The 144,179-nt window shown below is 39.6% G+C and overlaps 2 protein-coding genes across 8 annotated transcripts; both read left to right on the top strand.

Annotated features, from left to right (window-relative positions):
* The first annotated feature begins 49,720 nt into the window (after positions 1 to 49,720).
* TACSTD2 (tumor associated calcium signal transducer 2) lies at positions 49,721 to 51,694 on the top strand. Its single transcript, XM_032602424.1, has one exon. The coding sequence runs from the start codon at positions 49,983 to 49,985 to the stop codon at positions 50,952 to 50,954; it is 972 nt and encodes a 323-aa protein (XP_032458315.1). The 5' UTR covers positions 49,721 to 49,982; the 3' UTR covers positions 50,955 to 51,694.
* A 14,149-nt stretch (positions 51,695 to 65,843) lies between these two features.
* On the top strand, positions 65,844 to 137,246 carry OMA1 (OMA1 zinc metallopeptidase). Of its 7 annotated transcripts, XR_004346826.1 has the most exons (11): positions 65,860 to 65,920; positions 72,217 to 72,735; positions 75,174 to 75,402; positions 78,211 to 78,384; positions 78,484 to 78,591; positions 81,352 to 81,480; positions 85,209 to 85,283; positions 109,833 to 109,982; positions 127,472 to 127,857; positions 128,384 to 128,711; positions 136,787 to 136,923. XR_004346826.1 is itself a non-coding variant. In XM_032612275.1 (10 exons), the coding sequence occupies exons 3-10, from the start codon at positions 72,236 to 72,238 to the stop codon at positions 136,994 to 136,996; spliced, it is 1,575 nt and encodes a 524-aa protein (XP_032468166.1). In that variant the 5' UTR covers positions 66,103 to 67,316; positions 67,754 to 67,843; positions 72,217 to 72,235; the 3' UTR covers positions 136,997 to 137,246. The 7 variants fall into 7 exon arrangements, 6 of the variants coding, with proteins under 6 accessions (XP_032468204.1, XP_032468197.1, XP_032468184.1 ...); XM_032612275.1 differs by lacking the exons at positions 65,860 to 65,920; positions 127,472 to 127,857; positions 128,384 to 128,711 and adding exons at positions 66,103 to 67,316; positions 67,754 to 67,843 and having other exon boundaries at positions 136,787 to 137,246; XM_032612313.1 differs by lacking the exons at positions 127,472 to 127,857; positions 128,384 to 128,711 and having other exon boundaries at positions 65,844 to 65,920; positions 136,787 to 137,246.
* The last annotated feature ends 6,933 nt before the right edge of the window (positions 137,247 to 144,179 follow it).

Below are 144,179 nucleotides of genomic sequence, written 5' to 3'. Positions count from 1 at the left end.
ATGACTTAATGTGATCAATACTATAGTAGAAACTTCATGAAAAGCTAAAATAGCACCCCCCGCCCCCAACAGCAACAACAAAAAAGGACTTAGGAAATTCTTAGAAGACTTCCTAGGATTGGAACTACCTAAATTGAGCCAAAAAATGAGAATGCATGTTTATTTATCTATCAAGTATATAGTTTAAAAGTGGACAAGATATTTTGCACAATGCTTGTAACTGTTCTGGTATACTGAAATTCTTCTAGCTACCACGACTGTGTTTAGATCTCCCTAATCTCCTGAGTTTCAACATTTTTCTCAGCGACCTGAATAGTGCCTGGCACATAATATAGAGTTATTGAATGAATGGATGTCAGATGTGGCATTATAAATCAGTGGAGGAAGCAAGTTCTTTAACAAGAACTTTTAATGAATTATCCTGGGACAGCTTACTATTAACACACAAAAGAAAACAATAAAACTAGTTCCTTGTTTTACCTTATTTACAAAGATAAATTCCAGATGAACTGGAAGGTAAAAATTTTTTAAACTTTTTGAAGACAATACAAAAGAACATCTTTATGACATCAGAGTAGGGAAAGATTAATTTAATAAGGCACAGTGTGTAAATCGCAACATCAAGGTTGATCCAATGGACACCAAAAGACACTTATCACAGAGTGTTGTCAAAAATTTCTCTTCCCCTGGACTTTGAAGGTCATGTTTGTCAGTCTGACAGACTTTGATTCTAAACATGACCTTGCTGTTTACCAGCTATGTGAGCTTGGTCAAATAATTTAACTTTTCTGAGTTCAGGTCGCCTCTTCTGCAAAGTAAGATATCATTTTGGAGCATTAAGTGATATGACAAATGTAAAGGTCTTGGCAGCATGCATGGTTCATTTTAGGTGTCCGGTGTGCTAGGTGTTGAGGTTTTCAGGATAAATGAGCTGTGATCCCGTCCTTCAACCTTGAAGAACTTATAGTCTATTGGGCAATTGAGACAAATAAATAGACACTTACCTATAGAGTGACAAGTGTCATCACAGTTCTCTTTACTTTGGCCTTTTGTAGATCAAGAAGCAATGGCACCCCCATCTTGGGGGGTGGGCGGCAGGCCCCTCTTGGCCTCCTCCGTTAGTCCCGTTCCCCAGGGCACTATCACAGCTCTCCTGTTCTCACCGTGCACTCTCCTCACACATGATCTCATCCACTTCTATGGCCATGAATGCCATCTCTACGTTGACACCTCCAAAAATCATCTCCAGCCAAGACCTGACACATCCACTTGAATTTCTAATACACATCTCACACTTAGCATGTCAGAAACTAAACTCAATCTTTCTATGTCTCTAACTAACCTCCTTCTCCCCATTGGTCAAGCTCAACAAATAGTCCTCAACCCACTCATTTACTCCAATTACTCAAGACAAAAACCTGGGACCAGTCTTAATAACTGCCCCTCATGTATTGCCTAAACCAGGTTCACTCTCCCATCAAAATACTTCTTAAATCAAATCCATCTGCTTGCCTCCACATGAACTTAACCAACCTGGTCTAAACCATCATTTTCTCTCACCTGGATTTCCACTGTAACTACCTAACAAGACTCCCTGAATCCCCTCTTATCCTTCCTCCCACCCTCATTCTTCATGCAAATAGTCTGAAAATGCAAATTAGATTGATATTTTCCTACACAAAACCCTCAGTTGGCTTCCCATCATACTTAAAAGTCTAAATCTCTTGCCATGGTCCACAAAGCCATGAATTACCTAGCCTCCACCCACCGCAACTGCCTTGCCTCACTCCCTTTGCTCATAAGTCTTCCCTGACACTTGTCTTTTTCCAATTTCTGCAACACACTATATTCTTTCTACTTCAGGCTATGGGCATATGCTTTTCTCTCTGCCTGAAATAATCCGTACCTCCCCCTTGGCCTAGCTAACCCATCTCATCCTTTTGGATCTCTTCTTAAATGTCATTTTCTTGCAGGAAATTTCCCTGTTGCCCCTATCAAAATCAGGTATTTTAACTTTCTAACCACCTCTTTATTCTATCCATATGTTCATCAATTTAAATATCTATTTAGTTTTATGATTATTGAGTATATTTATCTCACCTAAGTGACTAAAATTTTTATAGGGTAGAAACTATGTCAAATTTGTTCCCTATACTGCTTTGTCCCTTGTTATAGTTCACTATACCAGCATAGTTTACTATACATAGTAGGGAACTGGTTATCAATCCTGGCTGCACAGGAGATTTTATAGGGTGTTATTATGGGCTGAATATTTGTGTTCCTCCTTCCCAGTTTCATGTGTTGAAGTCTAACCTGCAGTGTGATGGTATTTGAGGGTGGGACCCTTAGGAGGTAATTAGGTTTAGATGAGGTCATGCGGGTGGGAGCCTCATGATGGGATTAGTGCCTTTGTAAGAAGAGAAAGACAGAGATATCTCTCTCACCACATACAAGCACAGAGGAAAGGCCATGTATACAAGGAAGTTGGCCCTCACCAGGAACCAAATCTGCCAGCACCTTGATCTTGGACTTCCCAGCCTCCAGAACTGTGAGAAATAAATGTTGTTTAAGCCATCCAGTCTATGGTATTTTGCTATAGTAGCCCAAGCTAACTAAGATAGGTGTTTAATAAATGCATTTATTCGGGGGCTTCAAAAACCTACTGAATCAGGACCTTTTAGGAAAGGAGTCCAGAAATCTGTATTTTTAACACACTCCACAAGTGATTCCTATTTAGATAGCCCAGCTCTGATGGTTGGAATCTGCTGTTCTAGAGGAAAGTGCCCAAGGTAAGAAATCAGAAGACACAGGTTTGAATTCTGCTCTGTAAAATTTTAGGTGTGACACTTAGGAAAGTTATTTAATATCTCTGATCTGCAGTTTCTTTTACTGCAAATTTGGAATAATAACATCTGTTTCAAAGCATAGTTGTAAGGCTCCAATGCATGCTATATTTTATTATTTTTTTTAATTTTTTATAAATTTATTTATTGATTTATTTATTTTTGGCTGCGTTGGGTCTTCGTTGCCGCACGCAGGCTTTCTCTAGTTTCAGCGAGCAGAGGCTCTGTTGCGGTGCGTGGGTTTCTCATTGTGGTGGTTTCTCTTGTTGTGGAGCACGGGTTCTAGGCGTGCGGGCTCAGTAGTTGTGGCTCACGGGCTCTAGAGCACAGGCTCAGTAGTTGTGGTGCACAGGCTTTGTTGCTCCACGACACATAGGATCTTCCTGGACCAGGGCTTGAACCCATGTCCCCTGCATTGGCAGGTGGATTCTTCACCACACTGCACCACCAGGGAAGTCCCATGCTATATTTTAAAACACTTTGTAAAATGCATTGTAAAGAAATAGACTTTCCACTTGCTAAGGATCTCTTCTACATAGTGCTTATGTCATCATCTCTGACAATCTACCTGGTGCAGCCCACACTTCTGCACCAGTGAGATAGCATCCCTTTCTTCACACTTCTGAAGAAGGACCAATAATAGTAATTCACAGAGCCTTTGCTTCTCCGAAGTTCTGGGCCATCATTGTCCAGATACACATCGTAACACACCCACAGCCTCAATAGCCCTTTGGCTTCTGGGAAGAAACTGAGATCAGGCAGCAGCAAAGCCGGGAGGAGAAGGCTTGGCCTCACCTCTGTGGGGATGGCAAGGTTGAGTCTATGGAAAGTAATAAGGAAAAGCCACCACCAGGAATTGGGAGATCTCTGAGCAGTGTCTTAACTGACATTCACACGCTGAATCCTTATTCTTTGGAGTGATGGCAAAACCAAGAAAACCGGATTCCCTAGTAGAGGTGTAATTTTTTTAAAAAAATGAACTCTCAAATTTAAGCATTGTGCTGTGTGAATCTAGGAAAATCCTCTCATCAACTTGGCTCTCAGATATCTTATATGTGGAACAGGTGGTTGGACCAGATAAACATATAAATGAATGGATGAATGAGCCCAACTGCCTGCAAGACAGCTTTTTGTTTAAGAATATGGCACCGGGCTTCCCTGGTGGCGCAGTGGTTGAGAGTCCGCCTGCCGATGCAGGGGACGTGAGTTCGTGCCCCGGTCCGGGAGGATCCCACGTGCCGCAGAGCGGCTGGGTCCATGAGCCATGGCTGCTGGGCCTGCGCGTCCAGAGCCTGTGCTCCGCAATTGGAGAGGCCACAGTGGTAAGAGGCCCGCATATCGCCACAAAATCCAACACCCAGTCATCCAAGCCAGACAACTTGATTCTGATGATTCCTCCTAGGTTGTCTTCATTTCCCTCACCTTCCCTCCCTTCTCCAACCCTTCTAAACTGACCTGATTTAGCCCCTCATTATTTCTCACCTGGACTATTTCTCCAGTTCCTAACAGCTCTGCCTCTCTTCATTCATAACCTTATTTGCCCACATATTCGTTCATCTGAAAAACATTGAAGTATCTTCTCTGGGCCATGTATTGTTGCAGTGACTGGGGATCTGATGGTGAACAAGACAAAGTTCCAGCCTTCACAAAGCTTACATTGTCATTGGGAGAAATGACTGGAAAACTAATAAACAGATACACATGAAATACAGCTTGAGGTTGTGGAAAGTTATTAAGGGAATGTGAAAGGTGGCCGAAGGAATAGACAGTGGCATGGGCAGAGAGCTCTATTTTGTTTTTTTAGGGGAGTTGGGCAAGAATCCTCTGAGGAGGAAGTCAGGGAGTGGCCATGTGAGAATCAGGCAGAATACCATTCTAAGCAGGAGGAGGAATACGTGCAAAGTCCTGAGGTGTACACAAGCTTGGTGTGTTCTAGGAGTAGCAAAAAGAAGACCTATGAGGCTGGAATGGGATGAGTAAGGTGAAGAATCATAGGAGATGGGTTTAAGGGGTAGGTGTGGACCAGAGTCACGTGAGAAAAAGAGAGATACTAAGAATGACCTGTGACTTTGGGCTTGAGCAACTGAGAAAATGGTGGTGCCATCTACTAGGTGGGGAAGACTTGGGAAGAATGCAGACAGGTACAAATTTTCAGTAGTTCTGTTTCCACCAGTGTTGATAGGCTTGTTAGATAACTAAGTGCACATATCAAGTAAGATGGATAAATAAGTCTGAAGCTCAAGGAAAAGGTGTGAGCAGGAGATGTGAATCTGGACTTATCAGATGTTATTTAGAGAGGGTATAGATGAGATAGGAGAGATGTGAGGTTTAGCCATGGGGAAACTGCATACAGAGGAGACTGAGAAGGGGCAGCCGGGGCTGGCGGGGGTGGGGGGTGGGGGGGGGGTGATGACACCAGGAGAGGGGGGTGTTGGAGCCAAGAAAAGAAAGCATTTTAAGAAATAAAAATGGTCACTGTGTCAAGTACCTCTTCTTTTCATGGAGAATTTAAATCAATTACATTTCTTTGAATACTGAGGTATTTGGCCACCTTTCTTACATCTTATTTTGTATTTCAATTTACCATGCTTTTTTCTTTGCTGCTTTATTTCTCTGCTGATAGAAATTCAGTTTGTAACTGGTTTAGAGGGAGTCTTAAATTGTTGGGTATACACATGAATGATTTTATTTTTCCCACTTGTTGCTTCCAAACTCTGCTATGATGATTCCTTTCTCTCACTGGGTAATGGCTCCCTTAATGGCATCTTGGCTAGATTACTTAATTTTCAACAACTTTTGACTAATAGCACAGTCTAATTCTGTTTTTAAAAATTTAGTTCTGTTTATTTAAAAACCAAGTTTTTTTTTCAAAGGCATACCTTTCATCTATAAAATTTTTAGTGGAAATTTTCAAACAGGTACAAAACACAGGGAAATTCTATTCATTTAAAACCTCAATCTTATATCAGTTTCAAAGCTCTTATCCTCTGGAGGCTAGATGGGGACAAGTGGGGGACCTATGGTGTCCTGCTGTCAAGGAGCTCATTCCTGAGCTGTGTCCTCAGGGCATTTGTGCTCCCTTTGGAGATTTGATTATGTCTCTGGCCCCTCCCCACTTGGTGGCATCATGCATCCCTCTTGATGTCTGTGACTCTCCATTCTCCACTCTTCCCTGGCATGGGAAACACCACCCCTCCCCCCTCCCTGCCAATATTATCTCTGAGCCCATCTTCCATACTTCTCAGGAACTCGGATCAAAGTGGGGACAGCACCGCCCCCGCCCCCGTTACCCTCTAGTTCTTTCTTCCTGCTCCCTTTACCCCCTACCCTTCTGATTTCTAATTTCATTATATCTTGTTTATTTATTGATTTATTCCTTTGTTTATTCAACAGTGTTTATCAAGTACCTACTATGGGTCAGACACTTGCTCAAAGTGGTGAACAGGTAGATATGCTTCTGCCTTGATGGAGCTCACAAGTCCAGCAGGGAAAACAGACAGTATGGTACTAGCTCCAAAACAGAAATATAGATCAATGGAACAGGATAGAAAGCCCAGAGATAAACCCACGCACATATGGTCACCTTATCTTTGATAAAGGAGGCAAGGATACACAATGGAGAAAAGACAGCCTCTTCAATAAGTGATGCTGGGAAAACTGGACAGCTACATGTAAAGGAATGAAATTAGAACACTCCCTAACACCTTACACAAAAGTACGTAATGATACTAAAGTGTGATGCTATATTACACATTTTACACACATAGATGTTCATCTTTTAAATTCAGTTTAGACATTACCTCCTCTGGGCGGTCTCTCCAGATTCTCCTGGCTGGGCTAGGCACTCTCCTATGTGCTCAGTTGGCATCCTATAAATATCTCTCCCATAGCACTTCACACACTGCCCATCACTGTGGACGGGTCCGTCTTCCTCACAGTAAACGGTGGGTGTCTTAGGGGCAGGCATTACCTCATTTACTTCTTAATCTCTAGTTCGGTTTCAGTACATAATAGATTCCAAAAAATGCTAAGTTAAAGGCTGACTGAATAAACATTTCCATCAGATCCTTCCAAGGAGAGTCCCAATAAATAACTCTCTGAACAACTTGAGAAATAAGAGTAAAAACACAAGCCAAATATCCCCTTTAGTAGTGCTAGATGCTCTGCTGGAGGACGTAGCTTAGTTTGAGAGCCAAGTGGGTCTGCCAGGGAACCACAGTATTAGGCATTTACCCACCCAGGTGAGGGGCCATCAGGAGCCAGTAGGCAAGATTAACATTCCTTCTTAATCTTGTAAAGAGTCAGAATGACCTACTACTTGGTAACTCCTTAGGAGATAACCTTCCTTCTTAACCTGGTAAGGAAGGGGTCATGATGACCCACTACACACTTCCTACATGCTGATCTGGGTTGCGTAAGCTGGCAATATGTCATTTGACATATAACCCTTTGTCTCAAAAACTTACATAACTGTGCTTTGACCTCTAACGGGTAGAACAGTCCTCAGAGCTTTCTGAAAGACTGTCCTGGGTTATAATCCTCAGGTTGGCAAATAAAAGTTTCCATTTCTTTCTTAGATCAACTGTCGATGAATTTTTTTCATTGACAGTATCAATCATTTTGCTAGACCCTTCTGCTTATGTTAGATTGTTCAATCCATACAGAGGCAGAGAGAGGTAGGTATTATCCCCATTTTGCAAAACACGAACCCAAGGTTCATATTGGCTAAGTCACTTACCCGAAATTGCAAATCAAGGAAGTGGTAGAGAGAGCCTGGATTCAACTGTATTATTAATAATTAGGTTGAGACTTGTTTAGGTGCTTATTATGTGCTAGGCTCTGGGATAAGTACATCAACACATCTAATCCTCACAGCAACCCTATGTGGTAGGTTTTTTCTTTTTTTAACTCAGTTTTGTAGAGGAGGTAATTTAGACCAAAGTCACCAGCTCAGGGCTGAGATTCAAACCAGGATCTGTCCTCCAAAGCCTCCGTTTGCTTCCAGACTCTCAGACCATTCCTGCCTCAGGTAGAACACGTAAGCAAATCCACGAATTACCCCAAACCACAGGACAGACTGCATCCCCTAAGGCAAACACTCATTTCTAGGACGGAAGTAAAATCTCCAGGGTCGGGGTTTGAATCTTGTCACTTGCCAGCTGTGGGTTTCTGGGCCAAGGCCTCAGTTTACTCACCTACCAAGGGAAATAATAACACCCCCATCATAGAGATGGACAGACACAGAAGGGGGTGAGCTACCCAGCTGGCACACAAGGCACCAGGTTAAGGATTTGGGTGAGTGATGGCCCGTGTCTTAGGCAGGAAACAGGCTGATGGTTTATCTCGCCTCCTTGGGAGCCTGGTTCCTCTCTCTGTGCTTGTTTGGCCCAGCCAGGTGCCTTGCCCGTGTCTGAGCCTGGAAGGGATGCCGAAGGGGGAAGGAGGGTTCTCTTAGCAGGGGTGACACTGGGGTCCTGTGATAGAGAGAAAAGGACAGACCCTAGACTGGGAGAGGGACGCGCGATGGAGTGGCTGAGGTGGGTTGAACTTCTTCCTGGAACCCCGGGGATGTGGCCCTTAGTCCTCCCAGCAGACCTGAAAGGCAAGCGTTAGCTCTGCTCTTCAGAGAAGTGAAGGGAGGGTACTGAAACAGAACCAAACCGAACAGGCGACAGGAGGAGCTGAGTAGGATCTGGGGCTGGTGAAGGAGGATTAAGGAGAAAGGGTGAGGGAAGCAATCACTTACCCACTCTGCCGGCACCCTCTCTATACCAAGGGTGTCCTGTCTTCTGTCCCACAAGGAGGAAGGAGGTGAATTCTGGTTGTTGGAGGTCTGGGTGCAAATCTGGTATAAATGAGCAACTATTTGCTCATTTATGAAGAGCCCTTGGCCCTGTCTGAGGCGCACAACTGGGGGGGTGTGGATGAGAGGCTGGGACTCAGGCTGGCCTGACCCCTGCCCTCGTGGGGTCTGTTTTCCATATGCTTGTTACTTAAAGTGTCACCAGTATTAGCAGCTTCAACCTCACCTGGAAGTTTGTTAAAAAGGAGGAATCTCAGGCCCTGCCCCTGGCCTCCTGGCCAGAGTCTGCCTTTCAGCGAGATTCCCAGGTGATTTGAATGCCTTTACATTTGAGAAGTCCTGTCCTACACTGCCTCTAGGTTATCCCAACATTCCTTCACAGCTGCTGTCCACGCAGCAAAAAACGACCCCTTCCGTTGCTCTACTGCTGTCCGCAGACCCCATCTCATTCTGAGCTTTACAGCAACTCTTTAAAGTGGGTTTTATTATCAAAGTCAACAAGAGACTTGCCCAAGTTTTCAGAGCTAGTTTAGATCAAGATAAGAAGCCCTCCCAAGCCTCCTGTCTCTTCACCTCTTCCCCCCAAAAGAAAACCGCACCGCCAGTTCGGAGGTACTGAGACATGAGTATAATACATATTTTTTAAAAAGAGGGCATGAGGGGGGGCTTCTCTGGTGGTCCAGTGGTTAAGACTCCGTGCTTTCACTGCTCAGGGCGTGGGTTCTATCCCTGGTCCCCGAACTAAGATCCTGCATGCCACGTGGTACGGCCAAAAAAGAAAGAAAAAAGAAGGCATGAGGTTATTATGGCTAGTATCAATCTTCTGGAATCCCTGCTAGCCTGCACAAACCCCAGTGCTCCCAGGAGAGCGGCCAGTTCCGAGGCAGGCTCTCCTCTGCGCGCAGGGATCTCTCATCACTCCAGCTGAGGAGTCCTGAAGAAACTAGCAGCCTTGGCCTCTGGCCTCAGCTGTCACTCACTGGCAGACTAGGGTGAAGTGAGCTTACGTGTGAAGCACTCAGCTCTGTGCCAGACACAGAGACACTCAGCGGCAATTCCTGTTGTTCCCGGGGCCTCCGTTTCCTCATCTGGAAAATGGTGTTCTCCTGGAATCAGTTGTTTTCAAACTGTGATCCAAAGAGCTTTGGGGATGTCAGTTTGCATCTGCAACCGGGTTTGGGTTGAGATAAAAAAGAGAAAGCACACAGATCCCTGTGCTGCCCCTGATTTTAACCAGAGCACCATGACTTTTAATCCATTTTACCTACAAGCTTCCTAGTGAGACTTCCTCTAAATATATATATATATACTCTTTGGTCTAAAATAATTTTGGAAACCATTGTGCTGAATATACTGGGGTTCCTTCCAACTAGTACAGATTCTGATTCCAGGCCTGATTGGGATGTATTAAGTGAGCCACTAAAATACTTACTGAGTGCCATGACATCATTCACCGAGTGACATGCCCTGATTCCTGCTCTACCACGTTCACTTTGGCTGCTGTAGGGAAAACAGACCATAGGGGTGTGTGTATGACAGAAACCCCAACATCCACTCAACCTTCCTTCTGCAGCAACAGAGCCCTGATTTTAGCTGGACATCTGGCTGCACAGAACAAAGCCTGTGTTTCCCAGACTCCCAGGTAGCTAGGTGTGGCTGTTTGACTAAATTCTGACCGATGTGTTTAAATGGAAGTGGGCACAATGTGTGGGTCACCCAGTTAAAGAAAAGGGGTGTGTCCTCCCCTTCTCCATTTCTTCCTCCCAACTGGAGGAACTGAATGTGAACAGGGCGATGAGCCACGTCGGGTCAAAGAATATGCCCCATGGAGGGTGGGCCACAAAATCAAGGAGCCTGGCACCATGGGACTGTTACATAAGCCCTGGACCGCTTCCACCCAGGTGGCTACGTAAGTGAGAAACAAAGCCCTGGCTTGTTTAAGCCACTGTTTATTTGGGTCTCTGTTACAGTAACTAAATATATATACATATACCAGCTGTGTACTATATGTGCTTATGTATATACTAACCATATGCCATATGATACATGTATAAACTTACATGTATAAACTATGGGGGAGGAAAAAAATAATTTTCTCTCTACCCTTTTAGGTTCTTGGCTGAAACACCACCTGTAATAAAAGACAGATCAACAGAAGAAAGAGAAAAAAGAAAGTTTAATAATGCATATACTTCCTGTATACATGGGAAAGACCCAGGATAACTGAGTAAAAACTCACTGAAATGGCCCAAGCTAATATCTTAAATACCATCTTCAGCTACAGACAAAAGATGTTAAGGGGAAGGGGAAGACCAGTTATAGGAGGTTACCGGGAAAGGCACAATAAACAAGGATATGGTTGTTATGCAGACTTCAGTTCTTACCTTCTCCACTGATAAAGAGTTTCTAGTGATTTACAGTCATCCTCCTCTTCCAGGTACAGAGAGGGAGACGCCCTTACAAACGGAGACCTCCCCTGCAAATGTAGACGCCTTTTACAAAACGGCTAACTTTTACTTGGTTTTCAGAGCTTCTCCTCTGTCTGCAATTTAAGAATAACCAGTCTAAAATAATCCTTATGCCAAAGAGGCATATTTTACGGTGACAAACTGCTCCCCTTCGATACTACCAGATACATTGGGCAAAAATGGGAACAGAGAGACCAATTAGAATTTTACCAGCAAAACTGGTTTATTTGGGAGCAGAAAAGAACTGCAATTGAGCACATGCAACTGTAAAATGACATGCAAGTCCAGTAAAGCAAAGGAGAGGAAATTCTTTTATTTTATAGAGGAGAAGGGGGAGATGGGAGGGGCTGTTATAAACAAAAAGTCTTTTGGAGGAAACTGGGAGTTTGAAGTATAGTGGCTTTTCATTGGCTGAGTAGTGACAGTCTCACTGGCTGAGCTATGCCAGGCAAGGAGAAAAATCTTTCTTCTTCCTGCTGGCAGGAGTAAAGCAGTGTCACATGTTAATTCTGACATGGCAAGTAGACATCCTAGTGTTGACTGAGCATTTGGATTCAGGTATCAAGATTTCAGAAGAGAGGGAATTAATCATAAAAACAGAATTTGGGGGCAAAAATGTAGAGAATAGAATTCCACAGTAAAATTCTGATCAAGCTGCTGCCTTGTCATTTTCTGTAATTGCAATATGGCTTTTAATTAACTGGCTCTACAGACCACTGGGCACGGGGAAACCCAGAGGACAAATTACTGCTCTGTGCACCTTGGAAAGTGTATCCTTACATCTGAACAGCTCAGTGTTCCCAAGGCACATAATTATCCTCTGAGAAAGCTTTCCAGGGTGAATGGAATTTGGGAAAGTTGGGAAGTTGGGGAACTGGGTTTTCAATACAAAAGACACAATGGAAAGAGTGGTCAGAAGATCTGGCTTGGAGTCCTTAACTCTGTATATAAAGAGCTGATGATATGGGACAAGTCATCTACTATCCAACCGTCCATCTGTCTGTCATCTGAATAGACTATCTCCAGTGTCATTTCTTTTCTCTTGAATCGCCCACATTCCTACACCATATGGTTGGGCGGTGCTGCTTATTGCCCAAGTAAGATGAGAGATGAAACCACCTGGAACATAAAAGGCTATAGAATACACACACACACAAAAAAGGAAGCTAGAAATAAAGGGATATCTGTCCAGAAACAAATGGGTAATGGAAACCTCTTCTGGCATCAGAGTTTGGGGCAGTAGACACAGAGGAAGAAGAAGAAAGCGCATCCCTAGGGCTGAACTCTCTGAAGTAAAAGCTGTTTTGTGAGAGAGGCTTAGGGACAACAGTGTGGTATAGTTTGCGCCATGCTTCTCAGGGTCTAACTCTGGGAAATTCCAAGTCTCAGGTTCAGCGTGGCGCCATGTCCAACACAGCTATGGATATATAAGCAGTAACGGACAAGGAGGTGTCTAAGGGCAATGCCACAGAGGCTGCACACTAGCTTGAGGGAGATAGAGAAACAGGGCGTTCCTGGATCCCAGGGCTGGGGTCAGGAGCTAGATGCCACAGAGAACAGGACTCAAACAACTTACAGAGTAAAGCAGAGACAAAGCCTTCAGCATCAGGGGCCATAAATGGTTGGAGGACACCCACAAGATCACAGGTGCTCTGAACGCCTGAACAGTCATCCATTCAGAGTGCCCCAACACACCAGCCCTCTGGATTACACAGAGAATTACAGGAGCTCTTGGACCAGGGTCCCTCCCTGTGTATACTCTCTTCCCTGCCACCTCCATGACCATGGAGATGTATTAAACCTGCACCCAGACATCATCTTGGGAAAGAAGGAAAAGCGGGGTGGGCTTTTTGAATGAGGAGAGAAGCAGTATTGTTAAAAGACTTGAGTTTAAATTACCGACTCCAACATGACTGGACTTGGCAGAAAAGGTAAATCCAAAACAAACTGATTTGCCTTTAATTGGCAAGTCTAAGGATTATTTTCCACTATCATTAGCAGTGTGGGTGAGAGAGCAAAATAAGATCAGTTATTGCCAAAAGAAAGGATGTTATTTTGCACATCAGCGTTGTGTACAGATTTTTAATTTTCTGCTATCATTCTTTCATTCATTCATTCTTTTATTCATCCCACAAACATTTGCTGAGCACTTACTTTCTGTCAGGCACTGAGAGATAGGTGAATAAGATTTTTCTGATCTCAAGAAGCTTAGAGGTTGGGGTGCGAACCACTGCCCAAGGTCTCAGTTCAGGGTAAGAAGTGCTGTAATAGAGGCCAGCCCAGAAGAAAAGCAAAGGGTGCTCAGCCCAGCCTGGGTGGACAATTAGGGAAGACTTGCTGGAGGAGTTGGTGCCTGACATAAGTCTTTAGGATAAGTGGGAGTTCACCATGTGAAAAAAGATGGGTAGGAATGGTGACATTCATTTCTGTGTTCATTCATTCATTCATTTAATTAATATTTATTGGGTGCCTACTAAATTAAAAAACAGATCTTAGCAGTGGGGCTACAGCAGGGGAAAAAACAAATGAGATCCCTCCTTTTGTGGAACTTATATTCTAGTGAAAGGAGAAAGAGAGAAAAAACAAACCCAACAGAATAAATATGTAATATAATATCAGATAGCGATAAATGCAATGAAGAACAAATGAAGTTGAATAAGGAGAGAGAGGGAGGCTCTAGTGGGAAGTGAGAAAGGGATCAGAGTAGGAATAGGCTGAGGGGAGGACCCTGATGAGGTGAGATCTATATGGAGCTCCAAATGAAATCAGAGCCTTAAACATGTGACATCTAGAGGAATAACATTTGAGGCAGAGGGAACAAGTGCAGAAGCCCTGAGTCTGGAGTTTCCTTGACAAATTAAGGAACAGCCAGTAGTTTAAAGCGGCTGGAGCAGAGAGGGAGGGGAAGAGCAGTAGGAAATTAGGCTGGGAAGGTATCCAGGGCCAGTTCACACAGAGCCTTGCAGGCCATGATTAGGCGTCTGGATTTGTTCTGAATGTGAAGAAAAGCCACTGGGGTTTCAAGGCATGAGATAGTAGGGAGCATTCGGGGACTTACACATAATTTGTGGTATGATTAGACTATAAAGTACAAAGTAGAGATGGTAAAGGATTGAGCCAGATGAGTAGGCTGGAGGCCGAACACAAAAGGCCTAGCCAAAATAGAGCATTATTCAGCCAAGAGATTTGGGATCTATCTTGAGTGCAGTGGAAGCATTGAATTGACATGGTCAGATGAGGGTTTTGGAAAAATGATTTGTGGACATTTTGGAGGATGGACTAGAACAGGAGAGTAGTATAGGAGCGAGGGAGCAGAATGAGGGCCCAGAAAACCAATCAAGGTGGCTGGTGTAGTCATGCAGGTGAGAGTTGATGACAGAGCAGGTGTGGCAAAACTGGAGATGAAGAGAAGGAGTGGGGTCCAAAGATAGAGAAGTGGAACCAAAGCTTCATTGCATTTGGGAGGTGAGGAAGGAGGAGGAGCCTGGCTCTCTCTTCTCCCTTCAAGTGATCTTGTCTGTTCCCATGAACAGCACCACCATCCTTATGATAACTCTCAAACTTGTATCTCCAGCCCAAATCTCAGTCAATTGAGGTCCAGAAGATACCAGAACTTCTACTTATATTTATTACAGCATATCCTTTGTAATTCATTTTTCTTTTTTATTTCATAATGTACATTCTATATTAGTATGGAAATATTGATAATAGTCAATGACTAATGAGCACCTACTATGAACTGGACCCTGTTCTAAGCACTGTTCATTAATTAACTCATGTACTTGTCCCAGCAACCTGGTGGGGTTGCTATTATTATTATAATACTTATTTTGCAGATGAAAAGACTGAGGCACAGAAGTTATAAATACCACAAGATCACATAGTTCATAGCTGCTGGTGGCAGACAGAGATGGGCTACATTTTTCCTCCTTCAAGAAAGGATTCCTGTGAGGATAAGGTGCTGTGAGGTGATAAGCTGACAGCCTCTGTTTGTTCATTCTTTATGGAGCTCTTAGCTCTTCTCAGTGTGGCCCCAGCCAGTGACTGAGCAAGATGGTGGCACGAGGGTCTCAGCATTTCCACCCAAAGTGGGATTCTGCTAATGGACTCTCTCCTCCAGCGCTCTGCTTTGGGTCAACAGAGACGGTGCCAATCTGCTTCACAGTCTAGCAGCTTCCTCTGCCCAGTCTTTTCCTTTCACCAGGTTGCTCCTCTGGAAACCTCTTGGTCCCAACTGCATCTCAGCATCTGCTTCCCAGGAGACCGTCCAGACACAGAGACAGAGCCAGGACCTGATGGCTAGGCATTGTAGACCGATGAGCCTGTGCATCCCCAATACCCTGTTCGTCCTTCTGTCCTTTGCATCTGCTGCACTGTGTTGACATTTTTGGCTTCTCAGTCTGGTGTGTGTGTGTGTGTGTGTGTGTGTGTGTGTGTGTATGAATTAGGCAACATAAAGTTTACCATTTTATCCATTTTGAAGTGTGCAATTCGGTGGCGTTAATTATATTCACATTATTGTGCAACCAACCCCATGTTCATTTTTCCAAAACTTTCTTTTATCACCCCAAACAGAAACTCTGTACCCATTAAATAATAATCTGAGTCTGCTGAGCTCTCAGGACAGCAATGCTATCTTACTCACCTCTATCTGCAGCTCCCAGTCAGACAGAGCATCTGCTAGGCATCCAAGATATTGCTTACCAAACTCAGGAATTAAAAGAAAATTCCTGCTGAAATTATCTGGGATGGCTTCCTGGAAGAAGTAACATTTCATTGGCATCCTAATTCGGTGGAAATGTGGGAAGCTCATCCCAGGCAAAGGGAAGAGGAGGAGGGGGCAAACTTTGCTGATTGTCAACCCAAAGTCAGTGCTCCCCTACCACAACTGCAATTTTGTTTAGGGTAGCAAAGTGCACAACTAAGGTATATATATATATATATATATATACACATTTCCTAGCCTCTCATATCAAGATGGCCATTTGACAGTTGTGGCCAGTGAGATGTAAACAAAAGATTCACATTCCTGAAATGAGTGCTGCCACTTCCTCTTTTTTTCCTCCCTTCCACTTCTTGTCTGGAATGTAGATGTAGTGGCTGGAGCAATATTAGCCATCTTACAACCATTAGAGAGGTGGCAAGAAAATTGTGAAGTCCTTGGTCCTGACATTGAGGCACTGAATCAGCAACTCTAGACTTGTGTGTGTGTGTGTGTGTGTGTGTGTGTATAAAACTCCTAACTGAAAAATTTGGTTGAGATTTTTTCTGTGCAGTCAATATAAGTCTTAACTGACACAATGGTTAAAGGCATAGAGACTTGTATCTGAGACTGAGGTATCAGAGACAGTGTGATGAGGAAGAATGTCCAAACAAAGGAAACAGACAGAAAGTACTCGCTGAACACCTGCAATGGCCTGGAAATGCCAGCCTGGAAGTTTTAGGTGTTCTCTGGCTGTTACAGAACGGGGAGTGAAGGACATCTAGTCACATGGTCATGAAACTGCAAAAAACCAGAGGAAACATCTTAAAAGTAGTTCCTTGGTTGATGAGGAAAAGTTCTTTATTGAAGAATCTTTATTGAAGAATCTCAGCAAATCAATGTAGGAGGAAGGACTGTATTAGAAAGTCACCATTTTACAACTCCCTAATGAAATAATGGATCTAGTCAACAATCATCCATGGCTGCAAAAAATCATAAAGTGAAAAATTGTTGGGGAACCTCATAAAGGATCAATAAGACAAACACCTAAACCCATGGATCAATCTTAACATCAGATTTTAGCTTCCCAGTCTATACACACTAGAAGGAGGTTAGAGTAGATGTTGACTGCTGATGGACCACATCTGCCATAGCCTGAAACACTCTGTTCTTCTCCCCCTGGCCCAGTATTACTCATCTTTCAGGTTGTGAGTTAGACTTCACTTGCTTAAGAAAGCACTCCCTGACCCCCAGTCTATATAGATGCCCCATCTCATCTCAACCTCTTGCTGAAAATATCCATATTGCCTTGTGATTTTCCATTACAAATTGTACATTCACCATACTTCTACTCCAATAACATGTCCATCTTCCCTGCTAAGCTCCATGATGGCTGACACCATATCTATCTGGTTTACCTTAGTATCCTCAGTAGCTTGCCCGCTGCATGGCACACTTTAGTCTCTTTATATGAAATGAATGAATTTACTAAATGAATAAATAAATGAATACACAAAGGAGAGGATGGAGATAATTACTGTGGGACAGCTTGTTATAAGGCAAGTACAGACATCAGTTGGAGGAGAGTTCCTCTGACGTGGGAGGGGGTGTCAGTCTCTTATAATTTGTTTTGCAGGAGTGGTTACACTGGTAAGTATAAAATATGGCAGGCCTGGGACTTCCATTGGTGGTCCAGTGGTTAAGACTTCGCCTTCCAATGCAGGAGGTGCGGGTTCAGTCCTTGGTCAGGGAGCTAAGATGCCACATGCCTCGCAGCCAAAAAACCAAAACATAAAACAGAAGCAATATTGTAACAAATTCAATAAAAGAGTTTAAAAATAATGGTACACATAAAAAAATCATTAAAAAAAGACAACTAAAAAAAAAAAGATGATTTAAAAAAAATATATATGGGGACTTCCCTGGTGGCGCAGTGTGGTTAAGAATCCACCTGCCAATGCAGGAAACGTGGATTCAATTCCTGGTCCAGGAAGATCCCACATGCTGCAGAGCAACTAAGCCCATGCACCAAAACTACTGAGCCTGTGCTCTAGAGCCCTCGAGCCACAACTATTGAGCCCACGTGCCACAACTACTGAAGCCTGCATGCCTAGAGCCCATGATCTGCAACAAGAGAAGTCACCACAATGAGAAGCCCGCGCACCACAACAAAGAGCAAGCCCCCGCTTGCTGCAACTAGAGAAAGCCTGCACGCAGTAACGAAGACCTAACACAGCCAGAAAGAAAGAAAGACCTCTTTCCTTTAAAAAAAAACCCAAAACATGGCAGGCATGGATAGCATCTGGAAAAATCCACCACACTCTAAATGATTTTCTTCAGCAGCCTTGAATGGAGCCAGATTCTCCTAAGAGAACAGCACTTCCCATTCACTGGCATCTGTCTCCAATAAGGAACATGGTCCCTGGAGCACTTGACTTTGAGGAGGCTGGAGATAATGAGATGCTCAGGAGCTTAAAAGATGCAGGAATAGTCTTTTTCAGAGGTTGTCCATTGCCCAGTCCTCAGAACAAACTGCATCTCAGAGAAGGAACATTTCCCGCAGCTCCTGGATAGGTCTATTTGGGATACAGACTCGCTTCTCCAAAGATTTGACCAGACAACTTGTTCGCCTGTAAGGATTGGATATGTGTGAAAGCCTAGCCATAATACTGAAAAGTTTTACTTCTCTGAAGAAAGAGCCTGCCTGGCAGCTATGTGTTTGGCATGGTAATACTAAGGTTCTGGCATAACATCAGTCTGTTGGAAGCTCCTTTCCCCTACACAGAGGGACCAGTGACGTTGGGTGGACCAAAGTCTTGTCTCAGATGAATGCAGAGCCCACTTCAGAATTTCCAGCCCCTCAGTCTCTTGCTCCAAAGAACTAACTTTACCATTGAAATTGCTAGTGCAGTGAGTTCAGTGATAGACCAGGGGGAGGAAAGCCCAGGAGAGGATGAGCTAGTCGAGGGGGAGCCACGTACTCTGGAGCTTGGTTTTGGCATCCGTTGTCTAGGTCACACTTCCTCCAAGATACACTACCATAGTCAGAAGGATGACAGTTTGCTAGATTGAGGTCACACAGGAAAGAAGTGTTAATAAGAAATCCATAATATATGTGTGTGTGTAAATATGTAATATAGCTACTTATAAAACATCAATGAACTGTGGCCATGGGCATGTAAGATGCTGAGAGTTCACTTGTGCCTCATTCTTCCTAGATCTCATGATTGATCCCTTCACCCTCAGTACAGCCCACCTATGTATCCTCATTCCTTACTAACAAGTCTACAAAGCCAGTGTTATTATTTTCTTGGTTTAGAAACCAAGAAACCATTGAGAGACAGCACTCTGAAGTCAGACTTTCTCAGTTTGAATTCCAATTCCACCACTTGTGGCTGTGTGACCTAGAAAAATTAAGCTAATTTTTCCCTGTCTCAGCTTCCACTCTGTAAAATGGAGTTTAAAATATCTCTAACTACATGGAATTGTTGTGGAAATTAAATAACATTTAAAACAATGCTTGGCATATTGTAACTCCTCAATGATATTCATTATCCTTCTTATAATTATTGCTATTAATATTCATTTGTAGGAGACTGGTTCAAGATGGCGGAGTAGAAGGACGTGCGCTCACTCCCTCTTGCGAGAGCACCAGAATCACAACTAACTGTTGAACAATCATCGACAGGAAGACACTGGAACTCACCAAAAAGATACCCCACATCCAAAGACAAAGGAGAAGCTTCAGTGAGACAGTAGGAGGGGCGCAATCACAATAACATAAAATCCCATAACAGCTGGCTGGGTGACTCACAAATTAGAGAACACTTATACCACAGAAGTCCACCCACTGGAATGAAGGTTCTCAGTCCCATGTCAGGCTTCCCAAACTGGGGGTCCAGCAACAGGAGGAGGAATTCCTAGAGAATCAGACTTTGAAGGCTAGTGAGATTTGATTGCAGGATTTCGACAGGACTGGGGGAAACAGAGACTCCACTCTTGGAAGGCACACACAAAGTAGTGAACACATTAGGACCCAAGGGAAGGAGCAGTGACCCCATAGGATACTGAAGCAGACTTACCTGTAAGTGTTGGAGGGTCTCCTGCAGAGATGGAGGGTGGCTGTGGCTCACCGTGGGGACAATGACACTGGCAGCAGAAGTTCTGGAAAGTACACCTTGGCATGAGCCCTCCCATAGTCTGCCATTAGCCCCACCAAAGAGCCGAGTAGCCTCCAGTGCTGGGTCACCTCAGGCCAAACAACCAACAGGGAAGGAATGCAGCCAAACCCATCAGCAGACAAGCGGATTAGAGTTTTACTGAGCTCTTCCCATCAGAAAAACACCCAGCTCTATCCACCAGTCCCTCCCATCAGGAAGCTTGCACAAGCCTCTTAGATAGCCTCATGTACCAGAGGGCAGACAGCAGAAGCAAGAAGAACTACAATCCTGCAGCCTGTGGAACAAAAACCACATTCACAGAAAGACAGACAATATGAAAAGGCAGAGGACTTTGCACCAGATGAAGGAACAAGATAAAACCCCAGAAAAACAACTAAATGAAGTGGAGATAGGCAACCTTCCAGAAAAATAATTCAGAATAATAAGAGTGAAGATGATCCAGACCCTCGGAAAAAGAATGAAGGCAAAGATCTAGAAGATGCAAGGAATCTTTAACAAAGACCTAGAAGAATTAAAGAACAAACAAACAGAGATGAACAATACAATAACTGAAATGAAAAAATACCCTAAAAGGAATCAACAGGAGAATAACTGAGGCAGAAGAACAGATAAGTGACCTGGAAGACAGAATGGTGGAAATCACTGCTGCGGAACAGAATAAGAAAAAGAATGAAAAGAAATGAAGACAGCCTAAGAGACTTCTAGGACAACACTAAATGCAACAACATTCACATTATAGGGGTCCCAGAAGGAGAAGAGAGAGAAATGATCTGAGAAGATATTTAAAGAGATTAGAGTCAAAAACTTCCCTAACATGGAAAGAAAATAGCCACCCAGGTCCAGGAAGCACAGAGAGTCCCAGGCAGGAAAAATCCAAGGAGAAACATGCCGAGACACATAGTAATCAAACTTACAAAAATGAAAGTGAAAGAAAAATTATTGAAAGAAATGAGAAAAGCGGCAAATAATATAAAAGGGAACTCCCATAAGGTTAACAGCTGATTTCTCAGCAGAAACTCTACAAGCCAGAAGCAAGTGGCATGATATATTTAAAGTGATGAAATGGAAGAACCTACAACGAAGATTACCCTAGCCAGCAAGGATCTCAGTCACATTCGGCAGAGAAATCAAAAGCTTTACAGACAAGCAAAAGGTAAGACAATTCAGCACCACCAAACCAGCTCTACAACAAATGCTAAGGGAAATTCTCTAAGCGGGAAACACAAGAGAAGGACCTACAAAAACAAACCCAAAACAATTAAGAAAATGGTCATAGGAACATACATATCGATAATTACCTTAAACGTGAACGTATTAAATGCTCCAACCGAAAGACACAGGCTCGTTGAATGCCTAAAAAAACAAGACCCCTATATAGGCTGTCTACAAGAGACCCATTTCAAACCAAGGGACACATACAGACTGGAAGTGAGGGGAGGGAAAAAGATATTCCATGCAAATGGAAATCAAAAGAAAACAGGAGTAGCAATACTCATATCAGATAAAATAGACTTTAAATTAAAGAATGCTACAAGAGACAAGGAAGGACACTATGTAATGATCAAGTGATCAATCCAAGAAGAAGATATAACAATTATAAATATATATGCACCCAACATAGGAGCACATCAATATGTAAGGCAAATGCTAACATTTATAAAAGAGGAAATCGAGGGTAACACAAAAATAGTGGGAGACTTTAACACCTCACTGACACCAATGGACAGATCATCCAGACAAAAAATTAATAAGGAAACAGAAGCTTTATATGACACAATAGACCAGATAGATTTAATTGATATTTATAGGACAATCCATCCAAAAACAGCAGATTACACTTTCTTCTCAAGTGCACATGGAACATTCTCCAGGATAGATCACATCTTGGGTCACAAATCAAGCAAATCACAATTGGTAAATTTAAAAAAATTGTAATCATATCAAGCATCTTTTCTGACCACAATGCTATGAGATTAGAAATCAACAACAGGGGAAAAAATGTAAAAAACACAAACACATGAAGGCTAAACAGTACATTACTAAATAACAAGAGATCACTGAAGAAATCAAAGAGGAAATCGCAAAATACCTAGAGACAAGCTACAGTGAAAACACGATGATCCAAAACCTATGGGATGCAGCAAAAGCAGTTCTAAGAGGGAAGTTTATAGCAATACAATCCTACCTCAAGAAACAAGAAAAATCTCAAATAAACAATCTAAAATTACACCTAAAGGAACTAGAGAAAGAAGAATAAACAAAACCCAAAGTTGGCAGAAAGAAAGAAATCATAAAGATAAGAGCAGAAATAAATGAAATAGAAACAAAGAAAGCAATAGCAAAGATAAATAAAACTAAGATCAGGTTCTTTGAGAAGATAAACAGAATTGATAAACCATTAGCCAGACTCATCAAGAAAAAGAGGGAGGGACTTCCCTGGTGGCACAGTGCTTAAGAATCTGCCTACCAATGCAGGGGAAACGGGTTTGATCTGTGGTCCAGGAAGATCCCACATGCTGCGGAACAACTAAGCCTGCCAGCCACAACTAATGAGCCCCTGTGCCATAATTTCTGAAGCCCGCGCCTAGAGCCCATGCTTCACAAGAAGAGAAGCCACTGCAATGAGAAGTGCATGCACCACAACAAAGAGTAGCCCCCGCTCACTGGAACTAGAAAAAGCCTGCACACAGCAATGAAGACCCAACGCAGCCAAAACAAAAAGAAAAGTAAAAGAGAGAGCAGACTCAAATCAACAAAATTAGAAATGAAAAAGGAGACATTACAACGGACACTGCAGAAATACAAAGCATCCTAAGAGACTACTGCAAGCAACTCTATGCCAATAAAATGGACAACCTGGAAGAAGTGGTCCAATTGTTAGAAAAGTATAACCTTCCAAGACTGAACCAGGAAGAAATAGAGAATATGAACAGACCAATCACAAGTAATGAAACTGTGATTAAAAATCTTCCAACAAACAAAAGTCCAGGACCAGATGGCTTCACAGGTGAATTCTATCAAACATTTAGAGAAGAACTAACACCCATCCTTCACAAACTCCTCAAAAAATTGTAGAGTAAGGAACACTCACAAACTCATTCCATGAGGTCACCATCACCCTGGTACCAAAACCAGACAAAGATACTACAAAAAAGAGAAAATTACAGATCAATATCACTGATGAATATAAATGCAAACATCCTCAACCAAATACTAGCAAACAGAATCCAACAAGACATTAAAAGTATCATACATCATAATCAAGTGAGATTTATCCCAGGGATGCAAAGACTCTTCAATATAAGCAAATCAATCAATGTGATACACCATATTAACAAATTGAAGAATAAAAACTATATGATCATCTCAATACAAGCAGAAAATGTTTTTGACAAAATTCAACACCAATTTATGATGAAAACTCTCCAGAAAGTGGGCATAGAGGGAACCTACCTCAACATCATAAAGGCTATAAATGACAAACCCACAGCAAACATCATTATCAATGGTGAAAAATTGAAAGCATTTCCTCTAAGATCAGGAACAAGACAAGGATGTCCACTCTCACCACTATTATTCTACATAGTTTTGGCAGTCCTAGCCACAGCAGTCACAGAAGAAAAAGAAATAAAAAGAATACAAATTGGAAAACAAGAAGTAAGTCTGTCACTGTTTGCAGATGACATGCTACTATTATACATAGAGAATTCAAAAGATGCCACCAGAAAACTACTAGAGCTAATCAATGAATTTGGTAAAGTTGCAGGATACAAATCAATGCACAGAAAACTTTTGCATTCCTATACACTAACAACAAAAGATCAGAAAGAGAAATTAAGGAAAAAATCCCATTCACCATTGCAACAAAAAGAATAAAATACCGAGGAACAAACCTACCTATGGAGGTAAAAGACTGTACTCAGAAAAGTATAAGAACCTGATGAAAGAAATCAAAGAAGACACAAACAGTTGGAGAGATATAACATGTCCTTGGATTGGAAGAATCAATATTGTGAAAGTGACTATACAACCCAAAGCAATCTACAGATTCAATGCAAACCCTATCAAATTACCAATGGCATTTTTTACAGACCTAGAACAAAAACTCTTAAAATTTGTATGGAGACACAAAAGACCCCGAATAGCCAAAGCAGTCTTGAGGGAAAATAACGGAGCTGGAGGAATCAGACTCGCTGACTTCACACTATACTACAAAGCTACAGTCATCAAGACAATATGGTAATGGCACAAAAACAGAAATACAGATCAATGCAACAGGATAGAAAGCCCAGAGATAAACCCATGCACCTGTGGTCAACTAATCTATGACAAAGGAGGCAAGACTATACAATGGAGAAAAGACAGTCCCTTCAATAAGTGGTGCTGGGAAAACTGGACAGCTACATGTAAAAGAGTGAAATTAGAGCACTCCCTAACACCATACAAATAATAAACTCAAAATGGATTAGAGACCTAAATGTAAGACTGAACACTATAAAACTCTTAGAGGAGAACATAGGAAGAATACTCTTTGACATGTCACAGCCAGATCTTTTTTGACCCACCTCCTAAAGTAATGGAAATAAAAACAAAAATAAACAAATGAGACCTAATGAAACTTAAAAGCTTTTTCACAGCAAAGGAAACTACAAACAAGACAAAAAGACAACCTTCAGAGTGGGAGAAAATATTTGCAAATGAATCAACGGGCAAAGGATTTATCTCCAAAATATATAAACAGCCCATTCCTCTCAATATTAAAAAAAAAAAAAACCCAATCACAAAATGGGCAGAAGACCTAAATAGGCATTTCTCCAAAGAAGACATATAGTTGGCCAACAAGCACATGAAAAGATGCTCAACATCAGTAATTATTAGAGAATGCAAATCAACTACAATGAGGGTTTCCATGGTGGCGCAGTGGTTGAGAGCCCACCTGCCTGTGCAGGAGACACGGGTTCGTGCCCCGGTCCGGGAAGATCCCACATGCTGCAGAGTGGCTGGGCCCGTGAGCCATGGCCGCTGAGCCTGCATGTCCGGAGCCTGTGCTCCGCAACTGGAGAGGCCACAACAGTGAGAGGTCCGCGTACTGTAAAAAAAAAAAAAAACTACAAAGAGGTATCACCTCATACCAGTTAGAATGGTCATTATCAGAAAATCTATAAACAACAAATGCTGGAGAGGGTGTGGAGAAAAGGGAACCCTCTTGCACTGTTGGTGGGAATGTAAATTGACACAGCCACTATGGAGAACAGTATGGACGTTCCTTAAAAAACTATAAATAGAATGACCATATGACCCAGCAATCCCACTACTGGCCATATACCCAGAGAACACCATAATTCAAAAAGACACATGCACCCCAATGTTCATTGCAGTACTATTTACAATAACCAAGTCATGGAAGCAACCTAAATGTCCATTGACAGATGAATGGATAAAGAAGATGTGGTACATAAATGCAATGGAATATTACTCAGCCATAAAAAGGAACAAAACTGGGTCATTTGTAGAGACGTGGATGGATCTAGAGACTGTCATACAGAGTGAAGTAAGTCAGAAAGAGAAAAACAAATATCCTGTATTAACGCATAATGTGGGACCTAGAAAAATGGTACAGATGAACCAGTTTGCAGGGCAGATGTAGAGAACAAATGTATGGACATCAAGGGGGGAAAGTGGCGGGGGGGGGCAGGTAGGGGCGTGGGAAGAATTGGAAGATTGAGGTTGACATATATACACTAATATGTTTAAAATAGATAACTAATAAGAAACTGCTTTATAAAAAATAAAATAAAATTCAAAAAAAATTTTTAATTCTTGATGATAGGAATATAGGTATTTATTCTTTTATCCTTTGTGTTTTGCTGTATTTTAAACAGTTCTAGAAATGTAAATAAAAGTAAAATGCAAACATCCAAAAAATATTCATTAGTAGCACTCTTTTATTGTTTAAAAGCATGGTGTTCACGTATCTTATGTAGTTAGTCAAATTTATGGTTTAAATGACAACTGGATGAAAATTATTTCTCTCCCTTTCTCCAGTCTTGGCCTTTAAATATAGCAAGTGAGCCTAGGTTGCTCTCAGGATGAACTGGAACTGAGGAAATTGAACTTACCCATCAAATGTCCATATTTTAGAGAAAAGAACTATAGCATTAATTAGGTTGCCTTGGGCAGCAAGCAACGAATCATGCTCAAACTGGCTTAAGCTGGAAACCAATGAATTAATTCACATAGCAGATGTCCAACAGTAGGGTGGGCTTCAGGATTGGATTATCAGAGATCTGATGATGCCGTTTTGGTCCTAGGTTCTTTCCATCTCTCCCCTCTGTCCTCCATAGCATTGGCCTCATCGTAAGTCTGGTATCCCTTGTGTTCATATGGTGGCTGCCAATGGCAAGCAGGACACATGCCTTTTTTCCCATCCAGTAAGGGAGAAAAAGAGGCTAAATACCCATGAAAGATTCTCTACTGGCATCTCCAAGAGCCTCTCCTCATGACTCAGGGGACTCCCCATATCTACCTAGGAAGGAAGATGGTGCTACCATGGTTTTCTTAGACCCATCAGCTGGGGTGGAATAGATATTGGAGACTCAGTCTGTGGCTTTTGTAGGTGTCATGTGAAGCGGCTTTCAGATGGTGCTGGGGCTTACCTACTTTTAGGGTCCTTGAGTGTCAACAAGTAGGGCTGTTTTGTTTATCTATTGCTACACAAAAAATGACTTCAAACTTAGTGCCTGAAGGTATAATCATTTTATTATGTCTCACAATTTACAGGTCATGAATTCAGGTAGGGCTCAGCTGGGAGACACTTCAGCTTCACATGGCTTCAGCTAGGGCCACTCAGTGGTATTTGGCTGGAAGCTAGGCTGGTCTGAGGGTCCTAGGATGTCATCACTTACATGACTGGCACCCTGGAGACAACTAGTGGTTGGGTTCAGCTGGTACCTCTCCCTCTCTGTGTAGTCTTAGGGCCTTTGCCTGTGATCTCAGCAGAGTAGCTGGATCTCTCACATGGTGACTCACTTTGTTACCCAGCCGTAAGTGATGGAGAAATTGTGAAATAAAAAACGGTTCCAGAGGATCTGAAATGTTATCTTTGATACGCATAATAAAGGTAAAGAAATAGACATACGATTTTTAATAATGGATACTTTGTTTCTTTCCATGCCTATGAAACAGATGTGTCCATTTAAAAATTATTAGCTTGAAAAAGTGCTGCTTTGTCATACTGCCCCAGGCACCAGTGTCACTGGCTAGATCTGTGCTGTGTGAGCTGTGGAGCTCTCTTTACTTCTCATCAGCCCTGCTTGGTCTAGAGCACCAGCACATCTCCCCTGTGGTATCCCAGTAGCCTCCAGCCTGACCATCCTGCCTCCAGACTCATCCCTTCCATTCATTTCCCCCTATTGTTTTCCGGTGTGATTTTTCTGAAAATTAAATCTGCTAGCAGCACAACTCTTGTGCTTTGGGGGGCCATTATTAAGTAAAATAAGGGTCACTTGAACACAAGCACTGAGATACTGTGACAATCAATCTGATAACAGAGATGAGTACTAAGTCTGATGGGTGGCATACACTGGACAAAGAAATGATTCACATCCCAGGAGGAACAGAACAGGAGAGCACAAGATTTCATCGTGTTATTCCGAACAGTGAGCAATTCAAAACTTATGAATTCTGTATTTCTGAAAGTTTTCATTTAATATTTTCAGACCACAGTTGACCATAGGTAACTGAAACCACAGAAAGTGAAACCATGGTTAAGGAGGGACTAGTGTATTCAGTTCTTTTTTACCAACCAACTAAATTCCATTCTTCAGTATGGCTTAAATGTTCTTTCACAGGTAGCTCCTGTCCTGGGTCAGATCCCCCAATTATCACTGGAATGTAAGTCCCAGGAGGGCAGGGATCTTTTCTCTCTTGCCCACTGCTTTACCCTCAGCACCAAGACCAGACCTGGCACATAGGTGCTTAAAAAGCATTTGTGGAAAGAAGGGAAAAGAGGGACCGAGGGAAGGAAAAGAGGAAGTTAGTTCCGACAGCTTCCTGTACTCCACTGTCATAATGTTCATTTCCAGTTTACCGTCTGGTTTCCTCACCAGATTGTAAGGTCTCAGGAGGAAACGAACATACCATATTCAACACTCCTAGCACAGTGCCTAGAACAAAGTCAATGATCAAAAAAATTTCTAAAATAGATGAATTAATAATGTGATAAATGCTTAAGGCACATACACAGAGGGGTGATAGCCTGAAGGAAAGGCCAGTTGATACTCTCTCTGGAGTTTAGGGGTGGAAATGGGAAGGGGTAGATTGTGAATGAGCCCTTGGAGGGCGATGACCTTGGCTTCTGCCTGGGGGCTCCACCTTATGGGATTCCAGGTGATTGGTTTTCTTTAGGCCTCTGGCCCTGAATTGTTGGGTTCCTTTGCTCAGTCCTCATAGCCCTTTTGTGTATTCAGTTTTTTTATTTGGCATATATATCCAACCCTGCTAGTTTTTTTCCAAGAGAGTGGGGCCTTTGAAGTGATGTATGTACTGTCTTGCCTCAGCCTCCTGGAATGTAACCTCATTCCTTTCTTAGGTCAGTACCTTCATTAAGCAGCCTGCTCAGTCCTGCTCCAGCAGGCAGCCTGCCAGGCATGCACTTGGCATTAGGAGTCCCAGTTCAGGGGCTGAGGCAGCCTTCACTATTCAAAAGCATGTACTTCAAAGTCAAATAGACCCCAGAGGGCAGACAGCAGAAGTAAGAAAAACTACAATCCTGCAGCCTGTGGAACAAAATCCATATTCACAGAAAGATAGATAAGATGAAAAGGCAGAGGGCTATGTACCAGATGAAGGAAAAGATAAAACCCCAGAAAATCAACTAAATGAAGTGGAGATAGGCAACCTTCCAGAAAAAGAATTCAGAATAATGATAGTGAAGAAGATCTTGGAAAAAGAATGGAGGCAAAGATTGAGAAGATGCAAGAAATGCTTAACAAAGACCTAGTAGAATAAAAGAACAAACAAACAGAGATGAACAATACAATAACTGAAATGAAAACTACACTAGAAAGAATCAACAGCAGAATAACTGAGGCAGAAGAACAGATAAGTGACCTGGAAGACAGAATGGTGGAATTCACTGCTGAGGAATAGAATAAAGAAAAAAGAATGAAAAGAAATGAAGATAGCATAAGAGACCTCTGGGACAATATTAAACACAATAACATTTGCATTATAGGGGTCCCAGAAAGAGAAGAGAGAGAGAAAAGACCCGAGAAAATATTTGAAGAGATTATAGTTGAAAAGTTCCCTAACATGAGAAAGGAAATAGCCACCCAAGTCCAGGAAGTGCAGTGAGTCACATACAGGATAAACCCAAGGAGAAACACGCCAGGACACATAGTAATCAAACTGGCAAAAATTAAAGACAAAGAAAAAGTATTGAAAGCAGCAAGGGAAAAATGAGAAATAACATACAAGGGAACTCCCATAAGGTTAACAGCTGATTTCTCAGCAGAAACTCTACAAGCCAGAAGGGAGTGGCATGATATACTTAAACTGATGAAAGGGAAGAACCTACAACCAAGATTACTCCACCCAGCAAGGATCTCATTCAGATTCAATGGAGAAATCAAAAGGTTTACAGACAAGGAAAAGCTAAGAGAATTCAGCACCACCAAACCAGCTCTACAACAAATGGTAAAGGAACTTCTCTAAGTAGGAAACACAAGAGAAGAAAAGGACCTACAAAAACAAACCCAAAATAATTAAGAAAATGGTCATAGGAACATATGTATTGATAATTACCTTAGACGTGAATGGATTAAATGCTCCAACCAAAAGACACAGGCTCGCTGAATGGATACAAAACCAAGACCCATATATATGCTGTCTACAAGAGACCCACTTCAGACCTAGGGACACATACAGACTGAAACTGAGGGGATGGAAAAAGATATTCCATGCAAATGGAAATCAAAAGAAAGCTGGAGTAGCAATACTCATATAAGATAAAATAGATTCTAAAATAAAGAATGTTAAAAGAGACAAGGAAGGACACTACATAATGATCAAGGGTTCAATCCAAGAAGAAGATATAACAATTATAAATATATATGCACCCTACACAGGAGCACCTCAATACATAAGGCAACTGCTAACAGCTGTAAAAGAGGAAATCGACAGTAACACAATAATAGTGGGGGACTTTAACACCTCACACCAATGGACAAATCATCCAAAATGAAAATAAATAAGGAAACACAAGCTTTAAATGACACAATAGACCAGATAGATTTAATTAATATTTATTGGACATTCCATCCAAAAACAATAGATTACACTTTCTTCTCAAGTGTGCATGGAACGTTCTCCAGGATAGATCAGATCTTGGGTCACAAGTCAAGCCTCGGTAAATTTAATAATATTGAAATCATATCAAGCATCTTTTCTGACCACAACGCTATGAGATTAGGAATGAATTACAGGGAAAAAACCGTAAAAAACACAAACACATGGAGGTTAAACAATACGTTACTAAATAACCAAGACATCACTGAAGAAATCAAAGAGGAAATCAAAAAATACCTAGACAAATGACAATGAAAACACGACGATCCAAAACCTATGGGATGCAGGAAAAGCAGTTCTGAGAGGGAAGTTTAGAGCTATACAAGCCTACCTCAAGAAACAAGAAAAATCTCAAATAAACAATCTAACCTTACACCTAAAGGAACTAGAGAAAGAAGAACAAGCAAAACCCAAAGTTAGCAGAAGGAAAGAAATCATAAAGATCAGAGGAGAAATAAATGAAATAGAAACAAGGAAAACAATAGCAAAGATCAAAAAAACCAAAAGCTTGTTCTTTGAGAAGATAAATAAAATTGATAAACCATTAGTCAGACTCATCAAGAAAAAGAGGGAGAGGACTCAAATCAATAAAATTAGAAATGAAGAAGGAGAAGTTACAACAGACACCGCAGAAATACAAAGCATCCTAAGAGACTACTACAAGCAACTCTATGCCAATAAAATGGACAACCTGGAGGAAATCGACAAATTCTTAGAAAGGTATAACCTTCCAAGACTGAACCAGAAAGAAATAGAAAATATGAACAGACCAATCACAAGTAATGAAATTGAAACTGTGATTAAAAATCCTCCAACAAACAAAAGTGCAGGATCAGATGGCTTCACAGGTGTATTCTATCAAACATTTAGAGAAGAGCTAACACCCATCCTTCTCAAACTTTTCTAAAAAAATGCAGAGTAAGGAACACTCCCAAACACATTCTATGAGACCACCATCACCCTGATACCAAAACAAGACAAAGATACTACAAAAAAAGAAAATTACAGACCAATATCACTGATGAACATAAATGCAAAAATCCTCAACAAAATACTAGCAGGCAGAATCCAACAACACATTAAAAGGATCATACACCGTAATCAAGTGGGATTTATCCCAGGGATGCAAGGATTCTTCAATACACGTAAATCAATCAATGTGGTACACCATATTAACAAATTGAAGAATAAAAAGAATATGATCATCTCAATAGATGCAGAAAAAGGTTTTGACAAAATTCAACACCAATTTATGATAAAAACTCTCCAGAAAGTGGGCATAGAGGGAACCTACTGCAACATAATAAATGTCATATATGACAAACCCACAGCAAACATCATTCTCAATGGTGAAAAACTGAAAGCATTTTCTCTAAGATCAGGAACACGACAAGGATGTCCACTCTCACCACCATCATTTAACATTGTTTTGGAAGTCCTAGCCATGGCAATCAGAGAAGAAAAAGAAATAACAGTAATACAAATTGGAAAAGAAGAGGTAAAACTGTCATGGTTTCAGATGACATGATACTATACATAGAGTATCCTAAAGATGCCACCAGAAAACTACTAGAGCTAATCAATGAACCTGGTAAAGTTGCAGGATACAAAATTAATGAACAGGGCTTCCCTGGTGGCGTAGTTTTTGAGGGTCCGCCTGCCGATGCAGGGGACATGGGTTCGTGCCCCGGTCCAGGAGGATCCCACATGCCGCGGAGCTGCTGGGCCCATGAGCCATGGCTCCTGAGCCTGCGCGTCTGGAGCCTGTGTTCCTCAACGGGAGAGGCCACAACAGTGAGAGGCCCGCATACCGCAAAATAAATAAATAAATAAATAAAATAATAATAATAATGCACAGAAATCTCTTGCATTCCTATACACTAATGATGAAAAATCTGAAAGAGAAATTAAGGAAACACTCCCATTTACCATTGCAACAAAAAAAATAAAATGCCTAGGAATAAACCTACCTAGGGAGACAAAAGATCTTTATGCAGAAAACTATAAGATACTGATGAAAGAAATTAAAGACGATACCAACAGATGGAGAGGTATACCATGTTCTTGGATTGGAAGAATCAATATTGTGAAAATGACTATACTATCCAAAGCATTCTACAGATTCAATGCAATCCCTATCAAATTATCAAAGGCATCTTTTACTAGAACTAGAACAAAAAATCTTAAAATTTGTATGGAGGCACAAAAGACCCCTAATAGCCAAAGCAGTCTTGAGGGGAAAGAAAAGGACCTGTAGAATCAGACTCCCTGACTTCAGACTATATTACAAAGCTACAGGAATCAAGACAATATGGTACTGGCACAAAAACAGAAACATAGATCAATGGAACAAGATAGAAAGCCCAGAGATAATCCCACACACCTATGGTCAACTAATCTATGACAAAGGAGGCAAGGATACACAATGGAGAAAGGACAGTCTCTTCAATAAGTGGTGCTTGGAAAACTGGACAGCTACATGTAAAAGAATGAAATTAGAACACTCCCTAACACCATACACAAAAATAAACTCAAAATGGATTAGAGACCTAAATGTGAGAGTGGACACTGTAAAAGTCTTAGAGGAAAACACAAGAAGAACACTCGTTTACAATATCTTTTTTGATCCATCTCCTGGAGTAATGGAAATAAAACCAAAAATAAACAAATGGGACCTAATGAAACTTCAAATCTTTTGCATAGCAAAGGAAACCATAAACAAGATGAAAAGACAACCCTCAGAATGGGAGAAAATATTTGCAAATGAATCAATGGACAAAGGATTAGTCTCCAAAATATATAAACAGCTCGTGAAGCTCAATATTAAAAAAAACAAACAACGCAATCCAAAAATGGGCAGAAGACCTAAATAGACATTTCTCCAAAGAAGACATACAGATGGCCAAGAAGCACATGAAAAGCTGCTCAGCATCACTAATTATTAGAGAAATGCAAATCAAAACTACAATGAGGTATCACCTCATACCAGTTAGAATGGGCATCATCAGAAAATCTACAAACAACAAATGCTGGAGAGGGTTTGTAGAAAAGGAAACCCTCTTGCACTGTTGGTGGGAATGTAAATTGATACAGCCACTATGGAGAACAGTATAGACGTTCCTTAAAAAACTAAAAATAGAATTACCATATGATCCAACTTTCCCACTACTGGCCATATACCCAGAGAAAACCATAATTCAAAAAGACACATGCACCCCAATGTTCATTGCAGCACTATTTACAATAGCCAGGTCATGGAAGCAACCTAAATGCCCATTGACAGGTGAATGGATAAAGAAGATGTGGTACATATATACAATGGAATATTACTCAGCCATAAAAAGGAATGAAATTGGGGCATTTGTTGAGACGTGGATGGATCTAGAGACTGTCATACAGAGTGAAGCAAGTCAGAAAGAGAAAAACAAATGTCGTATATTAACGCATGTATGTGGAACCTAGAAAAATGGCACAGATGAACTAGTTTGCAGGGCAGAAGTTGAGACACAGATGTAGAGAATGAACGCATGGACACCAAGGGAGGAAAGCCGTGGGGGGTGGGGATGGTGGTGTGATCAATTGGGCGACTGGGTTTGTCATGTATACAAAAAAAGAAAAAAGTCAGATAGACCAGGGTTTGGATCCTGAATCATCACTTACTATCTGCACGGTCGTGAGCAATTTATTTATCTATCTGAGCCTTGACCTTATCATCTATAAACTGGTACTAAAAATAAAGCCTAATTCATAGCATATTGGGGAGGATTAAATTAGATAATCCATGAGCGTATACCACAGAGCCTCAATAAATATTATTTTCCTATTCAAGGACTACTCTTGCCCTTTGGTAGGTCATACATTTCTCTGGGATGGAGCAGGGGTGGAGGGGGAGAGAGGGAAGGGGAATTAGCATGTATCAAGCACCTATAATGTACCAGGCCCTGTGCTGGCATGCCCACCAAACTACATGACAACCCATGTCATTGTGTGTAATATTAGCCCCATTTTCCTGTGAAAGGAATGTAGATTGTAGAGTAGACAAAGCTGGGTTGGAATACAGGCTCTGAAACTCACTTGTGATATGAGTCTGGGCAAGGCCCTTCCCCTCTGTAAGCCTTGGGTCCCCACCAGTACTGGCTGTTACTATATGACAGGCTTGCTGTGCAGATTGTATGAGCTAACACTGTGTAAAAGATGCTTAACCTGATGGTACTCAGTAAATGTGCATTCTTTCACTCCCGTGGGGTCCCTGGTTGAAAGCAGAGCTTGAATGGAGAGAGGAGAACATGGGGCATGCTAGGAAAAGACACCCCAAGGCATCAGGATTCTGGGGGGACACACTTCTCTTACTCCCCAGAGAACAAGCCTGCTATAAACACCATGAGTGGACCTCCCTGCTGGGCTAGCAAAAAGACTCAGGTGGCTGGCCATTTTTTTCCCTGACCTTTCTGGCCCCAGGGCTTGGTAGGAGTGGTAATGATACAGCAGGAAAGAGTTCAAACAGCAGTTCTAAAGGTCAGCACACCTGGGTTTAGCTCTGGCTCTGCCACTTATCAGCCATGTGACTTTGGTTAAGTCGCCCTAATCTCTCTGAGCCTCAATTCCCCATCCAAATAGGGATAATATCACATGTTCTGGCTATCTATTGTAGCATGACAAACCATCCCAAGACACAATGGCTTACAACGGCAATTATTATGTCTCAGGGTTTGGGGCTGACTTGGTCCAGCTAGGTGGCTCCTGCTGGGGGTCTCATGCAGTTATAGTCAGATGGCAGCTAGGGTTGGAGTCATGTGAAGACTGGACAGGGCTGGATGTCCAAGGTGGCTTTTTCATTCACATGTCTGGCACCTGGGCTGGGAGGGTTGGAACAGCTGGGGGCTGGGTGGGCACCTCTCTTGCCATTTGGCCTCTCCACATGGCTAGCTGGGACTCTTTCACAGCATGCTGGTCTTAGGGTAGTCAGACTTCTCTCATGGCAGCTGGCTCCCCCCAGAGCAAGCATGCCAAGAGATCAAGGCAGAAAGGGAAACGTTGCATCTCACCTAGCCTTGAAAGTCCCTCTGTGTCCCTTCTGCTGCATTCCATTGGTTATTGGTGGGACATGTGGCCAGCCCAGATACAAAGGGAGGAGATGGGAGGCGTGTCAAAGATGGGTTGCCATCTTTAACTCATCACCCCACATATCCCATCCTCACAGGACTGTTGTGAAGATGTGGAAAGATGGCATGCATGAAAGTCTTTAGTGTAAGTGATTAAAGAGACATGAGGTTACTGTTTCAAATCCATCCCTTCCTCTCTGCCCTAAATCAGGCCCTTATCCTTTCTATTCTGCACTACGAGCTTTCAGAGCCATTTCTCTGACTCCTGTGTCTCCCCATCAAATGTATCCTTCATAAATGCCAGCCTCAGTGATCTTTCCAAATCAAAAATACATCTATGTCTGCCCCCAGGGGAAAACTGTCATTACACCCAAGGCCCTCTGTGATGTGGCTCTCACTCCCCTGTGCAGCCTTGGCTATAATCTGGACACCACAGCCATACTATTCTGTTCCCCTCTGCAGTATCTCAGTGCCTTGGCCTACACCATTCTTTCTCCCCACGACTCCCTTCTCTTTACACCTCTGTCCAAAACTCCCACCTTTCTGGTAACAATTACTCCTATTTTTAGGATTCCCTGCAAAGTCGTCTCCTCCAAAAAGACTGCCCCAACTCTTTCCTTCTACGACTGTCCCATGTACCTGTTGGATTTAAGCATCCCTTCTGTCAGCTCCCATAAAACCAGCGCTCAAGCAGGCCAAGCATGTTCCTGACTCAGGGCCTTTGCACATGCTGTTCCCTCTGCCTGGGATTCTCATTTCCTAAAAACTCACTAAATAACTGGCTTCCTCATTTCAATCTGGTCCCCACTCAAATCTCACCTCCTCAGAAAAGCCTGCCCCTAACAGCCTGTCTGAAAGAGCAGGCCCTCCATCCCTCTCCATCTCCTCAATCTGCTTCTTTCCTTTCAAGGTACTTATCACCTGTTGCAGTGTCTATGCAATGCTGTGCTGGAGCTGGCTCACACCAGTTTGCAGGAGGCAACTGTGTGCATCACTCCCAAATTGGCATTCAGTGATGCCAAGTTGGTAGCTTGAAATTAGCCACAGGGAGAGTATTTTCACCAAGAATATCACCAAATACTGCAAATTATGGTACTCTCTCTTTTTCTTCTTTTTCTGGAGAACTTGTTGTTAAACAACAACCAGCACATTACTGTGTATATATTTTTCTTTATTGTTTATCTCCTCCACTAGATTAGAATTTCTGTAACAGTAGAGCCTTAATAATTCCGTATTCCCAGCATCTACTGCAGTGCCTGATACAGCATGCACATTCAATAATGTTTGTTGGACAAATGAACAAATGCACAAACCAGCAAATGAGTAACAATAATCACAATGAATTGTGAGCTGAGGTCCTTGAAAGCAGAAATTGGCTCTTTTTTCATCTTTTGCACCCAGCACAGAGCCTCCCATAGAAGGAGATTAGGAAATGTCGACAAACAAGTGAATGCACTCTGCAAAGGGCTAGATCCAGGTTGAATCCAGCTTCATCCTGATGAGCACCAAGAAAACCGGACTCGACAACTGCTCTGGTAGTTTCCATTATGTGCCAAAGACAGAAATCTGCACTAATGCAGGCAGGGAAAAAGCACTGACCTGGAAAGCAGGGGGCCAAGGTTTCTAATCCCAGTCCAGCTATCTGATCTCGGGCAAGTCAATTCCCCAATCTGGGCCATAGTTTTCCTATCGGTAAAATGAAGCATCTGGGAATAGCTGATGGGGTCCCTTCTAACTCACAAATTATGATTGAGTTTGTGTCTGGAGCTACCCCAGGAAAGGTTGCACTAAAGTAGGGTAGGTGTGGGAAGAACGTGACTGACCTGGCAGAGCTGCTTAGAAACAAAGGCCTGTGGTCCCCATTCCAGCTCCTCCCACCTGTCTCTGCCTCGGGATGGTGGCACCTGACTTGAGGCTTCCCTGAGAATAATTATAGAGCTTTGGTCACTTTGCCTACTTAAGTTGGACATGGATGGGAAGGTCTCTGCACCAGGGAGGAGCAGGGAGCCTCTACACACCCTGGTAACTTGGGTTTATTTGTGACAAACAGCTTGGCTGAGTTGGTCAGCCAGCACCTTGTTTCCTGTTGTTAGTTATGCTACATGGAGGTGACCCTGGCAGCTGAAAGAGTCCTGGGAGAGCAAAAGCTAGCACTTACTGAGCACTTACTGTGTACTAGGTGCCGCTCTAAGCTAAGGGCTGGCAAACTATAAACCCATGGGCCAAACCCTGTTTTTGTGCAACTGCTTGTTTTTGTATGGTCCATGAGCTAAGAACTTTTTATTTTACATTTTTAAATAATTCTATAAATATCTCCAAAATAGCCTTGAACTTTGCTCCTTAGTCCACAAAGCCTGAAATATATGCCGTCTAACCTTTTACAAAGACAGTTTGCTAACCCCTGCTCAGAGTTTTAACCTGGATGAGCTTTCAATCCTCACAATAACCTTGTGAAGTAGGTTACAGTGAGTCCCCTACATACAAACCTTCAAGTTGCAAACTTTCAAAGGTGCGAACATGTGTTCCATCAGTGTCAGGTGTGAATAAAGTCGCAGCTTGCCTTCTGTCTCCTACTGCTGATGACCCTTCAGCTCTACCATCTCCCACTTCTCCCTCCTCCAGTCAGTGACTCTTCTTGCCTGTTCACTCAGTGCCAGCCCCTGGATGCCAGCTGTTATAATGTACTACTGTACTTTTCAAGGGACTGTACTGTAAGATTCAAAATGTTTTCTTTATTTTTTCTTTGTTTTCTCTGTATTATTTGTGTGAAAAGTATTATAAACCTATTACAGTACAGTACTATATAGCCAATTGTGTTAGTTGGGTACCTAGGCTAACTTTGTTGGACTTACGAATAAATTGGACTTACGAACACGTTCTTGGAACAGAATTCGTTTGTATGTATGGGACTTACTGTACTATTATCCCCATTTTACAGATGAGAAAACAGAGGCATAGAGAAGTTAAGTGGTTTATTGAAAGTCAAATAGCTGATAAATGCTCAACCTAAAAGTTGAGAGTTATGTTTTATTTAGGGACCTTACTGAGGACTATAGCCTGGGAGACAGCCTCTCAGATAGCTCTGAGGAACTGCTTCAAAAAGGAAAGGGAGGAGCCAGGATATATAGCAGTTTTTGCTGAAAACAAAACAAAACAAAACACAGAACCGTGTAGCTGAACATCAAAAGATTACTCTAATCACAAAAAGCAGGCACCTGGGAATTCCCTGGAGGTTCAGTGGTTAGGACTCTGAGCTTCCACTGCAGGAGGCAAGGGTTTGATCCCCGGTCGGGGAACTAAGATCCTGCATACCACGCAATGACCAAAATAATAATAATAATAATTTTAAAAAAGCAGACACCTCGAGTTAATGCTTTGAGTGCTTTTCTGTGTATGGGAAGATATAAGAGTCTGGGCTCATTGAAAGTATTCCTTAGATATGCATGTTAACTATGTAGGGCCAGTATTCAGGGCACAGAATGCTTCCTATTTTTTTCCTTCCTGAATTCCCCTCAGGGTGCACTGTGGGTGTGTGGGGGATGGCCACAGTAGCTGGTGGCTTGATGCGAGAGAGGGGCCTGCAGGGGCAAACATTCGTTGTTTCGTGGAATGGCAGGCGACATTCCCTTTCCAAGTGGTGAAATCAGGATTTGAACTCAGACAGCTGGTTTTTAAGTTCCTTCTTCAAACCAAACTGCCTCATGTTTTCACTAACTGGCTGTGTGACCTTGAAAAAATCATTCCACTGTCTCTGTTAAATGAGGTGAAGGCAATGAACTCTATCAGAGATTCTAAATTGGGAGTGGGAAGATCCTTGAGATGGATAAACTTCAGGGACTCCACGACCTCCACTGGAAGCTACAAAGTTTAGTGTTTGTACACAGTTGCATTTATTTGAGGAGAGAATCCATCAATTTCCTCAGAAATGGATGCCATAACTCAAAATAGATCGGAGCTACTGGACTAGTTTTCTTGGAAAGTCATCTCTAACTTTAACATTCTTTGATGTTACTAGGTCGGGTTGTCATCTTTGTGCCTCACGTGTTATCTCTTCAGTTGTCTTTTCTGCCCAAATATTTCAGTTGCCTTTTTAATGCAAATGTTATCTATTGGGTTATATTTTTCTCTGCATCCCTAAAGCATTACCTACTCACCATCGACAAAAATGAGAAAAACATACACACTTAAGAGCAAGTTAGGCTTTTCTACTGCTGTATTCTGCAACTCTAGGTACATAATCCATATTAGTGGGGGAGGACAGGAACAGCGCTTTATAACACTTTATTGTAATTATTCATATGTTTCTATGGTATTTATCCAACCTATTTGTATTGAGACCCCACTAGGCAGCCACTGCTGTGTGGACTGTGCGCCCCTGAGAGACGGGGCTTAGGTGTTATTTGTCTTTCATCCTCTCAGCCTGGTTCAGAGATGGTACATGGTGGGCACTCAGAAAGGGTTTGGAGTGACTTAATGATATCTGGCTGACTGGCTGAACGGATGTACGGGTGACTAGTCACGTGGGTAGGGAAAGGAGGTGCAGGGTGCTGAGCAGGTTGGTTCTGTTGGCTCCTGGTTGCCTTCTAATCAGCAGCCTCCGTGTTCTTGGAGAAGCCGCTGAGGGCAGCTAATGGGAGAATGGGAGGGCAGTCCTCATTTTCCCATCAGTCCAGTCCTGGTTTGAAAGGTTATGGCTGAAGGTTAGCTGATGGAGTCAGGACTTCCCACATGAATCCAAAGAAATGAGTCCAATTTCTTGCATCCTATTCAGGCCATAGGAACAATGAGGGCTTTCTGGCCCTTTGTTCCCACATTAGAGAACAACGAGTTCTCCTCCCTCCCGCCTGGCCTGCACATTCTCCCTAGACTTCTGAACTTTTCCTCTGTCCCACTCCTCCTCGCCACTACATCTGTCCCCAGTGTGAGTCTAATGACTCAAAACTGCTGAGACGGGCTTCCCTGGTGGCACAGTGGTTGAGAGTCCACCTGCCGATGCAGGGGACACGGGTTCTTGCCCCGGTCCGAGAGGATCCCACATGCCGTGGAGCAGCTGGGCCCGTGAGCCATGGCTGCTGAGCCTGCACGTCCGGAGCCTGTGCTCCGCGACGGGAGAGGCCACAACAGTGGGAGGCCCGCGTACCACAAAAAAATAAAAACAAAAAAAAAAACTGCTGAGAGCAGTAGTGGAACACAAACCCCTCAGCACACCTGGCACTTGGGAGAAGATATTTGCAAATGATGTAACCCCTGATAAGGAGTTAATACCCAAAATATACAAAGCAACTCAACATCAAAAAGACAAAAAAAAAAACAAAAGAAAAAGCAATTAAAAACTGGGTAGAGAACCTGAATAGACATTTTTCTAAAGAAGACATACAGATGGCAGACAGACACATGAAAAGATATTCCACATCAGGGAAATTCAAATCAAAACCACTATGAGATATCACTTCACACCTGTCAGAATGGACGTCATCAAAAAGATGACAAGTGTTGGTAAGGATATGAAGAAAAGAGAACCTTGTGCACTGTTGGTAGGATTATAAATTGGTATAGCCACTATGGAAAGCCGTATGGAGTTACCTCAAAAAATTAAAAATAGAACTGCCATATAATCCAGCAGTTTCACTTCTGGGCATTTACCCATAAAAACAAAAACACTAATTTAAAAAGATATATGTATTCCAATGTTCATTGCATTATTTACAATAGCCAATGAAACAGTGCCCCTCAGATCAGGACTTGAACCCACGGTTGTTTTTTTTTTTTTCGGTACGTGGGCCTCTCACCGTTGTGGCCTCTCCCGTTGTGAAGCACAGGCTCCGGACGCGCAGGCTCAGTGGCCATGGCTCACGGGCCCAGTCGCTTCGTGGCACATGGGATCTTCCCGGACCGGGGCACGAACCCGTGTCCCCTGCATCAGCAGGCGGACTCTCAACCACTGTGCCACCAGGGATGCCCTCCATGGTCTTTTAATTAGAATCACTCACTTGGTGTCTGGACTTACTGAGGCTCAGGTTCTTTGTGTCTCAGCACAGAAGGAATTCAGTGAGAGGCAAAGTGACAGGCAAGAAGTAGATTTATTAATGTAGGACGCTTGTAAGAGATGTAAGCGGGCAGGCGAGGGAGCTCTGCCCTGAAGATTAAGTGGGCTACAATTTTATAGTCAAAGGAAAGGGGGAGGGGAAAAAAGTCTTCTTCAAATAGACATGAGGCTTACATCACTAGTTCCTCCTTCTTATCAGGCAGGAGAGTGTCTGACCCTATGAGGTCAAACTAGGATCATCATAGCTTTTATTCAAATCAGTAGAAGGGTGGTGACATTTTTCTTCCACCTAATGGCCTGGGACATATCTCGTGTTTTTATTTATGGCTTTATAGTTAAGCAAGCCTGCTTCGTTCCACAAACGTTCCAATAGCTTTCTTGAGTAATCATTTACTTACAGTGGTCTCCTAAAGTTTCCTAGGATTCCCTCTCTATCTATAGTTCCCTACTGGGACTTCCACAACTACCTATATAACTAGCCTATTCTATCCCTATCACTAAGATATAGAAGCAACCTAAGTGTCCATCAATAGACAAATGGATAAAAAAGATAGGTTTTATATATATATATATATATGGGTATATATATAATAGAATATTACTCAGCCATGAAAAAGAATGAAATCTTGCCATGTGCAACAACATAGATGGATCTGAAGAGTATTATACTAAGTGAAATAAGTCACACAAAGACAAATACTGCATAATCTCACATATATTTGGAATCTAAGAAAAATAAAACAAAGCACAAAACAAAATGAAAACAGACTCATAGAATCAGAGAATAAACAAATGGTTACCAGAAAGGGGGTGGGGGGCAGGTGGATGAAATAGGTAAATGGGATTAAGAGGTACAAACCACTAGTTATATAATAAGTTATGGGGATGTATAAGAAATAATACTGTAGTAACTTTGTATGGGGGCAGATGATTACTAGACTTATCATGATGATCATTTCACAATGTATGCAAATGTAAAATCATTATGTAATATAGGTGAAACTAACATAATATTGTATGTCAGCTATGTGTCAATTAAAAAAATTTAAAAAGACAAACAGCCACAGAGGCAGGGAAGAGCAGAAATGCAAACAACAGAGGAGAGATGACTTTGATGCCCTGATTTGGCAACTATAGAAGAACAAGAGGTTGGATGTAGTCTGAACTTGTACACTAAGTGTGGTGGAGTTGAAAACCTGTGGGTTTGGGAAATTCACATGGTCTGTAACAGCATGGTGTAACAGAAAGAGCATAATCTCAGAACCAGACAAGATGAATGTGAATTCCAGCTCTGCCGTTTACTGTCTATGTATTCTTGGGCAAGTGCCCTTTTTCCTGAGTTTTCGTAAGTGAGAATAACAGAACCTAGATGTTGCAAGGATAAAGATAACACATGTTCAGAAGCTGACCCATAATAGGCTCTCAATAAATTGCAGATATTATAAGCATTGCCCAGAAACCATGTGTTTCTAGAAAAGAGGAAATTGGTAGCTGGGTAAGGGATACTTTGGATTATACCTACCTTCCTGGGCAAAGGAGTAGAGAGGTGAGACAACAGGAACAAGCCCTCCTCCACAGATTCCTGGGGATCCTCTGCTGGCAGCCTCCCGGTTACACACATCATTTGCTGAACAGGGGCACTGGTGGAAACGCCGCAACCCAGGGTGTGAGGTCGGCACAGGAGGAAGGATGAGGGAATAGTGATGTCTCACCGAGACAAAGGCAAGGGAAGAGGCAGAAGGAAACAGGAAGAGAACTGGGGAACAGGAGAGCTGGCTTCAAATATATACCTGAGGAACCATTGAGTGGAGGGTGAAAATCTTACTATTTAGTGCTCTAAGAATGGAAATTCGGATCAGTTTGTAAAAATTACAGAGGCACAGAATTTTCCTAAATATTATGATGAACTTTCTCATGTTGTTCTCATGTTGTTCAGGTCTAGAGTGAGTTGTCTTGTGGTGAAGAATGGATGATTCGTCAGTCCAGGTAATGCTCAAGCACCTGTTTAGGATTTGGAGAAAAGATTCCTCTCTTTGGGTGGGAGACTGGGATAAATGACCTCTGAGATCCTTTTCAATAATTCTAAGGAGCATCACTTGGACCAGGACTGCCCAGAGGAGCAGGTTAGTGTGGGGTGCTCTCACCACCTGCCCTCACCTTTGAAACAGCGAGAAGTGCTAAGAAACAGCACACACCTTCACTGCCCTCTATGGGGTATCACACACCACCTGGCCGGCTCAGGGAAAGGAAACACCATGACTCATAAACATGGGGTTCAAGAAACGTGGCTGCCTGGGGAACGTTGTGATAAGATTTCCCAATCTCTCCTCATTTGTTGCCAAATCTCTCTGGAAACTGATGGGCCCAAGAGCCAGTGAGAAGATGATGATGATGATGATTATTTTAACTTTTTTTTTTTTGGCTGCATTGGGTCTTCATTGCTGCGCGCAGGCTTTCTCTAGTCGCCACGAGCGGGGGCTACTCTTCATTGAGGTGCGCGGGCTTCTCATTGCGGTGGCTTCTCTTGTTGCAGAGCACGGGCTCTAGGTGCGCGGACTTTAGTAGTTGCAGCATGCGGGCCCTAGAGCATGTGGGCTTCAGTAGTTGTGGTGCACGGGCTCAGTAGCTGTGGCTCGTGTTCTTAGTTGCTCTGCGGCATGTGGGGTCTTCCCGGACCAGGATAGAACCCGTGTCCCCTGCATTGGCAGGCGGATTCTTAACCACTGCGCCACCAGGGAAGTCCGAGCCAGTGAGATTAATTACAAAGTTACTGGGTATTTTATTAGCTTTTCCTCAGTCATAAAGCCCTGGGGAAAGAAGCAAATTACCCCTATAGGAAGGGACCAGAATGAGAGGGGAGCCACTTATGGTTTGCAATTCATGGCAAGGAGATCAGGACAAGATCATGACGAGAAGATCATGGGCAGAAGAAGATACTGAAACGACCATGACACAGACTTTCAGGTAGTCTGATGAACTAGAAAAACCAAGCACAACCATAGACATCACAGCCAACCTCCCCTAAAAACAGAAGTCCCACCAAAATGAGCAGCTGCAAAGAGACACATGCTGTCTTGCCAGAAAAGGGAAAAGATCAGACTTTCCATTCCCTAGGCAGCCAGGTCCCAAAACACACCCAGTCTGCCATCCCGACGTCTTTAAAGTACTCTCACTCATTCAACACTTTTCAGCAAGAGACCAAACTGTGCCATGGAGAAGTACAGATGATTGTGTCACCAGACCTGGGTTCAAATCCCTCCTCTACTGATTCCTCACTGAGTGATCTTAAACCTCAGCTTCCTGATCAGATGAATGGGGACAAGAGTATTTATTTTGTAGAGTTGTTGGGGGGATTCTATGGAATGTATTTATAAAGTGCCTGGCACAATGTTGGTGATCAATAAATGCTAGTTCGTATTAAGAGAAACTATGGTAATGGAAAAAAAAAAAAAAGTAGAAGTAAAACCAGAAACTTCACCCCACATATTTCCTCTAAAACTTAATGTGAGGGATTAACTTGATTTAAATTTTTTTATTATAAACATTTTCGTAATAGCAAACAAGGAAATACAGAGAGTGTTCCCGTCGCCTGGCTCTTTTGAATTCTAATAGTTTGTAATACTTGAGTCACATTTTTAAAGAAACGAAACGTTGAAGATAGAGTCCTGTACCTCTTGTCTATTTGATTCTCTGCACCCTTGTCTCCAGCCCCTGGGCTGACTTCCCATTCTTTCTGTGGTTTGTTTCTTGTGGCCTCTGTCCTCTATCCCGAGCCAATGCTCACCACAGCCACCTTCCCTCTCTGCATTTTCTACATTCTGGCTGAAGGATCACCTGATTCCTCCAGGGCTCCAAACTCCCTCTGAGGAAGAAGGGAAACCCTCACCAGCCTTCAAGCACTGTCTACTGTCTCAATGGCTGCTCCTTACAGAGCCTGAAGCTGGCCCTGGCCAGGCCAGAAAGAAGAGTGAGTGCTCTTCCCAACATGGCACAAGGCAGCTTCACAGACATTACACGGCTGAATCCCCCACAACATCCCTAAGAGGTAACCATTACCCCTCTTCTACAGAAAAGGAAACCAAGGTGAAGAACCTGCCCATAGCCAGGCAGAATTCTAATGTAGGCTGTTTTTTCAGCAAAGCGGAGACATCAGGGACTACTTCCACTCCAACGTGAGAGGACCTAGTGGTTAGTGGCGTTAAGTCCCAGCGTTTTCAGATGTGAGCTCACTGGTGCACCTTACACAATTAGTTATTTTGTGCTCTTCACAGAACCAGAACTTTCTAAAAAGCATTTGTACAATTAAGGGAAAGAAAAATAGTAAAAGACTGCCCAAGGAACATGAGATGAGAGTCTCATCTCTCCATTCCTTCAATCCTCCTCCATCTTAACTAATTTATATGTATATCTGCAGTCAGGAGACCTGGATTCTAGGCCTGGCCTCTCCATTTATAAACCTATGACCATGAACGAGTCCTTCTCTTCCCCTCCACAGGTCTCTGTTTCCACATCAGTAAAATAGGGATAATAATATCTCCTCTGCCTACACCCAAGGGTGTTGTAGGTATTCCAACAGAAAATGGGAGTAGAAATGCTAAACCACTATCTGCCTCTAGATATTCTCCATATTCCTGTATCCAGTGGGGGCGGGGGAATGATAAGTGTTCTTGGGCAGCTACCCTCCCTAACACCCAGCCCCTTGGACCATATGGTCAGCAATCCACACAATAACCAGCTTTGTGCTTTTATGATCTCAAAACAACCTCACATTCCTGAGACGGCTGATGATGACAGCTAAGATTAATTCCATTTAGTATATGCTAAACACTCTGTTGGGTATTTTATATTCTTTAACTTGAATCATTAAAATAATTATGGATGGTAAGTATTTTATTTTTATTAATCAAATGCACTTTTATTTTTGCATTTTGTTTCTGTGAATCACCTCCTTAAATATAAAACTGATGTGATGGTATTGGTCTGATACCAAGGAAAATCAGATAATCAACACCAGTTTAGAAAACAGAGCACAAGATTAGATGAAGTATGAAGTCCAATGGGAGAAAAGCATGTTCTTAAGAACAAGGTGAGAAATCATCCTTTTCACGGATGTTGGGGAAATGTAGGCCTTATTATCCCCATTTTATAATTAAGGAAATTGAGACTCAGAAAGATGAAGTAACACACAGGCAGTGAAGTGATATAAAACCAGAATTTGAGGCAAAGTATTACTAGATCCAAAGCTCATTTTCTTTCAGCCATACTACACTGCTTGCCTCCAGAATGCCTGTCTGCTCTAACCTTCATCAGACTACATCCTTCCTCCCTACAGCTAATAAAATCTAGGATCATGCATAAGAGCAAAAATAACACTCATGTATCATTACCCAGTCTTCCTTGAAACTGGGTGTTTGAAAGGTGGGTTATGGCGGGGATAGAGGGTCGTGGCTGGGGTAGGTGATGAGAATTGCACTAGAAGGGAACTATTGAAATGGTCAACTTGAACATTCCTAGGAGCGTATATTGATACTACAACACTCTGGGCACAACTCAATGTTAAGCCAATAAATATTACTGAATGCCTAATATATGCTGGTGCTGGGGCTACAGTACTCAGATGTGGTTCCTGCCCTTGATATACAGTTGAGAAGCCTGAGTTCATGGCATGCTTTTGTTAAATATTTAAAAATTAAAAAAAAAAAAACCCCACAAAAACACGTGATATTTTGCAGACCTAGGCAGGAAACTGACAAAGGGAGAAGGGAGAATCAGAGCTGGGGCTGCTCTTAATAAACTCATCTTAGTATTTGTGTACCTGTTGGAGAAAGTCTGCCAGAACCACAAAATTTAAGAAAGTGTGTGTGGCGGGGAGGGGAGGTCATCTTTGTTTCTCTCCATCTTCCACATAAGATACTGAGGATGGGTTCCTTTTATCCCCTTCTTCCCAACGCATAACGTGGCTAGAAAATCCAGAGGTTTGGAGACTGCGGAGCACAAGCCCAAGTAAGGCCCAGGCACTGGGGCTGTCCTAGCTAAGTAGACACCACTGTATACGTTCCTCATCCCTGAGACCCCTTCCCCATCAGCTTTCCTTTTGCCAGCCTAGGACCCATTGGAATATCAAGCAGGTGGCTCTCAGTTATAGAGGATTGTGGCTACCTAGTCAGTAGCTGGAAGAGTGAGAAGATAGGATAGATATTTAAAAAGTAAAAAGGCAACGTATTATTTTTACAGTGTCTTACAGTTTACAAAGATTTGCCGTCTACCATCTCATCTATTTACATTTGATTCTCAGAATGACTTATGAAATAGAGGATTACTATTATCTCCATGTTAGAGGGGAGGCCAGAAGCCCAGAAAAGTTGGTGTTGTCATTCTGGCGTTATAGGAATTAGGAAAGCACAGAGAAGGGGCATTGCCCTGAGTGCAATAGGAGGACCAATCAGGGAAGGCTTCCTGGAGGTGACCCAAGAGCTGAGTGAAAAGCACAAAATTATGCACTAAATAGGTGAAGAAGGGGAGAGTCCAGGTAGACGACTTTACAAAGGTTTGAAAACATGACGAAGACTGGAGAGGCAAGATGAAGCCAGATAAAGATGGTGGTGACCAAAACAGTTAACACCTATCTATGCTTACCAAGTGCAGATACTGTTCTAAGCGGTTTATTTAGGTTCATTTACATGGATTCTAACACCTACCTTGTTAGGTAGGTACTTTTATTATCCCATTTTATTTACAGATGAGGGTAGGAAACTAAGGCACAGAGAAGTTAAGTAATATAACTTAAGAAGTATGACCAGGATCACATACGATCTTGTGTGCTAACTTAACAAGTATGAATTTTATCCTAAGAGCCAAGGGCCCCTCTGACTCTGTGCCTGAAATGTTCTCAGCAGAGAGGAGATGGGCACAGATTTGTGACTTAGAAGTCCTTCTCTCATTCAGGGTGGACTGTGTGTTGGAGAGGGGAAAACTGACTAGGCTCCTGGTTCAAGAACCTGAACAGAGACAGTGTGGGTAGACAGCAGAGGAGGGCTCCCACAAGGCCTGGTGCTTGTGGGTAAGAAATTGCCCCCCACATGTCTCTGCCTGTAAAGGCAGAATGATATATATCCACCTACCTGCCTCAGGACTTGCTAGAAAATTAATGGGGTAGAGGCCTGGCTGGCTTTCAGCTGTGAAACAACACCCTTGAACCACTGCTGGTGTTCTTTAAATGCTGAACATAGAAAATGTGCTTTCACCAGGAATAATTATAGCTTGCTATTTATTGTTAATTTTACCACAGCTTTGAAACCCTGGACTTTCTCGATGAGTGAAAAAAAGAGATGGCAACTCCTCCATCCCATGGAAGCAGCCACACACAGGCAATTTCCCACGGGCTCTAGCCTTTCATTGTTTGCAGTGGTTCAGCTACTTATATGGGATATAGTGAAAGAAAGCAATGACTTGCTCTTTTAGAATCAAATTGTACAAAGAACTCCTTATAGCCTGGCTGATTCTTTGAAAGAATTTGTTCCTTTTCATCTCCCTATACTGAGTACATGCGTAAATATTCCGGGTTTGCGTGTGTGAAGGAGAGGGGAAAAAGGTGTTTAACAGAACTTCTAATACATTGGCCACCAGGCCACCTGGGTTTTACCCATGCTATGGTAACAGAAAGACTCCCTAACCTTTCTTCAGATTTTGCACCACTCCGTTTCCATAAGCATTTGTTTAAGGTCTCAGAACAGCCAGGCAGAGTCCCAACCGCGCCTCCGAGGAATCTGAGGAAGTTGATGGCTGGGAGACTTTGAAGTTTAACCACACCACTTTTAAAATGGGTCTGATAGGGAATGCATACCTGTCGGGACCTGATGTGAGGGTGATAAAATATTTGCAAACTGTAAACTATATAAATGTGTACTATTACAGGAAGTAGGGAAAGAGGCGAGGAAGTGAAAGAACTTAAAGTAGGGACAAGGGCTGGGAAGGGGGGAGAGAAAAGCGGGGGAGGGGGACAAAAGAGTGACAGTCCCACGCCATATCTCTCAGTACAACTTCTGAGAATTCCAGCCCCGGAGAGCGGCCGAGACGCCCAAGGTCCTCGCCTGGAGGCCGCGCCTAGGGCGGGTCGCTCCGCAGGTGGGGCCGGATGGGCCGGGGGCGGGTCCTCGCAGCCCTCAGTTGAGTATCGGTTTTCCGTTCCCGGGCTTTCGGTCCACAGGAGACGGGACAGCCTCTGCTCCCCTGATCCTGCCGCAGGCTGCGCAGGGCGGGTTGGGCCTTCCGTGGGACGGAGACGAGGATAGGGGGCGGCGGGATGTGTCACCCAAATACCAGCGGGTGAGTCGGCGGCCGAACCAGCCAGGCAGGTCCGGTGGAGTATAAGAGCGGGAGGGAGTGGCGGGCGGCAGACGCCTGGAGACCGTCTCAGACGGCGGAGCCGCAACCCAGCGCAGTCCCCAGCCCTCGCCAGCCCGCGCCCCGTCCGCGCTCCTCCGCCCCACCATGGCCCGGGGTCCGGGCCTCGCGCTGCCGTGGCCGTCGCTGCTGCCGCCGCTCCTGCTGCTGTCGGCGGTGATCGGCCACGCGGCCGCGCAGAACAACTGCACGTGCCCCACCAACAAGATGACCGTGTGCAACCGGAGCGGCCCGGACGGCCGCTGCCAGTGCCGCGTGCTCGGCTCGGGCCTGGAGGTCGACTGCTCCACGCTCACGTCCAAGTGCCTGCTGTTCAAGGCGCTCATGCGCGCCCAGAAGGGCGGCCGCGCGCTGGTGCAGCCGAGCGAGCACGCGCTCGTGGACAACGACGGCCTGTACGACCCGGACTGCGACCAGCAGGGCCGCTTCAAGCCGCGCCAGTGCAACCAGACGTCTGTGTGCTGGTGCGTGAACTCGGTGGGCGTGCGCCGCACGGACAAGGGCGACCTGAGCCTGCGCTGCGACGAGCTGGTGCGCACCCACCACATCCTCATCGACCTGCGCCGCCGCCCGGCCGTCCGCGCCTTCAACCACTCAGACCTGGATGCCGAGCTGCGGCGGCTCTTCTGGGAGCGTTACCTGCTGCACCCCAAGTTCGTGGCGGCCGTGCACTACGAGCACCCCACCATCCAGATAGAGCTTCAGCAGAACACGTCGCAGAAGGTCGCCGGCGATGTGGACATCGCCGACGCCGCCTACTACTTCGAGAGAGACGTCAAGGGCGAGTCGCTGTTCCCGGGCCACAGCGGCCTCGACGTGCGCGTGCGCGGAGAGCCCCTGCTGCTGGAGCGGACGCTCATCTACTACCTGGATGAGAAGTCCCCGCAGTTCTCCATGAAGCGCCTCACCAGCGGCCTCATCGCCGTCATCGTGGTGGTCCTGGTGGCCCTGGTCGCCGGCGTGGCCGTCCTGGTAATCACCAACCGGAGGAAGTTGGGGAAGTACAAGAAGGTGGAGATCAAGGAACTGGGGGAGATGAGAAAGGAACCGAGCTTGTAGGTACCGATGGGGCTGGGGTGGGGTGGGGTAGGGTATCGGATTTCAGCAAGGTCCCAGACCCAAGTGAGTCACGCTTCTTGATTCTTGGCCCCAAGGAGGCCTTTCTCCCCCCAAATTCCTGCCTCCCCCCGCCGCCACCAAATTTAATAGATCCTGTTCTCTGGGTCACCTCTTTCTGACTTCTGTCCTGAAGGAAGCATTTCTAAAATTCCTCCCCTTTCTGTCCAACCAGAAACCTGACTCGAAGGGTTAAGGGAAGTTTGGCATAGGGTTATGTATAAGGGTCAAGTGTTTGTATGACAACTCAGCATCGTTTACAAGTGACGCAAAATCAATGCTGAAGGCTAAATGCGTTTAGATGGGAAACAGCGCTTTTACTGTCTTGGGTTTAAGTTATTTGATTAGCTCCACTTGTATTGTGGCTTTCCTGATGAGGAGTTCGCAACTTGGCCCCGTGTAGTATCCTCATTTACCATCGTTTGTACTGATATTACCGACCACACATGCTTGTCATCGGGAAAGAAGCCTGTTTCAGCTGCCTGAACACATTTTAGATGTCTTTGTTTGCCGGCAGACTTTGGCCCAGAAACTCAGCATCTGTTCTTCAACTTGCCCTTATTACAGCTGATACTAGTAATGTTTCTTCTGTAAAATGTTTGTATATAGGTTGTCTTTGATAATGCTGTTGTGATTTTTAAAATAAAAAAAGAGAATGTAATAAAATATAAAAAAGGCACAAACCAAAAGATGGAGTTTGTGAAAACTTGCTCCAGGTTTATATCACTTTGGTCTCCTCTAATTTCCCACTACTCAGATTTCTTATTTCAAAATTCTAACACTTTTTAGCAGGATGGGTCATTTCCTATAGCCACTCTGGTGTTTCTGAGATCCCTGAACTGGCAAGTGTAAACACAGGGCTTTCTAAATAAGATTGTTTGGAAACCCCCTGCAGGAGGGTGGGTCTGAGGGAGGAAGCTAGAACTAGCTGCGGTTGTTGGGAAAGGGGACCAACTTTAGGTTATCTCTAAATGAGAATTCTCCCTTGGAGAAGGAAAACTCTACCTTTGTTTTAGGAGCTGTATCTCCTTTGAACCCCTGCCATACTTGGAAGTAGCTGTGCTATTCCCATTTAGTCCTTGGCAATTGACTTAATCCCAAAGTATTGCGGCTCTGAGTTAAATGACTTTCTCACATAGTCATAGCCAGTCTGTAGAGGGCTTATGCTCTGGCTGTGTATGCATATGTACACAGTCTGTTTTCCTAAGATTCTACTAGTAATGTGCTTTAAAAACTTTTACTTCATTTTAGCTGCAAAACATCTTGTCTCCTTCACATTTATCTCCTTGTTTTCACTCATTTATGTGAAGCGGGGTGTGTTAGAAGGTCACTGTGGGGTAGCCTACAGGTAAACAAATTACTGCAATTCCTGGGAAATTGCTGCAACAATGGGTGTGCACAAAGGACAGGGTGGTTGGTATATCCAACCCCAAATAGCTAGATCCAGGATACCAGTTTCTTCCCTGGAATCCATCCCACGTTCCTCCTCCCACTTCCACTGGGTGGTCTATGCCGACCACTCAAGAATGAAGCACCAGTACGAATTGGGGCGAGGGAGCTCTTAGCTGCTGCCTTGGCAGCTTGGGGCTGTGGTTGGTGGGTGCTGGTGGAGTGATACCTTATGATCGCCAGAGTCTCTAACTCTATAAGCATTTCTGCTAGGGAGAAATGCCCATCAGGCTCCAAACATCCTCTCAGGCTAAAATGGGGCTTAACAAGGGGAGAAGGCTGATGTGGGTTGGCTTCCCCAAAGTGGAAAGGACAGCTTAAGTGCCTGAGGATAGAATGGGAAACTTAACAGAGTGAAACCACTCTCAGGCAACCCCCTTCCCCCACCCCCCCAGGTCACTGAATTCCTTAGCTAAAGGGACCTTGGCAATCACCTCTAACCTAGTCTCTCATCTTACAAATGAAAGGGTTAATGACTTCTCAAGATTAATGTTTCTGTGGCACAGCTGAAACTAGACAGTCTCTTGATCCCTCGTCCAGTATTCTTTTGTTTACATCACACTGCCATTGTTTCAAGAGTCACTGCAAAAAACTATCACTTGGGACTTCTCAGGCAGTCCAGTGGTTAAGACTCCATGCTTCCAGTGCAGGGGTCATGGCTTCGATCCCTGGTCAGGGAACTAAGACGTGGCCAAAACAAAAAAAACAAAAAACAATCACTTGACTGCCCAGAAAATAAACAGATTAAGGATTGAGTGGGCAGCTGAACAAAGGAAAAAAGTCCTGAGAAAGCCCATTCCTTCATCAGAATGTCACTTCTGGATAATTTCTAAATTTCTGCGTTAATTCTGGACTATGAGTCCTTGCACTTTATTGCACTTCATGGTTCTAAAAGCACTTTCACATGTATCACCTCTGAGGCATTGGTTTACTGGTAATAACCCAAGTGTTGACAAACCTGAGTTCAAATCCTGCTCTACTGGGCAATAAGTCACTTAACTCTCCCGAGTTTCCTCATCTGTTGAAACTACAAATCTCTGTCTATTACAAAAACTTAAATGAAGGTAATTGATAGGAGTGCCTAGAATGATCTGGGCACTTAGAGTTCGGAATTTCTTAAATTTTTTCCTCTCCTATAGATTACATCCATTTCACATGCCAGAAAACTGAGGTTCAAATAGGCTGAGTAACTCATGATCACACATCCTCCATGTGCCAAAGCCAGAGTTTAGAACCTTTGTTTTGGCTTTCTAGCCCAGGTTGCTACCCCAGATACCAAACAGGTTGAGACACCTTTCTTATTCATTTCTTCCAAGGAAGAGCCCCTCATGCTCTGTTCTGAAACTCAGCTTGCCTCTGCCAATCACAGGATTATATTATCCAGAACCGGCTATCTGTAGGGGTTTAGTCTCCACCTCCAGATTTCCAGCCCTGCCCCCTAAATTAACATTTACTGTTTTGGGCGCAGGCCTGGGGCTGCCCTTGGAAGGAATGTAAAGAGCAGGTGTGACTCACCTAGCATGTCACAACTTGTCTTCTGAGCCCTGTGGGAGGCTCATCTGATTTCCTTGTTTGGGTCACACGGGGCTTTCTCCACTCTTGCTATTTCCTTAATTGGAGCAATTCTTTTTTTTTTTGGCCACACCTTGCAGCTTATGGGATCTTAGTTCCCTGACCAGGGATTGAACCCAGGCCCTCGGCAATGAGATCACCAAGTCCTAACCACTGGACTGCCAGGGAGTTCCTGGAGCAATTCTTTAAACCATGTAATTTCTCCCTACTTACATAGTTTTGGCTTCACTGTTTTTCAAATAGAATCACAGAATGTCAGAGCTGGATAAAGGATCATTTAGCCCAAGACTCCATTCTACGGATGAAGAAACTGAGGCCCAGAGAGGAGAATAGATTTACCCAACCTGAATTTTCAACCTGAAGGTTCCTTTTCAACCTGAATTAAATATGTCCTGCCACTCCCTTCTGGGAGTTTCTGCTGAAAGATCAGCTGTTAACCTTATGGGGATTCCCTTGTGTGTTATTTGTTGTTTTTCCCTTGCTGCTTTTAATAATTTTTCTTTGTATTTAATTTTTGATAGTTTGATTAATATGTGCCTTGGCGTGTTTCTCCTTGGATTTATCCTGTGTGGGACTCTCTGCACTTCCTGGACTTGATTGACTATTTCCTTTCCCATATTAGGGAAGTTTTCAACTGTATCTCTTCAAATATTTTCTCAGTCCCTTTCTTTTTCTCTTCTTTTTCTGTGACCCCTATAATTAGAATGTTGGTGCATTTAATGTTGTCCCAGAGGTCTCTGAGACTGTCCTCAATTCTTTTCATCCTTTTTTTTTTAATTCTGCTCTGCGGTAGTTATTTCCACTAATTTATCTTCCAGGTCACTTATCCATTCTTCTGCCTCAGTTATTGTGCTATTGATTCCTTCTAGAGATTTTTAAATTGCATTTATTGTGTTGCTCATCATTGTTTGTTTGCTCTTTAGTTGTTCTAGGTCCTTGTTAAATGTTTCTTGTATGTTCTCCATTCTATTTCCAAGATTTTGGGTCATCTTTACTATCATTACCCTGAATTGTTTTTCAGGTAGACTGCCTATTTCCTCTTCATTTGTTTCGTCTGGTGGGTTTTTATCCTGCTCCTTCATCTGCTGTGTGTTTCTCTGTCTTCTCATTTTCCTTAACTTACTGTTTGGGGTCTCCTTTTCACAGGCTGCAGGTTCGTAGTTCCCGTTGTTTTTGGTGTCTGCCCCCAGTGGCTAAGGTTGGTTCAGTGGGTTTTGTAGGCTTCCTGGTGGAGGGGACGGGTGCCTGTGTTCTGGTGGATGAGGCTGGATCTTGTCTTTCTGGTGGGCATGACTGCATCTGGTGGTGTGTTTTGGGGTGTCTGTGACATTATTATGATTTTAGGCAGCCTCTCTGCTAATTGGTGGGGTTTTGTTCCTGTCTTGCTAGTTGTTTGGCATAGTGTGTCCAGTACTCTAGCTTGCGGGTCATTGAGTGGAGCTGGGTCTTAGCATTGAGATGGAGATCTCTGGGAGAGCTTTTGCCATTTGATATTACATGGGGCCAGGAGGTCTCTGGTGGTCCAATGTCCTGAATTCGGCTCTCCCATCTCAGAGGCACAGGCCTGATACCCGGCCAGAGCACAAAGACCCTGTCAGCCACACGGCTGAGTTAGAATTCAGGCTTCTTTTATACTAAAAGGGGAGAGCGTATGGCTGGTTGTTGCAAACTTCTTGGTGCTGGGATCCTTTGCAGCGGTCCTCCTAGGTCTGGTCATAATCGTGCATGTATTATTTAGCACTCTCAATAGGGTCTGGAGCAACGTCATCAACACATCCAGATTTCTGCCATGAAACTTATTAGTAGCCACACTAATTGATATAAATAGACCATAGATAGCTGTAGGCCACTTCAGGTCAGTTTTGTCATCAAATGGGTTGGCACCAAACTTTCAAAACAGCTTTCAGTTTTCAGAGCATTCTGAATTTGTGGATAAGGGACTGTGGATCTATATAAATTATGGTTTAATTTTTGAGGACTTTTTAATATAGGAAAGTGCTCACAATATATTGTTAAGTGAAGGGCAGGGGGAATAGTACCAAAGTGACACAATGACCCCGCTCCATTTTTAAAAAGAAATATGGGAACACATTTGTAATTTAAATGCAAAATTGGCTGTTTTAAATCCAAACTGACCATAACTGCTTTTGTTTTCCTCTTCTTTCTGTTTTTAATCTTCAAGTGCAATGGTATAATTTTTATCAGTGTAGAAATCAATCATTATTCCACTTGGTTTTCTTTGAACAATCTACTGGGATGGGAGAAAGGGAATCCCTCCTTGGCCACCGCCCATTTGGTGAAGCAAAGGATAAGCCTTTGGATTTACAAAGGGAGGCCCCTTGCTTGGGGAGCAGGAGAAAGAACCCAGACTGATTTGTATTAAGAAGTGGGAGGATATTTTTTTGGAGTTGGGTAGAAGCTGGGGGATGAGGGTGAGGAGAGGATGGAGAGGCAAGGAGGAGAGATCATTCAGCATGGGGTTGACCCCTGTATTAGTTTCCTAGCGCCGCCATAACTATACACAACAAATGTAGTGGCTGAAAAATAATAGAAAGTAATTTCTCACAGTTCTAGGGGCTAGAAGCCTAAAATCAAGGTGTGAGCAGGGTCACATGCTCTCTGAGGCTCTAAGGAAGCATCATTCCTTGCATCCTCTAGCTTCTTGGCACTCCTTGGCCCGTGGCAGATAGTTTCAATCTCTCCTTCCTATGGCTGTCTTTCCTCTGTGTGTGTCTATGTCCAAATTTCCCTCTTCTTATAAGACACCAGTCATTGGATTGGGATGCACTGTAGTTTAGTATGACCTCATCTTAACTTGATTGCATCGGAGAAGAACTTATTTCCAAATAAGGTCACATTTATAGGTTCCAGGTGGGCATATATTTTGGGGGGATACTATTCAACTCCATCCAGACCACTAGTGTGTGATTTGACTAAGCAAAGGAAGTTCTAATATTTCATTCCTTTTAAAGGCAGTGCCTGCCGAATGAATGAATGAATGATGAATACGGAACTGCGATGTAAATTTCCTCCTTGTCTTTACCCCCAGATTTTCAGGATAAGTCAGCTATGCAAGTGTGGAAATCAAGGAAAAGGCATCTCTTTGTTTCTGTGGGATAAAAAGGGGACACCCGTGGTAAGTGAAATCAGGAATCCCGGAGGAGGGACCCTGAGAAGGTAAGGCCAGGAGTGTCCCTGGGGGCAAGAGCCAGGATCTGAACTGACACCTGATTACAGATACACACAAAATAAAACACAAAGATTCATCAGTGGGGATACTGGGGCTTTCCATTTTCTCCAAATATACTTTTACATACTTTCCAAATTTTCTATGATGCTTATAATTTGCTTCAATAATCAGGGGGAAAACTGTTATTTAAAAGAAGGACAATTCAAGGTGATGTATTATTTAGATTTAAATCCAGATCTTCAGAAAATGCCTAAGGAGCTGGCAAACTGAGTTCTTCCTTTCTTTAGTCTCATCAGACCGCTGCTCAATACTATTAAAGCAATAATCTTCATCCTCCATGAGTATAATTATCCTCTTCAAATTATTCCCTTTGATCAGCCTGTGTGTTTTCAAAAAATTATTATTATAGTTTTATTAAGAAATCCCTAGGTAAAAGTAATTACCGGTGTCTCTACTAAAAATTAATCAGGACATATTACAATTGTCCAGTAGCCACACACACACACACGCACACACACACACACACACACACACACACACATACAGCAGCCATAACTTATATTTGGTCATAGCCTACTTTACCACACTTTGAAAAACAAATGAAGATTCAAAGTTGTGAATGAACAGACATTAGTCATCTACTACTTTTCATCACTATGCTAGAAACCAGAATAGAGCAATAAACAGAATTTTTTTCTGTTCTCAAAGATCTTACATTTCCGCACAGAGGTAGTGTTGGGATAGGGGAATAAACTAAACAGGCAAGTACAATCATGTGAGATAAGTGTTGTGATAAGGGAATGCTGGGCTATGAGAACATCCATCAGGTAAAACTGATGTAATTTGGGGTGGAGGTGGGGATCAGTTTAGGGAAGGTCTACTTGAGAAAGTTTAAACTGAGACCTGAGGATAAATAGGGATTTGTCAGGTATAAGAAGAAGAGAAGGGGAAATGGATCAATCAAGGAGGAAAGCAGGTATGTAATACTTGATTGTATTTTTAAGAACTATTTCAGGTGCAAGTGTTTGTTAGCAGCTAAACTCAAACCAGTTAAGCAAAAGGAATTTGTTGACTCATGTAACTGGAAAGTGAAGGACAGGTATTAGCTTTAGGCATGGCTGGGTCCAAGGGCTCAAATAATGTCAGGTTTCTGTTTCTCTCTTTATATCTTTATTCCGCTCATGGCTTGGCTTTCATTTTCTAGGCCAACTTCCTCCTCATCTAGGGCAATAGGGCCACCAGCAGCTCCAGTCTCGTATTTTATTAATTTAAGAGCCACACAGAAGAACTTTTTCTCCTTCAAATTCCCATTGGAAATAGTTTTTGTAGATCTTAACTAAGCTAAGGATCTTGAGAGGAGATCATCCTGACTTAGGATGGGGCCTAAATCCAATAACTGGTGTCCTTATGAGAAGACAGGACACAGAAACACAGAGAAGATGGTGATATGAAGACAGAGGCAGATAATAAGAACCTGCTGTATAAAAAAATAAATAAAATTCTAAATTTCCCCCCAAAAAAAAAAGACAGAGGCAGAGACTGGGGTTATGCATCTCCAAGTCAAGGGGCTCACTTGTACGGGAGCGTGTTAGTGGTTTCATCCTGGGATTTGGAGTCAGGAGCCAGCTTGGGTCTCAGAGCCACCACTTACAATCTCTTAGTAGGAAAAACATAAGCATGGAGTGCTGCTGGTACACAGAAAAGTGGGGCAACTCACCAGGCCTGCTGCAGAAGCGTGCAGGACCTGCCGGAGGGTGTGATTTCTGCCCTGTGTTTTGAAGAGTGAATTAGCCAGGTGACGGTAGAAAAGGCATTTGTAGTAGATGCCAGTGGTGCCCACACAGATCTCCCTGGATGGCTGTTGGTGTCTGGCCCATAACTCTGCACACGCTGGTTCTACTTGCAACAGCCAGCGTCTGCATCCCTCTTCTTGAGGCTTTTGGATCCCTCAGAAGCGTATGCAAGATGCCACAAGCGCAGAGAATTAATCACCCCCAGGACAGCACGCTCAACCAATGACTGGCTGGAGTTGGTAGATAAATAGCCTGGCGACTTTCTCCTCCAGTTAGGAAAACTCTGTGTGTTACATAGTCTCCCCACACTCTTCAGAGAGACTCCGCTCTATTTGACCCCGTCTGTAACTAGTTGGTTAACGCATCATGTATTGGCTTGCCTCCTTTTCCTGTCTCACTTCTCTGCTCCTCAGCTGGTGCTTCCTGGGATCATCTCCCAAATAAATTACTTACGTTTGATTCCTTGTCTCAGGGTATCCTTCTGAGGGAGACCCAAATTAGACAACATTCCACACAGAAAAGACAGCATGTGCAAGAGCATAGGAATATAAGCATGGACATCTCACAACACATTTGAGGGATTATCCAAATTAGTTGAGAATCTGCTGCCTGGTCTCCTGGTCTAATGGGTAGATAATTATCCAGGGCTTAGAAATAAACGGGTACCATGTTGTAATGACCCCTCTTATATTTTGGGAATTGTTGGCGTTCAGAAGAATGGCTGGGGATTGTTAATTTTCCCTGGAGCCCTCACACCTACACAGTGCCTGGCACATAGTGTGCACTCAGCAAGTATTTTTTGAAGTAATGAATTTTATTGTGTTGAAGTTGGGGTATTACAAAACTCCAGGGCTCACTATACAACACCCATTCATTAAATGTTTATTGAACAGAACTGAAGGCCACTGGAAAGCCAAAGGAAAGCCTTTCTTTGAACAGGCATTGTGCCACCTGGAGGAGGGGGCCTTTGCAGGCACTGGTTGTGTGCTGTAGAATTTTGAGAACTTTTAGTTAGGGTGTAAGGTTGTAAGCTGAGTTCTTTGTAAGAACAAAACAACAGCAATAGTTTAAATGTCCACAACAGGGGAATAATAAGTGATGCAGTATCATTTCCATAAAACACTATGCAGTGATTAAAATGAATTAAGTTATCTCTATACATTGATATATAAATTTCTCCAAGACTTGCTGTTCAAGCGATAAACTGAAGTCACAGAAAATACATGTAATATGATGTCATCATGTCAAAAAAACTCACCAAAATACACCCCATATCTTTGCTTGTTTGAGAGGCAGACTCAGCTACAGATTGAGTGGGATGCTGAGATGATTTTTAAGTCCCTTCCAGTTCTGATATTCTGTAATTTTAAGATGACAAGTCAAAGTTTATAGTTCCTTTAGAAAATATACTGCTCTGACTCATATAAGAAAACTGTAAAACTTTAGGGAGGGACATAAAAGAAAACCTGGATAAATGGAGACATATGCCAGCTTCCTGGACTGATAGAGTCAACATTGCAAAGATATGAATTTCTTCAAAATTAATCTAAGTTTAAAAACAACAGCAATAACAAAATCAAAGTCTCAATGCATTTTTGGTGGGGGAGGACTTGAAAAAATTTCTAAAGTTCATCTTAAAGGTGAAATGGATAAGAAGAGCCAGAAAATATTTGAAAATAAAATCTATATTGTGAAGTTAGAATAATTAGAAACTTATACTAGTGCCAGAACAGACAGACAAAGGAAAAGATGTGGGTATTTATGAGAATTTAGTATGTAACAAAAGCAACACTAACTGAGTCAGGAAAGGATGGGCTGTTCAATAAATTGTTGGGACAGTAGTTACCTTGGTGTCCTCACCATGGGAAGGGCATATGCATGTGTCTTTTGTAAAAGCTTCACTGGCCTAATCGTTCAGAAAATATTTTAGGTTATATTTTTCTATTCTACTTTGCACCAAAATAAATTCCTAGTAGACTAAAGATTTAAGAACAAAGTCGTTAAATATTGATACTAGAGGAAAATATTGGTAAATACATAATTTTGGGATTAAGACAGACTATAAATATGACCTCAAAGGCAAAAACCAAAATGAAAAGATGGATAGATTTGTCTATACCACAATTTTAAAAATTATTTATATATGCAGACATGAATTAAAATTGAAAGGCAACTGTCAAGCAGGGGAAATGTTTGCTACGTGAACGACAGACAATTCTTAAATATATAAAATATTTTTACCAGTCGATAAGATAAAAATGAATGTTTTTATAGAAAAACGGGTTAAGGCATGAACAGACAATTTGCTAAAGAAGAAATCGAAAGAGCAGATAAGCATAAAAAATTGCTTGCATTGTTAGGAATCAAAGGAATGCACATTAAAACAACTGTAAGAAATGTTTTATCCTATCAAAGTTTTAAGTATTTAAAGTAATTTTATTTTTTAAATGCTGTTTATTTTAAACATTGCTTCTTTTTTTAAAAATTATTTTATTTATTTATCAATTTTTGGCTGCACACGGGCTTTCTCTAGTTGTGGTGAGAGGGGGCTACTCTTCATTGCAGTGCGCGGGCTTCTCATCATGGCGGCTTCTCTTGTTGCGGAGCACAGGCTCTAGGCACGCTGGCTTCAGTAGTGGCTCGCGGGTTCCAGGGCGCAAGCTCAGTACTTGTGGCTCACGGTCTCAGTTGCTCTGTGGCATGTGGGATCTTCCCGCACCGGGGTTCAAACCCACATCCCCTGCATTGGCAGGTGGATTCCTAACCACTGCGCCACCAGGGAAGTCCTAAAGTAATTTTAATTTTGCTTTTCAAGAAGGTTACGTATCAAAATGTTAACAGTGATTATCTCTGGGTAGCAGGGTTAAGGGTACTTTTTTTTGCTCTTCTGTGGTGTTATTTTACTTGTGCAGTAAAGAAATAGTAGTTTGCACTGACTCTTAGGAAAGTGCTCAGCTGGGATCTCTGGAGAACTAACCTCTGGAGAGTGAGCAAGGACGTGTCCAAGCTGTGGCTTCCTCTTGGGCCCAGCCTGGAGCTTGCTGAGCCATACTGAACCCTCTTGGCCCCCAACTTCAGGAAGTGGGTCTGGTTGGCTGCTGTTTATATGAGGGGAATGAGACAGAGGTAGGGAGACCAGTCAGCAAGCTAGTGCAATGACAATCCACGTGGCAATTTATAAAAATAACACACTGGAATTTGGTGTGACAATTCTATTTGGGCAAAAGAAAAAGAAAGAAAGAAAAAGAAAAGGGACTTCGCTGGTGGTCCAGTGGTAAGACTCCCTGCTTCCACTGCAGGGGGCACAGGTTCAATCCCTGCTTGGGGAACTAGGATCCTGTATGCCACGCGTCACAGCCAAAAAAAAAAAAAAGAAAGAAAAAATTATAAGTTATAAATTTAAAAAATGAAGTGGCCTGCCTGTTCATGCTATATGAGAAGAAGAAGGTAAAAAAGGAGAGGAAAGTTAAAAAGTCAAATGTGGATGGAGAAAATACTAAGCTCATTTTTGTTGGAGTGGAATATGCAAATGAAGATGCGGTAACTGTCTACGTGGGGGTGCATTTCAGATGCAGAGCCAGCCATCTCCAACATCCGGAATGGTCAGGCCTAGCACGTATTCAAGAAAAAGGAAAGGCCACTTTAAGTCAAGACTGCTCGTGCCTCGCAGACAATCAAATATGTGACCCTCATCAAATCCTGTGCTCATCTCACCTGGCTCTCAGCCCGAATCTAGTTCAGCAGAGTCCTCTTGTCTGTTGCGCTTCTGTCTATGCCTGGTGCTAAAACAATTCATCCCTCATAATTCTTCAGAGTTAGTCTCTCCTTTAATTCAGTATTCAGTTTCCAGTACTTCCTTTAGGAGGTGAGATTGAAAGTCTTTCTGTATCAAAGCAGCTTCTACTTCTGGAGAAATTTGAGTTGCCTTAGGTTGGGTTCCCCAGAAACAGATTCTGAAAGAATTCTTTGTGTGCAGAGTTGCTGGAGAGGAAGGGAAAGAGGACTGGGCAGAAGAAGTGGGGCTTCTCCGCCAGTCCCATGGAGACCTGGGATGGCCCTGCAGAGTTGTCCTCAATTAAAATCCAAGGGTCAGGCCTTTGTCCCCCCAGATTAACCAGTCATTGGATGTGCACTGTCCCTGGAGAGAAGGCATATTCTTGGATGAGGCAGGTGTCTTCATCCAAGGGAAATCTCCAGAGAGGAAGCCATCTGAATTGCTCTGGCAGACTCTAGAAGAAGAAAAGAAAAGCTCAAGGGAAGTGGGCTTGCTGGAATGATTTATTTTGTGGAGCCAGAAGACCAGACAGAGGATTATGTTCCATTGGAGGCCCAAAAGACAGATAGTATACAAAGACAGCAAGGAAGGCACTGATGAGGAGAGTACCAGCTAGGGATGATGGTAAGAGAAGCAATCACAGAGCTGGGCTTGATAATATCCAGGAGGATGATAGCATCCTGAAGTAATAGAAGCCAGGTGGTGGCTTTAACCACCAGAAGTCTGGGGGCTGTGATTACTATAACAGCTGGCAAGGTCAAGGGGGCAGCCTTAGGGGGCTTGATCCACAGAGGTTGTGAAGGTATTTAATAATACGAGGTGTCCCTAGGGGAAAAAATAGATGGGCAGCCAACTGGGTTCTGCTTAACATCTACGACCAGAAAGACACAGGAATGGAGGAACAGGGCTTTTCTGGTGGTGCAGTGGTTAAGAATCCACCTGCCAATGCAGGGGACATGGGTTCGAGCCCTGGCCCCGGAAGACCCCACATGCCGCGGAGCAACTAAGCCTGTGCACCACAATTACTGAGCCTGCGCTCTAGAGCTCGCGTGCCACAACTACTGAGCCCATGTGCCACAACTGCTGAAGTCCACGCGGCTAGAACCCGTGCTCTGCAACAAGAGAAGCCACTGCAATGAGAAGCCCGCACATCACAAGGAAGAGTAGCCCCCGCTCGCCGCAACCAGAGAAAGCCCGTGCACAGCAACAAAGACCCAACACAGCCAATAAAATAAAATAAAATTAAATTAAAAAAAGAAAAGAATGGAGGAACAGGAGGCTCAGAGTTGTTACCCCAATAAAAAGTCATGTTCTTTGCTTAATTCTCACATCTGAGTCAATTTTCAGACCCAGACCACAGAACCCATTGACCAAAGAGGTGGCTGGGTCCCTAGGAAGAAGAACCCTAAAACACTGAAACAAGTATTTACAGTAATGATTGCTCCATGGCCTATGACCATTTTCTCAGCTAACTATATATTGGGGAAAGAGGAATACCCAGACATTTCCCAGGGTCTGAAAGGATCTTGTTACTCAGAAATCCAAGTGTTATCAAGTCCTTTCTCTAAGACTGGGGACTTCTAGGGGTCAGGTAATAAGCGGAGTCCTGGATAACATCCAGCTTACAATGGGTCCCTGGGCCCATAGACCCACCCAGTGGTCATTTCCCCAGACTCTGAGTGCATAACTGGGAGTATATATATTGGGAAGCTGAAGGAAGCCCCACATTAGGTCCTTGGCCTTGAGTTCTCATGTGGGGAAGACCAAGTGAAAGCCTCTGAAACTGTCCCCTCCCTATCAAGTCGAGATAGTAAATCAAAACCTGTATTTCATCCAAGGGGAAGCGGGGGATGATGGCGGAGTTAATGCCCATGAACAACCCAAAGGATGGTCGTCCCTGTCATATTTCCATTTAGTTTGCCTGTCTGGCCCCTTCAGAGACCAGGAGGATGGCTTTCAAACTACTGCAGACCTAATCATGTAATATCCCTGATCACAGCTGTTGTGTCAGCTCTGTGATCCATCATAGTACAGGATCTGGACCACCTGGTCAACCCACAGAATGTCACACCTGTTTCACTGATGACATCATGCTAATCAGGCCGGATGAGCAAGAGGTGGCTAGTATATTGGAAACCTTGGTAAGAAACATGCACTTCAGAGGGTGGGAGATAAGCCCATGAAGATTCAGGGAACTGCCCCTTCAGTTTTTAGGGAACCAGTGGTCAGAGATATGCCACCATAGTTCCTTTAAAGCAAAAGGCAAATTACAAAATATAGACAAGCAAGATAGAAGAAAAACTTACTTTAAAACGCTCTAAAAGTGATACCTAAAAATAGTGTTTACATCCTTTAGGATATTCTTCATTGTGCATAGAATATAAATATAACAAACTGACTTTGAAATTATGGGATCATGTCACTATCTGATATCTTATTTATTTACTTGTTTACTTGCTTGTTGTCTCGTTCTTCACTGTGATATAAGCTCCATGAAAGTAGGGTCTGTCTTGCTCTCTGTTTCCCTGGCACTTAGAAGGCACTTGGTGCCCAATAAATACTTTTTGGTGGAATGAATGAAGTGTACTATACACATCACTTTGTAGCCAGCTATTTTCAACTAACTTCCAGATGCTTCAGGTTATTCTTCATCTTCCTTAGAATGTGCCATGTGAAAACAGAGTTTTCACAGCCCAAAGACTACTTCTATCAGTGCAACTTCTGAACCAAGAAACCTTAGCCTTTTGGCAGCCCTCGAATCTCCTTCCTTTTGGTCAGCACTGCCTTAGAATCTACAGCGGGCACAGACTTGCCTGTATCACTCATTAGAGGGACCCAAGTCAGGTTCCGAGACCTGAGCAGGTGAAGATGTTTCCAGGCGAGCAGCTCTGCCTGCAGCCACGTCCCTCCTCCGGCCACGCGGGGGCGCAAGAGCGCCACAGTTCACATGGGATCGGGGCCCTCTGGGAGGAAGACTCTGGGCGGGTGTATTGACTACCCGGTGTGGGCGGAGCCAAAGGCGTCCACGTCCGAGGCGAGGGCAGGAAGTGAGGAGGCCGGGCCTCTTTGGCGGGGCGTACGCTTGCGCGTAGGTCGGGTCAGAGGAACCTTCGCTTTCGCTACTGTTAGGGTCTGTCCTGGTGGGGGGACGCCTTTGCACGGCTGTTAAGAGTGGGCCGGGCCCAGGGGAGGGGGCAGAGTACGGGAGGTGGGGTGGAGGGAGCTTGGAGGGGCGCTGGGGTTAGGAGCGGGGACACTTGGGGGCTCGGTTGGGTTGGGGTGGCGAGGCCTGGGGTGGAGGAGGGACGACGGGGAGCCGGGCTGGAGTAAAGCACGAGGGCGGCGTGTGGAGTCGGGGGAGAGGGCGAGTGGGAAAGGAGGACGTGGCAGTAAAGTCTCCTTTTCCCGCCTGATCCCGTCCTGGTGTTGAACTGCGGGGACCCCAGGGTGTTACCCTGGCAGCGCGGGAGTTGCAAATAGGCAGGTGGCTGCATTTTCCGGGAAGATAAGCTCCCTCTCCTCCCAGCCTTCTCATTAGCGGCGCTTTTTAAAAAGTTGTGGTTCTTTTTACCGCAGTGTCGTGTGCGTCACAGTGACACCTTCACCCGTAGAAAACCTCTTCCAGCCGCTTTTGGTATCTTGAGACTCAAACCATCTCTTTTACCTGTCCCTCTTAAAGCAGAGAAAGTAAACGTTTTCCTACCCAAACCCCGCAGTGAAAAATAGGAAATTCCCTGTCTCAACAGTTGTAGGGTATTTAAATAATTTCTTCATGAGCTTGTCTACAAATTCGCTTTTTGTGCTCCTTAAATAATGTCACTTGCCTGCGTAAAGTGGAACAACAGTTGTGTTGTGCCGTGCAGTGCTCAATGAGAAATTTTAGTCTAGGGAGATGAAAACACTTCATTGGGAATTCAGGGATTGAACAACTATGGTGACTCTGACCAATGCCATGTAACCCTCACGAAAAGGATTTGGGTTCATATCCATCATTCTCAGCTGTGGTGAAGGGGTGCAGTCTGGCATTTGGAAGCTTAAGAACCAACTCTGTTGCCTTCTAATTTATTATTTTTTTAAGCTTCCATCATGTGTGTACTTTGCTTGAATGATTATTTTAAAGTACATGTGCTATTTTTGCCAATCTGACAGCTGTTTCCATAGAAACTAGGGAGGAAATAGTCACTTTCAGAAGAGTTGTTAAAACTGTCTTCCAGGCTTCAGCCGTGAGTGCCAGTGAGCGCTGTACTTGCTCATTCTGAGATGGTACTTAAAGAATTAAGGATCTGAAACGTTCGTAGAGGCTAACAATCCAAATTGTTTAGTTTTCTCACATCATTAATTTAGTAATCCTGGAAGTCTGCCAGCTATGTTTGTTGACCTGCTACAGTTCTTTGAAGAGGATGTGTCAGCCCTGATTCTTTCTTCTGCTCTGTGTAGTCTAGTGATTGGATCTTTGAAAATGTATAGTTTTTTTCTCCCATTCTTTACCCTTTCTTAAGGATACAGCAGGGATTACAAAATATCAGGTACTATTTCTGTTTCAAGTGACACTTGTAGGTGATATAAATGATAGCGTTTTTGCTTATATGTGTACTACATACAGTGTTTGGGGCTTTTGCTAACTTCTGTGTCAGTAGAATACTTTAAATTTCACGTTAGTTGTGAGCTGTGAGCAGGAGTTTGCTTGACATGTGAACAGAGCTAAGCAGTATAAATAGATGTGCACAGACAGATGAGAGCTTTTCTTTTCTGAGAGGTGTAGGTAAATCAGTGGGTCTGGAGCTTCGGAATGGGTGAAGGAGGGGTAGGGAAGGTGCCTGGAGAAACAGTGGGAGGTGGTATTATGAGGGGCTTGGTCTGAAATATGCAGTTTATTGAAGCCCATGGAAATCAATGGTAATTACAAATATAGTTGCCTTTATTGATTTGGGGCTTACAAAAGTAATAACATATCCTGTAAAAGTTTAAACAGCACGGAAATATATGAGATGGAAATACTGAATCCCTTACAACCATCATCCTGCCACCCCAAATAACCACTGTGAATGGTTTGGTGTGTATTCCTTTAGATTTACTTATATTTGTATATACTAGTGTGTTTTAAGCATTACTGAGTATGTAAAAAATTTGAGTAATTTTCAAATAATTTGATGTATAGATAATACTATTTATGAAAATTGATGTTCTGAAGCATCTTTCCAGATAATATTGTATTAGCCTAGACTGAGTTAGATTTATGTATTTTTCCCTGCAACTTTTATTATGAAGATTTGAAACACTAAAAAAAACTGGAAAAAAATTAAATGAGCACATATATAACCACCACTTAGATACAAAGGTTGTTAGCATTTTTCTGTATTGCCATTATGTCCTGTGTGTATGTCTGAATGTATTTTTATTATAAAATTTGAAAGTTTTATTCATCATGAAAAGAGAGTTGAGCAAGCATTTCAGGTATAAGATATCCACCTACATAACCACATCTTTATCACCTAAGAAAATAAGCAGTACTTATCTAAAATAACCTAAAAGCAAATTCGTATTCAAATTACCCCAATAGTTCCAGTTGTCTTCTAAAACAAATTTTTTTCTTTCAAATTAGGATCTAATCAGAGTTCACACATTGCATTTGGTTGTCTCTTTTTAGTACCTTTTAAAAAAATAGCTTAATGTATTGTTGATATACAATAAGTTGGACATATTTAAACCGTGCATGTTTTGACTTACGTGTATATCTATGAAACCAACGACACAACCACAATAGTGAACATTTTAGTTGCCCCCCCAAACTTTGTAATCCCTCCTCTTGCCCCTCTTTACCTTTCCATCCTCTGATTTCTCTATAAGTATAAATTAGTCTGCTAACTATATATTGTTATATATAGTTAGTTTATATATATATAAACTTCAGTTTATATTCTAAAGCTGAAATCATAGAGCATGATTTTTGGAGAGAGAGTAGTGTCCTTTCCTGTGTATTTTTTTTCCTGTGTATGAGTCTGGCTTCTCTCACTTGCTAGTGTTTTTGTGTATTGCTCTTATATTCTGCCACCTTAAACTCATTCTAATAGGTTTTTTTTGTAGATTTCTTTGGATTTCCTGGATAGACAGTCATGTTATCTAGGAACAAAGATCATTTTACTTCTTTATTATCTGGGTGCCATTTGTTTAGTTAGTTATGTATCTATTTATTTAATTCTGTTGCACTGCCTAGCACCTCCAGTATAATGTTGAATAGAAGTGGTGGGAGCAGACATCTTTGCCTTGCTCCTGATCTGAGGAGGAAAGTATAATCTTTCACCAATAAACGTACTGTTGCCTATAGGTTCCTGTAGATGTCCTAGTTACTGGGTTTTTATCAGGGTTGGTTGTTGGATTTTATCCATTGCTTTTTCTGTGTCTTTTGAGATGATCATGTAGTGTTTCTTTCTTCAGTTAGGGTGAATTACATTGATTGATTTTTGAATTTTTATTCAACCTTGCATTCCTGAGACAAACCTCACTTGGTCACGAGGTATTGTCTTTTTAATATATTTTTGAATTAGATTTCCTGAATATTATTAAGAATTTTTGTATCTATGTTCATGAGGGATATTATTCTATAGTCTTCTTGTAATTTTTTTTCTGTCTTTGGTATCAGGGTAGTGCTGGTCTTATGGAAGGAGTTGCAAACTATTCCTTTTTAATTTCTTGGAAGAGTTTATATAGAATTATTATTATTTCTTGTTTAAATGTTTGGTAGAATTCCCCAGTGAAGCCTTTTGGTTCTGGAGCTTTCTTCGTGGGAAAGTTTTTAACTATAAATTCAATTTAAAAATTGGGTATAGGGCTCTTCAGGTTGTTTATTTCTTCTTGAGTGAGCTCTGGTAGTTTGTATTTTTCAATGAATGTATCCATTTAATCCAAGGTGTCAAATTTAAGATTTTCTCTTTCATTGGTTTTAAGAAATTTGATATACCTTAAAGTAGTTTCTTTTGTGTTTCCTGTGTGTGTGGTTTGTTAAACTTCTTGGATTTGTGGGTTTACAGTTTTCATCAAATTTGGAAAATTTTGGTCATTATTTTTTCAAGTTTTTTTTTTTTTTTTTTTTTCTGTCTACTATCCCTCTCCACTTTTCAGGGTCTCCATTTACACATATATCAGGTCACTTGAGTTATCCCACACCTCAGTGATGCTGTATGCATTTCTTAAAGTCTGTTTTCTCTCTGCATTTCATTTTGGATAGTTTTTCATTGATACGTCAGTTCATAAGTCTTTATTTATACAATGTCTAATTTGGTGTTAGTCTCATCCAGTGTAATTTTTATCTAAGACATTATAGTTTTCAAATATAGAAATTCAGTGTTGATCGTTTGAAAAAATGTATTCCATGTCTCTACATAACATGTCCAAACTTTCCTTTAACTTCTTAAACATATGCAATATGTATAACTAGTTCAATATCCTTGAATTCCCAGCTTCATCTCTTTAATTTAGGAGGACCATTGGGCTGCGCTAGGTTTCCCCTCTTTGCATGGTGGCCTAGAAACTCCGGCAGAAGGCTGGGGCAGTTGTAGGGCTCGCCTAATTTGTTTCCCATTTCTCAGGGATGACTGTTCTTCGTTGCCTGATGTTCAGTACGTTGAAACCATTGTTTTACTTATTGTCTCTGTTTTTTTTTAATTGAAGTATAGTTGATTTACAATATTGTGTTAGTTTTAGGTGTACAGCAAAGTGATTCAGTTTGTGTGTGTGTATATATTTCAGGTTATTTTCCATTATAGGTTATTACAAGATGTTGAATATAATTCCTTGTGCTATACAGAAAGTCCCTGTTGCTTACCTATTTTATGTATGGCTGTTTGTAACTGTTAATCCCATACTCCTAATTTATCCCTCCCCTCTCCCTTTCCCCAACAACCATAAGTTTGTTTCCTATGTCTGTGAATTTGTTTCTGTTTCGTATATAGACTCATTTGTATTATTTTTTTGGATTCTAAATATACATGATATTATATAATATTTGACTTATTTCACTAAGTATAGTATTCTCTGGGTCCATCCATCTTGCTGCAAATGGCAGTATTTCATTCTGTTTTATGGCTGAGTAATATTCCATTGTGTTGATGGGCTCTTGGGTTGTTTCCATGGCTTGGCTGTTGCAAATAGTGCTGCTATGAACATTGGGGTGCATGTAGCTTTTTGAATTAGGGTTTTCGTCTTTTATGAATATGTACCAAGAAGTGGAATTGCTGGATCATATGGTAGCTCTGTTAAAGGAAGCTCCATACTTTTTCCCATAGTGGCTGTATCAATTTACATTCCCACCAACAGTGTAGGAGGGTTCCCTTTTTTCCACACCCTCTCCAGCATTTATTATTTGTAGACTTTTTGGTGATGGCCCTTCTGACCAGTGTGAGGTGATACTTCATTGTGGTTTTGATTTGCATTCCTGTAATAATTAGCAATATCAAGCATCTTTTCATGTGCCTGTTGGCCATCTGTGTGCCTTTGGAAAAATGTCTATTTAGGTCTACATATTCTTTCTGTTCTTTTAGTTATTTTCAGTGACAGGATAAGTCCCTTTTACTCTGTATTGACCTGAATCAGAAGTGCCAGTATTATATTTGAAAGGAACAAATTTGTATTTTATTTTTATTTATTTTTGCATATATTTTTTTTAGGTTTTTAAAAAAATATTTAATTTATTTTTTTGGCCGCGTCAGGTCTTAGTTGCGGCATACAGGGTCTTTGTTGAGGTGTGCAGGATCTTTTGTTGCAGTGTGTGGGCTTCTCTAGTTGTGGCGTGCGGGTTTTCTCTCTCTAGTTGTGGTGCTTGGGCTCCAGGGCACGTGGGCTCTGTAATTGTGGCACAGTGGGCTCTAGTTGAGACACATGAGCTCAGTAGTTGTGGCATGCAGGCTTAGTTACCCCACGGCACGTGGGATCTTAGTTCCTGGAGCAGGGATCGAACCTGCTTCCCCTGCATTGTAAGGCGGATTCTTTACCACTGGACTACCAGGGAAGTCCCACAAATCTGTATTTTTAAAAATGCATTTTATGTTAGACTTTATTATTCCATTAAATACTCTTTCCCCCCATTGCTGCCAATTGCTGAAACTTAGTGCTGTTTTTGTTTAATCCATTTCTTATTCCCCAACTAATTTAGCTGTTAAAATAAAAATAGACTCCCCCAACTAAAATTAAAAAATGAAACAAAGGAAAAAATCCAGATTTTGAAAGTACATGTTGTTGAGTTAAAAGTTAGTAAAACCTCTTTGGTTTTTATTGTTAAGAGGAGTTGCTGCAGGGGGCAGTGAGTTGAAACCCAAGGTAATTTAGTCAGAGATACGTTAAAGGAAGAACACCTTTTTCATAAGTGTTATATTCCCAGTTTGGTAATAAGTATTTTGCTTAGATATTTATAGTTTATATATTGTGTTCCAGATAATCAAGCAAAACAAAGATGAGCTTCATCTGTGGACTGCAGTTTGCTGCTAGAAACTGTGTTTTCTTCCGATTTAATTTACTGACCAGCTGGAGAAAATGTAACACACAAGCTGTAACCTCACTGGACCGTCATCAAGTGAAAATTAACAGTATAGTAAATAAGCCTCTGGGCCTGGGAGTAAATCAGGGTGATAGATGGACATTTTTGCCTGAAAACTTTCATTTCTGTAGGACTTTTAATAACAAAAGAACAGGTTGCCTCTTGAGCATCAGAAGTAAGGAAACTTGGATGATTACCCAAAAATGTACTGTGTGGAATAACTCTTTCTCAAGACAGTTACTGATGAAAGACGTTCTAGTAGTTCCTGCGCTTTCAGTGGTGCATCGTCTAAACTGTTTACCCACAAGAGACATCAGGAGTTTCCATACTTCTCCACGGTTTCAAGCTGCTCCGGTTCCTCTCTTGTTGATGATTCTTAAACCAGTGCAGAAGCTACTGGCTATCATTGTGGGCAGGTAAAATGCTCTTTAAAATATAAACTCTTATATTAAAAAGTATCTGTAAAACTCACTTTTAAAGAAAACTTGATAGATTTCCCTCCCATAATTAGCTCAGAATTCAGTTTCTAAACAGTTGGTTCTACTCAGTTATTTTATGTATGCCTTAATAATCTTAAAATCATCTGCTGCATATTATAGTACAGAAATGTGATCTTTAAAAATTATTCTTGTATATTTTATATAGACACTATTTAAAAGGTCTTATATTTATGATGACAAGAATCAGAAATGTTTGTTACAACTCACATATAAGAACTGTACTTACAAGCATTCCTTTTTTGTTCATGGAATTTGAGACAATGGAGCATGAAACTGAAGAACTTTGCTTACTTAAGAAAGGGCTCATTCCTAGCCACGTTAACTCTTAATTAGTATTTTTATTTATTTATTTTTCTATTCTGTTTCTGACAAGTCTTTATTTTCTCTTTGTGATCCTTTATAATAGTTAATGTTTTTTTTCAGCTAAGTAATACTTCATATTTAATTTAAAACTCCCCCTCATAATTCTGTTTTCTCTTGTTTGCTCCATGAAGATTGAAGAAAGGTAAAGTTAAGTATTGTCTCGTTATAAACTTTTCTTATGTTTGATAACTATGAAGTGCCTTCTAGCCTTCTTACTTCCATACTAACCAACCCAGTTTTCTTTTTATCAAAAATCAAGGACCTGTACTCTGTAATTTATTGTGTTCTTTATGACTAGGCTTTGGCACTCAGAAAATATTCAGCTAATTTAGCTCTCAATTTAAGTAATGACTATCAAAGAAAGCCAGAGCTAGACAATAGTTAAAGAAGTAAAAACAGATTTTATTCAGAACTTCTGCAGTAGGAGAAAACTTCTGCATAGAACCAGAGTCAGCTCTGAATACACCATGGGCTATGTGGGCAGGGCGGGAGTTGGTAGATGGAAAACTACAGAGGGGAAACATCAGGAGCAAGGGGGGATTCCACCCAAACTGACCTACTAGATTTATTGCTGAAGGCAGGTGTGGGTGATCAGATATCACCTGGGGGATGATGAATGGTAAGGACAGATTGGGTATTGTGATCAGATATGGAGGATAAGGGATTCTGAGTTAATTGACCTAGCAGCATTCTTGCTAAAATTGGACAATGCAGAGATGAACACAGTAGTCCAAAAGACAAGGCCTATTTGAAAAACAGTTCAGGGGAGTCTGAGTAGAGTTCGGGGTAGGAAAGAATCTTTGTCACAACTCAGACCAAGTTCTTGGGCCAATAACTCTTTCTCATCCTTTTAAATTATTTATTTATTTTTAACTTTTTGTTGATATTACTATTGTAAATCACCTAAAATTTTATTTTAGGATATGTTTTCATACATTTTAAATGATAATGTCATAAACTTTTAAATTGGAAATAAGTATACTTCGTAGTTTGATCTGAATCTTTTTAGGTTGAAACACTTTAAAGGCATTTTAGGTGTGTCACTTAACAAGATTAAGATAACTCAAAGAAGTTATTTTATAAAATAAATTTTGTCAAGAGAATGATGTATATATTTTAAATTCTTGTTGTAATTTCACAGATGAACTCATAGGGGAAAAGTTCTGTTCCAGCGCTGAAAACATTACTGGTTGTCAAAATGTCCATGAACCCGAATAAGCAGCAGAGAGTCTGTTGTTGCCTGGTAGCACTGGACCTCCCCAGATGTTACCTATAAAATCTCTCATTTCTGTATTTACAGTGCTTATGCTCTTATTCCCTCTCCTTTGTCATGTTCTTGAGGGGTTAGTAGAGTTTCTGCTACTGAGCAATATTTGTTTCTAAAATCAGTGCTCAGATAGTTTCCCTTGTACCTTACTGAAGTACTGGCACATTGTCTCAGATGTCTGACGAGCAGTGGGGGCAGTGGTGGTTAAAGGTATAGATTTGTTGTACCATAACGCCTTCAGATGTTTATCTGGGCAATTCATCCCTATTATATTGCCTCCCTTGCCTCATTTTCCTCTTACTAACTCTACAACCTTGTATAAATTGTTTAACTTCTCTCAAGTCTCAATTTTCTCTTCTGTAACAGGATTATTATGAAGATTAAATGAGGTGATATACGTATAGCATTAGAAGAGTACCTTGAATGTGCTGAACGGTCAATAAATGTTAATGGTAGTTATAGTAAAACAGCTTCTCATTTAGCATTTACCTTTAAAATAACTGAAGAAAATTCGAATGAGCATTAGAATTTTTTAACTATAGCTCCATATAATTGATTACATTTTCATCATTTAGCTAAGAATTTTTAAAAACTGAAAAAACCATCTATACAGAAAAATATAAAAATTCAAGTATTTGATGACAGAATTTTAGCATAAGCATTAAGTTTTGGTGATATGTACTGATTCTATTATCAGAACTTTGAATTTTTCTTTTTGCTCCAGGGGCATAAGGAAATGGTGGCAGGCACTTCCTCCTAACAAGAAGGAACTATTTAAAGAAAGTGTAAGGAAGAATAAATGGAAGTTATTCCTTGGTTTGAGTAGTTTTGGATTGCTTTTTGTAGTATTTTATTTTACACACCTGGAAGTGAGTCCAGTCACAGGAAGGAGCAAGCTTCTATTACTGGGGAAAGAACATTTCAGACTTTTATCAGAACTGGAATATGAAGCGGTAAGTAGAAAGAATTGTTTTTAACTACATTGCTTGATGTAATACTCAAAGGAGGAAAGTTTCTTAAATATGAAAGATGCACTAGTTTTTAATTTAATCTCTGATAGCAAATTAGTATTTTTTCCAAAAGGCCTCAGACCTTTCATGCTTAGTATTCCTACTGCCTACATTGCCTTTCCTTGTATCACCCAGCTAACTCCTGTTCATCACATGTCACCTTAAATGTCACTTTCTCAGGAAAGCCTTCCTTGATTATCCTGACTGGGTTAGGCAGGGTGTCTACGTTAGGCTCTAGGGGGTATCCTTCATACAGACTGCGTTATGAATTAGTCATTTGTAGCTATGCTCTGTGCTTGGCTGTACTGGGGCTAGGTCTCCTACTTTTCTCTTTGCATACTGTCCTTTTCTTTTAAAACACTTATCGTGAGGGTAACACCATATTTATTTGCATAATTATTTATCTGTTGATCTGTCTCCCTTTCTAGACTAGCTCCAGGGGGTCAGAGACCCTGTCTATTCTGTTTATCATTTCATCTTAAGTGCTGGCACAGTGTACAAAGTAGTGCTTAGTATATATTTTTTGAATAAATAGATCTGTAATTTGAATTTTTGTACCTTGAAAATAAAGTAGAATAAGATATTCTCTCCCCCCCCCCCCCCGCACATCAATTTTGGCTATTTATTATATTTTTTGAATGCAAAATAAAGTTGGAATTCAGAAGTCTTAACCTCCTTGGAAAGTATAGTCACTCAAGTAGTTAAACATTTTATACCACTAGTGAGTTCCTTGAGGACGGATCATCTTTCTATCTCTCATGCCTGGCACATAAACAGTATAGACAAACCTCATCTTATTGTTCTTTGCTTTATTACACTTTGCAGATGTTGCATTTTTAAAAATTGGAGGGTTGTGGCAACCCTGTGTCAAGCAAGTCTATCGGTGCCATTTTTCCAACAGCATTTGCTTACTTCGTATCTCTATGTCACTTTTCGGTAATTCTTGCAATATTTCAAGCCTTTTCATTATTATTATATTTGTTAGGCAAAAAAGATTATGACTTGCTCAAGGCTTAGATGATGGTTAGCATTTTTTAGCTATAAGGTGTTCTTTAAGGTATGTACATTGTTTTTTTTTAGACATAATGCTGTTGCACACAATATGCACTGGGAAACCAAAAATTCATGTGACTCACTTTACTAAGATATTCACTTTGTGGTGAATATCTCATTAAAGATATCGAGGGCTTCCCTGGTGGCGCAGTGGTTCAGAGTCCACCTGCTGATGCAGGGGACACGGGTTCGTGCCCTGGTCTGGGAAGATCCCACGTGCCGCGGAGCGGCTGGGCCCGTGAGCCATGGCCCCTGAGCCTGCGCGTCCAGAGCCTGTGCTCCGCAACGGGAGAGGCCACAACAGTGAGAGGCCCGCGTACCGCAAAAAAAAAAAAAAAAAGATATCGAGAACTGGAATTGAACTCACAGTGTCTCTGAGGTGTGCCTGTATATGCTCAATTAATATTTGTGGAATTTATAACCTCACTTGACAGCTTTGTCATGGTTAGATTTTTATTTCAATTGAGCTTCTGAGTTTGTTAATGGAAAGTTACCATAAAAAAGGAAATAACAATGGTTTTTCACTAAAAAGATTGTTCTTAATAAAGATAAGACCAATCTCTTCTATACAGTTTATACAGAGATTTGAGATGTTTCTTAGAATAGTCTAGTTAGAAGCAAGTTTGAGGAAAGTGTTCTGTTAAGATTGAGAAAGGCCTAGTGTTAAATTAGTGTTATCTTCTACCATTTATATCACTAAGAAGCTTTAAAAAATTATATACATGTACATATATTTTTTTCTTATTTTTTAGCCTACAAATATAATACCTGCTTGTTATGAAAATGCAAACACATGCTCTTATGGGATTATTATAAAGTACTGTAATTACATATAATTTTGTTTGTTGTATCTACTTCAGTGTTTTTCTTTGTTTCAGACAGTTTACACTGGTGACTTGTGCTTTTAAAAAATGCTATATAAAGACTTTCAAATTCATATTCTATAAAATCATGTTTTTAATGCATCTCAAGGAGGAAGGTTACGGACTTCTTGATTCATATATGAAAGAAATGATACATTTTATGGAAATTTAATATTTTAAGAACATCCTCACTTTTCGAAGTACACTTTCGAAGCTATATTTATGAGACTCTCATAAATATAGCTTCAGAAAAAGTGTCTTCATATGGTGTTTAGTCTTAATTAGCATAATATAGAGAAAATGATATGCCCATTAGTTCTAAAAGTTTAGTAATTTCAATCTATCTGGCTAAAGCACTTTAAAATTAATGAAGTGTCCTTTTTTGGAGGAAGTTTAACTTTCTTAATAAGTATAGGGTGTTTTTCTATTCAGTATGTTATGAAAGTAATTTTCTTTTGTATTTTACTTTCTTATATGAAATCTTTCTGTTCTCTAGGCAATGTTTTGTTTTCTAAAATATTTAGGAAATTAGAAATCATATTTAAGCATTTTATTTGTTTATAGGCTAATAGAAAAGATGAGTGAATTTTTATTTCAACCAATTTATATGAAAAATCTTAGTTATTAGAATTTATTCTCTTTGTGAGAAACCAGATTGCCCTTGCATAAATAATTCAAATTTGAAATTTTTTGAGTATTTAATATGTGCATATTTTTACATATTTAGAAATTAAAGTGTTCAACAGTAAGTGCCATATAGCACTCCTTAAAGCAATATAAACATTTTGTAGAGCTAACACTCTCTTAGAGACTACTTTTCTTTTTAATCTTTCAGTGGATGGAAGAATTTAAAAATGATATGCTAACTGAGAAAGACACCCGATACATGGCTGTTAAAGAAGTGGTTCATCATTTAATTGAATGCAATAAAGATATTCCAGGGATCTCTGAGATCAATTGGGTAATTCACGTGGTTGATTCCCCAGATATAAATGCCTTTGTGCTTCCAGTAAGTAAATGTTACCCAGCCTAATTTTTAATTGTTAAATTTAACGTCCTTGTTTTTTATGTTGTTGTAATTCCTTACATTATTTTCATTATGGTGCAGAACGGACAAGTGTTTATCTTCACTGGGCTTTTAAATAGTGTGACTGATATTCATCAGCTGTCCTTCCTTCTGGGCCACGAAATAGCACATGCAGTACTTGAACATGCCGTAAGTACCTAAAATGAATGTTCAGTTGTTGAAACACTCCTTTGAAATTAGCAAGTTAAATCTCTTAGAGAACTGAATCTTTTCAGTTATTTTTTATGATGGAATTTTAGTTTTTAATAATTGACTTCTGTTACCTGAGAAAGTATGATTGGCCAATTTTGAGAATTTTTATCATCTTTAGTGTTTGATACTGAATAATTAGTGTTTCTGTTAAATACTATTTTTATCATCTGTCTTTTTTGCTAAGAAGTGATTATTCTCAACCTGTAATTATTTCAAATTAGATTTTAAACTTTCCATAATTATTAACATACTTAGAATCTAGTCAGCAAATCAACTGTAGGAAAGTGATACTACTATTCAAGTGGTAAATGTTTTCTTACTTTTTTATTCATTCTCAGAGGATAGCTTTGAGCATCTTTGAAAATGTCTAGAATGATATGCCATGTATAATTAATGCAGAGTAATAATAATGATACCTTGCCATTTTACAGTTTACTGAGTTTTTTAATACCTTCTCATTCATAATTTTAATACTATCCTCATGAGGTAGGTATTTAATATCCCTATATTACAGGGGTCCTCAATCCCCAGGCCGTCGACTGGTACTGGGCTGCACAGCAGGAAGTGAGCGGCAGGCGGGTGAGCGAGGCTTCATCTGCCGCTCCCCATCACTCGCATTACCCCCTGAACCATCCCCCAACCCTGTCCGTGGAAAAATTGTTTTTCATGAAACCGGTCCCTGGTGCCAAAAAGGTTGGGGACTGCTGCTATATTATATACGAGGTCTCTAATGTTTAAAAAGACCCTAAATAACATGACTAACGTGACAAACTGGCGGAATTGGAACTTTAATCAAGGTTTTTTTCTGTTTGCAAGTCTGGCACTGCTTCCTTTTCCCACAGTTACCCGGCTGTTGGCAGCACTTTTCTCATAGATCATAGAATTCAGGTAGATTTATATACCCTTGTGAATATACATCTGTTTGACTTGGTGTGAATCTAGAAAAATAATATATTTGTTTACTCATAGTTTTATTTTTATTCATTAAAAATTGTGCATGGCTCATTTGTTTACATGATTAGCGAGAGGTGTATTTTTTAATTGAAAACACAAAGGTAAATAGTGGAAGGATTGTGAATATATCAGAAATGCAAGTGGAAATGATAATGTTATTAATCCCTCTAAATGTCATCTCAAATTCTGTCTTTTCCTTAGAGTATCAATAAGATGAGGTGGGCCAAAGTTGTGCTATTCTAGAGCGCAAATAGTAATTATCTCCTTTATTTCTTCTGAGTTACAGGAAAATAGAAAAAAATTTCTTCCTTAAACGGATACATACAAGAATAAATCTAAGCAGTTGAAATACGTTATATCGTTCTAGAAATGGCTTTATAACTGCAAAATCAATCAATTTTGGCCATTTTTAGTTTTTAAAAGGTGTTCATTTCAGCACATTAATTTTTCTGGCATCTGGGTCAGTGCCTTGTTCAGCATAATGTTGTCATCTCTATCGGTGCAAGAGCAATAATTAGACAAGACATAAAAAGCAAATGGTCTTAAAAATAGGAAATAGTTATTAATATTTCTTTGTTAGAGGTCTTAGACACTGTCAATACTATGTTCTCTTTTAGGAGTCTCCATTTTATGTTATTTTCATCATTTCACAAATACAAATTTAAAAAAATTTTTAGTTTTCTAAGATTATGTAATAACAATTATATTCTTTAATAATTAATTACAAGGATTTTCTCTTGTATAATGACTTCATCATTTAGTGCTAAAGTAATTCTATAATTGTCTTTCATGAGTCTTATAATGAAGCAAAGAATGCTTTGTGAAGGCAGATTATATTCAGAAGTATTCTAGGTGATTATTTTTAGTTGTTAGCCATGTTTCATACATTCAAGTAATGCTTCCTATATTATCAGTGTCAGCACTACAATAAAATTTATTCAGCAGCTTTAGTGAGGAGCAATGAACAGTCCAGTGCATTAAACTTATGTTTAGATATTACTACTCCAAACAACTATTTTAAGTAAAACATTTTTTGGTTACTGCTATAAGTAAATACAAAAAAATCATATAACTAAATTTCCTGGTGGGAAATACCAGGCTGATAAAGTTGCAGACTTGCATGACTCTTCACATATTAGGTCATGAAGTCAAAAGACTTTTATTTAAAAAATAAATTTCTAATATTTTCCTGAATTGACCTTGTTTTAACTGCTTCACATGTTAGGTAGTGTTTGGTCTCTGTCTAAAAGTATAAGCATAATAAACATATTTATTTGATTTTTTAAAAAGATTTAGTGACTGTATTAGAAACTATAACTTCCTGGGTTTGATTCCTTGTTCTTTTACTAATTGCTTTTTGAATTTGGGCAACTCTTTTAATCTCTTTTCATCTTAGTTTACCTATAAAATAGGGAACAATTGTACCTATTTTTACAAGATTATTATGCTTGTTAATATAAGACACTGTAGGTTAATGAACCTGTCATTGTATCTGAATGGTGGTAGTAGCTCAAGTAGATATTAGTTGAATGAATAACTAATAAGTATGTACACAAGAGATGGGAAAAACAGACTGGGAAAGGATAAAGCACACAGAAGAAAACGAATTTGCAGTCTTACGTGGCGAAATTCAGTTAAACACATGTAATTATTTAATGTTGTTACACACGATGAACTAGAAAATGTTAGCATGTACTATCTGAATTTATTAAGTGTAATTTTCATTATTTTGATTTTTCTCAGGCAGAAAAGGCTAGCTTGGTTCATTTCCTGGATTTCCTAGGTCTGATTTTTCTCACAATGATTTGGGCCATTTGTCCTCGAGATAGTTTGGCACTTTTGGGCCAGTGGATTCAGTCTAAATTGCAGGAGGTAAGTCTGAAACAATAAGTTGAATTTGCGATGGCCTGTGGTGAGGACATTTTACTGTAAAGGAAAAAGTACCAGAAATGTTTTCATACCTTATCATGAGTCTTACCACGAAAAACGGGGGCTAATTTTTAGCGTCTTACGTCTTCTTATTTTTAGGGGATATTCTTTTTTTATTTTTAATTTATTGTTTCTGGCTGCATTGGGTCTTCATTGCTGTGCACAGGCTTTTCTCTGGTTGCGGCGAGTGGAGGCTACCCTTCATTGTGGTGTGTGGGCTTCTCATTGTGGTGGCTTCTCTTGTAGTGGACTACAGGCTCTAGGCGCGCAGGCTTCAGTAGTTGTGGCTCGCGGGCTCTAGAGTGCAGTCTCAGTAGTTGTGGCGCACGGGCTTAGCTGCTCCGCGGCACATGGGATCTTCCCGGACCAGGGCTTGAACCCGTGTCCCCTGCATTGGCAGGCAGATTGTTAACCACTGTGCCCCCAGGGAAGCCCTTAGGGGATATTCTTAATAGTGAGCATTCAAATTAGAAAATATTACATCTCTTATATGATGGAGATAGATGGATTAGAAGGGCTTGGCAACTTTTGGCTAGCTTTTTTTTTGCATAGTTATTGTTCTTACAGAGAGAAACCCAGTCACAACCCTTTCTTTCCTTCTGTTGCTTTACCTTCAGACGTACCCCTTTTGTCTCCTAGTAGCAGTGGTGTACTCACTGGACGACTCTCCCTTCCCCCAAATATTTGCATTTTAATGGGGAACTCTTAAAACCTGTAAACTTTTATGGGCGCAGGGTTGGCAGAAGCTGCTTGACTACCTTCATCTCCTCACTCCCAGTTAAATTAATGTGGCCTGGAAAATACTGAAAGGACAGTCTTAATAGGTGTTTGTTAACTTTTGTTTTTAGTACTTATGCATAATGATAGTCATCTGATAAAATTTTTTGAGTCCTCCATCTTGTTCAAAACAGTACACTACTGAAAGGAGTTCTTGCAATCTTAATATTTGCTTTGTTTAACTATGATTAGCTATTTTATTTTATGTCTTTCATCAGATATTTCTTCTTGTCCTGGGAGGTTTGGTTATTTAGGAACAATCTGTTATTTGTTTATTCAGTGATTTGTGGAGCACCCATCAGAGTGCCATCTGGGTGCTGTTTAAATCCAATGTGTAAAATTCTTTGAGACAAATTGCTTTAGAAATTGAATAACTAAGTCTTTTATTCAGTGTTAGCATATCATTTGGTTTCATTTATATTGAAATAAAGGTTCTTAAACGGAAAGAGAAAGAATGGTTATTGCTTAGATTATAGAATCTCATATTTTGAATTTTATTTTTATCATTGATGTGCTGGGAAGTCAGAGAAGGTAATGTAGTTTTCCCCCTGTTTATCAATAAATAGCTTTTTCTGTAATGGAATCAGGAGATGAAGTCATAAGAAAGATAACTGGAAGCTGTTTCTCCCTTGAAATACTTGATGATCCTATTTGAGTATAATTCTTTAATAATTAAACTGAAAACAAAGTAAGGGTTACTTCTGTTTGAACTCTTTTTCCCTAAATCAGGACCCCCTCCCAGCAATTTTGGTGACAAGGAAATATTTCTTTCTCTGGAAGCCTGCTCATTGTGATTGGAGAGCAGAGGGGAATGCTGGTAGTGAAGTTCTTGAGGGGGAATTGCTGACATTTTTTTGGTCAGAGGAAGGAAGAGAGGAAGGAAGAAGTAGGGGGCCCTCACTTAACTGGCTGGGTACAATGTAGCAGCCCTCATAGAGCGCTACCAGGTAGGGTTTTGAAAGCTATTAATAATGATTATAGTAGCTAACATTTATTGAGTACTTGTTGTATTGTAGGCACTAGGATAAACACTGTAGATTAATTTTGTACAGGGGTTAAGAATACAGGCTCTGATCAGATGGATCTGTGTTTGAATTTAATCTCTATTAGACCTAAATTTTGTAGAACTTCCGCGGGTTACTTCACTTATTATAGGTCTCAGTTTCTTTATCTGTAAGTTTGGATAACAGTAGTGGCTAACTCAAACATTATTGCGGGTTTAATTACACATTTAAGGCAGCATTTCTCAATATAGGCACTATTGACATTTTGAATTGACAAAGAATTGACAAGATAATTCTTTGTTGTGGGGAATTGTCCTCTGCATTGCAGTATGTTCAGTGGCTTCTACACGTCTAGATGCCTCTACACATCTGGCCTCTACCCACTAGATGCCAGTAGCACTCCCCCCTCTCTTCCCAGCCCCAGTTGTGACAATCAAAAATATCTCCAGACATTTCCAAATGTCCCTGAGGGACAATATCACGTCCAGTTGAGAACCACTGATTGAAAGCATTTAGCACAGTACCTGGTACCAAGTAAGGACTCAACAAATGGGAGTTATTATTATTATTATTATTTGCTCATTTTCTTCTCTCTGCAACTCTAGGAGTTTGGTACTGTTACTGCTCCATTTTACATATGACGCTATTGGGCTTAGAGGCGTTAAAAAATTAGCCCAGAACTAATAGTTAATACACATCAGCATTTGGGCTTGAACACGTTTCTTTCCTTTTAAAGCCAATGTTTTTAATTGGTTATACTACCGACAGATTTGTTGGGACACCTGCAGACTGCTTATGGAAAGTGCAGACACTATATAATATAGTTCAGCAACTTAAAACAGACATGATCGAGAAGGAAGCAAGTCATATCTAGTGGTCATATACAACAGATTAGATTGATTTTACTATTTCTAGCCATTACTGACATGCAGCTACCTCTGAAAAATTGCTTCCCCAATTAATAGCTCTTCTCTCAAAAATCCTGCCTATTGATCCATCTTCTACAAAGTTTTAGTACTTACTGAAAATTAGTATTTAACTGGAAAGCATTCACATAAATACAAGTAATTAGGAAAATTACAGTTATAATATCTATTTGTATTCTTTTATTGAAGTTGGAAGAAAAGTTCATTTTCCTAACTAATCGATACTTAGACAACAAAGAGGAAATTAAGATAGTATGTCAAAGAAAGAACATTCTGCTATATGGTTAATTTTCTAACTGAAATAAATCCTCTAGTAGTGTCACTGGCTATTATATAGCTATCGTTTTTCAATTTTCTTTTAAAACTGCAAGATCACAATGTTCCTTGGTCATATTTAAAATCCTGCATCAATAAGCTTTCTTAGGGAATCCTCTACATAGTAAGTAGAGATTATAATTGGAAAAATGCAAGTCCACTGTATGATACTGTGTACTCTGCAAAAGTTTGCAGGCATGGTTTTTTCCTATTCTTTCCGTGTTTTAAAAATATTAATCTCTGGGCTTCCCCAGTGGCGCGGTGGTTGAGAGTCCGCCTGCCGATGCAGGGGACACGGGTTCGTGCCCCGGGCCGGGAAGATCCCACATGCCGCGGAGCGGCTGGGCCCGTGAGCCATGGCCGCTGAGCCTGCGCGTCCGGAGCCTGTGCTCCGCAACGGGAGAGGCCACAATGGTGAGAGGCCCGCGTACCGCAAAAAAAAAAAAAAAAAAAAAAAAAAATTAATCTCTGATGGAGGAAATAAAGGCTGCACTTTGTTTTATACCATAGTGTTCTTTAAATGTTAATCATGGAGAGCATAAAAGCTATATCCTAGGTACTTCATGAAATTAATTTTTAAAATCTCATTTTTTGCTCCTTTTGTTATGAAATAGCCTTAATGGAACTTTTCTTTCTTATTTCTTCTTAGTTTATGTTTGATAGACCATATAGTAGAACACTGGAGGCTGAAGCTGACAAAATTGGACTACAACTTGCTGCGAAGGTAAAATATTTAGTAGTTGAGAATACACAGTGTCCTTCACATAGTAAAAGATAAACGTATATCATCTTAATGAGGTTTGGCATGGGCATAGAATGAAAGTTGGGCTATATATAATTTTTCATTAATACCTTTTTAAGTCTGTGCCCTCTTTGCTGTCTTTATTTTATTCCTTTCCCTTAGTTTGCTGATCTAAGGAGGCTTTTTGAGTAAGTAAGATGATGTGTAGCTGTTTTTCCCCACTTGGAGAAAGGTTTACCTTACTGTAGCTGTATTCCTGGCTAAGCAACCTGAATTTTCACCATTTAAATAAACGGTAGAAGAGCAGGCTTATTACTCTGTATCTTTCAGATTATTTTTGTTGCAGCAGATGGCTTATTTTTGCTAGCCACAGAGAGCAGCTCTGGGCCTTTACTCTGGTTTACGTTGGCTTTGTTCATATCTACCTAACAGGGCACTTCATGCCTGGCTGCTGTTTTTAATCACCTGTGATAACTGCGTATTATTAGTAGGATTTAACATTAAAAGTAAAACTGTATTTTTAAAAATGAATGAAAACAGTGCCACTTCACATATTAAATTCAAATTGTATTTGATTCTTTGTTGAGTTTTCAGTAGTTATTAAAAGTCCTAACTATTGAAAATTACTATTATCTGAATTTCTCATTATGAGTTTTATGGATTTAATTTCATAAATCAAGATATTACTCATTCACAAAAGCAGTGTTCTTTGAATGTTACATAAGTAGAATTAAGTGAATTATCAGACTGCATAGATTAAGAGGTTCCCAAATGATGGGCCACAGATTGGCTCTATCAAGAATTTCCTAATTTTAATGTACTACAGTCTGTGAAATTTTCCCTCTAGGTAAGTGCATTCTGTGTTCTGATTAAGAAATCTTTGCTCATTTCAGTAAATTGTTCCTGTTTTATTTCCAAGAAGTTTTATTGTTTTGTTAAATATAAGGAGGAGGCCAAGATAATTTTTTTCTCATGTGGATATCTAATAGACTCAGCACTATTTATTGAAGAGTTTATCTTTTCTCCACTATACTTCAGTGTCTCTTTGTCATTAATGTGGGAGGCTATATGTCAGTCTGTTTCTGGACTCCCTGTTGTATTCCATTGGCCTGTTATTTATCTTTGAGCCAATACCACATTGTCATTGTAGCTGTGTTACAAGTCTCGATATCTGATATCTTGATATCTTGATTTCTGTCCTCCAATGTTGTTCTGCAATATTGACTTGGCTATTCTTGGTCCTTTGCTTTTTCATATAAATTTCAGAATCAGCTTGTTAAATCACATACCTGTACAAAAACATGCCTGGGATTTTGATGGGAATTGTGTGCATCAAATATAGATCAATATGGGGACAGCTGACTAGTGTCAACAGTATTGAGTCTTCCAATCCATGGGTGGTATATTTGTCCATTTATTTAGATGTTCTTTAATTTCTTTCAGTGATGCTTTGAAATTTTTTTGTGTGTGTAGGACTTATACATCTTTTGTTAGATTTATTGCTTAGTGTTTGACATTTTTGATGTTATAAACAATGTCATTGAAAAAACAAATTTGCCTATATAGAGAAATACAGTTTGTTTTTATCATTGGCTTTGTATCCAGCAACCTTGCTAAATAAATTCACTTAATTCTAATAGTGTGTAGATTCTTTTAGATTTTTACATATACATAGTTATGTTGTCTGGGAATAATAACAGCTTTATTGCTTCCTTTCCATTCTGTATACTTCCTTTTTTTTTTTTACCTAATTGCAATGGCCAGAAACTTCAGCACAGTGTTGATGGTGGACACCTTTGTTTCTTCATGATCTTAGTGGAAAAGCATTCAATATTTCACCATTAATTCTGGTGTTTGTTGTAAGCTTTTTTTAAACCTGACTTTTGTCAGATAAGAGTTTCCCATCTATTTCTAATATGCTAAGAGATTTTTTAAAATTATGAATATTAAGTTTTTCAAATGGTTTTTCTGCACTTGATGATTTTATAGTTTTTCTCCTTTAATCTGTTAATGTGGCAAATTACAATAATTTTTTTTGTTTAAAAAAATGACAATTTTTTATTTTTGAAATAAACCAGTTTTGTCAATTATATTAACCTTTTAATGTATTGCTGGAGTTGGTCTGCTCATGTTTAGTTTAGAATGTTTCTGTGTTCATAGGAGGTAGTGGCTTGGAATTTTCTTGTAATATCTTGTCAGGTTTTGGTATCAACATTATGCTGATCTCATAAAATGCGTTGGTAGTGTTCCTTCTTCTTTGTAAGAGTTTGTGTAAGAATAGTGATATTTATTTTTTCAATGTTTGGATAAAGCCATATGGGCCTACACATTTCTTTGTGGAAGGGTATTTAATTATGGATTCAATAGATGTGGAACTACTCTTTAATAGATGTAAAACTACTATTCAGATTTTTATATCAGTTTTCATAAGTTTTGTTTTTCCAGGAACTTAGGTTTTGTTTAAACTTTCAGTATTACTGGTATAAAGTTGTTTTGATATACTCTTCTTATATCTTTAATGTCTCAAGGATTCCTGCATACTACAGATACATTTTAAAAATGTCCCCTTTGTTCCTAGTATTGGTGATATATGCTTTGTCTCTTTGCTAGATTTTATTACGTTCATTAATCTTTTCAGAAAGATGTTTTGGCTTTGCTTATTTTCTCTATTCTATATTTGTTTTCTGTTGTTTCAGTTACTGTTGTTATCTTTATTATTTCCTTCTGCTTTGAGCTTTATCTGCTGTTCTTCCTAACTTCTTTAGATAGATAATTATGTCATTGATTTTATGTCATTGATTTGTCATTTTCTTTTCTAATGTATACATTTATGCCTAGCCGTTTTCTTTTCAGAATATCTCGTCATATTGCAAGTGTTGATATGTTTTTGTTTTCTTCAGTTTAAAATATATTCTTGCTTTCATTGTAATTTCTTCTTTGACCCATGGGTCGTTTAGAAGTATATTCCTTAGTTTCTAAACATTTGTTGGTTTCCTTAGTTTCTAAACTCCTTGATTTCTAAACATCTACCTTTTGTTTTTGATGTCTAGCTTAATTACAGTCTGATGGGAGAATATACTGAATGGTGAATTCTTTAAAATTTGTTCAGTTTTGCTTTTTGGCTCAGCATGTTACCAAGTTTGTTAAAATGGTGTGCGCTTGAAAGTGGATTCTGCCATTGTGGGTGCAGTGTTCTGCGTATGTCCATTTTGTCAAGTTTGTTAAATCTGTTGTTTGAGATCATCTATATCCTTGCTGAATTTTTTTCTCTGCGTTTTTCTTTTTCTAGTTACCAAGAGAGGTTAGTCTCTCGTGATGCTGAATTTTTCTGTTTTTCCTTTTAGTCCTATTAATTTTTACTTTTTATACTTTAATACTATTTTTAGCATACTCATATAGGATTGTTAGAGTTACTGGTAGCTTGATCCTTTTATCAATATGTAATCCCTCTTTGTCTCTAGTAATGCTTCTTGCCCGAAGTTCTCTTTTTCCTTTATTAGTATTGTCGTGACAGCTTTCTTTTGGTTAGTGCTTGCCTGTCACATCTTACTCCATTCTTTTATTTTCAAGTTTTCTGTGTTCTTACGTGTGTGTCTCTTATAAGTAACACATAGTTGTTTTCTCGTCTGTGCCGTATTTTGGATGTTTTTAGTCTGTTTATATTTTTAATTTTTATTTCTTAATGACTAATGCTGTGGAGGATATGTTTATGTGTGTACTGGCCATTCATGTACCTTCTTTTGTTAACTGTCTTTTTAGATATTTTACTCAGTTTTAAATTGAGTTGTCTTCTTATTCTTACGTTGTAAGAGTTCTTTATACATATGCTGGATATAAGTCCTTTGTCAAATATTTGTGCAAATATTTTCTCTTATTCTGTGACTTGCTTTATTTTTTTATAGTGTGTTTTGAACAATAAAAGTTTAAAATTTTTATGAAATCTAATTTTTCTACTTTGTGCTTAATTTACTCTTTCTCTAGTTTTATAATGTAGGTGCTTAGATCATTGGTTTTAGACTTCCTTCTTATTTAGAATAGCATTTAAAGCTCTAAATTTCCCACTCTGCATTGTTTTAGCTAGACACAGATTTTGATACGTTGTATTTTTGTTTTCAGTTACACAGATTTTGATATGTTGTATTTTTATTTTCAGTTAAGTCAGAATATTTTCTAAAATTTCCATTGTGATTTCTTCTTTCATCCATGTGTTGTTCAGAAGTGAGTCATTTAATATCCAGGTATTTGGAGTTTGTCTAAACGTTTATTTCTAATTAATTATTTCATGGTCAGAGAATATACTCTGTGAGAATTTAATTTTTTCAACTCTGTTGGGACTTGTTTTATGGTGTATCATTTGGTCTATTTTGGTGACTGTTCCATCACTTGAAAAAATGTGTATTCAGTATTTGCTGAGTGTATACTCTATAAATATCAATTAAGTTAAGGTAGTTTATAGAGTCATTAAATCTTCTATATCTTCTGATTTTTTGTCTACTTGCTGTTGAGTAAGGAGTTTTGAAATCTTTAACCGTGACTGTGGATTTGTCTATTTTTTCTTTCAGTTCTGTTAGTTTCTGCTTCCTGAATTTTGAAGCTCTCTATTAGGTGCATACACATGTGGGATTATTTTATCCTCTTATTGAACTGGTTGATTATTGTGAAGTATTTTTTTATTTGTCTCTAGCAATACTCTGAAGTATTTTTTGTTTGGCATTAATTTTTTTTTAATTTATTTTTTATTGAAGTATAGTTGAATTACAATGTTGTGTTAATTACTGCCGTACAGCAGTGACTCAGTTATACATATATATGCATTCTTTTCCATATTCTTTTTTTTTTTATTAATTTATCTGGTTGTGCTGGCTCTTAGTTGTGACCTGCAGGCTCCTTATTTGCGGCACATGGGCTACTTAGTTGTGGCATGCATGTGGGATCTACTTCCCTGACCAGAGATCGAACCCAGGCCCCCTGCATTGGCAACGTGCAGTCTTAACCACTGCACCACCAGGGAAGTCCCTTATTTTTCATGTTCTTTTCCATTATGGTTTATCACAGGATATTGAATATAGTTCCCTGTGCTACACAGTAGGACCCTGTTGTTTATCCATTCTGTACGTACCAATTTGCATCTGCTAATCCCAAACTCACAATCCCTCTCCCGCCTCCCTCCCCCTTGGCAACCACTAGTCTAATCTCTATGTCCCTTTTTCTGTTTCTGTTTCATAGATAGGTTTGTGTCGCATTTTAGATTCCACATATAAGTGAAATCATATGGTATTTGTCTTTCTCTTTCTGACTTACTTCACTTAGTATGATAACCTCTAGTTGCATTCATGTTGCTGCAAATGGCATTATTTCATTCTTTTTTATGGCTGAGTACTATTCCATTGTATATATGTACCACATCTTCTTTATCCGGTCATCTGTCAATGGACATTTAGGTTGTTTCCATGTCTTGGCTATTGTGAATAGTGCTGCTATGAACATAGGGGTGCATGTATGTTTTTGAATTATAGTTTTGTCTAGATATATGCCCCAATCGAAAAATGCTCAGAAGACCTAAAGAGACATTTCTCCAAAGAAGACATACAGATGGCCAATAGGCACATGAAAAGATGCTCAACATTGCTAATTATTAGAGAAATACAAATCAAAACTAGAGTGAGGTACCACCTCACGCTGGTCAGAATGGCCATTGTTAAAAAGTCTACAAATAATAAATGCTGGAGAGGGTGTGGAGAAAAAGGAACCCTCCTACACTGTTGGTGGGAATGTAAGTTGGTGCAGCCAGTGTGGAAAACAGTATTGAGGTTCCTCAGAAAACTAAAAATAGAATTACCTTATGATTCAGCAATCCTACTCCTGGGCATATATCCTGGAATTAATTTTGTTTGACATTATTTTGCTTGACATTAATATAGACCCTGCAGCTTTCTTAGGTGTTATTGTTCACTTGGAATATCTTTTTCTGCCCATTTGTTTTCAAACTCTTTCAGTTTTTGTATTTAAAATGCATCTCTTACAGATGGCATAAACTAGGTTCTTGCGTTTTTATTGTTTGACAATCTATGCCTTTAGTTTGAAGTGTATAGTCAATTTATATTTAATGTAATTATTGATATGCTTGTATTTAGGTCTGCCATACTGCTATTTCTTTTATCTATTTTTTTGGTTGCTCTGTTCCTCCTTTTATTCCTTCTTTGAGTTAATCATACTTTTTAGTATTCCATTCATTGGCTTTTTAGATATAACACTTTGCATTATTTTTAATGGTTCCTTGTGGGATTACAATATGCATCTTTAACCTTTTGAAATCTACTTCAGGTTTTGTTTTTTTTTTATACAGCAGGTTCTTATTAGTCATCAATTTTATACACATCAGTGTATACATGTCAATCCCAATCGCCCAATTCATCACACCACCATCCCCACCCCCCCACGGCTTTCCCCCCTTGGTGTCCATACATTTGTTCTCTACATCTGTGTCTCAATTTCTGCCCTGCAAACCGGTTCATCTGTACCATTTTTCTGGTTCCATATATATGTGTTAATATACGATATTTGTTTTTCTCTTTCTGACTTACTTCACTCTGTATAACAGTCTCTAGATCCATCCACGTCTCAATAAATGACCCAATTTTGTTTCTTTTTATGGCTGAGTAATATTCCATTGTATATATGTACCACATCTTCTTTATGCATTCTTCTGTCGATGGGCATTTAGGTTGCTTCCATGACCTGGCTATTGTAAATAGTGCTGTAGTGAACATTGGGGTGCATGTGTCTTTTTGAATGTGGTTTCTCTGGGTATATGGCCAGTAGTGGGAAAGCTGGATCATATGGTAATTCTATTTTTAGGTTTTTAAGGAACCTGCATACCGTTCTCCATAGTGGCTGTATCAGTTTACATTCCCACCAGCAGTGCAAGAGGTTTCCCTTTTCTCCACATCCTTTCCAGCATTTGTTTGTAGATTTTCTGATGAAGCCCATGCTAACTGCTGTGAGGTTATACCTCATTGTAGTTTTGATTTGCATTTCTCTAATAATTAGTGATATTGAGCAGCTTTTCATGTGATTATTGGCCATCTGTATGTCTTCTTTGGAGAAATGTCTATTTAGGTCTTCTGCCCATTTTTGTATTGGGTTGTTCGTTCTTTTAATACTGATCTGCATGAGCTGTTTATGTATTTTGGAGATTAATCCTTTGTCCGTTGATTTGTTAGCAAATATTTTCTCCTATTCTGAGGGTTGTCTTTTCATCTTGTTTATGGTTTCCTTTGCTGTGCAAAAGCTTTGAAGTTTCATTAGGTCCCATTCATTTATTTTTATTTCTATTACTCTAGGAGGTGGATCAAAAAAGATCTTGCTGTAATTTATGTCAGAGTGTTCTTCCTTTGTTTTCCTCTAAGAGTTTTATAGTGTCCAGTCTTACATTTAGGTCCGTAATCCATTTTGAGTTTATTTCTGTGTATGGTGTTAGGGAGTGTTCTAATTTCATTCCTTTACATGTAGCTGTCCAATTTTCCCAGCACCACTTATTGAAGAGACTTTCTTTTCTCCATTGTATATCCTTGCCTCCTTTGTCATAGATTAGTTGACCATAGGTGCGTGGGTTTACCTCTGGGCTTTCTATCTTGTTCCATTGATCTGTGTTTCTATTTTTGTGCCAGTACCATATTGTCTTGATTCCTGTAGCTTTGTATTATAGTCTGAAGTCAGGGAGTCTGATTCCTTCAGCTCCATTTTTTTCCCTCAAGAATGCTTGGGCTATTTGGGGTCTTTTGTGTCTCCATACAAATTTTAAGATTTTCTTTTTCTAGTTCCGTAAAAAAATGCCATTGGTAATTTGATAGGGATTGCATTGAATCTGTAGAATGCTTTGGGTAGTATAGTCATTTTCACAATATTGATTCTTCCAGTCCAAGAACATGGTATATCTCTCCATCTGTTGATATCATCTTTAATTTCTTTCATCAGTGTCTTATAGTTTTCTGCATACAGGTCTTTTGTCTCCCTAGGTAGGTTTATTCCTAGGTATTTTATTCTTTTTGTTGCAGTGGTAAATGGGAGTGTTTCCTTAATTTCTGTTTCACATTTTTCATCATTAGTATATAGGAATGCAAGAGATTTCTGTGCATTAATTTTGTATCCTGCAACTTTACCAAATTCATTGATTAGCTCTAGTAGTTTTCTGGTGGCATTTTTAGGATTCTCTGTGTATAGTATCGTGTCATCTGCAAACAGTGATCGTTTTACTTCTTCTTTTCCAATTTGTATTCCTTTTATTTCTTTTTCTTCTCTGATTGCTGAGACTAAGACTTCCAAAACTATGTTGAATAATAGCAGTGAGAGTGGACATCCATGTCTTGTTCCTGATCTTAGATGAAATGCTTTCAGTCTTTCACCGTTGAGAATGATGTTTGCTGTGGGTTTGTCATATATGGCCTTTATTATGTTGAGGTAGGTTCCCTCTATGCCCACTTTCTGGAGAGTTTTTATCATAAATGGGTGTTGAATTTTGTCAAAAGCTTTTTCTGAATCTATTGAGATGATCGTATGGTTTTTATTCTTCAGTTGTTAATATGGTGTATCACATTGATTGATTTGTGTATATTGAAGAATCCTTGCATCCGTGGGATAAATCCCACTTGATCATGGTATGTGATCCTTTAAATGTGTTGTTGGATTCTGCTTGCTAGTATTTTGTTGAGGAGTTTTGCATCTATGTTCATCAGTGATATTGGCCTGTAATTTTCCTTTTTTGTAGTATCTTTGTCTTGTTTTGGTATCAGGGTGATGGTGGCCTCATAGAATGTGTTTGGGAGTGTTCCTTCCTCTGTGATTTTTTGAAAGAGTTTTAGAAGGATGGGTGTTAGTTCTTCTGTAAATGTTTGATAGAATTCACCTGTGAAGCCATCTGGTCCTGGACTTTTGTTTGTTGGAAGATTTTTAATCACAGTTTCAATTTCATTACTTGTGATTGGTCTGTTCATATTTTCTATTTCTTCCTGCTTCAGTCTTGGAAGGTTATACCTTTCTAAGAATTTGTCAATTTCTTCCAGTTTGTCCATTTTATTGGCATAGAGTTGCTTGTAGTAGTCTCTTAGGATGCTTTGTATTTCTGCGGTGTCTGTTGTTAAGTTCTCCTTTTTCATTTCTAATTTTATTGATTTGAGTCCTCTCCCTCTTTTTCTTGATGAGTCTGGCTAATTTTCTTGATGAGTCTGGCAATTTTATTTATCTTCTCAAGGAACCAGCTTTTAGTTTTATTGATCTTTGCCACTATTTTCTTTGTTTCTATTTCATTTATTTCTGCTCTGATCTTTATGATTTCTTTCCTTCTGCTAACTTTGGGTTTTGTTTGTTCTTCTTTCTCTAGTTCCTTTAGGTGTAAGGTTAGATTGTTTACTTGAGATTTTTCTTGTTTCTTGAGGTAGGCTTGTATAGCTGTAAACTTCCCTCTTAGAGCTGCTTTTCCTGCATCCCATAGGTTTTGGATCATCGTGTTTTCATTGTCATCTGTCTCTAGGTATTTTTTGATTTCCTCCTTGATTTCCTCAGTGATCTCTTGGTTATTTAGTAACATATTGTTTAGCCTCCATGTGTTTGTGTTTTTTACATTTTTTCCCCTGTAATTGATTTCTAATCTCATAGCATTGTGGTTAGAAAAGATGCTTGATATGATTTCAATTTTGTTAAATTTACTGAGGCTTGATTTGTGACCCAAGATGTAATCTATCCTGGAGAATGTCTGTGCGCACTTGAGAAGAAAGTGTAATCTGCTGTTTTTGGATGGAATGTCCTATAAATATCGCTTAAATCTATGTGGTCTATTGTGTCATTTAAAGCTACTGTTTCCGTATTTATTTTCACTTTGGATGATCTGTCCATTGGTGTAAGTGAGGTGTTACCGTCCCCCACTCTTACTGTGTTACTGTCGATTTCCTCTTTTACAGCTGTTAGCAGTTGCTTTATGTATTGAGGTGCTCCTATGTTGGGTGCATATATATTTATAATTGTTATATCTTCTTCTTGGATTGATCCCTTGATCATTATGTAGTGTCCTTCCTTGTCTCTTGTAACATTCTTTATTTTAAAGTCTATTTTATCTGATATGAATATTGCTACTCCTGCTTTCTTTTGATTTCCATTTGCATGGAATATCTTTTTCCATCCCCTCATTTTCAGTCTGTATGTGTCCCTGGGTCTGAAGTGGGTCTCTTGTACACAGCATATATAGGGGTCTTGTTTTTGTATGCATTCAGTGAGCCTGTGTCTTTTGGTTGGTTCATTTAATCCGTTCACATTTAAGGTAATTGTTGGTATGTATGTTCCTGTGACTATTTTCTTAATTGTTTTGGGTTTGTTTTTGTAGGTCCTTTTCTTGTCTTGTGTTTCCCACTTAGAGAAGTTCCTTTTGCATTTGTTGTAGAGCTGGTTCGGTGGTGCTGAATTCTCTTAGCTTTTGCTTGTCTGTAAAGCTTTTGATTTCTCCATCGAATCAGAGTGAGATCCTTGTTGGGTAGAGTAATCTTGGTTATAGGTTCTTCCCTTTCATTACTTTAAGTATATCATGCCACTCCCTTCTGGCTTGTAGAGTTTCTGCTGAGAAATCAGCTGTTAACCTTATGGGAGTTCCCTTGTATGTTATTTGTCGTTTTTCCCTTGCTGCTTTCAATAATTTTTCTTTGTCTTTAATTTTTGCCAATTTGATTGCTATGTGTCCCAGCGTGTTTCACCTAGGGTTTATCCTGTATGTGACTCACTGCACTTCCTGGACTTGGGTGGCTATTTCCTTTCCCATGTTGCGGAAGTTTTCGACTATAATCTCTTCAGATATTTTCTCGGGTCCTTTCTCTCTCTCTTCTCCTTCTGGGACCCCTATAATGCGAATGTTGTTGCATTTAATGTTGTCCCAGAGGTCTCTTAGGCTGTCTTCATTTCTTTTCTTTCTTTTTTGTTTATTCTGTTCCGCAGCAGTGAATTCCACCATTCTGTCTTCCATGTCACTTATCCCTTCTTCTGCCTCAGTTATTCTGCTATTGATTCCTTCTAGTGTATTTTTCATTTCAGTTATTGTATTGTTCATCTCTGTTTGTTCTTTAATTCTTCTAGGTCTTTGTTAAACATTTCTTGCATCTTCTCGATCTTTGTCTCTGTTCTTTTTCTGAGGTCCTGGGTCATCTTCACTATCATTATTCTGAATTCTTTTTCTGGAAGATTGCCTATCTCCACTTCATTTAGTTGATTTTCTGGGGTTTTATCTTGTTCCTTCATCTGGTACATAGCCATCTACCTTTTCATCTTGTCTGTCTTTCTGTGAATGTGGTTTTTGTTCCACAGGCTGCAGGATTGTAGTTCTTCTTGCTTCTGCTGTCTGCCCTCTCTCTACTTCAGGTTGATAGTGAGTAATTTCTGGCAAAATGTACAAGCTTTGCAATAGTGTATTTGTCAGTCATCGTGAATTTAAGCCAAGATGTAGTTCACCCTTCATGTTGTTTTCTTGATTCTGAGGATTTCCTCTTAATTTCTATTTGTGCTACTCGCTTCCAGTTTTTGTTTTTTTTTTTGTGGTATGCGGACCTCTCACTGCTGCGGCCTCTCCCGTTGTGGAGCACAAGCTCCAGACGTGCAGGCTCAGCGGCCATGGTTCACGGGCCCAGCTGCTCCATGAACCCGTTTCCCCTGCATTGTCAGGTGGACACTCAACCACTGCGCCACCAGGGAAGCCCTCGCTTCCAGTTTTGTTAATGACTTGAAGCCCATAAGGCTTCAGCTTTTTGTCATCCTAATTGCTCATGGTTGAGGAGTACACTGAGTTTAAAAAAAAGAAAGAAAGAAAGAAAGAAAGATAAAAGGCAGCAGACTTACAGATTTTTGCCCCCACAGTTTTATTTTTCAAGAGTCCCTTTGTGTCTGGTCTTTGCTTGCTTTTCTACAACTCCCACCCACCCTCCTTGTATCTCCCTGCCTTAAATGTAATTTAGATGCCAGTCAGGGATTTGGGTGGAGTTGACACAGAGTTTCTCATTCCTTTTGTAGTTCCCTCATTGTCAGAATTCCTCCTTTAGGTTTCTCACTGCTTTAACATCCCTGAACTATGATCTCTGGCACTTTGGCTGATGAGCCTGTTGCCATTTTCTGTAGCTTTGTCAGTGGAAGCTGGGCAACACCTTCAGGCCAGAAAGCAAGAATTCTTGTCTTATCTCTTCTGTTGAAGTTTTTCAAGATTAAATTCTCTTATGGCTTCTGTTTTTGTACAGTTTCCATTATCTTTAAATAGTTATTTTAAATCACGTTTTTATAATTGTTATCTGCTGGAAGGTTCACATGTTTGCTTCCCTTTTCTTGCGTTAGTCAAAATTTCACCTTTCCTAAAATAATATTTTTGCAGGGCATAAAATTTTTAATTGGCAGTTATTTTCTTAGAGTATGTTAATGATGACATTTCGATTTTCTCTAGCTTATTGTTCCTGTTCAGGTTTCAGCTGTCAGTCTTTTTCTGTTCCTTTGAAGGCAGTGGGTCTTTTTCTTCCATGACTGCTAAAATTCTCTGTTTGTCTTTGCTTTTTTATCGTTTGTGTGTCTAGGTGTGCTTTTCTTTGTATTTATTGTGCTTGCTGTGGCTTATAATGTTTCACTAGTTTGGGAAATTCTCAGGCATTATTTTTTAACATATTGTTTTAGCAATATTTTTCTCTTTTCCCCTGTAGCTTTGGGATTTTTATACTCTCATTTGTCTCTCAAATTTTTTTTTTAATTTTCTGTCCTTATCTCTCTACATTTCAGAATGTATGTTTTCCACTCCTGTCTTGTGGTTCACTGATCTTATTTTCAGCTGTGTTCATTCTGCCATTAAACTCATTTTTGAGTTTTAAATTTCAGTTATATTTTTCCACCTAGAGTTTTAATTTGATTCTCTTTTATAAATTTCAATTATCTGGTAAAAGTCTCCATTTTGTCATAATTTTCTTTATGTTTTCTTGAATGTGTTAATCACAATTTTCTTTAAACATTCATGTTTGTTAACTTATTTTTATTATCTCTGAATCTGTTTCTGTTGTGTGTTTTTGCCTTTGGTCTTGTTCTTGGTATGCTTGCTTATTTTTTTTAAATTATGACTTTATATTGTCTTTTTCTAATGAAGTATATTTATGGAATATGTGTATTCTTTTTCAGATTCTTTTCCATTATAAGTTATTACAAGATACTGAGTATAGTTCCCTGTGCTATACAGTAGATCCTTGTTGCTTATCTATTATATGTATAGTAATGTGTGTCTGTTAATCCCAAATCCCTAATTTATCCCTCCCCCTCCCCTTTGGTAACCATAAGTTTGTGTCAGTGAGTCTGTTTCTGTTTTGTAAATAAGTTCATTTGTATCATTTTTTTTAGATTCCATATATAAGTGATATCCTATGATATTTGTCTTTCTTGGTCTGACTTCACTGAGTATGATAATCTATAGGTCCATCCATGTTGCTGCAAATGGCATTATTTCATTTTTTTTTATGGCTGAGTAATATTCGTGTGTGTGTGTGTGTGTGTGTGTGTGTGTGTGTGTGTGTGTATACACCACATCTTCTTTATCCATTCATCTGCTGGTGGGCATTTAGGTTGCTTCGATGTCTTGGCTATTGTAAATAGTGCTGCTATGAACATTGGGGTGCATGTATCTTTTCAAATTATAGTTATCTCTGGATATATGCCCAGGAGTGGGATTGTTGAATCATATAGTAACTCTTTTTTTAGTTTTAAAGGAACCTCCATACTGTTCTCCATAGTGACTGCACCACTTTACATTCCCACCAACAGTGTAGGAGGGTTCCCTTTTCTCCATACCCTCTCCAGCATTTATTATTTGTGGAATTTTTGATGATGGACATTCTGACCAGTGTGAGGTGGTACCTTATTGTGGTTTTGATTTGCATTTCTCTAATAATTAGCAATGTTGAGCTTCTTTTCACGTGCATTTTGGCCATCTGTATGTCTTCTTTGGAGAAATGTCAATTTAGATCTTCTGCCCATTTTTTGGTTGGGTTGTGTGTTTTTGTGATATTGAGCTGTATAAGCTGTTTGTGTATTTTGGAAATTAATGCTTGCTTATTTTTTATTAAATACTGGGCATTTTATATAAACAGTGCTGTTGACTCTGAGTGGTGATTTCTTCTGTCATTGGGGATTCTCCTTGTAGTCTGGTGGACAACTAGAACAGAGCAGATCACTTCAGTCAGTCAGAGCCTGAGCTGAGTCTTTATAAGTTTCAATTTACCTCTAGTTCACCGTCATTCATAAGGGTATTACTGTCTAGCAAAGCCTATTGAAGGCTTGGAGTATATACTGAGTTCCTTCTCTGTAGTGGTTCCTGAACTTCAGTTTTTGTTCTCATGGTGCCATAAGACAGTTGAAATCTTTACTTAGTTTTTCATCTACTTTTTGTTTTAAAAAGTGCCCTGTGCAGCTACTTTGGTGAACTGGCGTCAAGTGTCTCTGTCTCCATACTTTCAAATATTGACTTCTCAAATTTGGCTGCCTTGTCAATCTGGACTTCTAAATTTTGGCTCTCTAACCCTGATAGACAGTCAAAAGCTCTTAGTCACCTCCTTCTGCTTCTGCTTGGATTTCATTTGATTTCTGCTTGTATTCTCAGTTTCTTGCTCTTCACTGCTTAAAATTGAATAGATTTGCTGGATGGCATTGTGAAACAGAAGATCAGACTCACCTCAGTGAGTTTTCCTTCTTTCTGGGATTTTGTCTTCTCTAGTCTTGGTTGACTTGGTAACTCTTCAATACCTTTGAACAAATATTATATCCAGATTTTCTAATCTTTTCTGACAGGAACGTCAGTCTGCTATAATAAGCTACTTGACTCCATCACTGTCAGGAGAGGAAGTCCCTAACTTAGTCTTTTGAATAGCTACCTAATATTCTGTAATTTGGATAACTCATTTAATTAGGTATCTATTAATGAACTTTTGGGTTATTTATTGGTCTTTTTTTTTTTGGTTGTTGTTTTTATTGCAAATAATTCTGAAATCATCAACCTTATACGCATATCCTTCTGCTCCTTGGGCTTTAATAGCTAGCTATAGGGTGGGATTACTGGCATTTCAATTTTTATTTTAAAAGATACTCCCAATTACTTCAAAATGTTAATAGCAAATCTTACCAGTGACAACTCAGGATGCCTTTTTTTAATACCCACTTCAGTACTGTTTTCAATCTCTTTTTGTTAATTTGGACAAAAAATGAAATCTCATTGCTTTTAAGACTTAAATTTTCTTGCTTAGCAGTCAGGTTGAACATAATGCTTCGTTTTCATTGGCTCCTTTATTTCTTCTTTTGCAGATGGCCTTTTATTACGTTTTGATTAGTAGATTTTAAAAATACATATTCTAGGCTCCCCGTTGGCAGTTCTGATTCAGTAGCTAAATGATGAAGGTCTGAATCTGAAAATGTTTAGGAGCTGCCAAGTGATTCTGATATCCAGGCAGATTTGGAAATTACAACTTTGAGTAATCAAATGCCTGTTTTGTGTTTTGAGGTGACTTGGTAAATTTCCTGTTTTATTTAAAAAAAGAGGAATGAAATTAGGGAAGTTATTAAAGAAGTATTGATATTCCTGTGATTATTTATAAATGCAAGCCATATATTTTTTAAGAGTATATCTTGATGAAACTATGATCTTATTATGTTCTAAAGCACACTAAATATTGTGTTATGGACTAGTCACCTTTTGGTATTACGGTTTATTTAGTTCAGAGGAGAATATGATATTGCTACAGATGTAAAGTCATGAATATATATATTCAATTCAACATCTTCAATATAAGATGTTATCTTATATTGATAAGATAACATCTTTCTTATGGAGCACTTAGGATATAAAAATGCAATCTCTGAATACAAGTATTTCTTTCCTGCCAAAGGGAGAAATAGTATGAAAACCTCAAATATTATATTTATACTACTGCTTACTCTGTCACCTTTTTAGATAATAACACCGTCATCTTCCATTTAATACTTACTATGTTCCAGTACTTTGCTTAGTATTTTATATGCATTGCCTAATTTAAGCCTTACAGTAACTCCATGAAGTAGTTGTTATCATTACCTCTGTTGTATAGATAAAGGAACTGAAGCCCAGATATTGTTACTTTCTTGTTCTCAGGTACAAAATGGTAAAGCCATGATTAAAACTTGAGTGTGTTTGATTTCAAAATCCATGCTCCAGTTTGCTATCCCTCTACCACAGTTACATTTCTCAAGGTCTGCTTGTCTACCTGTATATTGTTGTATCCCATGCTTACTTTGCCATATTTATCATGTTCTTCTCCTTAGTAGCATTTGATACTATTAACCATACTCCCCTTTAAAAAAATATATGTATCTATTTGTGTAGCCCACATTTCATTATAGCATGGAAAGTAATTTAGTATTATAAACTCATAATGGGAAATAACAGCCTTCACTGCCCCCTGCCTTATACCCCAGAGATGAAAATCACCTTAACTTCTTTTTGCTATTTACCTCTATATTTCTACATAATGAGTTTATTTTGTAATTTCTTGACTCATTAAGTTTAGACATTATTAGTTTCTAGTTATAAAAGATTTAGTCTGATTGTTTTCTTACTATTGACTTTAGAGTGTTCTTTACATATTCTGGATACAGTCGTTTGTTGGATATGTGATTTGAAAATTGTTTTTCTTCATCTGCGGGTCATCTTTTCTTAACGGATTTTTTTTTTTTTTTTTTTTTTTTGTAGAGCAAGCATTTTTAATTTTGATGAAATCCAGTTTAAGGAATCTCCAAGTAAACTCCACACCAGTTTCTGGGGCAAGCTCTTTCTGACAGCTTGCCCCACAGATTCCTGCAACTTCTGCAGCTTTAAACTCCTGTCTTCTAATACCTTAGCTCAGTCAAGCTCACCATTCTCTGCTTGGGTTCTACCTCCCTGTGGTGTGGTCAGGAAACTGCCCCCAGGCAGAGAACAGGGGTAAATCTCAGAATCACTCATGTTTTTCTCTTCTCTCAAGGATCATAGTCTTGTCCTGCCTGTTGTCTAGTACTTGAAAACATGTGCCTTTTAGATTCATTCCATTTTATAGTTATTCATTTTGGGAGGACAGGTCCAGTACTAGTTACTTTGGTGGATGGGAGTGTAAATCCCCAAATAGTGGACTTCACTGTAAGGTTATAGCTCTTTCTTTGGGAATTTCCATATGGAATTTATAGGAGTCTAGCCCCAAAAGCTTGTAAGTGCCCCTGTTGAGATACATAGCTGGGTTATTTCTTCAAGTAACCTGAATAACTATGCAGGTAGCACCATCTAGTGAGAGAAATAGGTAATAAGCAAAATCTACTTTCATCATAGGAATAAGAGAAAATTCTAAATTCTAAATTTTCTGTAAAATAATAGGTTATAGAATCACAGACTTTTAGAGCAGGAAGGAAAATTGGAGATCATCTGATCCACCTTCTCCTTTTACAGATTAGGAAATTAGGTTCCAAAGAGTTGCAGTGATTTGTCTGATAACATACAGCTAGTTAGTAGCAAAAGCCAGGGCTAGAATTCAGGTCTCCGAGTTTTCCAGGTTAGTAATCTGAGCCTTCTTCATAGCAAACTATCTTTGCGTTCTATTTGGGTTAATATCTTAGGTTCTTTTTCAGTGATTCATTTAAGAAAGAAAAAATAATAAATGAGAACATTTCACTTACTAGGTGTGTTATGAAGTAAACTTTCATAATGCAAATATTATGCATTACATCTCATTTTGAACCTAATTGTTCCACCTAGAGCAATGAGACAAGCTTTTGTGTTTAATTTTTTTAGTTGCTGTGATTTCAGCACTAGTATTGAATCTTATGATAAAACTTCAGGATAGAGAAAAAAATAAATACATGAAATTTATTAAAATTATGTTGATGATGAACTGACATGTTGGAAATCAAAAGATGTGGAAAATTTTAAAATGAAATGAATTATAAAATAATGGCAGTCTCATTTTTCCTCTTTGTTAGGGTACATAAAATAGTTTTGATAAGTCTAAGTTTTTTCTTTCTTTTTAAATAAGAGAGATTGGCATATATTGAGGATGGTTTAGCTGTAACCATCCCAAGACTATATCACATTTAGTTGGAAAAGAGCTTTTTTAAATTATTGACTAGAAAAATATTGTTTAGACAAGAAGTGGGTTATTAAGTAAAGTGAGCTGTAACAGGCAATCTCATCTATCAGCAGTATTGGGAAAATGAACCTGTTAAAGTGAGAGACTGAAATAAACTAGTTCCCTGGTAGATGATGATGACAGTGATAACAGTAGTGCTGATAACACTGATGATGATTTTGACAACAATGATAATAGTTATCATTTCTTTATGTGCTGCACATGTTCTGAGTGTTTTAAATGTGCTAACTCTTTTAATCTTCATAGCAACCCTGTGAAGTATAGGTTCGTTTTTACGTATGAAACTGCGGGATAGAGAAAGCAAGTAACTTGTCAAAGGGCTCACATATAGTAAAGTTTTCCCCTTCTGTTTCTGAAATGGAACTTTTTATCATACTTTAACCTGCTAGGAACAATTTTGGCCATCTGCAGTATTGCCCCTAAGATGACCATTTCTCTATCTGTTTTAGTTCCTTTAAGTCTAATTTTAAAATAGCCTCAGAGTATTCTTCTACATCTAGGAGTCCAGTTACCCTTCTCCCACAGTCCTCTGTAGTATTATTTCAGATGGCTATTTTATTTACCACATGTCTACATGGAATAGAGGAGAGAATGCCAGAATGACTGGGACAAGTGTAGGGTGTTAATGCCATTCCAAAATAAATTCAGAACTGCTAGTGTCAGAATTTACCTCTTGGAGAGGGTCATGGCTGGCGTGAGTTTGGTTGGAGAGTCTAGGTGAATAGAGAGAGCACAATTCAGAGACACTTTTCTTCTTTGTACTTCTAATGAAAATTTTGGCTACAGGTAGGGTGTACTAGGTCTAGGTCTAATCATATATTTCTCTCTAATATTGTTTTGACCTTGGGAAGTGTTCAGATTATAAGAATAGCTCTTATACTATTGTACTCTTATGAATATGAGTTTTTAGTTGAATAGTAGCAACTTGTCAATTAATATATCCCCTAATGCACATTCTTGCATATTGATATTATAGGCTAAATAAACTAAATCCTTCTTTAGTGGTAAATTCATGACATAATCACTTATGATAGTATTGAGGATCCTGCAACAACCATAGGCCTGTGGTTGCTCACCAGGGGAAAAGAAGAGTAAAAATAGTGTCTACTATGTTCTGGATTCTGGGCTTGGTACTTTACAAGAGTTACCACATTTAATCCCAATGATCCACTGCTTTAATTTCATTTTTACAGATAAATTTGAGACTCCTGCAGACTAAATTATTGGTCCAAGTTCACACACTCTGGAATCGGTCTCCTTGGGTTCAAATTGTAGCTCTGTCACTTACTGGCTGTGTTACCTTAGCAAATTATTTGACCTCTGTGGGCCTTGGTTTCTTTGATCTATAAAATGAGCATAATTATAGGATTTACTGCATGAGGTTGTTACGATTAGATGAGTTAATATAATGAATTAATATCTGTAACACAGTATCATGTAAGTGATTATTATTTAAATAAAATAAATAACTGGTATTTTGAACCCAGTCTTTCTGGTTCTAACACCCAGTCTCTTCCCCTTACCCCAGCATAATGTCTCAAAAAGTATTCCAGGACCAATGTATTTTACTAAAACATATTTTATGTTTCCTTTGAACAGCTGTGGCCATTACTAGTTCTCTTTTAAAAAGGAAATGTTGTCTAGAAAGTCTCATTCTTTCTATCTTTATGTACTTACAGACACTTGATAAACACAAATTCCTTACTTTACCATAATTTTTACTGAGGCAAGCGAGTTATGCTTGTGATGGGCTAAATATTTATTTTTAAAATAATTGTATTTTGATCTATAATTATCACTTCTTTTTCTTTTTTTATTGTGGTAAGAACATTTAACATGAGCTCTACCCTCCTAACAAATTTTTAAGTATATAATACATTACTGTTAACTATAGCCATGATGTTGTACAGCAGATCTGTAGAATTTATTTATCTTGCATAACTGAAAATTTATGCCTGTTGAATAGCAACTTCCCATTTCTCCTTACCCCTAGCTCCTGGCAACCACCATCTACCCTCTGCTTCTGTGAGTTTGACTGTTTTAAATACCTCATTCATATAAGTGGAATTGTGTAGTATTTGTCCTTCTGTGACTGGTTTATTTCACTTATTGTTTTTTTTAATTTTAATACAGCAGGTTCTTATTAGTTATCTATTTTATACATATTTATGTATATATGTCAATCCCAATCTCGCAATTCATCCCCCCACCCCCCTCTATCCCCCGTGCTTTCCCACCTTGGTGTCCATACGTTTGTTCTCTACATCTGTGTCTCTATTTCTGCCCTGCAAACCGGTTCATCTGTACCATTTTTCTAGGTTCCACATATATTATGCGTTAATACACGATATTTGTTTTTCTCTTTCTGACTAACTTCACTCTCTATGACAGTGTCTAGATCCATCCATGTCTCTACAAATGACCCAACTTCGTTCCTTTTTATGGCTGAGTAATATTCCATTATATATGTGTACCACATCTTCTTTATCCATTCATCTGTTGATGGACACTTCGGTTGCTTCCATGTCCTGGCTATTGTAAATAGAGCTGCAGTGAACATTTTGGTACATGACTCTTTTTGAATTATGGTTTTCTCAGGGTATATGCCCAGTAGTGGGATTGCTGGGTCGTATGGTAGTTCTATTTTTAGTTTTTTAAGGAACCTCCATACTGTTCTCCATAGTGGCTGTATTAATTTACATTCCCACCAACAGTGCAAGAGGGTTCCCTTTTCTCCACACCGTCTCCAGCATTTATTATTTGTAGATTTTTTGATGATGGCCATTCTGAACAGTGTGAGATGGTATCTCATTGTAGTTTTGATTTGCATTTCTCTAATGATTAATGATGTTGAGCATTCTTTCATGTGTCTGTTGGGATCATATGGTTTTTATTCTCCACAATTTGTTGATGTGGCATATCACATTGACTGATGTGTGGATATTGAAAAATCCTTGCATCCCTGGGATAAATCCCACTTGATCATGGTGTATGATACTTTTAATGTATTGTTGGGTTCAGTTTGCTAGTATTCTGTTGAGGATTTTTGTGTCTATGTTCATCAGTGATATTCATCTGTAATTTTCTTTCTTTTTGATATCTTTGGTTTTGGTATCAGGGTGTGGTGGCCTTGTAGAATGAGCTTAGGAGTGCTCCTCCCTCTGCAATTTTTTGGAAGAATTTGAGAAGGATAGGTGTTAGCTCTTCTGTAAATGTTTGCTAGAATTCACCTGTGAAGCCATCTGGTCCTGCACTTTTGTTTGTTGGAAGATCTTTAATTACAGTTTCAATTTCATTACTTGTGATTGGTCTGTTTATATTTTCTAATTCTTCCTGGTTCAGTCTTGGAAAGTTGTACCTTTCCAAGAATTTGTCCATTTCTTCCAGGTTGTCCATTTTATTGGCATATAGTTGCTTGTACTAGTCTCTTATGATCCCTTGTATTTCTGCGGTGTCAGTTGTAAATTTCTCCTTTTTCATTTGTAATTTTATTGATTTGAGTCCTCTCCCTTTTTTTCTTGATGAGTCTGGCTAAAGGTTTATCAATTTTGTTTATCTTTTCAAAGAACCAGTTCTTAGTTTCATTGATCTTTTCTATGTTTTATTTTTAGTCTCTATTTTATTTATTTCTGCTCTGATGTTTATGATTTCTTCCCTTCTACTAACTTTGGGTTTTTTTTTTTTTTTAAGAATTCAAATTTATTTATTTTTTTAACGTTTGGCAGTCTTTTTTTTTTCCAAACAGAAAGTCACAAAAATTATAATCATCCTCATCAGTTCACTCAATCCCATGTAATTAATTTTTTTTCATCTTGATCTTTTGTTAGCACTTTTATGAATTCATCAGTTTTTCCATTAACTTTGGGTTTTGTTTATTCTTCTTCCTCTAGTTTCTTTAGGTGTAAGGTTAGGTTGTTTATTTGAGACTTTTCTTGTTTCCTGAGGTAAGAGTGTATCACTATAAACTTCCCTTTTAGAGCTGCTTTTGCTGTGTCCCATAGGTTTTGGATCATCGTGTTTTCATTTTCATTTGTCTCCAGGTATTTTTTTATTTCCTCTTTGATTTCTTCAGTGATCCATTGGTCGTTTAGTAGCATATTATTTAGCCTTCACTAAACAATATACTTTTAAACAACCAATGAATTCAAAGAAGAAATCCCAAGGGAAGTTAATAAATACGAGAGATGAATGAAAATGAAAACATAATATACCAAAAGTTACAGGACACAGTAAAAGCAGTAGTAAGGGTGACTAGTAATTAGATTGAGAATCAGTAATCAAAATCTTCCAGCAGAGCAAAGTCCTGGATCTGACAGCATCACCGGTGAATTCTACCAAGCATTTAAAGAAGAATTAATACCAGTCCTTCTCAAACTTTCCCATAAGACTGAAGAGGAGGGAATACTTCCTAACTCATTCTGTGAAACCAGTATAATTCTAATACCAAATCCAGACAAAGACACTACAAGAAAAGAAAGCTACTGACCAATATCCCTTAAGAACATTGATGTAAAAACTCTCAACAGAATACTAGCAAATATAATTCAGCAGCCTATTGAAAGGATTATACACTATGGCCAAAAGAGATTTATCCCTGGAATGCAAGAATGGTTCAACATATAAAAATTAATCAAAGTGATATGCTGTATCAACAAAATGAAGGAAGAAAGCCACATGAATATTTTAATTGATACAGAAAAAGCATTTGGCAAAATTCAGCACCCTTTCATGGTAAGGAACATGCAACAAAATGGAGGTAAGAAGAAAACTCCATCACTGCAATAAAAACCATATATGAAAAGCCCACAGCAGCAAAGACTGAAAGCTTTTCCTTTAAGATAGTGAACAAGGCAAGGATGCGCACTTTCACTTCTATTCAACAAAGTACTGGAAGTTTCTAGTCAGCAAGAAAAAGAAATAAAAAGCATCCAAATTTTAAAAGAAGAAGTAAAATTATCTCTCTTTGGAGATGATATGATCATGTATGTAGAAAATCCTAAAGACTACCAAAAAAGTTGTTTAACCTAACAAACAAATTTAGCAAAGTAGCGGAATATAAAGTCAGTACACAAAAATCAGTTGTATTTCTATACATGAACAGTGAACAATCTGAAAAGGAAACTACAAAAATAATTCCATTTACAGTAGCGTCCACAAGAATAAAAGACTTGGGAATTAACCAAGGAGGTGACAGGCTCGTATGGTGAAAACTACAAAACATTTCTGAAACAACTTACAGAAGACATAAATGAATGGAAAACCATCCTGTGTTTATGGATTGTAAACTTAATATTGTTAAAATGTCAGTACCCAAAACAATCTACAAATTCAATGTAATCCCTATCAAAATTCCAGTGACTTCTTTTTTGCAGAAATAGCAAAACCCATCCTAAAGTTCATATGCAATCTTAAGGGACCTGAATAGCCAAAACAATCTTTTTCAAAGAACAAAACTTAGAAGGCTCACACGTCCTGATTTCAAAACTAACTCCAAATTTGTAGTAATCAAAACAATGTGGTATTAGCATGAAAGGCATATAGACTAATAGAATAGAATAGGTAGCCCAGAAATAAACCCTCACACATATGGTCAAATCATTTTTTTGTCGAGGGTGGAAAATAGGTAAAGGACAATCTTTTCAGGAAATAGTGCTTGGGAAAGCAGGATATCCACATACAAAAGAGAGAATATGGACCCTTACATAACACCATATACAGAAAATAACTCAAAATTTTTTAAGGACCTGAGTGTAAGACCCAAAACAATAAGGCTGTTAGAAAAAAGCATAGGGCAGAAGCTTCACAACATCGGTTTTGGTAATGATTTCTTAGCTGTGACTCCTGAGGTGCAGTTGACCGAAGAAAACATGGACAAGTTGGACTTCATGAAAAAAGAAAAAGATTTGCATCAAAAGACACCATCCACAGAGTAAAAAGAGACAACTCACAGAATGGGAGGAAATATTTGCAAATCATATATCTGATCAGGGATTAATATATGAATATATAGAGAACTTCTAAAACTCAACAACAACAAAATCCTGATTCAAAAATGGGCAAAACTGTCTTTTCTTTATATTTATTTGAGGTCTTTTCCTAATTATTCTAGTGGTATAGATGAAGAGTAAAATTTCTTTCGTACAGTTTAATAGCAGATTAGATTTCAAAATCTTTATATGAAGTTTTTTTTTGAGTTTGTTTTTAAAGCAATGAGCGTATTCTACTTTTAATAAAATGATAATGGAAAATATTTTTAAAACATGTAATGACATAAAGGTAAATTTAAAATAATGTCCTCATAACTAAGCTTACTTTGTGCTTTTATTAATTTTGATTTTAGGCTTGTGTGGACGTCAGAGCCAGTTCAGTGTTTTGGCAACAGATGGAATTTGCAGAAAGCCTCCATGGTCTTCCCAAGTTGCCAGAATGGTTATCTACACACCCTTCTCATGGAAATCGAGCTGAGCACTTGGATAGACTCATACCTCAGGTAAGCTAACACTGCGTAAGGCAAGACATTATTTTTACTGTATCATTTATTTTTAATACTTTACTTCTTGTGCTTAGAAAAAGAGCACTAGAAAAGAAATCCTTTGTATTAGTTTGCTTTCTGCTAATTCTGCTAAAAACATAGAATAAATAATCACCTATTTTGATTACCATCAGTTTTCAAAGGATTTGACTGAAAAGTAAAATCCTGCTAGTCCGCAAGTCTTAGTGAATAAATTGGTGTGTGTAGTTGACTTTTCTTTTCTTTTTTTTTTTTACATCTTTATTGCAGTATATTCCTTTACAATGGTGTGTTAGTTTCTGCTTTTTTTTTTGCGGTACCCGGGCCTCTCACTGTTGCGGCCTCTCCCATTGCGGAGCACAGGCTCCGGACGTGCAGGCTCAGCAGCCATGGCTTACGGGCCCAGCCGCTCTGCGGCATGTGTGATCTTCCCAGACCAGGACACGACTTCCAGCAGGCGGACTCTCAACCTCTGCGCCACCAGGGAAGCCCTAGTTTCTGCTTTATAACAAAGTGAAATAGTTATACATATACATATGTTCCCATATCTCTTCCCTCTTGTGTCTCCCTCCCTCCCACCCTCCCTATCCCACCCCTCCAGGCGGTCACAAAGCACCGAGCTGATCTCCCTGTGCTATGCGGCTGCTTCCCACTAGCTATCTACCTTATGTTTGGTAGTGTATATATGTCCATACCACTCTCTCACTTTGTCACAGCTTACCCTTCCCCCTCCCTATATCCTCAAGTCCATTCTCTAGTAGGTCTGTGTCTTTATTCCCATCTTACCCCTAGGTTCTTCATGACCATTTTTTTTTTCCTTAGATTCCATATATATGTGTTAGCATACGGTATTTGTTTTTCTCTTTCTGACTTACTTCACTCTGTATGACAGACTCTAGGTCCATCCACCTCACTACAAACAACTCAATTTCGTTTCTTTTCATGGCTGAGTAATATTCCATTATATATATGTGCCACATCTTCTTTATCCATTCATCCAATGATGGACACTTAGGTTGCTTCCATCTCCTGGCTATTGTAAATAGAGCTGCAATGAACATTTTGGGTTATAACTCTTTTTGCATTATGGTTTTCTCAGGATATATGCTCAGTAGTGGGATTGCTGGGTCACATGGTAGTTCTATTTGTAGTTTTTTAAGGAACCTGCATACTGATTTCCATAGTGGCTGTATCAATTTACATTCCCAACAGCAGTGCAAGAGTGTTCCCTTTTCTCCACACCCTCTCCAGCATTTATTGTTTCTAGATTTTTTCATGATGGCCCTTCTGACTGGTAAGAGATGATACCTCATTGTAGTTTTGATTTGCATTTCTCTAATGATTAATGATGTTGAGCATTCTTTCATGTGTTTGTTGGCAGTCTGTATATCTTCTCTGGAGAAATGTCTGTTTAGGTCTTCTGCCCATTTTTGGATTGGGTTGTTTGTTTTTTTTGTTATTGAGCTGCATGAGCTGCTTGTAAATTTTGGAGATTAATCCTTTGTCAGTTGCTTCATTTACAAATATTTTCTCCCATTCTGAGGGTTGTCTTTTGGTCTTGTTTATGGCTTCCTTTGCTGTGCAAAAGCTTTGAAGCTTCATTAGGTCCCATTTGTTTATTTTTATTTCCATTTCTCTAGGAGGTGGGTCAAAAAGGATCTTGCTGTGATTTATGTCATAGAGTGTTCTGCCTATGTTTTCCTCTAAGGGTTTGATTGTTTCTGGCCTTACATTTAGAACTTTAATCCATTTTGAGCTTATTTTTGTGTATGGTGTTAGGGAGTGTTCTAATCTCATACTTTTATATGTACCTGTTCACTTTTCCCAGCACCACTTATTGAAGAGGCTCTCTTTTCTCCACTGTATATTCTTGCCTCCTTTATCAAAGATAAGGTGACCATATGTGCGTGGGTTTATCTCTGGGCTTTCTATCCTGTTCCATTGATCTATATATCTGTTTTTGTGCTAGTATCATACTGTCTTGATCACTGTAGCTTTGTAGTAGAGTCTGAAGTCAGGGAGCCTGATTCCTCCAGCTCCATGTTTCTTTCTCAAGATTGCTTTGGCTATTCGGGGTCTTTTGTGTTTCCATACAAATTGTGAAATTTTGTGTGCTAGTTCTGTGAAAAATGCCAGTGGTAGTTTGATATGGAGTGCATTAAATCTGTAGATTGCTTTGGGTAGTAGAGTCATTTTCACAATGTTGACTCTTCCAATCCAAGAACATGGTATATCTCTCCATCTGTTTGTATCATCTTTAATTTCTTTCATCAGTGTCTTATAATTTTCTGCATACAGGTCTTTTGTCTCCTTAGGTAGGTTTATTCCTAGATATTTTATTCTTTTTGTTGTGATGGTAAATGAGAGTGTTTTCTTAATTTCATTTTCAGATTTTTTTATCATTAGTGTATAGGAATGCCAGAGATTTCTGTGCATTAATTTTGTATCGTGCTACTTTACCAAATTCATTGATTAGCTCTAGTAGTTTTCTGGTAGCATCTTTGGGATTCTCTATGTATAGTATCATGTCATCTGCAAACAGTGACAGCTTTACTTCTTCTTTTCCGATTTGGATTCCTTTTATTTCTTTTTCTTCTCTGATTTCTGTGGCTGAAACTTCCAAAACTATGTTGAATAAGAGTGGTGAGAGTGGGCAACCTTGTCTTGTTCCTGATCTGAGTGGAAATCGTTTCAGTTTTTCACCATTGAGGACCATGTTGGCTGTGGATTTGTCATATATGGCCCACCTACTTTCTGCAGGGTTTTTATCATAAATAGGTGTTGAATTTTGTCGAAAGGTTTCTCTGTATCTATTGAGGTGATCATAGGGTTTTTCTCCTTCAATTTGTTAATATGGTGTATCACGTTGATTGATTTGCATATATTGAAGAATCCTTGTATTCCTGGAATAAACCCCACTTGATCATAGTGTATGATCCTTTTAATGTGCTGTTGGATTCTGTTTGCAAGTATTTTGTTGAGGATTTTTGCATCTATGTTCATCAGTGATATTGGCCTGTAGTTTTCTTTCTTTGTGACATCTTTGTCTGGTTTTGGTATCAGGGTGATGGTGGCCTTGTAGAATGAGCTTGGGAGCGAGTGTTCCTCCCTCTGCTATATTTTGGAAGAGTTTGAAAAGTATAGGTGTTAACTCTTCTCTAAATGTTTGATAGAATTCGCCTGTGAAGCCATCTGGTCCTGGGCTTTTGTTTGTTGGAAGATTTTTAATCACAGTCTCAATTTCAGTGCTTGTGATTGGTCTGTTCATATTTTCTATTTCTTCCTGATTCAGTCTTGGCAGGTTGTGCATTTCTAAGAATTTGTCCATTTCTTCCAGGTTGTCCATTTTTATTGGCATAGAGTTGCTTGTAGTAATCTCTCATGAGTTTTTGTATTTCTGCAGTGAAAGTTGTCACTTCTCCTTTTTCATTTCTAATTCTATTGATTTGAGTCTTCTCCCTTTTTTTCTTGATGAGTCTGGCTAATGGATTGTCAATTTTGTTTATCTTCTCAAAGAACCAGCTTTTAGTTTTATTGATCTTTGCTATCGTTTCCTTCATTTCTTTTTCATTTATTTCTGATCTGATTTTTATGATTTCTTTCCTTCTGCTAACTTTGGTGGTTTTTTTGGTCTTCTTTCTCTAATTGCTTTAGGTGCAATGTTAGGTTGTTTATTTGAGATATTTCCTGTTTCTTAAGGTAGGATTGTATTGCTATAAACGTCCCTCTCAGAACTGCTTTTGCTGCATCCCATAGGTTTTGGGTCATCGTGTCTCCATTTTCATTTGTTTCTAGGTATTTTTTGATTTCCTCTTTGATTTCTACAGTGATCACTTCGTTACTAAGTAGTGTATTGTTTAGCCTCCATGTGTTTGTATTTTTTACAGATCTTTTCCTGTAATTGATATCTAGTCTCATAGCGTTGTGGTCAGAAAACATACTTGATACAATTTCGATTTTCTTAAATTTACCAAGGCTTGATTTGTGACACAAGATATGATCTATCCTGGAGAATGTTCCATGAGCACTTGAGAAAAAGGTGTATTCTGTTGTTTTTGGATGGAATGTCCTATAAATATCAATTAAGTCCACCTTGTTTAATGTATCATTTAAAGCTTGTGTTTCCTTATTTATTTTCATTTTGGATGATCTGTCCATTGGTGATAGTGGGGTGTTAAAGTCTCCTACTATGAATGTGTTACTGTCGATTTCCCCTTTTATGGCTGTTAGTATTTGCCTTATGTATTGAGGTGTTCCTGTGTTGGGTGCATAAGTATTTACAATTGTTATATCTTCTTCTTGGATTGATCCCTTGATCATTATGTAGCGTCCTTCTTTGTCTCTTGTAATAGTCTTTATTCTAAAGTCTATTTTGTCTGATATGAGAATTGCTACTCCAGCTTTCTTCTGATTTCCATTTGCATGGAATATCATTTTCCATCCCCTCAGTTTCAGTCTGTATGTGTCCCTAGGTCTGCAGTGGTTCTCTTGTAGACAGTATATACATGGGTCTTGTTTTTGTATCCATTCAGTCAGTCTGTGTCTTGGTGGGAGCATTTAATCCATTTACCTTTAAGGTAATTATCGGTATGTATGTTCCTATTCCCATTTTCTTAATTGTTTTGGGTTTGTTATTGTAGGTCTTTTCCTTCTCTTGTGTTTCTTGCCTAGAGAAGTTCCTTTAGCATTTGTTTTAAAGCTGGTTTGGTGGTGCTGAACTCTCTCAGCTTTTGTTTGTCTGTAAGGATTTTAATTTCTCCATCAAATCTGAATGAGATCCTTGCTGGGTAGAGTAATCTTGGGTGTAGGTTTTTCTCCTTCATCACTTTAAATTTGTCCTGCCAGTCCCTTCAGGCTTGCAGAGTTTCTGCTGAAAGATCAGCTGTTAACCTTATCGGGATTCCCTTGTGTGTTATTTCTTGTTTTTCCCTTGCTGCTTTTAGTATGTTTTCTTTGTATTTAATTTTTGATAGTTTGATTAATATGTGTCCTGGTGTGTTTCTCCTTGGATTTATCCTGTATGGGACTCTCTGTGCTTCCTGGACTTGAGTAACTATTTCTTTTCCCTTATTAGGGAAGTTTTCAACTGTAATCTCTTCAAATATTTTCTCAGTCCCTTTCTTTTTCTCTTCTTCTTTTGGGACCCCTATAACTTGAATGTTGGTGCATTTAATGGTGTCCCAGAGGTCTCTGAGACTGTCCTCAGTTCTTTTCATTCCTTTTTCTTTATTCTGCTCTGCAGTAGTTATTTCCACTATTTTATCTTCCAGGTCACTTATCCGTTCTTCTGCCTCAATTGTTCTGCTATTGATCCCTTCTAGAGTATTTTTAATTTCATTTATTGTGTTGTTCATCATTGCTTGTTTCCTCTTTAGTTCTTCTAGGTCCTTGTTAAATGTTTCTTGCATTTTGTCTATTCTATTTCCAAGATTTTGGATCATCTTTACTATCATTATTCTGAATTCTTTTTCACATAGACTGCCTATTTCCTCTTCATTTGTTTGGTCTGGTGGGTTTTTATCTTGCTCCTTCATCTGCTGTGTGTTTTTCTGTCTTCTCATTTTGCTTATCTTACTGTGTTTGGGGTCTCCTTTTTGCAGGCTGCAGGTTTGTAGTTCCCGTTGTTTTTGGTGTCTGTCCCCAGTGGCTAAAGTTGGTTCAGTGGGTTGTGTAGGCTTCCTGGTGGAGGGGAGTAGTGCCTGTGTTCTGATGGATGAGGCTGAATCTTATCTTTCTGGCGGGCAGGTCCACGTCTGGTGGTGTGTTTTGTGGTGTCTGTGGCCTTATTATGATTTTAGGCAGCCTCTCTGCTAATGGGTGGGGTTGTGTTCCTGTCTTGCTAGGTGTTTGGCATAGGGTGTCCAGCACTGTAGCTTGCTGGTCGTTGAGTGAAGCTGGGTGTTGGTGTTGAGATGGAGATCTCTGGGAGAGTTTCACCATTTGATATTATGTGCAGCTGGGAGGTCTCTTGTGGACTAGTGTCCTGAGGTTGACCCTCTCACCTCAGAAGCACAGCACTGACTCCTGGCTGCAGCACCAAGAGCCTTTTATCCACATGACTCAGAAGAAAAGGGAGAAAAAGTACAAAGAAAGAGAGAGAGAGAGGAAGGAAGCAAGGAAGGAAGAGATGGAGGGAGGGAAGGAGGGAGGGAGGAAGGAAGAGAGAAAGAAAAGAAAGAAAGAGGAAGGAAGGAAGGAAGAAAGAAAGAAAAAGAGGAAGGAAGGAAGAAAGAAAGGAGGGAGGAAGGAAGGGAGAAAGGAAGAAAGAAAGAAAAAGGAAGGAGGGAAGAAAGAAAAAGGAAGGAAGAAAGAGAAAGAAAGAAAAAGAAAGGAAGGAAGGAAGAAAGGATAAAATAAAATAAAGTTATTAAAATAAAAAATAATTATTAAGAAAAATAATTTTTTTAGAAAGAAAAAGAAACAAAAAAAAATGGATGGACAGAACTCTAGGACAAATGATGAAAGCAAAGCTCTACAGACAAACTCTCACACAGGAGCATACACATACTCACAAAAAGAGGAAAAGGGGAAAAAATAATATATCTTGCTCTCAAAGTCCACCTCACCTCCTCAATTTGGGATGATTCGTTGTCTATTCAGGTATTCCACCGATGCAGGGTACATCAAGTTGATTGTGGAGATTTAATCCGCTGCTCCTGAGGCTGCTGGGAGAGATTTCCCTTTCTCTTCTTTGTTCTCACAGCTCCTGGGGTTCAGCTTTGGATTTGGCCCCGCCTCTGGGTGTAGGTTGCCAGAGGGCGTCTGTTCTTCGCTCAGACAGGAGGGGGTTAAAGGAGCATATGATTCGGGGGCTCTGTCTCACTCAGGCCGGGGGTAGGGAGGCGTATGGATGTGGGGCGAGCCTGCGGCGGCAGAGGCCGGCATGACGTTGCACCAGCCTGAGGCGCGCCGTGCGTTCTCCCGGGGAACTTGTCCCTGGATCATGGGACCCTGGTAGTGGTGGCCTGCACAGTCTCCCGGGAGGGAGCGGATAGTGGATAGTGACCTGTGCTCGCAAACAGGCTTCTTGGTGGCGGCAGCAGCGTCCTTAGCGTCTCATGCCCGTCTCTGGGATCCGTGCTGATAGCCGCGGCTTGCACCCGTCTCTGGAGCTCCTTTAAACAGCGCTCTTAATCCCCTCTCCTCGCGGACCAGGAAGCAAAGAGGGATGAAAAAGTCTCTTGCCCCTTCGGCAGGTCCAGACTTTTCCCCGGACTCCCTCGCGGCGAGCCGTGGCGCACTAACCCCCTGCAGGCTGTGTTCTCACCGCCAACCCCAGTCCTCTCCCTGCGCTCTGACCGAAGCCCTAGCCTCAGCTCCCAGCCCCGCCCACCCCGACAGGTGAGCAGACAAGCCTCTCGGGCTGGTGAGTGCCGGTCGGCGCCGATCCTCTGTGTGGGAATCTCTCCGCTTTGCCCCCAGCACCCCTGTTGCTGTGCTCTCCGCCGCGGCTCTGAAGCTTCCCCCTCCACCACCAGCAGTCTTCACCCGCGAAGGGGCTTCCTAGTGTGTGGAAACCTTTCGTCCTTCACAGCTCCCTCCCACTGGTGCAAGTCCTGTCCCTATCCTTTTGTCTCTGTTTATTCTTTTTTCTTTTGCCCTACCCAGGTACGTGGGGGGTTTCTTGCCTTTTGGGAGGTCTGAGGTCTTCTGCCAGCATTCAGTAGGTGTTCTGTAGGAGTTGTTCCACGTGTAGATGTATTTCTGGTGTATCTGTGGGGAGGCAGGTGATCTCCGCGTCTTACTCTTCCGCCATCTTCCCCCTCTCCCCTAGTTGACTTTTCTTGATGGTGGAGCTTTACCCTTTTTAGTAGCATAGTTTTTAATTTTAAAAAAATTTGGTGAAAGTCTAAAACTCAAGGTGTATTTTTCATCATACTGACCATAATCTTTTCTTAGTGATTTAAGCTTATCATTAAACATACCAGTTAATGAGTTGTACAAAAATTTTGGGTCAACTGGGTCTTAATTCCAGTAGTGACACTGGAATTTGTTTTCTTAGGGAAAAAAAAAATCCTTCATTTTTAGTTTGCTTTCTGGTTGTTTCTTTTAAGATAGAATAAAGCATGTGCCATGTGCTCTTTTTTTCTCTTTTATTTTTGTAGAATTCATTAATGTATCAAGCTGAAGCAGCTTTCTCCCAACTAGTATTCCCTATCTTCTAAAAACCTTTTGATTTAACATCAGTCAGAATGTTTTCTGTGCTTTCCACATAGGTACAAAATGGATGTCAGACATCTTTAAGCCAGGCTGTATGCTCCCTTCTGTCTCACTTGCATTAAATTTGCTGGTTGGTTATAAAAGCAGAATATTCTTTACCAATTTAAGAATTGGTTTTGGGCTTATTTGCTAAAGGATAACACAACAAATACAGATGTATTATAAAAGTATCCTTAAATATGTCTTCAAATTCAGATGAACAAACATTGACTACCTATTTTAGGAAAGATACAAAAGAAATAATACATGGTCTTGATATTTGCAGATGCTAAGGTAAGTACAAAATGATTCTTAATATATTAAAGAATATGAATTATCTTAAGAAAAGTAGAAATACAGTGGTATACATTTTGAAGGAAGAATAGCCTGCATCTCATTTGGGATAAGAAATTACCATAAGGTGCATTAATTCATTTGTGAATATTTATTCATGTTCATTGCTAATCTACCATTCTGTGTCCTGTTGCTGGGGAATGAGCAAGGAGCAAAACAGTCTCTGTTTTCTTGGAGCTAACTTTCTAGTTAGGTAATGCAAACAATATACATGCAAACAGACATACATACAGTATGTCAAGCAGCGATAGGCACATTGCAGAAAAACAAAGCAGGTTAAAGGTAGGAGAGAAGGCTGGGAAGCAGAGAATGTGTACTAGTCATTGTTCATTTGTCAAGGAAGACCTCACTAAGCAGAATCTGGAAAGAAGCAGGGGAGCAAGTCCTGTGGGTATGTGGAAGGAGAATCTTTTAGGCTGAGGAAGCAGCAAATCACAGGACCTGAAGTGAAAGTATGCTTGGTGTGTTCAGGGAATAGCAAGGAAGACATTGGGGCTGAATGTAGTATGGGAGGGGAGAATGATTGAGGTGTACGGGGGCCAGGCGGTAAAGGGTCGTCTAAACCATTGTAAGAACTTGACTCTTATTTCAAGTGATATGGGAAGCTAAGAGAGGGTTTTGAGCAGAGGAGGGACTTGATCTGACTCAAGTGTTTTATAGTGATAGCTGGAGCTCCTGTGTGGGCTGTAGTGGGGCAAGGATGGAATCAGGAAGACTATTTAATAGGCTCTTGAAATAATCCTGGTAAGAGGTTATGGAGGCAGAAGAGAGGGAGAGAAGTGGTCAGATTTTGGATTTATTTTGAAAGGAATGATGACAAGATTTATTGATACTTTGAGCATACTTTGTGCCTTTTATGAACACTGGGGACAGCCAGACATATCTTCTTGAGACCTATCCTAAATATATTTCATTTATACTCTTAATTTGAAGAAAAAATATGTGAGAAAGAAACAGCAGTGAAATTTACTTGATATAATGTGTAGTAATTATTCGTCTTAAAAGACAACATAGGACTGGGACAATACATGTTTCATTAGTAACTGGTTTGTATTGAAGAGCACTGACTCTGAGAGTCTTCTTAGTGCCATCCAACACCCAGGGACCTCATACTACCCTGGGAGGCTTAACCTATCTCTAAAGCCATAATAACCACATGGTTTTCTCTTAGAATTTCCTTTCTTTTTTATTTTTGCTTAGTGAAATTCTAAAAATATATGGTTCGCTTAAAATGGATAATAAGTTCTACCCAACTTTTATCTGATGCCTGTCCTAAATTCCAGGTTTTCATTTCATTATCAGATAACTGAGGATCTTTAAAGAAGTAATAAATGTGCTTTGAAAAGTCTTTAAAATAATAATGAATTGATTAGTGAGTATGAAGAAAAATGGTTGGCGAAACTGATATGTTATTTGGAAGCCAATGGCAAAGAAAAAAATGGAGAGATATTTTTCTTCTAAAAATAAACTATGCTAGTTCAGAAACTTAATTTGAAAAACTCATATAATTTCTTGTATTTTCCCCCCAAGTGATAAAATTCAATTTGAAAGTAATAAAGCTCTACTACAATATTGGGAATAATTCAGTGGTTGAAGTGAAACTGATAGTAAAGGTGTGAGTATATTGTTAATTAGAACACATAGTCATAATTCAGAGATTGGAATTCCCTACTATCATAGGTCTAATTTCTATAATGGAAGAAAGTGATTCCTCAGGCAATATATAGAATTATGTGAGTCTGTATACTACTAAAGACTTCCTATTTTGGGTTAGATTTTATTTAAGGTTTTTTCCTACGTAAGTGAGGACAGTGTTATATTCTACCTAAAGCTCATGTCCTTTGACATTCCTGACAGTATGCCTGAAGTAATGTATACCTCTAAGGCAGTTGGGAATCTAGCACCATAGTATAGAGGTGTCTAGGCCAGAGATGAGGATTTCAAAGTCACCAAAAAAGGGTGATAGTTGAAGCAGTGAGAGCGAGTTCACTTAGGAAATAAGCAAAGAAAATAATCCTTGACAGTTAGCAGTATTAGGTGGATTCCACATTTAATTGGTAAGAGGAAGACAGAGCCTTCCTCTGAGGAAGTAGATGAGGTCCATAGGAGGAGAAAAGATCAAGAAAATTAGGAAAGATTCTTTGGTCCTCTGAGAATACAAATCTTGGTAACTTTGTTTTTTTTAATTTAACTTATTAAAGATTGCATATTTTTATTTTTTTAATGTTTTCCTTGAATATCATCACAGAAGTGTATTATTTCTTACCATACTATATCAACATTTAAGATGTTTTAAATCTGTATTTTATGCATTCAACAAATATTTATTGATTACTTGTTATGTGCCACATTGTAGGAATTGTAGGTTCAGTGACAAAATAGACAAAAAACCCTGCCTTAAGGAAGCTTATTCTGTAGTAAAGGGTGACAGACAATGAATAGAATAAACTAGTACTGTACAGAATAAATCACCAATATATTATATGTTAGTCAGTAATAAGTGTTAGGGAGGAAAATAAAGGAGGAGGAATAGTGTATTATCTTGGGCTGCCATAACAAAATACCATAGACTGGGTAGCTTAAGCAACAGAAATTCATTTCTTCACAGGCTTGAAGGCTAGAAGTACAAGGTCAGGGCTCTGGCTTAAGCAACAGAAATTCACTTTTTCTCAATTCTGAGGGCTGGAAGTCCAATAATAAGGTTATGGCTGGTTCGGTTTCTGGTGAGGTCTCTCTTCCTGGCTTTCAGACAGCTAGCTGCCTTCTCCCTATGTCCCACTTGGTGGAGACAGTGATTGCAGTAGTGTCTTTTCTTTTTATAAGGGCACTATTCCATCATGAGGGCCACACCCTCATGACCTCATCTAAACATTACCTCCCAAAGGCCCCATCTCTATAAATACTGTCGCATTGGGAATTAGAGCTTCAACATATGAATTTGGGGAGGACACAGTACATTCCTTAGAAGATAGGTAATGTGTGAGCAGAGGTGATCATGGTGCTGGAATAGCTGTTTGAAATGGGGTTGGGAAAAACAGAGCTGGAGGAATCAGGCTCCCTGACTTCAGACCATACTACAGAGCTACAGTGATCAAGACAGTATGATACTAGCACAAAAACAGAAATATAGATCAATGGAACAGGATAGAAAGCCTAGAGAGAAACCCATGAACATATGGTCACCTTATCTTTGATAAAGGAAGCAAGAATACACAATGGAGAAAAGACAGCCTCTTCAATGAGTGCTGCTGGGAAAACTGGACAGTGACATGTAAAAGAATGAAATTAGGACACTCCCTAACACCTTACACAAGAATAAACTCAAAATGGATTAAAGACCTAAATGTAAGGCTAGACACTATAGAACTCTTAGAGGAAAACATAGGCAGAACACTCTGTGACATGAATCACAGCAAGATCCTTTTTGACCCACCTCCTAGAGAAATGGAAATAAAAACAAAAATAAACAAATGGGACCTAATGAAACTTAAAACCTTTTGCACAGCAAAGGAAACCATAAACAAGACAAAAAGGCAACCCTCAGAATGGGAGAAAATATTTGCAAATGAAGCAACTGACAAAGGATTAATCTCCAAAATATACAAGCAGTTCATGCAGCTCAATATCCAAAAAACAAACAACCCAATCCAAAAATGGGCAGAAGACCTAAACAGACATTTCTCCAAGGAAGATACACAGATTGCCAACAAACACATGAAAGGATGCTCGACATCACTAATCATTAGAGAAATGCAAATCAAAACCACAATGAGGTATCACCTCACACCTGTCAGAATGGCCATCATCAAAAAATCTACAAACAAATGCTGGAGAGGGTGTGGAGAAAAGCAAATCCTCTTGCACTGTTGGTAGGAATGTAAATTAATACAGCCACTATGGAGAACAGTATGGAGGTTCCTTAAAAAACTAAAAATAGAACTGCCATACGACCCAGCAATCCCACTACTGGGCATATACCCTGAGAAAACCATAATTCAAAAAGAGTCATGTACCACAATGTTCATTGCAGCTCTATTTACAATAACTAGGACATGGAAGCAACCTAGGTGTCCATCGACAGATGAATGGATAAAGAAGATGTGGTATATACGTGCAGTGGAGTATTACTCAGCCATAAAAAGAAACGAAATTGAGTTATTTGTAGTGAGGTGGATGGACCTAGAGTCTGTCATACAGAGTGAAGTAAGTGAGAAAGAGAAAAACAAAAACCGTATGCTAACACATATATATGGAATCTAAAAGAAAAAAAAAAGGTTCTGAAGAACATAGGAGCAGGACAGGAATAAAAACGCAGACGTGTCTTTATTCATGTCTTACCCCTAGGTTCTTCATGACCTTTTTTTTTTTTTTTAAGCTCGGTGCTTTGTGATCACCTAGAGGGGTGGGATAGGGAGGGTGGGAGGGAGGGAGACGTAAGAGGGAAGAGATATGGGAACATATGTATATGTATACCTTATTCACTTTGTTATAAAGCAGAAACTAACAAACCATTGTAAAGCAATTATACTGCAATAAAGATGTTAAAAAAGAACAGGAAAAGAAAACAAAGAACGCAGACGTAGAGAATGGACTTGAGGACATGGGGAGTGGGAAGGGTAAGCTGGGACGAAGTGAGAGAGTGGCAGGGACATATATACACTACCAAATGTAAAGTAGATAGCTAGTGGGAAGTGGCTGCATAGCACAGGGAGATCAGCTAGGTGGTTTGTGACCACCTGGAGGGGTTGGATAGGGAGGGTGGGAGGGAGATGCAGAGGGAGGAGATATCGGGATATATGTATAGCTGATTCACTTTGTTATACAGCAGAAACTAACACACCATTGTAAAGCAATTATACTCCAATAAAGATGTTAAAAAAAGAAAAAAAGAATTGGGATTGGGTCAGAGGAGGTTTCACTGGGAAGATGGTATTTGAATGAAGACTTGAAATAAGTGAGAGAGTGAGCCATGTACCTTCCCAGGAGGAAGAACCTTGCAGGCAGAAGGAATAGTAAGTACAAGTCCCTGAGGCAGTAGTGAGCCTGGTATTTGATGACCAGCAAGGAAATCAGTGTAGTTGGATGGGGTAAGCAAGGGAAGGTGGAGGGTGCAAGGCTCTACAGCCCCGCAAAAAAAAAAGACTGGCTTTTGTCAGAGATGGAACACCACTGGAGGGTTTTGAGCTGAGGACTAGAGGAGTAACAGGATCTGAATTATGTTTGAAAAGAATGTGATCTACGGCTCCTACAAAGCAGTACAATCATATAATTTTGGAATATTTTAGTATAGTATATTGTTCAGAAAATAGACTAGTTCCTTTATTGTTTTGTTTCTAAATCAAGAAAAACGCCCCCAAATTAGAAAAAAAAATGCCCTTTTTTTTTTAAAATGTGAATTCTGAGATAAAGCATGTGTAAATGCCTAGTTAAATATAATCCTGTGATCCACTAGCATTTAAAAAGGATAAAAATAGGGTTATAGTAATAATATTATTTGTAGTTAATAATATATGTTATAATTTTATTTACTTGAAATAATCAGTTAAATTTAGGAAACACATGTTCCACATATTCGGTTACCATAACAACTTGGGAGAAAAACTGAAGAACAGATGTTATATCAACCTGTTGATGTTTAATAGTATGACAGTTTTGAAATTATAGTTACAATGTTCAGATTTTAAATTTATATATATATATACCATACGTTGTCCTCGAAAGACCTTATTTAATTTTCCTTCTGTAAGTATCATTATACAATATGAATAGGTGTGAATAGGAGAAACTGTATGATAACCCAGGGTAGAAATTTACTTGAAAGATTTATTTTACAACTGAAAGCATTTATACTGAATTTTGTATTATTTCTTCTCTCACCAACTCTATGCCATCCTTTCCTTGGTGAGGGGGAAGGGGATGGAGAATAACAGAATATGTAGGAAAAACGATTAATTTGGACTTACTAGTTGTCTGGGGTTATGTTATTGTAGTCATAATTTTGAATAGGATTTATTTTTTAACGTTCTTAGAACTTGCAATGTCAGCTTTATTTGTAAACTATTTTTTAAATCTTGAGTTTCAACGTTACTACATTCAATATTTAGACATGAGAATCAGTGGCAGACTACAAACGCATTCATTTTAATATCATTTTATTTCAAATTCTTTAAACTTTCAGGAAGCTGGGGATTTTAACTCATGTGTAAATCATTCTTACACATTTATAATTGGACAAAGTAAATGCATAAATCATTAATATTATACATCTCATAAGTAGAAAATATGAGTGTGTTTAACATTGAAGTGAAATGTCGTTGTTGGCCAATGTACACAAACATACACTGTTCACCTTGCAGAATTTCATTTTGTCTGACAAGAAGAGTGTTGAGGAAAAGGCAAATATCATAGCAGCTACTGTAATTGAATTGGCCTCTGAATCATATAAAGCCAGGAAGCCTGACAGTAACATTGTCTAAAACCTTAAAAAAATATTATGGTGCATGTGATGTGTATCTACTTGAGGCTGAAATGAATGGGCTATTAGAAAAAACTTGCTTTTATAGGGAAAGGGGAGAAAAGTAATGATATTTTTAGAAAAATATGTTTAAAATTTGAGGTGATTTTTTTTCCTTGAAACGTCTTGGTTTCTATTTTCAAAGGAAGCTTTTAATCTAATTATGAGGCTTCTTTGGCTTTAATTTTTTTTTCCTGTCTTTTTTCCTTTTTTGAACTTAATTATTATAGTTTATATTTTTATGCATAAATAATTGCTGTTTTACTTGATATATAGTACCTAGAAGAATCCTGATATGTACCAGCAGTTGTTTTATAAATATTTCTGTTATTACTGGGAATAAATATAGCCATTTCTTAATACCTGATTCTCATATGTTAAGAGGGGTTGATCATAAAATTTTATTTGAAAACTTTTCCATATTATTTTATCATTCCAGAGGATAACTGACCCGTGTCAAGGTAGCCATAATTTTTAATTTTTTATATCTATTCAGAGTTTTAGTTATTTATACTTAATTAGACCACTTAAAAAATTAGTCAGACTCCAATTTCCATTGCAGTTTATGAAAGGAAATGAGTTAGAGGAGAAAAAAAAATTTTTAAGGTAAAATCATGACTTACACAAATATAAAATGAACCACATCTGAGATTTTATTTAACTTATTATTAATGAGGGAGCCAGTAATATCTTACAACTAGTTCAGATGACTGTACAAGTAGGTGCAAAACTGATGCATTCATAAGGCAATAATCAGTTGCATTTCACCAGACATAGTTCATTTCCTTTTCTGTGGACAAGTATCATTTACATTGTTTTAAGTTTTCTACAACTTACAGAGTGGTAAAATCTCTCTAAAGCCATGAAAGGCTGGGATAATACCAAAGGATGCATTTGACAGGATACCAAATGATCTTCTAATGCCCATTTCAAATTCTTTCACAGTTTTCTCTGTTTTTATTTCCTGTTGTCTTCCAGTAGCCTTTCAAGTTGATACCAAATCAAATCATCCTGTCAGACTAATAATAAACAGAAGTTTTGTTTTGTTATTTTTAAGTAGCCACATAGACATTATCCTTGTATTTTCTGTCTCTTAAAGTGGTAACCTACTATTCTCATTATTTTCTGTTAAATTTGTTTCTAGTGAGTTTTTGCATTGAGATTATTGATGCTAAAATTTCAGATCTTTTGAAAAGTATATGCTTAACCTTCAGAAATCAAGGGAAAGAGTTGGAGATTGAGAGGGTGTAAAGAGACTGCTTTCATTTTTCAGAAGAAACATTTAAACCTCTCATGAGCCATTTAGAACTGAAGATGTAGATGTAAAATCAAGAATGAAGTTATAGAAATGCAAAAATGACAGAGGAAAAGGGAAGCTACAGAGGAAAAAGTTTTGTTCTAAAGAAAAATTTTTTAGTTTACCTTTTGATAATAAAAATTTAAAAACATATGTAAAGATAGAGAATAATTTGAATAATTTAATAAACCCCCGTTTTTCACTTACATTCAGTAGTAGCAACCTTTTTATACACTTGCTTCATCTGCCTCTTCTCTTATTTCTTTCCCCAGAAGTATTTTAATGCAAATCCTAGACATGAGGGCTTTCCCTTCTAATTACTTCAGTATGTATTTTAAAAAGTAGTATCATTTTCTTTCATAATCATACCATTGTCATAGCTAAGAAAAGTAATTCTCCTCAACAAAGTTAAGTATCCTGTGCATATTCAGATTTCTCTGTCTCAGAATACAGTTTTCTGATTGTTTTGTTCAAATCATAATCCATCAGTATCCATACACAGCATCTGGTTGCTATGTCCCTTAAGTCTGACTTTAGAACAGTGCCCCTCCCCTCTGTTTTGTTTGTTTTTAAACATGTTGACGTGTTGAATAGATCTAGTCCCACATTGTAGATTTATCTGATTGCTTCTTTGTGATTTTGACCAACTTGTTTCTCTGTATACCTGTAAGTGAAAGTTACATTTTTGGCAAAAATATTTTTTTTTTTTTTTTTTAAAATAAAGGCCTCAAAGTTTTATTATTATTATTTATTTTTATTTTTTTTTGGCTATGTTGGGGCTTTGTTGCTGTGTGCGGGCTTTTCTACTTGCGGTGAGCAGGGACTACTCTTCGTCGAAGTGCACGGACTTCTCATTGTCGTGACTTCTCTTGTTGTGGAGCACGGGCTCTAGGCACGTGGGCTTCAGTAGTTGTGGCATGCGGGCTCAGTAGTTGTGGCTCGCGGGCTCTAGAGCACAGGCTCAGTAGTTGTGGTGCACGGGCTCAGTTGTTCCACGGCATGTGGGATCTTCCCAGGCCAGGCATCGAACCCATGTCCCCTGCATTGGCAGGCTGACTCCCAACCACTGCGCCACCAGGGAAGCCCGGCAAAAATATTTTATAGGTTGTGCAACTGTGCTGCATATTGCTTCACATCAGGATTCTCTGAATCTGGCTGCTCCATGTTTAGTGATGTCACGTTTGATCAGGGGCGTTGGATGGTGATGGCCTTAACGCCTCCTTTGGAAATGTGGTTTTCCCCCTTATGACCAGCAAGTGATTGTGGAGTGGTGATTTGGCGCTCTGCAAAAGATCCAATTCTTTAGCAACCTGAGAAGTGTTTTGATTAAGGTAATATCATCCTCCTCTGTCTCTAAAGGCTTAGCTAAATGTGTGTCTTCAGGAGGAATTAGAACAGTGAAGAAGGAACTCAGACCAGCCAAGTCAACTCTAAAGGAATAAAAGATGTTGCAGCCACATTTTTCTCCTACTCAAGAGTAGATTTAAGAGGTAGGTAAGGGCTTCCCTGGTGGCGCAGTGGTTGAGAGTCCGCCTGCCGATGCAGGGGACACGGGTTCGTGCCCCGGTCTGGGAAGATCCCACATGGCGCGGAGCGGCTGGGCCCGTGAGCCATGGCCGCTGAGCCTGCGCGTCCGGAGCCTGTGCTCCGCAACGGGAGAGGCCACAACAGTGAGAGGCCCGCGTACCGCAAAAAAAAAAAAAAAAAAAAAAAAGATGTAGGTACGACAGATTTTTTTTAAAAATCAGAATGATGATGAGTGCATAAGAGTTGGCAAGAAAGGAAAGTTGATCATAGGTAATTGTATTTAAAAGACTAGGTAGTGTCTGAGTGTCCTTAACTAATACCACCACAAAGACCCTCGTCTAAACTAAATCCAACAATAACGACCAAAAAACAAAGCCCCTGAAATGCCCATTTTCCCCCAGTAAGATAAGCTTCAAAGAGTAGAAAAATCTTAAAAACAAAACCAAATCTCAAATCTCAGTCTAATTTAAAAATGTTACTTCATTGGAGAGGACAGCCTAGATGATGAAAACTACAGAAGCAGCACCATGTGAAGCTGGCATGCTAAGGCTGACTTAACTACATTGAAAGTGACAGAAGAAGAATGACTTTACCAATGTAAGATACATCCATTTCAAAAAATTGCTAAACTTGTGAATACAGCAGAGAAGCTTGTAAAACTTTTATTGGAGGTTGTAAAGAGAAGAATTGATGCTCCAGAACAAAGACTCATTGATGCTTGGAGATAGAGGAACATAGCACAACCAAATTAAAACATCCAAAGCGAAAAAGCAAAGCATATTGAAGACACAAGGAAATCCAAACTGCATTAACAGTGGTAAGGATTCATTCATGTCTTTATTTCTTTGACTTTGGTTTCTATATCCATTTTTTGATTTAGATAACATTTCTAAAGATAGGTTTTTAGAAGAATCCCAGAGCATCATGCATGAGAAGCCTGATATGAACATCCCTATATAGTTAATTTATCAAGTGTTTAATCGTCATTGCAAAGATAGGCTCTTAAAGATGCCAAAGTATAAAGAGAAAATTTAAAAACAATAGTAAGAATGACTTTGGATCTTTCTTACTTTTCAGACTTTGGAGAACTGTAAGGGTTTAAGGGGGAAAGAAACAAAACCAACCAACCAAACAGAAACCAGTGGAGCTAATACACTTTGCTGTGGTATCTAGCCAAACCAACTTTTCTTTCTTTTAAGGTGGAAGATCCCTTAATAAATGAAACACATAAAACAATATGTCAGTGAAGTGCTCAGTAGCAGTAGTGCTCTTTACAGAATCCACTGACTCTCGAGAATTAGATAAAATATATAGTTTAGTTTGTTTATATATGATTATAGCTTGCACCCTGCTGTTCTTAGAAAACCACAGATCATGTAAAGGAATTAACAAAGAAATGAGTTGAATAGGACAAAAATAAGATTTAACCGACATTAGAAACTAAATGCTTAGAAATAGATGTATATTTTCTTCTTAAATGTGCATAAATCTTTTATGGCAATATTGGTCATACAACTTTTTTGGACAAAAAAATATGTGTATGTAATATAAAAAATGTTATGGTTCAAATTGTCAGAACACAGTACATTAAAATTAGCATAACAAAAAATAAAAGATGGGTGAAAGTTAAAATTGTGTATAAGGCAAGAGAGAAATCCATAAACAATAAGAGCAGTGATATAGTTATGTTTTCATGGGTTGCTGTCAAACTGATTTGTAAAGGAAATTTTATCAATTTAAATGTCTATATTAATAAGACAGAAGAAGAGAAAAGAAATAGAGTAATGTGTCCCAGATAGGGAAAATACCATTAATAAAATTAAGCAGAAATAAGCAAAATTACAGTAGTTGTTTCTTTGGAAAATTTAGTCAAAGTGAGAATCATTGGTTAGTTAGACAAAGAATGAAATGTAAATATGATCAGGAGAGGAGCTACAATAATTAACACACAGGAGAACCAAAAATATTTCGAAGAATGTTATTTTTAGTTGGATATTAGTTAATGGGCCAGGTCAAAATCAGAAATAAAGTGTGTGCATGCATGAGTGTGTGTGTGTTTGTGAGTATTGCCAAAATGGATGTAGCTAGAAGTAGAAATTATAACTAGAATGAACGTCCTCAAATTAAATTTTGAGGAAAGTGGTAAGGTGTAATTAAATCAAATAAATAAAAACAACTGTATTAGAAACCCAAAGAGTCATAACAAATAAATAGAGAAAAGGACACCTAGCCCTGATGGGGATTAACTTTGGAGAATTTTTTTAAAAGTTCAGAGAACAAATATTCGGTGAATAATTAATTCTAGCTTCAAAATATAGAAAGGGGCATTTGTTAACTATTTGATGAGCAAAATATTAATCATTTTGTGAGTAAAAAGATTTTGTTTTGACAATTTGATAAGAACAACACCTTTAAAAGAATTTATGGACTGGTGTCATTAACCAGCCAACGATACAATACTGCTTAACAATAGTGATTTACAGTGAGCAAGTAAACTATCCTCAGATGCACGGATAGCATAATAAAAGAAGCTATTAACACAGAGGAGGAAATTTAGGACTCATCTTTAATTTCTCTCTTCCTTTCCTCTCTGTATCTTGCCAACTAGAAAATTTTGTCGATAGCCTCCACAAGGCATTAGGGATGCATTCCTTTCTCCATCAGCATTGCTACTGCCCTAGTAAAAGTCACCATCATCTCTTCCCTAGGTTAACTGCAGCCATCTCCTATTTTAATCTTCTTGTTCCACTTTTCACCTCAATCCCTAACAACGTATTTTCAATACAGTAGCCAGAATGCTCTTTTTAATGTCATTTCCATGCTTTCAGTGGTTTCTCATTTAACTTTGAATAAAAATCCAAACTCCTTACTTGGTCTTTAAATCATGTAATTTGGCCACTGCCTGCCTCTCCAGCTTTTTCACATGCCACTCTCCCCAGGTTTTCCTTGATTCCAGCTATTTCACGTGGAGCCTCTTTCCTCCTTACAATCCCTCTACTTGCCGATTTCTCAGCCTGGAACATTCTTCCCTCAGCTTTTTACACAAATGTTATGTGCCTAGGGAGGCTTTTCCTGATCCCCCAATCTCCAATAGCCTCTCTTCCATGAAGTCATTCTGTAACGCAGTTTACTGTTTAATTTCTTTGTGTACTTAACTAAAGTTCCCTTGTTTACTTATTATCTGTCTCCTCCCCCAGAATGTAAGGCCCCTTTGCACTGCTATATCCGTAGTGCCTGAGACCATTTCTGAGATACTTAGCGAATATTTGTTAAATTATTGCATGATGGTAATAATAGGAAAGGTAAGTAATAAAATATTGTGTTAAAAATAGAAAAATTGGGCAATGCAGTTGAATAACAGTTACATTCTCTCAGAAGTTTAGCATGCAGCAGATTAATAGTCCATGATGGGAAAAGAATGCTTATAGGAAGTAGTGAAAAAATAGCAGTGGTCTAAGGAGTTTGGGGTTTTAATCTGACCCACTCACCTAACTTTGAGGTAGCTACCTAATCTAACATTCAACTTTCTTCATCTGTAATATTAGGATAGCAATAAGTCCTGGATGTTTTATGTATGTACTTGTATGTTTGTGGGGTAAGGTCCTGCCTCCTTCCCTCCCTCCCTCCCTTATAAGACACTTTAATGATAAGTATTCAACACTGAGCCCAAGATTTCAAAAGTGGTTCATATCATAATACCAATTTAGATAACAGGTAAAATGCCTGGCACAGTGCAAGGTACATAGAAAATGAACAGTAAATGTTAGTTCCTTTTACTCCTAGTTGGAATCTTTAGGCTGGCTAATCCCATAATCCCATATTTAACTCTAGATCTTACATGGGATTCTTTTTTTTTTTTAAATTAATTTATTTATTTGTATGTTTATTTTTGGCTGTGTTGGGTCTTCATTTCTGTGCGAGGGCTTTCTCTAGTTGCGGCAAGCGGGGACCACTCTTCATCGCGGTGCGTGGGCCTCTCACTATTGTGGCCTCTCTTGTTGCGGAGCACAGGCTCCAGCTGCGCAGGCTCAGTAGTTGTGGCTCACGGGCCCAGTTGCTCTGCAGCATGTGGGATCTTCCCAGACCAGGGCTCGAACCCATGTCCCCTGCATTGGCAGGCAGATTCTCAACCACTGCGCTGCCAGGGAAGCCCTACATGGGATTCTTAGAACTGTATATTCTTATTATGAGAGTGTGTTCCTGTTTTCTCTTAGACTGTAAACTCTTAAGAGTGTTTTTCTTATGACATTTATCATAACCATTAGCTTGTGTTCTATAAATGTTTGTTTAAAATTCAGCCTGCATTTATTAAGTATCTATTATGTGCAGTGCATGAAGTTAAACAGAACACAAAGGAAATAGAAAGGCATATTCTAGCTGTAGAGTGGGAAAACATTGCTTACTTTAAAAGAGATGAAGGCATATTTACTAAGATTTGAATTTATAAAAAATAAAAGATGTTGATACGGCAAAATGTAATAAAATTAATGTGGAAACGAAAGTGAGAAAATAATATTTTACCAACATATGCAATAAAATCTTACTATGCAAAGCAGGTGAACATTTGATGGAAATATGTATGGTCTTTAACAGGATTCTGCTTGATGGGTAGAGGAGAAAAACAGTTCACAGATGAACAGATAGTAACAGAAAACATTTATAAAGTATTTATAGTTTTTCTAGCAATTAAGGAAATGTAGCTCAGACACCTCCAAAGTGCATTTTATTCAGTAAAAGATTTACTCAAGAAATATATAATGTGGTGCAAAAAAAAAAAAAAACCAAAAAACAAAAAACCCCATTAGTACATGTAATGCAAAAGTATTAAAAACAACAAAAGTGTGTTCTAATCCCTTTTTTCTAAGCCCTTTTATCAGTACTTCCATGCCAGCTTTTTAAAAAACAGACTTTATTTTTAAGAGCAATTTTAGACTCATAGCAAAATTGAGTGGAAGGTAGAGATTTCCCATCTACCTCTTGCTTCCATATGGAAACAGGCTCCCCCCACTATCAAAATCCTGCCCCAGAGTGCTACATTTGTTACACTAGTTGAACCTACATTGCCCCATTATTATGACCCAAAGTCCATAGTTTACATTAGGGTTCACTCTTAGTGTTGTACATTCGATGGGTTTTGACAAATGTATAATGACATGTGTTTATCATTATAGTACCACATAGAGTAGTTTCATTGCCCTAAAAATGCTCTCTGCTCTGCCTGTTCCTCCCTGTCTTCCCTCCAGCCCCTGACAACCATGGATCTTTTTAGTGTCTCCATAGTTTTGCCTTTTCCAGAATGTCATGTATATAACTAGGGTCATACACTATGTAGCCTTTGCAGATTAGCTTTTGTTTTTTTCACTTAAAAACATACATTTAAGGTTCTTCCATGTCTTTTTATGACTTGATAAAAGCCATAAAATAGCCAGCACTATTTCTTATTAGTGCTGAATAATATTTCATTGTCTGCTCACATCACAGGTATGCAGTAACCTACTAAAGGACATCCTGGTTGCTTCCAATTTTGGCAATTACAAGTGAATAAACAAACGCTAAGCAGTTTTTTGTTTCCTACCAGTCACTTAACCTCTCTAGGGCTCAATTTCTTCTCCGTAAAATTTAACTGATGATTTCTAAGGATTCTGAGGTTTGAAATTATGTGGTTATCTAGACGGAAATCATAAAATCTTATGTTCTGTTGATTATGAATAACTCAGGTATGTATGTACGCGGATGACATTGTAAGGTGGTAAAGCCTTTCTGGTGAAAGCAGTCTGGTCCTATATAACAAAAATTATACTCTATTCTTACTCTTTGATTAGATCATTCTATTTTAGGGGGTCTCCCTCAAGTAAACCCAAATGGAGGTTAGAAAAATAACATCTTTTTTTTAAACAAGGGTTTTCATAGCAGGGTAATTTATAAAACCCACATAAAACACATAAAACAAAAACTATGGAAACAATTCAAATGCCCAGTCGTGGGGAAACGCAAAGTAAATTGCATGAGGGCAGGGATCATGACTTCGTTCTGATCAGTGTGTACCTAGCACCTTACTCAGTGTGACGTTCTAAATATTTGTTGAACGTGAAAGTCCTGAATAAAATAATTTAAGGGAAAGAGAAGAGCTTTTACTGAATATAAAAGGTTGTAGGATATGGCACTCTTCTCTTTGTTTGCTGCTTTGCATCTCTCATTGCTAAATTCAGCTGTGCCAGCTACTACCTGCTGAACTCCACACCTGGCCCTTTACTGATACCAGTGAAGGCCGTAGGCATGTGATGTAGCAGCCGTGACAGGTTGGCTTCTCACTTGGAAAAGAACATCAACATGGTTGTAAAGGAGTTAAAGCAAGAGTAAACTGTACGTCCCAGTTTTGACAGGACAGTCGCAGTTTATGCCTGATGTCTCAGTGTAAATCTTATTTTAATAGCATTTCCTTTCACTCCCAAAGGTATCCTTGTTTGGACAGTAGGTCACCATTTAGCTGAGAGTCTGAATTTCTATTTACTTTACTGCTATAGTTGGGAAACATTTTCTTCCTTTTTTCAGTTCAATTTACTTTAACTAACATTTAATTAACACTCAATACATATTAAATCTACTGTATTGCGAGATACAAAGAAACTTCAGACAAGGCCCCTGTCACCAAAGAATTTCACTTTAATGCTTTTTCCTCTTCAGTTTATTTTGGTAACTTATAGCCTCATTCAGGGTCAAAGGTCTCCTAGACCCAAGCTCTTGCCCTGGCCTCGACCATTTAAAAAGACCCTTTTCTGGCTTGCCTCTGGTTGCATGCTCCCCTCTCCCATGGGAGCTAAGGGTGTAGTCCGTTTTAAGAACCTGTGCCCTCACCACATGGCACTCTGGTATTTGGGATAGTGGAATTCCTCGCCCAAACACTTTGGAGCCCGCTTTCAGGGCCTGCATGGACCTCTTCCTTTGGACGCACGCACACAAGGTCCCTCACTGTGCCAGGTAGCCAGGGGTGGGAGGAGAAGGGAGTGGACAGCAGGCCAGTGGCAGCAGCTGGGGTAGGCTCCCTGCAGCCTTACATGTGAAATTAAAGAATTCTAATTTTGTACTTGGCTGTCTGAGTCATTTTTTTTAAAAAGGTACAGCTACTTTTTTTTTTTTTTAATATTAATTAATTAATTTATTTCTGGCTGCATTGGGTCTTAGTTGTAGCACATGGGATCTTTTGTTGTGGTGCGCGGGCTTCTCTCTAGGTGGGGCATGGGCTCTGTAGTTGCAGTGCGCGGGCTTAGTTGACCCCGCGGCATGTGGGATCTTAGTTCCCCAACCAGGGATCGAACCTGCATTGGAACGTGGATTCTCAACCACTGGACCACCAGGAACGTCCCCGTCAGTCATTTTGATTGTCTGTTCCTCAAAGTAGAACAGAACATTTTTTTATGTAGTCATTTTAGATGTTTAAATATATGGTATCTGAGCCTCCATTTGCATTCTGGCCATGGACCCCACACATATCAGGAGCAGGCCCACTCAGAGGAAAACCTAAAATCCGCAGCGTGACCTGTGAGATCCCGCAGTCTGCTCCTGCCTCCTTCCCACCTCTGCTGCGGCTGCCCTGGCTTCCTCCACAGCACTCCAGCCATGCTTCCTTCTCAGGTTCTGGCACTCACTGCTGCTTCTTGGAATTCTCTTCTTCTAGGTACCCATGCGACCTCTTCCCTCAGGTCCTTGTCCTTTAGGTCTTCTCCCCACTGCTCCAAGTCATTATTTCATCAGTGAGAACTTATATTTTTAAAACTTTCCTACTCTCCAAGCACTGACTCTCCCCTCCCCTGCTTTTCCTCCCTTAACATGCATCACTATCAAACATTTAGAAGTAGTAAAAACCTAAACTAGCTTTTCCCCTTAAACATATTTCTTTTAAAACCCCTTAGGTATTAAGACTTTTTTCCCTTAAAAAAATTGCTATTTTAGTTTTCATGTCTTAAAGTCATTCGTGTACCCGCTTTGAAGAAGCACATAGTTCTCTAAGGCTAGTACTTAAAGGGGCAGTCTCCCTATCCTGCCTTCAGTTTCAAGGGTAACCATTTGCAACTCTGTTAAATGATTCTTTTGGTATTTCCCACCTTATCTGTATAACGTGCTTATATGGCTACTTCCTAACTTTTCGGTTTTAGGTATTATCTATTTCTTTTCCCCCATAGAGGACGAGAATTAAGTTCTCCCTTACCACTGTCACACCCTGTGCATACACACACATGTATCCAGCTCTCCCCCTTCCCAATATGGTTAAGTTGTGATTTTGGTTAGATAAAGATGCCGTTTTTAAAAACTGTAAACACTAATCACAGCTGAGCCATGTCGTATACTGTGCTTACTTTTCCCTGCATCATTTTATTTTTCCTGGAGTTAAAAGTTGTCATGATTTTGATTTGCTTTCTTTTCTAGGTTATTAGCATCATTTCCACCCCAGACTGTCCCAGTCATGTATATCTTCTTTCAGTATGTTCACATCTATTTTCTCTTGTTTTCTCTCTCTTGAAAAAAATCTCTCTGCGTCTTCAGATATTCTCTAATCTGAATAATGTTCTCAGGATTGGCTCGAGTTTGACAAATCATAGAGATACTTCCAAGAAGGCTTATTTATCCCCAATAGGACAGTGGGCAGTCATTGCAAATACAGTTGTTTTTTGTAGATATCTTATTATATAAACAAATCATGTAGATATAACTATTTACTATGAATTTATATATGGTTCTCTTTCATATGTTGTAATTAAGATACCTTTTATTGCAAAAATACAGAATGTATTCTTATATTTCATTGTTTTACATAGAGCATATTAGGAATTACTGGAATAACCTTAATTAATTTATATATGTGTATATATTCTGTGTTGTATTCTTTCTTTGTAGGCACTCAAAATTAGAGAGATCTGTAATTGCCCACCACTTTCTGGACCAGACCCTCGATTACTGTTCAAACTCAGCATGAAGAATTTTCTTGAAGAAGCAGAGAAAGAAGACCTAAATATCACTGTTAAACCGAAAATGGATACTCTCCCCATTCAAAATGAGAAGCAAATAGCATTAACGTGTATAGTTGAGAAAAGAACTGGCAGTTGAATTAAAATTTATGAGACACCAGGTACATGAAGAATGCAGTAATCCTTATCATTTTCATGTTACTTTTTAAAAAATATTGTTTGAAATGAAAAAAAAAGAGGATACTCAGGGTCAAATCATGTATATTACAGGTATTATCTAAATTCTTATACTAGGTATTTATTTTTCATAAAATATTGATATATTTTAATCTATTTTAAAATATCTTCAATGAGGAAAATGTCACAGAATAAATTTATATTACACATTTTACTCTGTTGTATACTTTTTTTTTTTTTTTTTTTTTGTGGTACGCGGGCCTCTCACTGTTGTGGCCTCTCCCGTTGCGGAGCACAGGCTCCGGACGCGCAGGCTCAGCGGCCATGGCTCACGGGCCCAGCCGCTCTGCGGCATGTGGGATCTTCCCGGACCAGGACACGAACCCGTTTCCCCTGCATCGGCAGGCGGACTCTCAACCACTGCACCTCCAGGAAAGCCCTCTGTTGTATACTTTTGATTTGGAGGGCAGAACTCTAGTGGATGAAGAATCAGAATATCAGAATGTGCAGTAATTGTTACTGTCGAGAGGGTTCCAACTGAGCCTAAACTGCATTTCAGAGTCTGGATGGTTATGATGAACTGGGAAACTGACAGTCTGAAATATGCAGAAATTGGTTTGCATTAGGGTGGGATTATATGGAATAGGGGACCTTGAGATAGAGAGATTCCTGGTCCTTGCTTATGGCCGATGAGGGATTAAGAAGAAGCTGAAGAAGCTTTTTTCATAGGGAGGCACAAGTAGTGCTGTTTGTGGTCCAAGTGGCCAAGGGAGAAAATAGGGAGAGAGGATCATCTCTGCATACATAGTGTGCTTGTGTTGCACTGAAGTCTTAACAGGAAGTCATGTCATCTTGGCCTCTTGACGGTATTAGTTTGGGTATCTGTAGGGTTCTCAGAGAAAACACAACCAGCGTGTTCTCATTGAGGATCACCAGGAGACGCAGGGGCGAGACGTGGCCCCCAAGTTGATCTTCCTGGGCAGCAGACATCGGCAAAGGGCTGAATGAAGATGAGAGACGCACAAGACGCATCCCTAGTGATACCCAGGAATTACTGTATTAGTTAAATGTGGAAATAAGTTTTAAAAATGTATTAGTATTTATGTATTATTAGTACTCCCATGCTGGTGAAGTCCAGTGATGTTGAGGTTATATTTCTAAGACAGACATTTTTCTTATAAGACATTAAATCAAATAAATCATTTCTTAGAATCAAAGGGAAATAAACTACCTTTTATTGAGTTTCTACTATGAGCTGTGCCCATGTATTACACAACCCTGTGAAGCAGGTTTTATTACAGGCATACCCCAGAGATACTGTGGGTTCGGTTCCAGACCACTGAAAGAAAGCGAGTATCGCAATCAAGTGAGTTGCAACTATTTTGGCTTCCCAGTGCATATGAGTTATGTTTATACTATACTGTAGTCTGTTAAGTGTGCAATAGCATTATATCTAAAAAGCAATGTACATACCTTACTTAAAAAGTAATGCTGTTGGGAAACTGACTCAGGATTGCCACAAATCTTCAATTTGTAAAAAACACGGTATCTGTGAAGTGCAGTAAAGTGAAGCATAATAAAACAAGGTACGCCTATATTTTCATTTTACGATGAGAATTAGGCTTGGAGAGGTTAAATGATATACTCAAAGTCTCTCATCTAGAAAGAGCAAAGCTAGATCTGTCTGACTACAACTCTGTCCACTTCCACACTCTCGGTATCTAAAAACTAAGCTATCAAAAGAAAAAGAACAAACTCTTTTCAGTTGTTTGTTAGCTTCCTCATGTATGACTTCGCTACAGATAAAAATCTCCTCAGTACAAAATCAAGGATCGCTTATATTATCTCTAGGACGATTTTCCAGGTCCTCCTCTCAGACCCTTCCATCGAACTTCACATCGAAAGCCTGGAGTGAGGCAGGATGAAAGCCTGTGACTTCTCATTGGGGGTGTGTCCTGACACTATTACATTCTCTTAGACAAAATATTGACCTAGTTGTTAAGAAGGCAAGTCCAGAGCCTATTTATGTTTCTCGGGGCTTACTATAGATTGCTTGTAAGGAATTTCCTGATCCGCCCGCAAGACAACCCTTGTAAGGCAGAGGTTCAGGTTAACTGTTCTCCATACGGTTGTTCTTTCCTCTCCCTAGTGATTGATGTTCTGTCACGGGCACTCCATGACATGTAAAGACATCTGGAGAATGTCACCTACAGGTAAACAGTAAAACACACCATTAGATTTCCCTGTAGGTTTCCTAAGAAAATAGTGTAGTGGGGATCCTAAGTCTATTTTTTTTTCTTCCATTATCACGTCTAATTGTTCTGACTTCCTAGAACCACGTACAAGTTGACATCATGTCAGAAAGAGCAGAGAAAATATAGAGATAATACCTTTATAGTACATATGAAAAAGATTTTTTTTTTAACCCATGGAATCAAATCTAAGAGAAATGTTACATTTCAGCTCAGGGTTTTAGGAGAAATTAAATAACAATTGGAATGTAATATGTGTATGTATGCTTTAAGTTGTGCATGGAAACGACCTCTGTATGTCCTGCATTTAGTTGCATAACTTACTTTTAGTGCTTTTTACGTGCCTGTAAGATTTAGATGTTATTGGCTGGTTAGCTTAGTTGTAAGAAACATGATGCTAGTAAATCCAAGGCACAAATTCAGTCTAATCTCTTATAATCCAGATAGTTGTAAGACTGTATCCTCTAAAACTAAACTCAAAGAAAATATGTGTATTTACTGCTATGTCCCTAATACCTAACCATTTTTGGCATATTAGCGTTTTACTGATAATGTACCCTCAACAGCATCTGGTCAAAAGATTTTTTAAAAAAGAAATAATCATACCTGGTGAAATCTCTGCCTCTTGGTAGCATGGGCAAGTCACTTAAACCCTCTAACCCTCATTTCTTCATTTCTAAACTGGCGATAATAAATCCTACCTTATAGGTTGACGTGATGATTAAGGGAAATGATGTACTGAAAGCATTTAGCACAGTGTCTAGAGCGCCAAACATAATAAAAATAGCTCCAATTTATTGAATTCTTACTTTGTACTAAGCACTGTGCTATGCATTTTTCAAGCACTATTGCACCTCACTGTGGTTGCAGTAGATGATAGATGATGGGTATTATATGATCCCCCATTATAGATCAGGAAACTGAAGTTTAGGGGGTTAATGAAACTTGCTCAAGGTTACATAGTATATTTCTTAAGATTATTTTACTTGCAAGAACAGAAAAACCAACTCAATCAAGAAAAATTATTGCCTCACCTAACAGAAAAGCCCAGAAGTGCACTAGCTTTGGACACAGTTTGGTCCAGAGGATCACGATATCATCAGAGCAATGGCTCTCTCCCTGTGATTTTTCTCAGCTCTGGCTTCTCTCCCCTGATGATACCAACATGGCTGTAGGCAGCTGCCAGGTTTACTTCACATCTAGATGGAAAGAGTGACCCATCTTGCAACTTTTGAAACAAAGCCTTCAACACTAACTGCAGCCTCTAAAGAGCATGCCAGAAGCAATCACCACGGCAGGGGATGGGATTGTCCTAACTGGCTGGAGCCAAGGATGGGCACAGTCAACAGTACCTAAACAGAGCTCTACCCCATGGTGAGGGACATGCAACCACGAGGTCTGTAAGTAATGAATAAAAACCTGTTACCTTTGTCCTCTTTGAGCAAAAAAAGTAACAAGATGATCCTTTGAAGATTGGTCTGAAAGTATATTTAATCTGAACAAAAACGATGTAGCAAAATTTTACATTGATATGATAGTGGATTTGCATTGACACATTTGCTTTACTATTTACAAGGTATTTTTTTCTGACCTGAATTATATCCTCAACACCAACCTATGAGATTGGAAGGACAAGTGGCATTTACTCACAGGGGAGAAAACTAAAGCTTGGAGTAATTAGGCAAATTACCCAAGTATGCACTCCAAGTAAATGGCTGAACTGGGATTGGAAGGAAAGGATTCATTGGTTTGTAATCTTGTGCTCATTCAGCAATACCACATTCGTTGGAGAGAGAGGCGTTACCTCCATTTTTTATCTGGAAACCGAAGCTCAAAGATATTAAGCAACTGTGTGCCCAGCACTACTCGGCAAGTAACAGCAGAATTGAGATTGAAACCCTCATCTTCTGACTCCAGAGTCTGTGCTCATCGATTTACTACTTCAGTTGGCAAATCTCATAAAGGAAGTGGGAATGCAAAGGGTTTCTTTCCCTTCACCCCTCTCCTGTGAACAGTGGGGCAATACGCTCTCTTCCCTCACTTAAAAGCACTCATTGTAATACTCTATGGCAGGTGGTAAAAATTATCTATTTTAAGTATATTCCAATACATGGAGATAAAATTCCTGGTAATTGTCCTATATTGTTTTTTTTTAATTGAAGTATAGTTGATTTACAATGTTGTGTTAATTTCTGCTGTACAGCAGAGAGACTCAGTTATACATATATACATTCTTTTTTATATTCTTTGCCATTATGTTTTTTTCTTTTTTTTTTTTTTTTTGCGGTACGCGGGCCTCTCACTTTTGTGGCCTCTCCCGCCGCGGAGCACAGGCTCCGGACGCGCAGGCTCAGTGGCCATGGCTCACGGGCCCAGCCGCTCCACGGCATGTGGGATCCTCCCGGACCGGGGCAGGAACCCGTGTACCCTGCATCGGCAGGCGGACTCTCAACCACTGCGCCACCAGGGAAGCCCTGCCATTATGGTTTATCTCAGGATATTGAATATAGTTCCTTGTGCTGTACAGTAGGACCTTGTTGTTTATCCCTTCTACATGTAATAGGGTTTTTTTGTTTGTTTTTTGTTTGTTTTTTTTTTTTTGCGGTATGCAGGGCTCTCACTTTTGTGGCCTCTCCCGCCGCGGAGCACAGGCTCCGGACGCGCAGGCTCAGTGGCCATGGCTCATGGGCCCAGCCGCTCCATGGCATGTGGGATCTTCCCAGACCGGGGCACGAACCCGTGTCCCCTGCATCGGCAGGCGGACTCTCAACCACTGTGCCACCAGGCAAGCCCTACATGTAATAGTTTGCATCTGTTAACCCCAAACTCCTAGTCCATCCCCTCCTTCTTCCCCCTCCCTCTTAGCAACCACAAGTCTGTTCTCTTTGTCTGTGAGTCTGTTTCTGTTTCGTAGATAGGTTCATTTGTGTCATATTTTAGTTTCCACATATAATTGACATCATATGGTATTTGTTTTTCTCCTTCAGACTTAACTTCACTTAGTATGATAATCTCTAGTTGCATCCATGTTGCCACAAATGGCATTATTTCATTCTTTTTTATGGCTGAGTAATATTCCATTGTGTGTGTGTGTGTGTGTGTGTGTGTGTGTGTATACACACCACATCTTCTCTATCCATTCATCTGCTGATGGACATTTAGGTTGTTTCCATGTCTTGGCTATTGCGAATAGTGCTGCTGTGAACATTGGGGTGCAGGTATCTTTTCAAATTAGAGTTTTGTCTGGATGTATGCCCAGGAGTCGGATTGCTGGATCATATGGTAAACCTATTTTTAGTTTTCTGAGGAACCTCCATACTGCTTTCCATAGTGGCTGCACCAACTTACACTCCCACCAGCAGTGTAGGAGAGTTCCCTTTTCTCTGCACCCTCTCCAGCATTTGTATAATGTGTTTTTATTTGAGACCGAGAGAGTTCCTTAATCTGGTAAGAAATATCTCTCATTTCATTGTGGAAAGAAAACAACATCAGTGCGCTTCCCCTTTGCACCTTACTCCCTAACTTCCATCGTAAAACCAATAGCCTTCAAAGGTAGGCCAGCGACTCTAGCTTTTTAATGACAAAGAACTCCTTTTATATGACCTGGCTGTACGTGCATGGACTTGTGCAAACAAGTTCTCTCTATCTTGAAGGGTTGGAGGGTCTAGACACATGACCAGGGCCTCTTGCTGCGCTGGCTGTTTAGGAGCTGAGATCCTTGGGCATGGGGCACACAAGTCACAGTGTGGTCCTGCTTCCAGGTCTCAGAGTTGCTATGATGTCATCAAAGACCAATCAGGACCGCTGATCATCATGTGATCTCTGGTGCTACCAAATTCCAGCCAAAAGCAAGATTGGTGATTTTAATTAGTCTGAGTGGCCTAATTATATGAGGGAAAATATAACATTTTTAGTTAGGTTCTTTGAAATATTAAGCATAACTGGCAGATTCCAATAACAACTTCACAGGCCCCAAGGGGCCTGGGACTTCTTCCTGGGCAGCGTGGGTTTACAATCAGATTTGCTTTTTTCTCTCCAGAATATAAAAGAAAGTAAAATTAACATGTATTAATTTTGACCAATATATCAAATTATAACCATATTTTTGTGGGTTAGTGATGATGGATGGTCTACCCAAGGATTCTGTTGTTCCATATTTAAGGATTTTTTAAAGTATTATTTTTGCGGAGAAACAAGTGGAATTTAATTTTTTCCACAACTCTTCCCCTCTGATGTTAGAATACCTTGAGAAGAAGCAAGGGCAACATGACTAGTCTTATTTTAATTTGGGAAAATGGGATGATGACATTTTCCCTGCCTGCTTCCTAGGGTTATTAGGGGTTTTAAGTAAAATAATGTGTATCTGCTTTGTACAACATCCAAAATGCTGTGCCCGGGTTGATTCTAGCGTTGTCTTAGCCTGGGTGATAAGATTATTATTTAGGATAGGCCATTTCCAAAAGGATGGCCGTTTGCCTGATGCGATACAACCCAGAATTGATGATGATCTGTTCTTATCCAAGGGTGAGAAAAAGGGAAACTTATTTGTAGCATGTTTTGGCTTAGTCTAATTTAGGAATGTGCATGTGTGTGTGTGTGTTTAACCTAGTTATTCTATTAATCCTACTATGAGTAATAATTAATCAGTGTCCCTGATTTCCATCAATTTCAACATTCTGATGCCTAAATCTAGAGAACTAAGATCAATGTTTTCTGGAAGGGCCAGCCCATTCTCCAGATGATGGATTGGGAGGATGGGGACTAATATTTGCTGAGTACTACTGAGGACAAGATGCCACAACTTTTCCTCCTTTTAATCCTGGCAGCAGCTCTCAAGGCACAGGGTATTCTCCCCACCTGCGTATAAGGAAACGGAGGCTCCCAGGGCTGGGT

Source organism: Phocoena sinus, chromosome 1 (assembly GCF_008692025.1).
Source record: "Phocoena sinus isolate mPhoSin1 chromosome 1, mPhoSin1.pri, whole genome shotgun sequence".
NCBI lineage: Eukaryota > Metazoa > Chordata > Mammalia > Artiodactyla > Phocoenidae > Phocoena > Phocoena sinus.
The sequence above is the reverse complement of the archived record's forward strand: the minus strand, read 5'-3'. Positions and strand labels throughout refer to the sequence as shown.

Coding starts and splice junctions, on each gene's coding strand:
- TACSTD2 (XM_032602424.1), top strand. CDS start 49,983: ATGGCCCGGGGTCCGGGCCTCGCGCTGCCGTGGCCGTCGCTGCTGCCG.
- OMA1 (XM_032612313.1), top strand. CDS start 72,236: ATGAGCTTCATCTGTGGACTGCAGTTTGCTGCTAGAAACTGTGTTTTC. Junction 78,385..78,483: donor TAAATGCCTTTGTGCTTCCA/GTAAGTAAATGT, acceptor ATTATGGTGCAG/AACGGACAAGTGTTTATCTT. Junction 85,284..109,832: donor GACTACAACTTGCTGCGAAG/GTAAAATATTTA, acceptor TTTTGATTTTAG/GCTTGTGTGGACGTCAGAGC.